Source organism: Pinus tabuliformis, chromosome J (genome assembly GCF_031772625.1).
Source record: "Pinus tabuliformis cultivar Carrire ecotype Pingquan chromosome J, CPIR1, whole genome shotgun sequence".
Taxonomy (NCBI): domain Eukaryota; kingdom Viridiplantae; phylum Streptophyta; class Pinopsida; order Pinales; family Pinaceae; genus Pinus; species Pinus tabuliformis.
The window spans coordinates 47,095,223-47,239,401 of NC_142295.1; the positions used below are offsets into that span (position 1 = coordinate 47,095,223).

Consider the following 144,179-nt stretch of genomic DNA (forward strand, 5'->3'; position numbering starts at 1 on the left):
ATTTTGCGGTGCTTCACACTCCAAACCCTGAACCCTAGGGTTTGGAGTACCTCCCAAGCTACTAAAAAATCAACAAATTTAACGTATATATATATATATATATATATATATGGGCTAAATTTAAAAAATTGTTTCAATTATTTCAACTTCTGTACACTTTATGGATGGAGACAGTTTTTGCAGTGTGTCAGGATGTCAAAGACGTGTGGTCGCACACGGCTTCCTATCCACATAAGACTTAGGGTTTCACTTCTTGTACCCTATTTCCTTCGAATATTCATAGTGGTAAGGTGGTATAGGAAAAAAAGGAAACTTTCTTTATGGAGGTAAGGGCGTTTTTTTGGTAATTAGATTTTTTTTTATAGTAAACCATGGACAGCCAGATTAATATCGATCCTGAGTAAATTTAAAAAATTGTTTCAATTATTTCAACTTGTGTACACTTTATGGATGGAGACAGTTTTTGCACCATGTCAGGATGTGAAAGACGTGTGGTCACACACAGCTTCGTAGCCACATAATACTTAGGGTTTCACTTCCCATACCCTATTTCCTTCGGATATTCATAGTGGGAAGGCGGTTCAGGAAAAAATGGAGACTTTCTTTATGGAGGTAAGGGCGTTATGTTGGTTAGTATATTTTTTTTTTTAGTAAACCATGGACGGTCAGGTTAATATTGATCCCAAGCCTCAGGAAATCCATTTCGGGCCTTGAGCCCGCCCAATAGAATCTGGCTAGGGTTCAGTTTAAAGCTAGTTTCCCACCTGAGCCCCCTCTTGACACATTAGCTTCGAAGAATTCGATGGGGGTCTCTAGCATCTTGCCTAGACGACAGGTGGATCATGTTTCATGGGATGTCATACCAAAGTGAATTGAGGGCAATCTTGGTTAGATTTTAAGTTTGGGTATAGTGCTAGAGCCTCGGGAGGGTGATTTAGGGTTTAATCCCTCACATTTTTCTGAATAGCTTGAGTTGAATCCTTTTGATCCTACATCGCTCGAAGGGTTTCAAGATTTTTCATCTAGCAACAAGCATGGCTTCATGGGTTGATTCCTGCCTCTTTGTCCACTTGGGGTTTGGAAAATAGCATCTTATAGTGAGAATGTGGTGTGAATTTTTCTGGTGTGGGAAATGCTTCTCTGGTAAGTTCATCTTCGCAAAAATTGGAGCCTTTTTTTCAGTAGAATTGTGTGATGAAGGTATTGTAACAATCATAAGTAAGGCATCCATAGGGTTTAAGGAAACCCCAATTCCGTCACAAGCCAGGGTCTCCCTCAAAGGATAGGAAGGAAGTCTATCTTGCAGTGAGGACTTGGGTATCCTTTTCAATTTGAGTCAAGGATTAGATCAGGTCGATGGTCTGAAAAATGAGGGAATATATAATTCCTTTTCTCTATGGTCCAAAAATCCTTTATCTTGCGAATATTTTCACCAAGAATCTTTGTGCAGTCATTGGCATGGTTCCCCCATATGGGTCACAACAAGAAGGTGATGGGGGTAGGAATATGTGTGATAAGATAGTTGGAACTAAATGTGGCAATATCTCTAAGAGTCTAAAGAGGAAAAAAAAAAGGAAAAGGAAAAGTATTCACACAAAATATGGTGAAAAGAACTTAGTGCTCGACAATGGGATCCTCTAAAATGAAGCCATTGAAGTTTCAGAACTTATTCTGGTGGGTAGAGCAATGAACCATAACGGACGCAAGCGAGATAGGGAGCAGGTACAGTGATATCCAGTGGATTTTTTAGTGCTGAAAGAGTCAACTGAGAGAGGTCGAGTATTCCACAAGGTGGTTACGCATGGGCTTGTGTAGAGCCTCAAGGAGGCAGTTTGATCCAGCAAGAGGAGAGATCGATTCAGGAGTTGAGTGCTAGGAAAACTATTCCAGAGGGCCAACAAATCTTTTTCAATGGCAGAGACATTCAGTAGTAGTAGATTGCAACTATTCTAGGTACTATGTGTTTCAACTTGCGCAGTGTCTATGCAAAGGTTGACACAAATGCAGTTTGGGAATTGATTGTGGGCAGGATTGCTTGTGGAGAGAGAAAATTCTCTCAAATATTTTGTCGGTATTTTCTTAGGAGAGGATTGATAGTTTGGCATACAGATTTTTGTACTCAAATTTCATTGCATAGTAATAATAACAAAACCCTCATATGTTGCACTAGTTTTCCCATATTGGGTTTTTTCAGGGGAACTTTCTAAAAAAATAATTGCGTCAATTTTTATTGTGTGTGTGCATCTAATTTTTTTTTCAGTTTCTAGTTTATTTCCTACAACATTTTTATTGTGAAGAAATTGCAATGTAATTTATTCGTTATTTTTTCGTAACAAAATAAACTGCATAATTAATCATTTATAGGAATAAATTGCAGTTGCTGCATTTCGAGGAAATTTTCACATGGTATTAGAGAAATTTGAAGACGGACCAATGGCTCAGTAACAAGAGAGAAATTTTGCAGCTTCAAAGGGATTCTATGAGCAAAATTTCTAGGTTTGCGCAGAGGTCCATCCAAGTAGTGTGAATTACTAGGAAAAAGAGTTTGGTTTCCATTTTTCAGGTGCTGGAAAAGTTCGAATAGCCCAGTAGTAGTTTGAACAGGTGGTGGTATTACTTGGAAGCAGTTCTAGTAAGCAGATCAGAGAATTTGTTGAGGAGATCTGGGCGCAGTGATTTTGCAGTAGTTTTGCAGTAGCATATCAATTCTGGGAAAGGAAGAGAAAAGAACCCATAGAGGAATTTCTTAGAGGGTTTTTAGATCTAGCTGGTAGGAGGAAATTTCTAATTTCTAGAAACAAAGGAAACAATGGAGCACATCTGCGCATTCCAAGAGGGTGTGCGAATAACAGAGCAAGCATCCGAGTAGGAAAGGGAGGAGATTCCTATTTATTTTTCCTAGTTTTGAGTTCTTGTAGAAATGGCCTCAGCGGGACTTCGAGATCAGGAGAAGCTAGATGGAGCCTCGAATTATTGTATCTGGAAAGCCATAATGTTTTTCCTGTTATATGAGTATGGTCTGAAGATGTACATAGAAATAGTAGTAATCATACCTACAGATTTGCAGCAACTAGAGAACTAGAATAAAGAGATGGCCAAGGAAAAGTGGTTGATCCTTGATGGCGTTTGAGATCATATAGTCTCACATTTAGTGACCAAGAATATGGCCAAAGAAATGTGAGATGCAGTTGCCAAGTTTTTCCAGAATCCTTCCAAGAACAATAAGATGTTCTTGAAAGAGTAGTTGAGGACCACCAGGATGCATGAGGGTGAAGGATTTACTCCTTATCTCACCAGAATTCAGAATGTCTAAGAGGAGCTTGCTGCAGTACGAAAAGCACCTCAAGAGAGTGAGCTAGTGCATACAACTCTCCATGGTTTCACCCCTAAGTTGGATATCTTCATGCAAGGTATCACTGAACGAGATAATCTACTGGGATGGGATCATTTATGGGGAGATTTCATGCAAGAGGAGATGAGGCTTCCTCTAGTTGATAGTAATATCAACAGCAGTGGCAATAAAGGACCAAAGGGTGTGAAGGAGGAGGAGAATGTAGCCCTTGCATCAAAGGGGAGGGAAAAGAAAGGTCCCGGTTAGGGATAAGGCTCACAGGTAGGAGAAAAGAAGAAGAAGGATATGTCGAAGATCAACTGCTTTAGGTGTGGTGAATTTGGTCACTACAGTACCTCAGTGTCCTAAGAGGAAGAAGGACAAGAAGAAGAAGCAGGAGCAAACAACAACTTCAATAGAGATTGAAAATTTGTCTTCCAGGCTGGAGGCCAAATTCACCTTGTATGCAGCTATATCTCCAAGAGAGAGATGGGGAGATATTGAGCTCTAGATGCCAGAGTTGCAAAGATTTGGGTAGGGTCCTTAGAGGAGAAACAACAGTTGCAGATTACTCCTCATATGGATCATTACCCTTATTACATGGGTCCACAGTATTCAGTAGCAGATGGATCAGTGTTCAGGATGGCATAGTCATATCTTGAGGGACAGTTGCAGAGCTAGTGGCAATCAGTCATTGAGTGGCGCAAAACTAATCAAGGTGAAGATAGACTCAGTGGACAATGCAAAGGTTAGTTGTAGTCAAAGACTTAGGAGACAATTTCAGAGCTAGTCCAAAGACATAGTTGATTCATAATTCCTTCTCAGTTTTAGTAGTTGCAACAACAACAACATCATAAGATCAGTTGCATTGCAGAGCATAGTTGGCAGCAATACATGTGGTATAGTTCAATGTCAATAGCAACGCAAATGCAGTATGGTTTAGCTACAGAGTGGCAGATGAATCAGAGTATGCACAGTAGTTGGTGAGCAGTGGCAGGCTGTCACAGTTGTCAAACATCAACAATGTATGGGAGGATGTTATGAGACAGTAGAATACCTTCCTCGCTGAGGGAGTGCTAGTTTTTGTAGCATCAGAGAAGTGTTCTAGTCTCGACTTTGGTCAAAGAGGCTAAGGAACACAAGATCTCCAAAATGCATAAAAGAGTTCCAGGAGAAAACACCTAAATATGGCTCAATTAAGTTAATTGATCAATAATTAAGTATTTCATAAATATAACATAGGAAAAGTGATTAATTAAAAACAATTAATTGAGAAAGGTGAGAATGTTATGGAAACTCCCACAGATTGAGTTTGATACTTAGTCATTGATGGAGATATACTCATGGTCGTTGGTTCACCCGCGAGAGGTTATAAGAGCAGGGAATTAGGTTGGAGATAGAGACAATGTGAAGTCGAGTTCCTTGGTAGATCGAGCTATCCAGTTGCAGCAGCAAAGCAGGGAAGAAGAGATCAAGCTAGAAGGGACGCAAGAGTGAGAGGGAGTAGGGACAGTGATAACTAGTGGACATTCCAGTGTCGGAAGGTTTAGCTGAGAGAGGCAGTGTATTTCACAAGGAGGTTGTATAGGGGCTTGCGCAGAGCCTCAAGGAGGTAGTTTAATCCAGCAAGATAAGAGATCAATTCAGGAGTTGAGTGCCTGGAAATTTCTTCTAGAGGGCCAAAAAATCCTTTCAGTGGCAAAGACAGTCAGTTGCAGCAGATTGTAGCCATTCTAGGCAGATCGAGTTTCATCTTGCGTAGTGCATGTGCAGAGGTTGACGTAGAGGCAGTTTGAGAGCTAATTGTGGGGCGAGATTGCTTGTGGAGACAAAGAAAATTAACTCATATATTTTGTCAGTATTTTCTCAAGAGAGGATTTCTAGTTTCGAATCCATATTTTTGTACTCATATTTCATCGTTGCATAATAATAATAAAACCCTCATCTGTTGCACTGATTTTCCCACATTATGTTTTTCTAGGGACTTTTGTCCAAAAATAACGATGTCAATTTTTATTGTGTGTGTGTTCTCTATTTTCTCAGTTCCAGTTTTATTTCCGCAGCATAATTTATTTTTGGTGAAAACTGCAGTTGTGATTTTATTCGTTATTTGTTGTAGCAAATAAATTGCATTTAATAATAATCAATTAGAAGAATAATTTACAGTTGCTACAATAAATTGAAAATTTCACAGTGTTAGGCCCCTATACTACTAGTGTAACCCCTTATTGTTATTAGTACAACCCACTTATTATATTGATGTACCCATGTAGTGCCCATATTGCTACTATTGTGCCACATAGAAGCCCACTATTGTTATTATTGTGCCCTTACATTATTAATGTTATGTCGGCTCTGATTATGTTATGACCCCTTAGACTCCTATATATAGAAAGGAGGTCTTTTCATTTGTATCATCCAAGAATTGTTCATTTATGTAATGTAAAGGAGGTTGCCCCCTCGAAGAGGCTGAATTATAAGGCGTTGATCTATCTTTTGTATCTTTTCTTGAGCTGGTTTCATAACATTTGGTATCAAAGCTTTGGATTCTAGGGTTTCGCTGCTCCAAACAGGTCATCGTGGCATTTTCGCTATAACTTTTTTTCTGCGATGTTTCAGAAGTTGAAAAAAAACCCATTTGAGAAGAAATCGCGCTGAACCTCGGGTCCGAATTTCAGAGCTTTTTGCGCTATATTTGCGGAGATATGATCTAAGGAAGTTGGTCTTTTTGCAGACTCCTGAATTACATTCCAAACAGGTGACCTGGGGAAAATCGTCATAACTTTCTCTCTGAGGATCAGATTGAAATTTCGTAAGAAGTTACAGAAAGAGGACGGAATGTAGTTTCTTGTATGCATGTTTCAAATCCAAAGGTTGAAACAGTGACTCATGGCACGTCGTACAAGTTCGCTCTACTGAACTAGTTTATAATCAAGTCACTGTGGGAGATTTCACATAACTCTTCCTTGGAGAATCCAATTTGGGTCAGACTTGTGGCATTGGAAAGAGCACACAGAGGGCTACTATAGGTTGCAATTTCAGAACTTAAAGATCCAAAAGTACAGAGTTACAGTCGTTTCAAGATCGAGCTCCTAAAATCAAGAAAAAACAAGATGAGGAAGTTTGCTGGCAAGGATTCGGTAAATTGGATACTTCAGATGGAGCAATATTTTGACCTACATGGTGTACCACTATTACAAAAGGTATGTATTGCATCTTCATATTTAGAACCGGATCAATTTTTATGGTATGAAGGGCTTTGTTCTCGTAAAAAACTTGTTACGTGGTCAATTTTCACGGAGGAAATGATAGCACATTATGAGGATACAAAGAGCAACACCTTCTTTAGAGCAACACCACAACAATTGGAAAGAGTAAAAGGGCTTTGTGACATAGTGGAAAGAAAAATTATGGAAACCAAGAAGCATACCCCTCACAACTATAAAGGTGGAAGTGTTGTTTCTCCTAGCCTTCCACAACCTACAAGGGTTACACCACAACAATTGGAAGAAAAGAGAGAAAAAGGGCTTTGTTACAATTGTGATAGCAAATGCACTAAAGGTCATAAGTGTGCTGAGAGGAAATTATTTTACATAGAATATGAAGAGGAGGAAGAAAAGGATCAAGAAACATCAAAAGAAGAAGATATACGCCAGGACCCCACCCCAAAGAAAGAAGAAATGAATCAGACCATATCTTGTAAGGCATTGGCAAGAATTACCAATCCTCAAACTCTCAAGATAGAAGGACATATCAAGAAGAAAAAGGTGCAAGAAGTGAAAGATCACATTGAGAAAGAAGAAATGAACCCAACCATATCTTGTAATTCATTGGTCGAAATTACCACTCCTCAAACTATCAAGATAGAAGGACATATCAAGAAGAAAAAGGTGAAAGAAGTGAAAGATAACATCGAGAAAGAAGAAATGAATCCAACCATATCTTGTAATTCATTGGTCGAAATTACCACTCCTCAAACTATCAAGATAGAAGGACATATCAAGAAGAAAAATGTTCAAGAAGTGAAAGATCACATCGAGCATCAAGAAATGAATCCGACCATATCTTGTAAAGGATTGGAAGAAATTACCACTCCTCAAAATCTAGAGATAGAAGGATATATCAAGAAGAAAAAGGTTCAAGCAGAGAAAGATCACATCGAGCATCAACAACAAGTTCTCCAACTTTTAAAGGATAACGCCACTTCAGTGCAAAATCAAACGAAACAACAGGTAGATCAACATCATAGTGAAAAATGTTTTGATGTAGGTGATTGGGTATTTTTACTGCTACATCTCAAGCAAGCTATTTATGAGAAGGAAATGTTGGCAATACTACATGCACTTAAAAAATGGCGACCTTACCAAATGGGAAGACTCTTCAAGGATGAGGATGTGGAAGCATTGTTTTGTGTTATTTCTATTATCCAACCAGATTGGATAAACGAAGCAAGGGATGAATGGAAGAAGGACGAAGAAGTATGGCCATTTATTCAAAAGTTGCAAAAGATCCCAATTCAAACAATATTGCCAGAAATTGAAGAAGGAAAAATCATATTGGAACTTGGAGCAGTCATAGAAACAAGAACCCTACAGCTACGAAATCGATCAATTTCAGAGTATCTCATCAAGTGGAAGAACTTACCCGCTAAAGATTCCACATGGAAGGACAAGAATTTTATACAGAAGCATCAAGAACTACTCAAGCATTGAGGACAACGCTTTTTGAAGGAGAGGGGCATGTTAGGCCCCTATACTACTAGTGTAACCCCTTATTGTTATTAGTACAACCCACTTATTATATTGATGTACCCATGTAGTGCCCATATTGTTACTATTGTGCCACAAAGAAGCCCACTATTGTTATTATTGTGCCCTTACATTATTATTGTTATGTCGGCTCTGATGATGTTATGACCCCTTAGACTCCTATATATAGAAAGGGGGTCTTTTCATTTGTATCATCCAAGAATTGTTCATTTATGTAATGTAAAGGAGGTTGCCCCCTCGAAGAGGCTGAATTATAAGGCGTTGATCTATCTTTTCTATCTTTTCTTGAGCTGGTTCCATAACACACAATTATGATGGTGAGGGGTTGGATCATGCTTCAATTTAACTCACTTGAAGTTGTTTCTTGGGTCCTGAGCCAAAACTCAACCATCATCTCTCCTTCTCTACTTTTGAAGAGATGAAGTCCCATGTTTGATGTGAGGTGGGAACGCTTGGAGGAGTTTCCAATTTGGGTCAGATTGTTAGGCCTCCCTCCTCAGTTGTGAACATTTGACGTCTTTCCAACGATCGGTAATAAGATGGGGGGATTTTCGGAAACCAACATGTCCTTTAGGCTGTCCAAAATCAAAAGAGTGGATCAAATTCTTATAAAAATATATCTGCATGAGGTGTTGTTTCTAGAACTAAACTTTATTTTTTGAGGACGAGCTATTCTCAGATCCTTGATTGTGAAGGTCTTATGTTCAAGTGCCATTGGTGTCATGAACAGGGACATTTTTTGCGAGATTTCCCCTTAGGGGCTTGGGGAAAAAAGCGTCATTACTCGCATATGGAAGATAAGGTTGATCATAGGCTGGGGGCTAGACAATATAATGTGGATTGTGGTTTTTCTTCTTTAAAAGGGCATGTGAATACATTATCGTAGGCAAACAATGTCAGAGATCAAGAAAAGGATTCTGGTCATCTTTTGGTAGTCAATCGGGAAACTCAAATGGACAATATTATCAGTGATCACCCTTTATCGCATTTGGGTACCTCTCCATCCTCTCCCCCCTCATATGTTTCTCAGTCTCAATGTATTAATTTTTCTGCAGCGTTTTTAGGGCCTGGTCCTTCCAAGCTTGTGCATTCCCCTTGCATTGTATCCCCTATTGATTCATGTCTCGTTGTCTTAGACAACACTATTATGTCATTTTGCTCTGATATCTCATCTTCCTTTCCTTTCTCCAGGCCATCTTTGAACTTTCCTATTGACCCTCCCTATAATCTAAGATCACGACCCCCTAAGGAGGCCTCAGTAGTGGGTGATTTTGGTTTAAGCTTGCTTCATAATCACCCTAGCTTGGGGAAAAGTAGGGGTAGGAAATCATCTAAAGCCCAATCCAAGGCTTGTTTGGATATAGTTGAAGGAAAAAAAAGGTCCCTTCAGGGGCGCTTAAAGCAATGCATGCCCCTTAGAGGGTTCCCAAATGATTGGTATCTCCTTTAATTACAAGGATTTTTTCAGTTCCTACAAAAAATTAGCATTAAAAAGACTGATACAGTTGTCTTGCACTGATTTCCCCATGCTTCAAGAGACTCTAGGTTAGGCGGATATGATTGTTAAAATATTATCCAAGATGTTTCTAGGTTGGGATTTTTTCACCATCGATGCAAGAGGGATATCGGGAGCCCTGGCTATGTGCTTCAGCCAGTGCTCAATTAAGGTTCTTAGTACTTAGGGATAAGAGATGATTCCATTTGTTCTTCTAAATTGTGCTTAGAATTCACTATGGTCAATATTTATGGGCCGTGTCTCGACAAAGCTATTTTCTAGAATACCTATTTGAAAAATCCTCTATGAAGGTTGATAAGTTTATAGTGGGAGGAGAGCTTAATTTTTCTTCGGGAGCTTCTTAAACATGGGGTCTACAAGCTCATCCCGATCCTTTGGTAGATTTTTTCATTCGTAAGCTGATGCATTTCCATCTTGTTGATGTGGACCTCATAAAACTCAAACCTACCTAGCAAAACAGGCATACAAGAGAGGTAATGGTTGTGAAATGTTTGGATTGTTTTCTACTCTCATATTCTCTCATTGATAGTTTAGCTTTGTTTCAGTAATGGATCAGATCTAGAGGTGATTCGGATCACCTTCTAGTCTTCCTAGAGATAAAAGGGGGGAACAATAAACTGGGAAACCCATTTAAATTTAATGCCAATTGGTTAAATGGAACCTCCTTCTTGCAACTAGTCAAGGATTCATGGATTACATTTTCCCAGGATCTCCATATCTCTCCAACCCAACACTTTGTGTCAAACCTAAAGGAGGTAAAGAGAGTCATGGTTCAGTGGGTTTCCATAAAGAATAAACGCGACGAGATGGAGCTAAAATCAGTAGAGGAATAATTGGAAAGGCTAGAGTCACCGAAGGGGGAGGGATATGTTTCCTTGGAGGCCAATCAGAGAATCGTGCAGCTAGAGGCAACCCATAGGAAGCTCTTGGAAGAAAAAGAGACTTAATGGAGGATGAAGAGTCAGGATGCGTGGTTAAAATTTGGGGACAAGAATACGAAATTCTTCCACAACTATGCCAAGGGAAGAAAAAATTCAAATACTATTTGGGAGATGTGAATGCCAACCGAAGGTTTAGCAAATTCTTTTAAGGAAATTGCATCCTTAGTGAAAATTTTCTTTCAAAAACTATTTAAGGCTCCGAAGCATGCATCCACTATTGAAATCATTCATATTGCACATTTCTTCCCTAGATTCACGAAGGAGGAAGATAATTAGTCTCTTATAGATCTAGTGTCCAAAGGGGAGTTGGAGGTAATCCCCAAAGGGATGAAAAAGGAAAAAAGTCCAGGCTTTGTAGTGGGATGTGCCCTTGAAGATTAAGTGCTTCTCCTGGCTGGCCATACATAACTGCATATTAACTTGGGACAATTTGCATAGGAGAGTATTTTTGGGCCCTATTCGGTGCTCTTTGTGTAGGCGGGAGCCAGAGAACAACATTCACCTTGTCATTTGATGCCCCTTTGTTGTTGCAATTTGGGAGGAGGTAACTTCCCTTTTAGGTGTTCCTTATATCATAGATTTTGATTTTATACATGACTCCATTAATCTTTGGAACTGTAGAGCGAGAGCCCATAGATCTATCCCTCTCTATGTCCTATGGGGAATTTGGAGGGCCATAAATGCTCTAATATTCGAGGATAAAACCCCTGAGATAAAGGTTGTTGCACTGGGCATTATGGATTTCTTCCAAGAAATTAGACCCTGGGAACTGAAGGCCTCTCTTTGATCCATATCTTTTATTGATTTGGATGGGATTTTCCCCATGTGCTCTTTTGACGAGGCATCCACAGGAGGGATTGTGGATGTGGAGTTTCCCTACACATTAATCCAACAATACACTATCAGTTTTTCTGGTACGGTGGCAGGGGTGATAATTGCAAAGCAGAGCTGATAGTGATGTGGAGTGCCCTCCAATGCTCTTAATGGCTTGGTTTAGATAAGATTTTGATCATTGGAGACTCCCTCACTTTGATCAAGTAGGTGCAGGGTCATTGCTCTCTTGAGGTTCCATCCCTTTGCAGTTGGATGTTATTGAGCATGAATATCATCCCCACTCTCCCGGAGGTTTCTTTCCAACATGTCATTCAGGAGAAAAATTTGGAGGTTGATGATCTCTCTAAGCTCAGCCTCTCCCTTTGTTTAGGCATATGTTCTTTAAAAAGTTATCTAACGGGAAGGGTTGTGGTGTGAGATTTTTTGAGATATAAATCCCCTATCTAGCTGTTAGTTTTTTGGCTTCTCTATAAGCATGTTTCACGAGGCCATTGTTTTTGCAGACTTGCTCTATTCTTTTGTATCCTTCCTCTTCTTTGGTAGAGGAACGAACTTTGGTTGTGGATCTATTTTTGTAAGAAAAAGTAATGAAATCTATGAATATCTTGGTAAAGTAGTATAATTTGAAATAGATATAAGATCATGTAAAAATTTCTCATATTTTCAATGAAATTTCTGTTTTTTTGTCTGAAAATAAACAAAATAAATAAATAAATAAATTCTAGGCTCGGGTAGCTGAACGATTGAATTTTACCTGGGCTTTTTTTATTTGATAGGTGACGACTTCCTAAGATTTGTGGAAGATTCACGTTTAAATGGAATGATTTGATCCTTTTAACTCCAGCTTCATTACTTTAATCCCGAAGGTAGACTCTCCTCAATCTTTTGAAGAGTACAGACTCATTTCTTTATGTAATTGTATTTATAAAATTATTGGAAAGATCATCACTTCTCAATTGGGGCCTATCCTATCCAAACATGTGTCCAAGGAGCAATTTGGTTTCTTAGAGGGTCGTTAAATACATGAAGCAATTGGGGTAGCCCAGGAAGGGTTACACAACATAAAAATTCAAAAGCTAAAAGGTGTGGTGGCCAAATTTGATCTTTCAAAGGCTTATGACAAAGTGAGTTGGTTCTTCTTTTGAATGATCTTGACACACCTAGACTTCAATATCCCTTTCATCAAATGGGTAATGGGATGTTTGACCAATGTTTCTTATGTCGTTTTGATCAATGGGTCAGCATATTCATTATTCCATGCTTAGAGAGGCCTAAGGCACGGATGTCCTTTGTCTCCTCTCTTATTTCTTCTAGCAATTGAAGGATTGAGTAGAACCTTGTTAGATGCCAAGAGATGAGGGGATTTAAAAGGTATTGGAGTGGTATATAATCTATTTATTTCCCACCTTTTATTTGTGGATGTGACCCGGATTTAAATAGGAACGCAATAAATTACAGAGATAACCATAAATACAGAGATACCGTCGAAATAATACTTCATTTCATTAATGTAAAATACTGAAATATGGTTACAAATAGAAATGGAAATAAACTAGCAAGGGCGATGGTAGCTTATCTCTGAGGAGAGATATGGTGGCTACATGCCTTTGAACTGTCTTACAATGAGGCTCGAAGGCCTATTTATTGTTGAGAAACAATGGAAAACCCTAAGCATCCAAAACCCTAACCCTAGGAGATGAAGCGCCAAACTATGGGCCCCGTTTTGGGTAAATTGGTACATCAACTTCTTGGGGTTGTAACTTTGGCATACGATCTTCGTTTGACGCGCACAATACCTCGTTAGAAAGATCTATCTGAGGACGACAACTTTAGAATGAGCAAAATTAGTCCATGGACCCATGTTGCTCCTAGTTTTCCCAAAAAAATGTCGTTTAGGACCTCAAAATAGCTACGGAAGTTCAGGACCTGAAAAACTGCCAAAAATAGTAAATTGTGCTACAAATAAGGAAACTGAAAAACTAAAAGAAACAATGGTGGGGGTCCAAGTGGAATTAGCAGGTGGCCACCAATATCCACCTGGATCAGGATGATATCCTAATATTTTGCAATGGGTCGATTGTGGATTTGGAAGCTATCAAATCAACTCTTTCCCTTTTTCAAAAAGCTACAGGGATGGTCATAAATGCTAAAAAATCTGCATTATTCTATTATGGTCTAAATATTGGAGAGGTGAGAAGGGTTCAGACTTTCCTTCCCTTTGCTACAAACCAAATCCGAGATAACCTCAAATACTTGGGTTTTTTCTTAAAGCCAAATTCATATAAAAACAAGACTGGTTGTGGTTGATCGCCAAAGTGAATAAAAGGTTGAAACATTGAATTTTCAAATGGTTTTCGAGAGTTGGAAGGTTAGTTTTAATCAAAGAAGCTTTGGAAGTTGTCCCATTATATTGTATGTCTCTCTCTTGGATCCCAAAAGGCACTCTAACAACAACGAAAAAGTTGTGTGGGCAATTTGTATTAGTCTTATTGGTCTTATCTAAGGAAGAAAATGTCCACCTCTAGGTAGCATGGGAAAAGATTTCTCTTCCAAAGTCATGGGGCAAATGGGGTTTAAAGGATCTGCCAACTTTCGCAAAAGCCTTTTCTGCGAAGCTCAGTTTGAGACTTCTGTCTAAAGAAAATTTGTGGACTTCAGTCATCTTGCGAAGGTACATCTATCCCATGTTCATTGTTGATTGGATTAGGCACCCAAATAAAAAGTTTTGAATTCCTTTGTTATTTGGAAAGCAAATATTGAAACGTGATTGGAAGTGGCCTTGCCTGGAAGGTCAGAAATGGAGAAAGCATTAGAGTGGATCCGGATCCGTGGCTTGGTTTCTCAAGGATATACAACCTTCCATGTGCATTAGTGGCCTACCTGAATGATCGAGGCATAGTTTTCTTGAACCAGATTTTGGACACAAATCGCTTGTCCTTTTGGTCTCAAGGCTCATTCTGTGCTAATCAACTTAACTTAGAAGGGGAATTTGTTGAATTTGTAGGTTTTAACCCTGTACAGAAATTACTTGCATACGAATTCTTAAACAAAGAAAATAAACAATGCGAGAGCATAACCCATAAAACACATATGCACAGAGATTTTTCCCTGGATCCCAAAAGCGGGACTACCAGCTTGATTTTTCATTATGTTCCTTTCAATGTTACAATACATATTTATACATGTCGAAGCATCCAATACCATGGACCGAAAACCATCGCGTCCAATACCATGGACCGAAAACCATCGCGCCCAAAAAACATGTGCGAAAATCATGCACAAAACCATAGGTGGGTCCGCCCAACCTAACATATGGTCCAAAACCAAAATTTTCCGGGGCGCTGCCCCGAACCCCATAAAATGGGATTACGGGTGCCCTTCAAACCCCCTATTAACTACGTGGAAAGAATATAACACAACCCAACAATCTCCCACTTGTTGTTTTCTTTCCACAGGGGGCCATAGGAGAGCTTAGTCATTTTTCAGCCCTGAGATTCCCATTGCTTCTCTACACCAAGAGAACTTCTCAGAGCTCACAGATTTTGTCAATGCGTCTGCAGTATTCTTCAAAGTGTCCACCTTTACCAGCAACACCTTTCTGTCTTCTATCATATCCCTCACAAAGTGATATTGAACATCAATGTGCTTTGTCTTTGAATGATAAGCAGGGTTCTTTGCCAAGAAAATTGCACTTTGGCTGTCACAGTCTATACTTATAGCTCCCTGTACTAACCCCATACTTGAACACAATCTCTGCAACCAAACTGCTTCCTTGCTTGCATGAGTGGCTGCCATGTATTCTGCCTCTGTAGTTGATAGTGCCACTACAGATTGTTTCTTACTCATCCAACTGACTGCACCTCCAAATAGGTTAAACACATACCCACTTGTAGATCTTCTCTGATCCAAATCTCCAGCCCAGTCTGCATCAACAAAGCCATGAATATCCAACACTCTGTCCAATCCTGGTCTTCCTTGGTAGCACAAACCATAATCACTAGTGCCACGCAAATACCTGAAAACCCGCTTCACTGCTGTCTAGTGCTCCTTCCCAGGTTTTGACATAAACCTGCTCAATACTCCCACTGCATGTGCAATGTCTGGTCTAGTACAGACCATTGCATACATCAGGCTACCCACTGCACTTGCATATGGAACACGGGACATGTCCTCTTCCTCTTCTTGTGTCTTGGGACACTGTTCAGCAGATAACCTCACACCTACAGGAATAGGAACCTTCACCAGTTTACTATCCTGCATATTAAACCTCTAGAGTATTGTCTCGACATACTTCCTCTGGTTTAACCAGAGCTTCCTCTTTGACCGATCTCTTTTAATTTCCATGCCCAAAATATAGTTTGCAGCACCAAGATCTTTCATGTCGAATTTGGAGGATAATTGGGTCTTCAAATCCTGGATAATTTCTTTGTCATTTCCAACCAGCAACATATCATCCACATACAAGACCAGATAAATAATACGGTCACCAATTAATTTAAAATACACACAATGATCTGCTTTGCTTTTGGTGAAGCCAAGTCCCCGTATAAATGTATCAAATTTCTGATACCACATCCTTGGTGACTGTTTTAACCCATACATAGACTTCTTTAACTTGCATACCAGTTCTTTCTTACCCTTCACCGCAACGCCTTCAGGTTGCTTCATGTAGATTTCCTCTTCCAAATCCCCGTGAAGAAATGTTGTCTTCACATCCATCTGTTCTACCTCAAAATCAAAAGCAGCAGCAATAGATAAAAGTAATCTAATAGAAGTTACCTTGGCAACAAGAGAAAAAATATCACCAAAATCAATTCCCGGCACCTGGGAATAACCTTTTGCTACCAACCGAGCTTTGTATTTCTCCACCTTTCCTTCTGCATTTGTCTTCTTCTTGAACACCCATTTGCTGCCAATGGGTTTCCTTCCAGCCGGCAACTCCACCAGATCCCAAGCCTCATTTTTGTGCAAAGATGCCATTTCATCGACCATGGCCTCTTTCCAGAGTTTTCCATCCTCTGAATCCACTGCTTCCTTCACAGTTCTGGGATCATCATCAGTAACAGACAAAGCAAAATTTAAACTGAAAGCAGATGGACTATACCTTTCTGGTTGCCTTCTTTCTCAAACTGATCTTCTCACAACCAGAGTTTGTGGCTCTTCATCTTCTGATTCCTCCTCTGCTGCAGAGTCTGATTCTTCCTCCTTTGGCTCAAACTCTATCTTCTCAGGTTCCTTTGGTTGGACTTCATGTTGAATAACATCTTTTACCTCTCTGAACAACACATCTCGGTTGTACACAACCTTCCGTGTGATTGGGTTCCAAAGCTTATAACCCTTTAAACCATCCTTATACCCAATAAAGATGCACTTTTCAGATTTACTATCCAACTTGTTTCGTTTCTCCTTTGGAACATGTACATATGCATCACATCCAAATACCCTTAGATGTGAAAGAGAGGGTTTCTTACCAGTCCATACTTCTTGTGGAGTCTTATCCTCCAACGCTGATGAAGGTGATCTGTTGATCAGGTAACATGCAGTATCCACCGCCTCTGCCCAGAATTCCTCTCCTAACCCGGCAGCACTGAGCATGCTTCTTGCCCTTTCCATCAACGTCTTGTTCATTCTTTCTGCGACTCCATTTTGCTGAGGTGTATATGGAGTAGTCTTCTTCCGTGCTATACCACACTTCTTACAAAATTCTTCAAATTCCTTGCTGCAAAATTCTCCACCATTATATGTCCTCAACACCTTTATCTTCTTCTCTGTCTGATTTTCCACCAGAGCCTTAAATTCTTTAAACCTGTCAAAGACTTCAGATTTCTTCTTAAGAAAATATATCCATGTATTCCTTGAGAAGTCATCTATGAATGATACATAGTACACAGAATTACCCAGTGATGGAACCTTCACAGGTCCAAACACATCACTGTGCACAAGCTCTAATATCTGTTTCGTCCTCTTACCACCAGAGGGGAAACTCACCCGATTCTGCTTCCCATATACACAATTTTCACAGAAATCAAAATCCAGAGAGCTATTATTCATACCTTCTACCATACCTTTACCATGAAGTATTCGAAGGCCCTTCTCTCCAATATGTCCAAGCCTTTGATGCCACAACATGGTCTTCTCTCCAGAGACCACTAGATTCTCTACTCCATTTTCAGGAACCATAGAACTATTGCACCCATCAACAACAGTGCTACCTTGCAGCTTGTACAGAGTTCCAATCTGAACTCCCCGCATTAATATCAGTGCTCCTCGAACCATCTTGCAGGTATCTTTCTCGAACATCGTCTTTACACCTGCATCATCCAACTTGCTTACAGAAATCAGATTTCTGGCCAATGCAGGAATATGTAGAACACCCGGAAGTGTTCTAACCCTTCCACCTTGCAACTTCAACTTTACTTTTCCCCGACCAATGATTCTAGCCTTCCTATCATCTCCTAAGAAGACATCACCACCATCGTATTTCTCATACTCGCAGAACCACTCTCTATGGGGAGTGAAGTGAAAGGATGCACCTGAGTCAATCAACCATGCCTCATGATCTACATGTGTACTTGAAGAAGCCAAGTACACATCCCCACCTTCATCTAAGGTGGTTTTCGCCTCTGCAGAAGGAGCATCATCAGATCCCTTTCCTTTATCAGGAGCTTTAGATTTACAATCCCTTCTGAAGTGCCCTTCCTTTCCGCATTTCCAACACACCACCTTTGTAGGTTTTCCTGGAGATTTAGATCTCCCTCTAGATTTAGATCTCCCACTCGATGACTTATTTTTGTTTCTGTTCTGGGACCGTCCTCGTACAGACAAGGCATCACCATTCTGGTTGTCCATATTTTTCCGTCTCATCTCCTCCATTAGCAAGGCTGAGACTATTTCATCAAACTGCAAAGCAGTTGCATTGCTACCTATTGCAATAACCAGACTATCCCACGAATCTGGTAGAGAACACAACAGACTGATACACTTATCTTCATCTGAAATTTTAATATCAACAGATAATAACTGACTTACCACAGTATTAAACGCATTCAGATGCTCTGTCACCGAGTCTCCATCTTTCATCCTCAGGTTATACATCTTTTTCCGCAGGAACAGTTTATTCACCAGAGACTTAGATTGGTACAAAGTCCCTAACTTGACCCACAAAGCCTTTGCTGTAGCTTCCCCTGATACATTCAGCAATACTGAATTCGAGACACACAATCGTATTGTGCTCTTTGCCTTCCGATCCAACTTCTTCCATTCTTCATCGGTCACTCCTGATGGTTTAGTACCTGGATCTACCGCGATCCACTGATCTTTATCCACCAACAGATCCTCCATCTTGAGTTTCCACAACTCAAAATTCTGACCATTGAACTTCTCAATCTCTATCTTTCCACTGCTCGCCATCTTCTTTCACCACCAGAATCGATCTCGCAGATCTCCCACTGAACAGGGTCTACCACAGGCCCGAGCGAAACCCCTCAGCAACAAAGGCGTCCCCTTGAAGCCAAAACAGCTCTGATACCAAATGTAGGTTTTAACCCTGTACAGAAATTACCTGCATACGAATTCTTAAACAAAGAAAATAAACAATGCGAGAGCATAACCCATAAAACACATATGCACAGAGATTTTTCCCTGGATCCCAAAAGCGGGACTACCAGCTTGATTTTTCATTATGTTCCTTTCAATGTTACAATACATATTTATACATGCCGAAGCATCCAATACCATGGACCGAAAACTATCACGTCCAATACCATGGACCAAAAACCATCGCGTCTAAAAAACATGTGCGAAAATCATGCACAAAACCATAGGTGGGTCCGCCCAACCTAACATATGGTCCAAAACCAAAATTTTACGGGTGCCCTTCAAACCCCCTATTAACTACGTGGAAAGAATATAACACAACCCAACAGAATTATGGTCCAATTATATAGCACCATTGTGATCCAATATCATAATCAAGGATCATAATGATTCTTTGTGCTAAATCCATTCTTCCTCCAGGGTTTATACTCCAAAAGTAGGATATAGTGATCAATTTTCCAACAGGGTTAGGGAAGCTTCGGAATGGGGATGGAAATCTGTTTGGAAATTATTTTGTCTGGCAAAATTTAGAATTTTTCTTTTTTGTTTAATCAGGAATAATGTGCCTACCTAGGAAACCTTGAGAAAAAGGAAAAAAGAAGGCTCTAGTTGGGGTATTTTGTGTAAAATGGATGAAGAATTTGTAGCTCATTTATTTATCAGGTGCCCTTTCTCTTTATCCATCTAGAATAAGACCAATCATTTGATGAATTGCAATATCGTATGGAGTGGAGAAAGATTTTTGGAAGCTTGGAGAAATTGATGGGACTCTTCAGGAAATGAGGGTAATAGAAACATCCCTTCTTTGATTTGTTGGGGAATCTGGATCACTTAATATTAAGCTATTTTTAGGGATTCAGATTTTGCTCCAAATCTCGTAGTTGGATAAATTGGAGAAATTTATGCTTTACTCCCTTTTAAAGAAGTCGTACAGATCCCTCAAAAAGTCTCTGAAGAAGTCATCAATCCACAAATCCCTCGGTCCTATTTCGATGGAGCCTCTTTTGGGGAAGGAATATGTGGTGGAGGGGTCATTTTATTCCTAAATGAACAACATTTTCTAGAGTCAAAGATTGGTGTAGGCAGGGGATCAAATAATTATGCAAAACTCATCTCTTTGAAACTATTATTGTGTTGGGCGCTGGAATATAATTGTCATTCCCTTCAAGTGTTTGGAGATTCTCTAAATGTCATCAACTGGCAAAAGAATCTTAAAGCTGTCATGATCACACATTGCTTCCTATTCTTTAATAAATTTTGGGTCTTAATCATCCTTTTAATTCTATTACTTGTCATATTTACATGGAAAGGAATTCTACAACATGTTTTTTATCTAAGGAAGGCACTCAACATGATATGGGGGTATGGCAGGTCTTCGAACATGTAGAGGGCATAGTTCATAGTTTTCAGCATCATTCTTTCTTAGAGATCTAGTCGTTCATGAGTATTTTGATTTTGTCAATCCTTTCTGCTGAAAGTATCATTATATATATATATATATATATATATATATATATTATGATGGTTAATAGGTCGATCCTTAGCATATTTGTATATTGGACTAACTCTATTCTTTTAGAATACTTTTGATGGCTCAGGGGATGCTTCTACAAGGCTCGTGAACATTGACATTATTTTTTATCATGTACGTATGTTATGTAAGGACACTATTTTTTGAATGTTCCATAGTGCATCTGTTGATGTAACTCTTTATTCTCTAATAAAAAATTACGATTTTTCTTTGGAATGAATATATATATATATATATATATATAGGGTCATAACTATATGTAAAGAAATATATATATATATATATATATATATATTAGTAATTATATATATATGTGTGTGTGTGTATATATATATATATATATATATATATATTAGTAATTATATATGTGTTAGTTATTGCTATATTATAAGAATTTATAATATAAAAATATTAATATTATATTATTAAGGTTGAATTAGGAGGGGAACAATATGTAAAAAAAAAAGAAAGAGAGAAAGAAGAGAATGTAAAAATATATTAATATATTAGTAAATAATATGTATTATTGTTATATTATAGTAATTTAAAACATTTATATTATAAAGTTTAATCAGGAGAAACAAATAAGAAACTATGTATAAATTATAAAGAATAAAATTACTAAAAAGCTAAAGTGAAAAGTGAAAATAAGACAAAAACAAAAAAATAAAAAACAATAAAAAGGGAATAATAAGTTAACCAAGTTATAAATATTAGGGAAAAGAGAGAAGAAGGAAAAATACGCAACCATAAAAAGGAGGGATTTGGATCAATAAAAAATTATAAAAAAGAAAGGAAGAAAAAAAAAATATAAACAACCAATGTCAACACATTAAAAAAAAATCATTATCATTATAAATATATTAAGTCACTGGTTTGTCCTCCTAGTTCAACCTGAATAATATAATATTAATAATTTTATATTATAAATTACTATCATATAACTATAATATATTAATATAATTATATATATAATTATTTGTATGATGTTGAATTTTAGTTTTATACTATTTTGTATGATGTTGAATTTTAGTTATTTATATTATTGTAATTTTGTTATTTATATTAGTATTTCTATTACTTTCTTATATTTTTATTTTTAAGTGTTTTTTTTTCTTTTAATAATTAGTTTTTTATTTTTTTTTTTTTTTTACTTCTTAGAATGTTTATTTGACCTAACAGTAAATGAATTTTATTTTACTTTACTTTTTTAGTTTTTGACCTAGTTTCACTCACCTATTTATTCAACGAGTTTTGCGCAGATTTCTCACTAGTGTCCTAATGATGAGCCACACTTGTTGGCTCAAAATATTTACTAAAAAACACATTCTTTAGAAGAATCGTATCAAATTAAACATATATATCTAATAAATAAACATGATTCTTAACTATGGAGATTCATCATATTCATCTCCACTTTATCATAGAGATTCTTAATTTGTAAATAGGCTTTGTTACAATATCATGGGCCAAAACAATGACTTATCGATACCACATGCCCAAAGAACCATAACTCATTTCATATGACACTTGTTCATATGATATTTTTTTAAATTAATGAATTTAATTGAAATTGCAAAAAAACATCACTACTTTGGAAATAAATATCAACCTTTAATTTATGTCTATTACCATCAATATTCTAGAATATTCTATGGAGATTCAATCATTACCATGTGCCTAATTATTATTGATAATTAAATTAAAATTCAGGAAACTCTATTCCAAAATAGACATGCCTATTGGCAAAACAACATAATTTAAGTCTTGATACTCTTAAAACTCCTTTACTTAGAGCCATTAGAGATAAATGGATATATCTTTTAAATCTAATGGGAAAAGAAGATGTATCTACACTAAGTTTTGTGGAAATTTGTGAATTATGCAAACACATTTAAAGAGGAAGATCCAAATATGGTGAGGGACCTAGAGATTCCATAATCTCTAACATAACTAAATCAACACCTAGTGGAGTAAGTAGAGTTGAACTGGGTAATTTAATTGAAAACTTTAAAACAAACATTTTTGGAAATCTTAGTGAGCAATTAGGTACATTGAAAATCCAGAATAAACAAAAAACATAAAATGCAACATTATAAATCTTTTGTCCACGATGTAGGAAAAAACATCATTTGTGTGAATCATCTTTATATAACATTGAAATATGTGTTATATGTGTAGAAAATCATGCACCAAAGGATTTCCCATCTTTGCCGGGATTGAAGGCGGTATATCAAGAAGACAATGAAGCAAATGAAGCTTCAAAGTTGTTTTTCCATGTTGCAGGGAGAATACCATGGCAGCCACGACAATCAGGTATACCAAGATTTCACACCTCAATTTAATCCTTATCAACAATATCCACAACATAGTTAGAATACACCTTTACCTTGGCAAACATGATCACCACAAACCAAAAACCAACCTTGGCAACAAGGGTGGTGAGGGCACGCTTATGGAGGTATGCCAAAATTTCCTAAATATCCACATCAATATCCAGAAAATCCACAATACCCACCATATTACCCTCGATATTATTCTCAACCTCAATAATCTTATCTAATTCAACCTCCTCTACAACCACAAAATCCTCAACTGCAACCATTTCAATTTCCTTCCACACAACCTCCTCAGAGGTCTACCCAACTAGTTGTACTACCCAATCCCAATCCAAATAAATAAAGTAGCTTAGCCCACCTACAACACTATATCCAAAATTTTCGAGCCTATATGATTACCCCTATAGATCTAAATGACATTAATCTTAGATCATGAAGGATACTTGATATGCAATTAATTGTTATCATAAAAGAACAAAATGAGGAAGAAATTTTCAATACAATAATAGATGATACAACAGTAAAACAAACTTCCTCTACTCCTCCAATAAATCAACCCTCTAAATCTATAGACCCTCCTTTTCTAGAAAGATTATATGTAGAGAAACAATTGAATTTAGAGTAGCAATTAATACAATCTAATTATGGTATGTTGGATGAATTGAGGATTGTTTGCATTCATATTCCTTTACTTCAAGCAATAAAAGATATTTCGATTTATGCTAAAACAATGAAGGAATTATACTTAAAGAAACCATGAAGAAAAAGTGCATCTTATTGGTAAATTAGCAGATATCATGATGGGAAAAACTTATATTAAAAAATATCTCGATCCAGGTTGTCCCATAGTTAAAATTCACATTAATAATGTCCCAATTTTAAATACACCAATAGATTTAGGAGCAACAATAAATCTGAAGACAAAGATTATAATGGATGAATTGCAATTGAATAATCTTTGTTCTACACTATTGTCTTACAATTAGTAAACAAATCTACTATTAACCTAGAAGGTGTATTAGAGGATATTCTTTTCTCTTTATATTCATGGGAGTGTCGAGTGGATTTTATGGTTTTTACACCTAAAACTAACTTGGGAGGTCATCTATTAATTTTAGAAGGTCATGGTTAGCCATGGTTGATGCATTTATTAGATGTTGATCAGGGGACATGAAAATCTCCAATGGAAATACGCTAAAGAAATTTATATTATATCTTCCTACAATAACAATCACTAAATTAGAAAATATTGAGTGGATTGATGATATAGATGATGATGAAATAGTGCAACCTTTATTCAAGCTATGGATTTCAAACAATATATTTAATAAAGTCAAATCATTAATAATTATAACTTTCCTCGATATCTTGGGAGCGCAAGCTTGTTATACACATATTTTGGAATTTTTTTAAGGGAAATTGCACTATAGGGAATATTTCATCATGGGATTCCATGCTATTATTAAATTCTATGACAAAATCTAGTAGTACTCCTATGGAGATTGAAACATGAAAAACTTTAAATATTAATTCTAACCTGTAAAATTCTCAACAATTGCAATTAATATACATGTTACAAAAGCATACCACTGTAGTTGCAAAGGAATACACTAATATGAGAGGCATAAATCCTAATACATGTATGCATCACATTTATATACATGAAAATGCTAGGAGTACCAGGAATCCTCGAAGACACATGAATCCTATTTTATGAGAAATTGTAAAGGAGGAATTGAAAAAATTATTGAATGTAAATTTCATATATCCAAATATTGATAGCCAATGGGTATCACCATTGGTAATCATGCCTAAAAAGAACAATAAGTGACAAGCTTCCATAGATTACAAAGAATTAAACAAATCTACCTTAAAAGAGCATCTTCCTCTGCCCTTTATTGAGAAAATCTCAGATACCTCAGTAGGAAACAAATATTTCTCTTTTCTTAATGGTTGTAGTGGAAATAACAAAATACAAATTGCATTAGAAGATCAAGACAAGACAACATTAACATGTCCATGGGGAATATATGCTTATAGTGTATTTCCATTTGGATTTTGTAATGCTCTAGCTACCTTTCAATGAGTTGTTCTAGGTATTTTCTCTTACTTGATTCATGCTTGTGTAGAGGTATATATGGATGACTTCACAATTTATGGTAATACTTTTGAAGAAGCCTTGGAAAATCTTGAAAAAGTTATTTGCAAATGTCAAGAAACTAATATTCTTTGAGTCGTGAAAAATGCCATATGTTATTGAATGAAGGAATTGTTTTGGGGAATTATGTTTCAAGTGTCAGGATTCAAGTAGATTAAGAAAATATTGAGGTTATTTCTAAACTCTCAATGCCCAAAACTCAAAAATATGTAAGAAGTTTTCTCAGACATGCAAGCTATTATAGAAGATTTATAGAAAAAAATTATAAAGATATCATTGCCATTATTCCATTTTCTCATAAAAAAAATAGTGAATTTGTTGGACTCCCTCTTATCAATTTGCTTTTGACACATTGGAAAAAAAAGCTTTCTGAAGCACCTGTTTTTTAGGGGACCAAATGCAATTTTTCCATGACCACGCTATACTGAAAACTAAATAGTCATTCTGAAACACAATTGATTTTTGAACTTGAAAATAATCATATATTCAATTACTGATCCTCAATATTTCTTAGCTTGGCATACAATCCTCATCCAAACCTTTCATTCAAAATTTTGAAATATAAATTAGTATTTCATACCATCACTAAAGCATGCTACGATTCATTTTTGACAACTTGAAGACCGGCATTACTCTTTCTCCTACCACACAGGCATCTTTGGGCTGATGGTGGAAGAGAGGAATGATTGTAGAACATTCTACAGTTGCCGAGAGCCGAATCAACATTCCATAGTTACCGAGGGTCGAATCATGTTGAGGAACTTGGCAATGTTCCACAGATGGCCAATTAGGTCAAGGGTCGAATCAATATTTCACCCTAGTTTTTCAAGAATCCAAGATCGTCTGCACACTGACCTCAAATCCATCCTTGGCACGTGTGGATGCCTAGCACAAATTAATAATCACACTTCAAAATATTTAGCATAAAAATAAAGAAGCGCTCAATTCAAATCCCAACGATCACCCCAATGACGAACTTGAATTGTCCGATGTGGTAGGGGAAAATGAGAAAATGGGAAACACTTTTTGGAATTAGGGTTTTATGGTTAATAAGTGTTGGGAGAATTAATACTAATAGAAAAAATTATGAAAAAATAGTATGCACTACGTGTAATGGTATACTTTTCTGTTGATAAAGTTTTTAGAAAAAAATGATTACTAACTATGAAAATGTTGATGAAGACCTAAAAAACGAAAACATCAAAAAATAAGGAAAAGTGTTACCTAGATTCACATTTTCACCCGCCAACAACCAACCCAACAAAGTGCTCATAGGTGGTAGAATAAATTATTTTTAAATTAAATTTGATATTCTTTGATTTGAAACTGAAAACCATTCAAATACTTTTCATATCATTCATTGGATGATGTATTAAATGAAGAATATTATCTTGAAATCAAACCTTCTCCACCCATTAATTTAAAAATCAAAATTGCTCAAGCTCAATTCCAATATAGACCACGCTTATGGCATAATTATTTATTATGTTTATTCCCCGGATGCGGGTGTCTTTGATGTGTGAGAGGCAGGTGGCTCGTCACATGGGCAGCTGTCAGCCCGGACGAGCCACGACATACCAGGATGCTGGTGCATTAACTCTGACGGAAGGTGAAGCCATCGGGATGTTAAGTCTGGTTCAAGCGCCATTCAATGCGGAAGGTGAATTCATTGGGATGTTAAGTCTGGTTCAGGCGCCATTCAATGCGCAGCAACGGACGAGGAGAATGGAGCTCAATAAGTTCGAACCCTATGTCGCTTTCCCGCATTCCTTCAAGCGGTCCGAGCAGACACTGGCAGAGACAGAACATTCTCTGGCTCAGTGTAAGATTTCTCAGAGGGATTCTGTTACGGGAGATAATCGACGGATGCCAATAGAAAGGCTCAGGATGAGTAGTCGCCGCGGCGGTTCCAGGGGTCGTTCTGCCACTCAGAGGCCTGCCATTTCGCCCTCCTCCTCAGTGGAAATAACTTCCGAGCAGAACAGAATTCCGAGCAGACTAGCAGGCCGTAGCAATGAAAGAGGCAGGGGAGAAATTATGGACTGTGGTCATGTGGAGCATCCAGCAGTTCGCTATCGGATCCCCTGCACGCTGGAGAACAACACTCTCATCGTCTCAGTCACCGTGGAGCATTGCAGCAATCTCAGGGGGCAACTGGAAGACCTGACGGTGCCAAGGGTTGACATGCAAGTTCCCAGAGTTGATATGAGGCGACCAACTCAAGCTGAAGAGGCTGGCCCCAGTGAGCCGGTTCAGAGGTTGCTGCGCTCAGACACGGAGGAAACCAAGAAGCTTAAAGGTCTAGCGACGGATGAGCCTCACACTACCGATGAGGAATAGCTCAGAAGCCACTCTGTTTTCGCTGCCAGGAACGCTACTCTCTGTCCAACTCTTTCTGCTCACTTTGTCTGTCTGTTATGGGGTCTATGTCCACCGTGAAGGTTTATATGTCCACAGTGTCAGTTTACGTGTCATCTATGTTAGCTTATGTGTCCACCGTGTCAATTTATGTGTCCACTGTGACGGCTCAAATATCTACTGTGTCGATTTAGATGTTGGTTATGTCGGAAGGAAGAAAAACTGGTCCCTTTTTGCACCAGTGTTGCTCTGAATGGTTAATCATGGGGAAAATCTCTCTGGAGATGCAGGGCCACGGCCCTGTTGTAAAAATTTGCTGTAATTTTGGTTTTTTGTAATATAAATTAGCGTAGTCTTATAGAGAAAAAAAAAATTATTTATTATGTTTATTATTTATGTTATTATTTTTTAAATCATTGAAAAAATACTTTTAAAATAAATTTATACTTATAACATTTATATATTGATTTGAATTTAATGAAATCTTTTGATATTGAATTTAATATCACATTAGGCTATCAATGTGATTATGAGAAGGTCTTTGGGTTCTTTTTATACTTTTAAGAACTTTTTCTTTGAATGTGTAACACATGTTTTTACAATTCTAAGAGACTATAATCATTATTTTAACATTCGATAGTTTGGGGTTATCCTTCATTTGACCTTCGAGAGAAACCTAAGATCTTGGATTCTTCATAAGTTGAAATTTTAACCTTACTCCTCATGAACTTTCTATTGTGGATTAGATACTAAGTAATTTTTCCTTGTTTATTGTTTCCTCCCCTTTGTCATTGGTTGGCTTCCTCCCTATATTCTTTAGGAGTTACTTTTCTCAATATCTTCTTCATCTACATGTTCTTGGGCTTTCTTCTTAGTCATATTTACACCATTGGTTTGCAAATGAAGTTTTCTAGAGGTCTAATCTATCTATTCTTGTTTGCGACAAGATTTTCATTTGAAGCTAAGAGAATCTCCACTTGAGATTTGAAAAAAATGGGCCGCTAAAATGATTGGGGATTAAAACAATGATCAATCTCACATAGGATTTCACAGAAGGGGATGTTACTTCTAGCAAAACTCCTACCTTGGTTGGGAAAGTGCTTCATATATATTTGTTTAAGAAGGAAAATTTAAGATTTGTGTGTTGGTTCTTATTGTGGCAACATTCTTAGGTGTCTATAGGGCCATTGAATGAGACCTAATGGGGATAACTTGATTCGAATTGGTTGGCACAAATTGCTTAGAGATTGAGGGAGGGACTTAGCTAAAACTAGTAACAAATGTTTGATTTGTGCTAAGTTTTTCCTTTACAGATTTCCATTGATCATATTTTTCTATTGTTGATGGCACTTGTGGTCGACTCTTCTTATAGTCTTTATTCAATTGACCAGATTCATGATAGGATTTGCATTCAAACAATAGTTGTTTATAATCCAATTTTTGCACATGCTTCTAGTTGTCGAGAATGAGGAGAACAATGTTTGGGAGTCCCCTTTCTAGATCCACCTCCACATAGATCCTTGCACATGCAAACATTCATGCCTTCAACTTAAAAAAATTTCCCAACAACGAAGAGGAAGGTGAGGCAAACACGCTCATATAGGAACAACTGAAGGGACATCAAGATCTAGATCAAAGTCCCATGTCTAATGATTGTAATACATTCCCTTCGTTTTGAAAAAAAAAAGACTCATTCTGGAAGGTTGGACCATAGTCTTCTTTTGCTTTAAATGGGAAAGTGTAAAAGCCTTAACCACAAAAATGATAAGTTTTCCTTTGATCATAGCGATCCAATTCTTCTACATCCATATATCTATCAATCTAGGCGAGGGACGAATGTGGGTAAATTGCCTCATGAGCCCTCTTTTAATGAGAGCTATATGCATATGGTGGGAAGAAGCAAAATGAAGATTAACCTCGGGAATTTGATCCATTCTATTGACAAATCTAGAAGGTTACCATTTTGTAATAGATGTCGTCAGAGAATAAACAAGATATCAAAACATAATAGCATCAACATCAACCTTAGGAGGGGGAGGACAAACCCCTCCTAACATCAAAGCCATAGTCGAATGATTTGAATAAATCAACACAATGGCTAGGATCTGATAAGAGCAATGATTAGCCCTCGAACATTTAATAAGAGTTTAACAACATTTTGTAACCATAATCAAGCATCATCATCATTATTATTATTATTGTAATTTAGCTAATCTGAAGCCAATAAAACACATCAAATTATTTATGTTACACATGAATTTAGTCGTCATTTCTCTAACTTCTATACCCACGTGCTTATGGCATCTATATGTTGCTTTTCAACACCAAGTTTTGGTGTTTTGTAACATTATTTTTAATGCCAAATTTTAATATTTTATAACATCATTTTTCAATGTGAAGTTTCAATGTTTTGTGGATGTCATTTTTCCATTGGGAAAATTCATAAATTGAAAATAATGCTATGAGGAGTAAAAAAATGCCTAAAACAACATTTAAATGTATAAATAAGCATCATTTTTTTAGAATTATGTAATAATACTATATTGATTGAGTGTGCTAAGTTATAATGTTGGTTGTGCAAGGATGTTGATACAAAGACTTTATCACTAGAATATGAACAATTTAACATAGACATTAAATATTGGAAATATTTACAAAATGCTATAATTATTTTTCTAAATACAAAATACCATAATTATTGTAAATATAAAATTACATTAACACACTTTTCACAATCACATATTTTATTACTAAAAAAATTAAACATTAAAAAACCAATTCTATTAAAATTATACTATTATTAAAAAATTACGATCTAAAATCTTGGTAATCAACCCTATCTAAAATTACAGTTATAATACTTTTAATTTTTACACATATGATACATGTTTTTATTTAATTAACCATGAATAATTTTATGGCTCACACATTATTATACTTTTAATATTTTAATATATACAAAATTGGAATATAAACCTTTAAAATAACGATAAAAAAATTTATTATATTTATATAAATTTATTTTTTGATTACAAAAAACTACTATAAAATAAATTCACATGTATACTTAAACTTTATGTCTAACACATATAGGATATTTCAATATTTTAAAATATACAAAATTGGAATATAAACCTTTATAATAACCATAAAATATATATATATATATATATATTTTTTTTGATTACTTAAAAACCTACAATAAAATAAATTCACACTGGTATACTTTTTGTTTTAGTTCATAAAAGATAATGAACTTATTTAACATTTTAATATAAATTGAATATGATATTCAATTATAAATATTTTGACATTGAACTTGATATCACATTAAATTCTTAACATATAAATAGATTCTGTGTAATTATAATATAAAATGTTCCTCGTCTCAATCCAAATTCTTTAACATTTAAGCCCAACCATATTAACTTTTAAAACCTTTCTTGGGGCTTGTGCACAGATTTTAACATCTTCTTCCACGCCAACTGTTCCTTAAATTTATAATACTTCCCACCACTCCATGAAGTTGCCACATAATTGGGAATTGAACATAAACGTCATGATGCTGATCCTAAGGGATGTTGTTGACCTGAATTTTGGCTTTAATATTAAGAAACATACACACGTTCCATCAACCCCAACGTTGTGTACAAGGGCAAAAAACTAAAAACCATATATTAAGCTTCAGAGGAGTCATGCTTGCATAAGAAACATGTAAAGACACATGCATAAGATAACATAGGGTGTTGTGCCTTAAGTTGACTTGAATCTTTGATATGAGAGAGGGCCCAAATTTTCATCTTCTTGTGACTCTGTCAATCACTTTTTTCCAAAACTTTGGAATGGTAACAAATGACACTTGAAAGACAAAATTTGTCCATATTTTGAATATTCTACTAGAAAATCCATGTACTCCAAAGTTTAGTAATATCAATGGGATACTGTAAAATGGGAAACTGTGTTGATGTACTTCAAAGTCCAATTTTAGTTAGGTGAAATGTAAAAGTCTAATCTTAGTTTAGGTAAGGTGCCAATAATAAAAAGTTAAATTGGATTTGGACAGTGGAAAAGGGAAGTGTCCTCATGTACTTTTAATAAGGTAAGTTGTAAAAGTCCAATCTTAGTTTAGGTGCCCTAAAAACAAGTTAAATGGATTGTGATGTACTGATAGAATCAGAAGTGGTAAAGTTTTAAATGTTTATTTTTTATAAATTTTAAAAGTATATATATTAGTTTCAATACTTAAAAATATATTTATGCTTTTTATAAAAAGTGCAATGCTATATTTGTGTTTTTTTTATTGAAATTGAGAAATGTTTTTTTATAATTTAATATAAAATAATGAAGTTGAGAAATGTTTTCTTATAATTTAATATAAAAGAAATATAGTATAAGTCTATATTCAATGTAGAATTTATATATAATATTATAAAAAAAAAAATTGTATATAAAATATGTAAAAGTATATATTAAAGAGTTTTATAATAATTATTTAAATGTATATATTGAATATGTTTAAAAATAAATAAAATATTTTATTTATATTTTTATTAGAACATATATGATTGTAAGTTAAAATTATATATACAAAAATTAATTTAATTTATCTTATTTTTTAATATGAAAAAATTGTAAAAACATTTTTATATTTATAAATATATTTTAAGAATGATTTATTAGATGCTCAACTAATACTATTATCAAAGAGATTTATATATGTTGAGAGGATTAAATAGGATATAAGTGGAATGCCTTAGAATGAGGAGATAAGAAAATTTGGGGAAGGTTTGTACCTTGAATTCTTGAACTCTAGATATTTAGTAAATTCAAATTTAAGATGAAATTTTTTCCAAGAAAAGAATTACAATTAGTATTCATAAAAAAATAAAAGTCACACTTTCAAGTGCATGTAGCACAATAGAAAATATGTTCATGAAGTGTTCCAAAATATTCAACCATGTGGGTCCTAGAATGAACAAAAAAATGATTTACAAAGGATTGAGGTTTGAAGTAATCCTCAATAGTGTCTTTTTCTCTCTCTTCCTCTCTTTTTTTAACTTTAGTTTGCCCCATGGCAAGAACCTTACCCATATTCAAATCATCATCTACATGTCCATTTTTCACAATAAATGCTTGCTCATTGTCTGTGCCAAAGGTCTTTGATTCATAAACTCTATTTACTTCTCCTAATAAAATATCCATAGTTATCAAAACCCCTAAGGATTGATGTTTAAAGGGTGATTATATCTTGATTCTCCGTTAGAGAGGTCTCTTTCACTCAAATTTCATGAATGGTAGAACTCATTCTTCTCGAATTATGAAGATTTTTGTAGATCTTCCTCTTTTTCATCTATTTCATTGAACTTTTGTTATTCAAGGTATTGTCATATGTTTATCTTTTGCATGGACCCTTTCTTTCTTGGAGGAGGTGTCAAGCCTATGGGCAAGTATATTAGAGGTGACATGTTTATGGACAATTTCAACACCAACAAGATGTATTCTTATAATCTACAATATGAGTCCATTTGTAATTTTCCCATTTGGGAATCATTTTATTCAATTATCTTTTACCAAGAACTATCTCAACACAAATACAATCATATGTGGTGAGACCCACCTTAGCTCTCTTGACATTTGTTTTAATATAATTGCCTAATGTCCTTAGAAGTTGGTAAATGCTAAGGCTATAATGGAAATTTTGGAAAATGGGAAACTATGTTGATGTACTTCAAAGTCCAATTTTAGTTAAGTGAAATGTAAAACTCTAATCTTAGTTTAGGTAAGGTGCCAACAATAAAAAGTTAAATTGGATTTGGACAGTGGAAAAGGGAAGTGTCCTCATGTACTTTAGTAAGGCAAGTTGTAAAAGTCCAATCTTAATTTAGGTGCCCTAAAAATAAGTTAAATGGATTGTGATGTAGTGATAGAGTTAGAAGAAATAAAGTTTTAAGGTTTTCTTTTTTATAAATTTCAGGCTTTTAATATTATATATATAGAGAGAATAGTTATGAGTGTAATTTTTAAAAAATTATGATGACATAATTTTTTAAATGAAATTGAGAATTTTTTATTTTTTTTTTAAAAAGAGGTATAATTTTATCTTAAATATCGAATTGATATATAATATTATAATATATATATATATAAAATATAAAAACAAAAAAAACAAAATACATATTAAATTGTTTTATAATATTTATTTAGTTTTATAATAATTATTTAAATGTATATATTGAATATGTTTCTTACCTAAAATTAAATATTTTTTTATTTTTTTATTAAAAATATATATGATCATAAGTTAAAACTACATACACAACATTTAATTTTTCTTTTTTTAGTGTGAAAAAACAATTTGCCAAATAAATTGTATTTTTTTTTATATTTTTAAGTATAAAAATATTTTTATATTATACCAAGATTAATTTATTAGATGTGCAACTAATATTATTATCAAAAGTTTATATTTGTTGAGATGATTGAATGCCTTGAGTGAGAACATAAGAAAACTTGGGGAAGGTTTGCACCTTTGAATAATTAGACCCCTCTAGATATTTAGCAAATTCAAATTTAAGATAAAATTTTCTAAGAAAAGAAATATAATTAGTATTCATAAAAAAAAAATGGAAGTCACATTCTTCAAGTGCATATAGTAGAATAGAGAATATGCTCTTAAAGTGTTCCAAAATATTCAACCATGTGGATCCTAGAATGAGCAAAAAAATTATTTAGAAAGGATCAAGGTTTGAAGTAATACTTAATAGTGCCTTTTTCTCTCTCTTCCTCTCCTTTTTAACTTCAATGTGCCCCATGGCGAGAGCCTTACCTATATGCAAATCATCATCTACATGTCCATTTTTCACAATAAATGCTTACTCATTGTCCGAGTCGAAGGTCTTTAATTCAAAAACTCTATTTACTCCTCCTAATGAAATATCCATAGTTATCAAAACCCCTAAAGGATTTATGTTTAAAGGGTGATTACATCTTGATTCTCCGTTAGAGAGAAGTTTCTTTCACTCAAATTTCATGAACTGTAGAACTCCATTCTTCTCGAATTATGAAGGTTTTTGTAGATCTTCCTCTTTTTCATCTATTTCATTGAACTTTTGTTACTCAAGATATTGTCATATGTTTATCTTTTGCATGGACCCTTTCTTTCTTGGAGGAGGGGTCAAGCCTGTGGACAAGTGGATTAGAGGTGACATGTTTACAATTTCAACACCAAAAAGATGTATTATTATAATCTACAACATGAGTCCATTTGTAATTTTCCCATTTGGGAATCATTTTATTCAATTATCTTTTACCAAGAACTAACTTAATACAAATACAAGCATATGTGGTGAGACCCACCTTAGCTCTCTTGACATTTGTTTTAATATAATTGCATAATGTCCTTAGAAGTTAGTAAATGCTAAGGGTATAATGGAAATTTTGGAAAATGGAAACATATAGGTATTATGGTTAGCAACATAATGTTAGGGTCAACTATCCATGGTGTTATAACATAGTCTTACTTTCGCATAGAACTAGGTTCCATCCTCCAAAACGATTGACTTCCACGGAAGACACTTCCAATAATGACACTTCTTCTAACTTGTCCATTGTATATGCGTTGGGCACATAAAGATTTGGGCTAGATGGACTAGCTGACTTAATTTTTACCACATCTTAGAATAGGGGTTTGAATGAAGAGGATACACCCTTTCCCACAACAATTCCATGCAATCTAATAGCTAGGAAAATAGTAGAATCCTTGAAAATATTATGATCAGATAACATAACATGATCCTCAAGCTACTTACCACTTAGAAATAATGGAGAAAGTTGTTGTATTGTTTCGATTACATTTTTATTTAGGATTTAGTTCCTATTATTCAGGAATCTATTTGATCTCCCTAACGAAATGTACTCCTATAAATTTGTATTGTTTGTTTTTTATCATTAACGTGAGACAACACTATGGCAGCCTCAAGGGCTCCTCACCTAAGGTCTGCGGAGTGACATTCAATTGGTTTTGTCTTCCTAATTTTGAGTTGGTATCAGAAGGTCAAGGTTGAGTTGACTCCTTGTGACTAAGAATGGTGGGGTGAGCCCTTGTGGCTGAGACTGACGCGGTGAGCCTTTGTGGTTGAGAGAGACTGGTGAGCGTGGAGCCTCCTCTATTAGTGAGTGCAAATCTATTGGTAGAATCAAGATTTGCCATATTTATGCGTGGAGCAACGTGGTCGCATTGGAAGGCTACATTGTCCATTTGAGGATCGAGTCACTGTCTTGCACGGAGTGTAGTGCATTGGATCTTGGTGTGGACGAGTGGAGGTGAGACGAGTTGGGATTTGTTAGGCAAAGAAAGGTCAGAGCTGACCTGTGCACCCCCAGTCAATTGTACAATGATAAGATTTGGCAAATTGTGTAGCTTTTATTAAGAAAAAAGTGAGCATATTTGTGCGGGTTCTATTAAGGAAAAGTGCGTAGATTGCACAACTTTTATGAAGAAAAAGTGAGCAGGTTTGTGCAACTTTTATGAAGGAAAAATGCACAAATCCTGACAAACTTAGCTTCTGCGCACTATGTTTGTGGTAAGAGTGTGCAGTCCATTTTTTGTGGAATTTATAAATTGGTTAAGCTTCATTTGCATTTTGTTTGAAGTTGTTGATCCTTTCTCTAGATTTAATTTTCGCGAAGCATGGGACACTATCATGGCCGTTGTTGGAGTCGTGGATCTGTCGATCAGGGATTTGTGGTGCTACTGGAGGTGCTCGTGAAGTGTGAAGTAAGAAGTTGTGCATTGTTGAGATTGGGGATTTTTTGGAAAAATGAGTAATCCACTTACCGAGACATACCTGAATGAGGCCAATAAATTGGATGGAACCAACTATAATAACTCGAAATTCAAGTTGCAAACAATGTTAACTAGAAATGCAAATTGAAAATCTTTATGCATCAATATTTGCACCTGTAGCTAAACTAAATACTATTAGATTGTCAATTGCATTAGCTACAAAGTATCATTGGAATTTGCACCAATTAGATGTAAAATCCGCTTTTCTGAATGGTGAATTAAAAGAGGAGGCGTATTTGACACAACCTGAAGTGTTTGTGAAAAAGGGGCAACAACATTTAGTTTTCATATTAAAGAAAGCTTTGTATAGGTTGAAGTAGGCACCTAGGTTGTGGTGTGAGAAGATAGTTTCCTTCTTTCTTCAGCAGGGTTTTATGAGATGTTAAAGTGACCTGAATCTGTATACCAAATTTGATACAAAGGGGGTCCTTCTTTCTTCAGCAGGGTTTTATGAGATGTCAAAGTGACCTGAATCTGTATACCAAATTTGATACAAAGGGGCACATAGTATTGATGATCCAAGTGGATATTGGTGGCCACCCACCTATTCCACTTGGACTCCCACCAATGTTTCTTTCATTTTTTAAGATTACTTAATTGTGGCACATTTTACTATTTTTAGCAGTTTTTCGGGTCCTAAACTTACGTAGCCGTTTTGAGGCCCTAAATGACATTTTTTTTTGGAAAATCACTGGTGGTGAATGTGAGTTTTCAACTCATTATATATTATTATCTATTGTAGTCATCGGATATATATCTTTCTAATGAGGCATCGTGTGTGTCAAATGGAGATCGTATGCCAAAGTTATGACCCTGGGAAGTTGATGTACCAATTTACCCTAATGGGGCCCATAGTTTGGCATTTCATCTCCTAGAGTTAGGTTTTTGGATGTTTTGGAGTTTTCCATTGTTTCTCAATAATAAATAAGCCTTCAAGCTTCATTGTAACACAGTTTAGAGGCATGTAGCCACCACACCTCTTCTCAAAGATAAGCTACCATCGCCCGAGATAGTTTATTTCCATTATGTATGTAAGCATATTTAAGTTCTTTGATATTAATGAAATGAAGTTTTATTTCTGTTGCATCTTTGTGTTTATGGTTATATCTGTAATTTGTTGCGTTCTTGTTTAACTTCGGAAATTTATTGCGTTCCTATTTAAATTCGGAAATTTGTTGTTTTCCTGTTTAAATTCAGATCAATTGATTTCTTTGTATGTTGATGATCTAATTATTACAGGAAATTCAGTAAAAGTAATTGATGGAATTAAGGAGCATATGTCACAAGTGTTTGAGATGAAAGATCTTGGTAAGTTACATTATTGTTTAGGTCTTGAAGTGTGGAGAGATGTTGGTCATAATTTTGTCTCTCAGGGTAAGTATGTCAGAGAATTGCTTGAAAAGTCTAAGATGGATTAGTGAAGAGAAACTTTTGTTCCAATACAACAGAATGTGAAACTTCATTTTGATTATGGCTCAAAGGAGGTTGATGGTAAATTGTATAGGCAACTGGTTGGAAGCTTGAATTATCTTATCACAACCAGAACTCACATAGCATACTTTGTTAGTGTGTTAAGTCAATTTTTTGCTAGACCTCTAGAAAGTCATTGGAGAGAAGCAAAAGAGGTACTCATGTATCTTAAAGGAACAATTTATTTTGGTCTTAAGTATACCGATTCATTTGATGTTGAGCTGACAAGTTACTCAGATTCAGATTGGGATGGTAATCCAAAAGATAGAAGATCTACTATAGGTTATGCTTTTAGCATTGGATCCGGGATTGTTTCATGGAGCAGCAAGAAGCAACCTACTTTATCTTTGTCATCTACTGAGGCAGAGTATAAAGCTTTGTGTGCAGCAACTTGTGAAGTTGTTTGTAACAACCCTCGTGCAAATTTCATGTAATAAAAGTTAATAAAGGAAAAATAAGACCACAGTTAAGGGACACTTATTCCAAGTTGAATGTTGGGCAAAGATATCCTAGTGAGCATCACCAGATGTGTGTTTATGGCTAATGAAATTGGCAAAGGGATTAAAAGGAAAAAAGGCACTTTTGGAACATTTATTTATGAAAATAAAGGAAATTAGGAGAAAATTAAGGTGAAAGGTCATAGGTTGCATGCGAGGAGGAAAATGAAGGAAAATAATGGAAAATGAAGAAAATAGAGGCCTCATTAATAAAAAGGCTTATGAGGATCAGTTGGTAATCTTTAATTGGATCATGTGCCAAGTTGGCACCACGGTATTGCAGGCCTTTTGATATCCTTGAGAGGATTGGACCAGTAGCCTATCGACTTGCATTGCCTCCAACAATGAAAGTCCATGATGTTTTTCATAATTCATTGCTTAAGAGGTATATAAACGATGTTGATCATATTATTCATTGGTCTGTATTGCAGGTGGAGTAAGAAGGAGAGTTCCAGCCAGAGCCTTAGTTCATATTGCAGCGGAAGCAGCTCATGCTCAGGAACAGAGCCATAGAGCAAGTTAAAGTGCAGTGGAAGCACTTTGGGCCCGAAGAAGCTACATGGGAGATGGTAGATCAGATGTGAGCCATGTATCCTTCATTGTTTGTCGGTTGAGGCAAAGCAGTTTTGGTTTGATGTTTGGTATATGTTTGGCATATGTTTTGTTGATGTTTTGGTATATGTATATATGTATATGGATGTAAATACCACCATGAGCTAAGTTATAAAAATCCAATAAGCGATATGGTTGTTAACTTGTCATGTTGTCATGATGTTTTGCTTTTGAGCAGGTCTTTCATTGTAAATACTACAACAAGCTAAGTTAGAAAGCTCCATGGGCAATATGTTTGCTTTTCAGTGGTTTTTCTGATGTCTTAGTGTGGTTTAACACCGAGGACAGTGTCCCCTAAGGGGGAGGGTTCTGTAATGGCCCTGGTGAAAATTTCGTGTAATAAAAGTTAATAAAGACAAAATAAGATCACGGTTGTATTCCAAGCTGAATGTTGGGAAAATATATATTAGTGGGCATCACTGGATGTTTTTATGGCTAAGGAAATTGGTAAAGGCAAAGACATTAAAAGGAAAAAAAGCATTTTTGGAAAAGTAAGGTGAAAGGTCACGGGTTGCATGTCAGGAGGAAAATGAAGGAAAATAATGGAAAACGAAGAAAATGAAGGCCTAATTGATAAAAAGGCTTCTGAGGATCAATTGGTAACCTTTTGTCAGTTCAAGTTTTGGAGCTCTCTCATTATTCTCTCTCTCTCTCTCTCTTGTTCACTTAAGAGTTTTCTTGGAGCACTCTTACTTTGGAGCAAGGAAGGAAAAGAAAGCAAAGGGAAAGGAAGGAAAATAAGGATCAAGGAAGGAAATCAAGATCAGGCAGCTTCAGCAAGAATACTTGCAAGTAACCTTTTGCATGTGTGATTTCCTAGTTGTTTTTGACATGCATGGCTTTGCATGTTGGTGTATGGTTCTCTTGTTGTTGGTGGCATGGTTTTGCTCGGTTATGACAGTGGTTTTCAACCTAGCCTTGCCTTTTTCTGGATACCATGGTATGTTGGGATGTTTGTCTTGGTTTTAAGCTTTAGTTTGCTGGATGGATTTCAAAATCCAGGGCAGAGGTGGTCTCAAGTTTCATTCCCAAAGGCCTAGGAATCCCTTGACCTGTTTTGGTGGTATACACTATAAAGCCTTAGGGAGGAGTCTCGGTTTAGGGCCTAGTGATATGGGTTCGGATTACAGTAAAGCCTGAGAGACTAGTCTCGGTTTAGGGCCTAGTGATATGGGATTGGATTGCGGTAAAGCCTGAGAGACAAGGAGATGGAAAATTCCTCAAGGATAGTGATGGATTCTAGATGGCATTCCAAGTTTGGTTCGGTTGTGATCGGAGCATTGGGTTTGGTGTGATCATGGTTTGATGAGGGTGGAGGTGGTTTAACCTCTGGATTCCCTTGATTGTTCTTGGATTGGTTGTTCTATGAGATCCCACATTCATGCTTGGAATATGGCATGGGGGTGACTAGATGAAAGAGAGATTTGGTTCAACCATGTCTATGGTCGGGTGGTACGTGGAAGTCCTAAACCTGGTCAGATTTGCCTATGATTAATAAAAGCTAAGTTCTCTTACTTTTGCACTAGTTTATATGTGGATTTAATGGTTGTTATATCTCTAATATTTATATGGTTTTATGTTGGTTATAAGCATGGTTATATAACTAGTTCATGTCATGGTTATTTCATGTATTTACTTGTAGTTGCTAAATGGATGGATGCAAGACCTAATTGATGTTATAACAGTTCAATGGAGAAAGTGGTGATCCTTTTGGTTATGATTCATAAGTTCTTTCGGTCATTTATGCTTTGTGTTGTATCCTAGACCTGTAGGTTGCATTAATGCCAAGTGTTTGACAAAATGTCAATCCCGATTGGGGATGCTCAGGCTTAGTCCTAAGGTTGAATTTTTATCTATTTATCTTGTCATCATGTCTTTGATGGATTCTGAAGGTTATAACAAGTTCTAGGCGGAGGTTGGGATTCTGGGCTAGAAAAGTGGCTCAAATCTCGGGGACATTGGCATAAGTATGCTAAAAAGAGTCCAGGCACGCTAACACATAGGCCTATGAGAGCGACTTTCACTTATGGTCACTGTCTTTCCTATAACATGAGAGCGACCAGGGGTTAAAAGGCTTAAATCATCAGTGGGACTCAAGGATAGGATGTTTGAATGGCTGACATGTCTCCTGAGGGCGTTGTTGCTGATGTGGATGAGTTTGTTTGATATATTATGTCGGTTCCATTTCCTTAAGGTCGCCAAGGAAGTTGAATCCCTTATAGTGACTTCTCTCGTCGCATGTTTACCTCGGCTGGTTAGTTGCTTGGGTGGACTTGGGAGGAGGGGGTGTTACAGATTGGTATCAAAGCGTGGTTGCGCTCTCCTTGGGTGAATGTGTTAGTCATGCATGCATGTCAGTTGCATGTGTGTCTCTTACACTTGCATTCCATGTGCTTGTTGCATTGCATCATGTTGATCATGATTTTAGTAAGGTTTTCATGAGGAGCTTAATGTTGGTTTTGTGGAATGCATCATCAGAAGTATATGACTGGTTATATGGTTATATACAGCTTGATTACATCCTTGTATGTTGGGTTGCATTCTTGGTTGTTTGATTACATGTATCAGTCTTGTAGGTTGATTACAAGAATTAATCACTTATGCTCGATTACATGCGTCTATGCATATTTGTAGTTGATTAGGCATTGCTTATGCATGTTGATAGTTGCATGTGGCAATATGTACAATGGAATAATGGTTATTGTCATGCATGATGTCATAGCCTTGCATTGATGATAAGACCCTAACTATAATATGTTTATCCGTTGATACACTTATTCGATATATGTCTATATGTTGTTATGTTTATGTTATACATGTATCACGTTGATTTGATGATCTTGCAGACAAGGTATCCTCCTTGAATTATGCTAAGGTATGTTGGTTTATTGTGATTTGGTTTAGCTGACATAGTATGCCTTGCAGGAAAGAGATCAGATGGATAGCAAGGTGGTAGACTACATAGAATCTCCCTATGCATCAGATGGGCAATGTGGTGTGGGACACTCTTCTGACTTGGCAGACACATTGAGAACCTTGAAGGAAGAAATAAGGAGTTGCAAAGCAAACAATAACAAAATCATGCAGACACAAGAGAAACAAGCATAGGTGAATACGATACTACTTCAGAGTTTGTTAGATTTGTAGCGACATGGACCACTTCGGATCAACTATGGACATGAGCACATAACTAATGGGACATATGGAAGTAGGTCTCCTAGTAGACATAGGTAAGATATATCTAACACGATTAGAGATGGCAGGTTGTTGGACATTCTGGATAGGAGAGGTGATCGACACAGGTACTGTTCTAGTTCTAGTTCTGATAGGCATCATGATCGTCATCGTTATCATCCTTACAAGAGGAATGATAAGGGATACTTTATAGACGATTTTAAGAAAGAAAAGACACCTACCTTCAATGGAGAGATGAAGAAATCGCAGGATGTAGAGGCATGGTTGCTTGGTATGAAGAAATTCTTCTGATTGCATGATTATTCAGAAAACATGAAAGAAAAGATAGCCACTTTCAGTCTCAAAGGTAAAGCAGATATTTGGTGGGAAGACATGAAGAATGTCAAAGGTATACATGAGGAAGATTTGACTTGGCATGCGTTTGAAAGGATCTTCAAGAAGAAGTACTTGTCGAAGAGGTACTATGATGATAGGGCTAAGGAGTTTTATGAGTTGTGGATGGGTTCTATGACAGATGATGAGTATACTAGCAGGTTTTTGGAGCTATTGAGATATGTGCCTTACCTCAAGGAGGAGAAGGCCAAGGTTCATAGATTCATCAATGGATTTCCAGTTGCATACAGAGACCGGATTGAGTTCGATGAGCCTAGATCGTTGGAGGAGGCCATCCGAAATTTGAAACATTGTTATGAGCAGTCAAAGCACAAATTTGAGCCTAAACATGACTTGAAAAGAATTGAGAAAGCTAAAGGAAAATAGGCACCAAAGAGAGGAAGACCTCAAGATGCAAGTGAGAAAGAAAACACAGTTCCTTAAAAGAGATTCAATACAACTGAGAAAGGACATGGAGAGCAACATGCTAGAGGCGGTGGTAGGGAACCATTGCAGTGTTGGATATGTGGTAAGGATCATCGTAAGAGGGATTGTCCGCAGTATTAGAGTGGTGGTAGACCCCAAATATATAGTGATCAATAGGCGCATATAGTTGGTGACGTTGGTCATAACATTCCTTGTATCTATGTAGCTGTGGAAAACATGCAAGCGGATCATTAGGCATCGATCATTGAGATGGACGGTAAGCTTTGTGATCAAGTTGTTTCTATTTTGATTGATCCTAGATCTAACTATAATTATATTAATCCTGACCCGGTGGATAAGTGTGGTTTGAGAAAAGAAGTGCATGTAAAATATTGGTTGGTACAGTTGGCTACATGTACGAAGAAGCGAGTTCACCATTGGGTAAGAGCTTGTGCATTTGAGTTAAATGGTATGCCTACAACAACACATTTGAATGTATTTCCATTGGGACCATATAGTATGCTCTAGGGTATGGACTGGCTATACCTTCACAGGACCAAAGTGGATTTCTTTGACAAGGCCATTGAGTGTGTGGATGATAGTGGAGAAAAGAGGACTTTGCAGGGAAAGAAGAAGCCTACATCAGTGAGGATGGTTACTGCTATGTAGGCTAAGCGTAGTTGCAGAAAAGGTTGTGTGATGTTTGCAGTACACATTTCTAGTGACAAGGGTAAGGAGGTTGAGGATGCAGATGTGTTAAGCAGGTACCCAGTTTTGCAGCAGTTTCAGGATGTATTTCCTGAGGACATTACAGAGTTGCCACCTCACAGGGAGGTAGACTTTTCTATTGAGTTGGTGCCAGGGGCAGCTCCAACATCAAAAGAACCCTACATGATGAGCACACTTGAGTTGGTTGAGTTAAAGTTGTAGCTAAAGGAAATGTTGGACAAGGGGTACATTAGGCCGAGTGTATCACCTTGGGGCGCACCAGTGTTATTCGTGAAGAAGAAAGATGGTACTCTTAGATTGTGCATTAACTACAAGAAGCTGAACAAGGTAACGATCAAGAACATGTATCGTTTGTCGAGAATTGATGATTTGTTCGATCAATTGAAGGGAGCAATGGTGTTCTCTAAGATTGACTTGAGATCAGGATACCATCTGGTACACATCAAGGAAGAGGATATCTTCAAGACTACGTTCAGGACTAGGTATGGGCATTATGAGTTTGTTGTTGTTCCATTTGGTTTGACTAATGCTCCAACTACATTTATGTGTTTGATGAATAGTGTGTTGTGTTCTTATCTGGACAAGTTTGTTATTATATTCATTGATGACACACTGGTATATTCTAAGAATGAGGAAGAACATGTTGAGCATTTAGCAACAATGTTGAGATTGCTGAGAGAGCATCAGTTATATGCTAAAATCAGCAATTGCAACTTCTTTCAGGCTAAGGTACATTATTTGGGGCATGTTGTCTCCAAGGATGGCATAGCAGTAGATCCAGAGATATAAGGGCTATCATGGAGTGGGCAGCTCCTCAGAATGTGGATGAGATGAGATCATTCATGTGATTGGCAGGTCACTACAAGAGGTTCATTAGGAACTTCTCATGCATTGCATATCCTATCACATCATTGCAGAGGGAAGGTAATAAGTTTGAATGGGCAAAAGAATGTGAGGCTAGTTTTGAGCAGCTTAAGCAGTTGTTGACAAATGCAACAATGCTAAATATTGTGGATCCAAACAAGGAGTTTGTAGTGTGTACAAATTCTTGCAAGAGAGGAATTGGAAGAGTTCCCATGTAAGAACGTTAGGTAGTGTGCTATGAGTCACAAAAACTGAATGAGCATGAGCATAACTATTCGACGCATGATCTTGAGCTAGTAGCGATTATACATGCATTGAAGATGTGGAGACACTATCTTCTTGGCAGGAGGTTTACATTATTGAGCAATCATAGTGGTTTGAGGTATTTGTTTGACCAGTCGAATCTAAATTCCAGGCAACCTAGATGGTTGGCTACCCTTAGTGAGTTCGACTTTGAGATCAGATACATCAAAGGGAAGGAGAACCAGGTTGCAGACGCTCTTAGCAGGAAGGTACAAGTAAATCATATATCAGTTATGAGCTCTTATGGGACCGAGTTATAGGATAGGATCTTGCAGGCAGGATAGCGAGATGACAAATACATGGAGATTATGCACAAGTTACAACAAAGCATGGGTACAAGTATAGGTGATTGGGATGTAGACTATCGTCTCATGCCAGATGGTTTGGTGAGGTTTAGAGACATGATGTATGTGTCGAATTGCAGTGAGCTCAAGAAGCTTATCTTGAGGAAGTTTCACGCCAAGACACTCAGGTCATCCAGGATATCATAAGACATTGACAACGGTGAAGAAGTTCTACTATTGGCTGAATCTGAAGAAGGAAGTGGCATATTTCATGGCTAGATGTTTAGATTGTTAGCAGGTAAAGGTAGAATGTAAGCATCCAGGTGGTTTACTACAACCTAAGCGATTTCAGAATGGAAATGGGAGGTCATTTCCATGGATTTCATTATAGGTATTCCGAGGACAGTGAAGCAACATGATTATATTATGGTCGTGGTCGACAAGTTGAGCAAGGTAACTCACTTCATTCCAATGAAGACTACATATTAAGCCAGTGAGGTAGCATAGGTGTTCATCAAAGAGATGATGAGACTTCATGGTGTTCTAAAGAAAATTGTGTAAAACGGGGATGCAAAGTTCACTTCCAAGTCTTAGAAGGAGTTATTTGCAGGTTTGGGTACAGAGTTGGTCTTCAGTACAAATTATCATCCACAGACAGATGGACAAACAGAGAGGGTCAATGAAATCTTGGAGGATATGTTGAGGATGTACGTGATGCACCAACAGAGGAAATGGGGGGAGTATCTTCCATTGGTTTAGTTCGCATACAACAATGGTTATCATGAGTAATTGGGGATGAGTCTTTTCGAGGCATTGTATGGGCAGAGTTGTAACACTCCCATCAATTGGAGTGATCCAGTGAACAAGGTACTTATTGGACCAAATATGTTGGCGGACATGGAGCAGGAAATGCAGGTTATAAAGAAGAATCTAAAGGCAACACAAGATAGACAAAAGATGTATGCAGATCAACACGAGGTATTCAAGGAGTTTCAGGTTGGGGAGCATGTGTATTTGCACATCAAGCCCAAGAAAATCTCTTTAAGGGTTGGTTTGTGTGCCAGGTTGGAACCACGGTATTGTGGGCCTTTCAAGATCCTTGAGAGCATTGGAACAGTGGCATATCGAATTCCATTGCCTCCAATAGTGAAAGTCCATGATGTTTTCCATATTTCATTGCTTAAGAAGTATATAAAGGATGTTGATCATGTTATTGATTGGTTTGTATTGCACGTGGAGTAAGAAGGAGAGTTCTAGCCAGAGCCTTAGTGCATATTGCAATGGAAGCATCTCATGTTCAGGAACAAAGCCATAGAGCAAGTTAAAGTGCAGTGGAAGCACTTTGGGCCTGAAGAAGCTATATGGGAGATGGTGAATCAGATGTGGGCCTTGTATCCTTCATTGTTTTCTGGTTGAGTCAAAGCAGTTTTGGTTTCATGTTGGTATATGTTTTGTTGAAATTTTGGTATATGTATATATATGTATATGGATGTAAATACCGCCATGAGCTAAGTTATAAATCTCCAATAAGCGGTATGGGTGTCATAATATTATGGTTGTTATCTTGTCATGTTGTCATGATGTTTTGAGCAGGTCTTTCATTGTAAATACAGCAACGAGCTAAGTTATAAAGCTCTATGGGTAATATGTTTGCTTTTCAACGATTTTGCTGAGGTCATGGTGTGGTTTAACACCAAGGATGGTGTTCCCCAAGGGGGAGGGTTCTGTAACAACCCTGGTGAAAATTTCATGTAATAAAAGTTAATAAAGGCAAAATAAGAACACGGTTAAGGGACACTTATTCCAAACTGAATGTTGGGCAAAGATATCCTAGTGGGCATCATTGGATGTATGTTTATGGCTAAGGAAATTGGCAAAGGCATTAAAAGGCAAAAATGCATTTTTGGCACATTTATTTATGACAATAAAGGAAATCAGGTGAAAAGTAAGGTGAAAGCTCATAAGTTGCATGTGAGGAAGAAAATGAAGGAAAATAATGGAAAATGAAGAAAATAGAGGCCTCATTAATAGAAAGGCTTATGAGGATAAGTTGGTAACCTTTTGTCAGTTCAAGTTTGGAGCTCTCTTGTTATTCTCTCTCTCTCTCTCTCTCTCACTCTTGGTCACTTAAAGTTTTCTTGGAGCACTCTATCTTTGGAGCAAGGAAGGAAAAGCAAGCAAAGGGAAAGGAAGGAAAGCAAGGATCAAGGAAGGAAAGCAAGATCAGGCAGCTTCGACAGGAATACTTTCAGGTAACCTTTTGCATGTGTGATTTCCTAGCTGGTTTGGACATGCATGACTTTTCATGTTGGTGTATGGTTCTCTTGCTGTCAGTGGCATGGTTTTGCTAGGTTATGACAATGGTTTTCAACCTAGCGTTGCCTATTTCCAGATGCCATGGTATGTTGGGATGTTTATCTCGGTTTTGAGCTTTGGTTTGTCGGATGGATTTCAGAATCTGGGGTGGACGTGGTCTTAAGTTTCATTCCCAAAGGCCTAGGAATCCCTTAACCAGTTTTGGCGGGATACACGGTAAATCCTGAGGGAGGAGTCTCAGTTTAGGGCCTAGTGATCTGGGTTTGCATTGCGATAAAGCCTGAGAGACAACGAGACGAAAAATTCCTCAAGGATAGTGATGGATTCCAGATGGAATTCCAAGTTCGGTTCGGTTTTGATCGGAGCGCCGGGTTTGGTGTGATCACGGTTTGATGAGGGTGGAGGTGGTTTAACCTCTGGATTCCCTTGATTGTTCTTGGATTGCTTGTTCTAGGAGATCCCACATTCGTGCTTGGAATATGGCATGGGGGTGATTGGTTGAAAGAGAGATTTGGTTCAGCCATGTCTATGGTCGGGTGGTACGTGGAAGTCCCGAACCTGGTCAGATTTGCATATGATTAATAAAAGCTAAATTCTCTTACTTTTGCACTGGTTTATATGTGGATTTAATGGTTGTCACATCTATGATATTTATATGGTTTTAAGATGGTTATAAACATGGTTATATGACTGGTTCATGTCATAGTTATTTCATGTATTTACTTGTAATTGCTAATGGATGCATGCAAGACCTAATTAATGTTATAATAGTTCAATGGAGAAGGTGGTGATCCTTTTGGTTATGTTTCATAAGTTCTTTCAATCATTTATGCTCTGTATTGTATCCTAGACCTGTAGGTTGCATTGATGCCAAGTGTTTGATAGAATGTCAGTCCTAGTTGGGGATGCTCAGGCTTAGTCCTGAGGTTTATTTTTGATTTGTTTATCTTGTCATCATGTCTTTGATGGATTCTGAAGGTTATAACAAGTTCTGGGTAGAGGCCGAGATTCTGGGCTAGAAAAGTGGCTCAAATCCTGGGGACACTTACACAAGTCTGCTGAAAAGAGTCTAGGGATGCTGGCACATAGGCATATGAGAGCGACTTTGACTTCTAGTCACTGTCTTGCCTATATCATGAGAGCGGCCAAGGGTTAAAAGGCTTAAATCATCAATGAGACTTAGGGACAGGATGTCTGAGTGGCTTACGTGTCTCCTGAGGGTGTTGTTGCTAATGTGGGTGGGTTTTTTGATATGTTCTGTCAATTCCATTTCCTTAAGGTCACTCTTTATAGTGACCTCTCTCGTCGCATGTTTACCTCGACTGGTCGGTTGCTTGGGTGGACCTGGGAGGAGGGGGTGTTACACTGTTTGGTTGAGGATAGTTCTTCAAGACATTGGACAAGAACAAAAGAAGGCCACAATTATCAAATGTGACAACCAGAGCTCAATCAAGTTGGCAAATAATCCAATGTATCATGCAAGAACAAAGCATGTTTTTTAGAGAGAAGATATAGTCTAAGTATTTTTTTCTTAAATATTGTAATCCTTGTGCAAATGCTGTTGATATTTTCACAAAGCCCCTTGGGAAGATGAAATTTGAATTTTTTAGGGAGATATTAGGTGTGGATATTAATCCTTTCTCCATTAAGAGGGGGACTTAGAAATAATGGAGAAAGTTGTTGTATTGTTTTGATTACATTTTTATTTAGGATTTAGTTCCTATTATTCAGGAATCTGTTTGATCTCCCTAACTAAATGTACTCCTATAAATTTGTATTGTTTGTTTTTTATCATTAATGTGAGACAACGCAGTGGCAGGCTCAGGGGCTCCTCACCTAAGGTTTGCATAATTCCATTTAATTGGTTTTGTCTTCCTAATTTTGAGTTCACCCTCATAGATTAGACACCTAGATGCCATGGGGAATCCCCACTTTAACTTGGAGATCATGCTTGAGAGAAATAATCAAATCAAAAGAATTTGTTAAAATATAAATGGATGCCCCACTATTTAACCTCACAAAATTTTGACATCCCTACTCATAATAGTGACTCAAACATGTTGATCCATAGGAACCCCCATAGTTAAGAGCATATGTTTTCTTATAAGAGGTCATAGGTTCGTATCCATAGGGGGTGGAGTATGTATACCTTGTAGAATTTAGAAATCATTGCACGGAGGAGGGCCCCTTGTCCCATAAACAAGAGGGTCTCATACACCAATTCGGTGTCTAGATTGGCCCCAAGCTTAAAAATATAATATTATTATTATATACTCAAAAACTCTTTTTATCACCCATAAAAGATTAGATCTTATTGATGACAATCCAAATTTATATATAAATACTTAAGTTGGATTGAGCTACCTTCCACCCATACTTGTAAATACATGAATCCTTCTTCTAGCTATAGAGAAAATTAAATTCAGCTTTCCATAAGACCATTATAATTTCCATGAGCTTATACCCTAACAATTGTATGATCAAAGTTGAGAACTTCAAGATTGTCTATCTTCAAAAGGTAGAAGAGCCAAAATCAAAATAATATCAACAAAATCCTAAAAGGATTGATCATTCTTCTTTTAGTTTGAGTAAAAGGTCCTCAACCTTTTGAAAAGAAATCTACATTAATTCATCATTTTCAAACACTGGTGTATATTTGTTACACCTTTTGAAGGGTTTTTTGGTCTATTTTATGGTCTGATTTACCCAAAATCTGATAGGGATTTGTTGGAATCACAAGTTGAAGTTATGAACTCTTCACAATCCTGGTGACCAAAAAGGTTTTCAAGGTGTTAAATCCATATATACAGTAAAAAATCGATTTTAAACATAAAAATTCAATTTTAAACAACAAAAATAAAAGTTTCACCCAATTTTTTTTTGCGAAATTTCAAACAAAAACTCCAAAACATATATGATGATGATGATGGTTAACGTCCGCTAAGACCAAACATTGGTCTATCGGACCTAAAGAAATAAATTATTTATTTTGATTTAAGATTTTATTCCTATGCTCAAAAAGCTTGGAGAGAAGCCTTCCGAGCTCACTATAATTTTGACATTGTAAAAGGCTAGGAAGGTCAGTATTGTAACAAAGATTGTGAAACTAAGATCTAATGTGGTTGTACATAGGGCACTCTAAGAGGAAGTGGTTTTCATCCTCGATGTTCCTATTCTCACATATATGGCAGATCCTTTCCATCCATGGCATTTTAGGAACTGCCCAACGACCTGTTTCACTATGGAGCTCCTGAGAATTCGTTCTAATCTTTGCTATATTAATTTTCTTCTTTGAGCTAGTTAAAATAGAGAGATACTTTTGATCTTCTAGAATGGGGTTGATGACCTTCTTATAATAACTTAATTTTCTTTTAGCTACTAAATCTTTCTCACACCACATTTTTTCTTTGAACTTAGAAATAACAATATCTTTAAACAACACCTTTTCAACAAACCTTTTAAAACATTACCATTTTTATTTTTTACTATTTTCATAATCCAAAATTAAAATAAATATATCTTAATAAAATAAATATTTATTTTATATATAATTTTTCTTTATTCTCAATTCATTCTCCTCTAAAGATTATTAACCATAATAATAATAAAGATTATTAATCATAATACTATCAAGATGAGAGAACAAATAATTCATACCTCCATTATCATTATTGGAAAATATTACAATCTTTTATCAAATCACATTCTTTTCTAAATTTACTACCAAAATCATGTTTTTATAATTCCACCATCTAAGTAAGTTATACTTAGCTTTTATCTTATAAAATTTCGAACCTTTCGAAATTCTAAAAAATCGTATTTTATTTTATAAAATAATTTTTGGATCAAACCAAAATCTTTCCACTTTTTTAAAACTATTTTATCTTACAAGCTTTAAGTTAACTCAAAGGGTATTGAAATTAAAAAAAATAGGGAATGATTCCACTTTCAAATCGGCCATGTGAAATTTTAAAAATTATCTAAATTATTCCAAATTTCAAAGGTACCAATCTCCATCCCACAGTTGGATGATTCCGAGAGATTGAGTCTTTTTGAAAAAGGTTTATATCAAATTAAAAAAATGAAAATGATTTAAATAAAATTATGAGATAAATCAAATATTTATATATAAACAAAGTTAACTAAATATCTAACCACATTAAAACAACAAGTTATGTTTGAAATTTTATAGAAAAAATGACCAAACTTTCACATTCATATCATATTTCTCAAGTCCAAACTCTTGGAAAGAAGCCCGAGTACAAAAATGTCCATTGAGTTGTGGGTCTCACTCTGATAGGGTTCACCACACCTAATCTAAACTTAATTCTGAGCACATTCCTATTAGAACACGTCAGCAAATAACGTTTAGATGTAACAGAAGGAATCCATATTTGATTCCTCCGTTCCTTGACCGAAGTTAAACAGCTCAGTTATCCATAACACCCAATGGCTGCATTAAAGACAACATATTGTGATGAGATGCTCCACTAATTTTTAATGGTAAATCGAATCTTTCAATCATTTTTAATCCCTATTCTTCCTTGATTCATATGAGCTTCCCTGTAAGTGATCGATTAATTATTCATGCATTGGATACTGGGAATGACTTATGGGTGTATTGGTTACGTGGAGATGTCTGAGTAGATCTGCTTCCGTTTGGAAACTTATGTAATTCATCTGTTAAAACTGATTTCGATCAGGTTTTGCTTTTGCCTGCACAAGGCCAGAGTTATATACCGTATATGGGTCGTTGCTTGACTTCTTGATTTTTATTCCTCCGCTGATTTGAGGGGAGTCATTCTGATCAATCATTTATTCATGAGTAGGTTGGCAGCTCTGGATTGGGAATTGGGGAGACAGAAGAGTCTTTTGAGCTTGTGTCTTTGTTTGTCATAATTGTTATTTATTTTAGGCCTTTTCGGTTCTTGTCATATTCAGCGAGAGGGACAGGAAAGTCAAGGCTGTTGAAGCACATGGCCCAGTTGTCTTGAATGTTTAAGAAAACAATAGTGTTTAATATACAGGTTTTCTTAATCCATTCCGCTTTTAATTTCTTGTTTTGCTGCTTCATAAGCCAGAAGAAGAGTGAAAAGAAGAAGTTGAGAATTTGTTTCGTGGGATGGTGGGGTATGCGTTTAATCGCATTACGTTGGGATTGAATTGCTGTGTATCCTTGGGCTATTTTGAAATGGGCGTTGAGGTGGGTGGGTGGGTGGCCTGAGCTTTGGACTGAAGTGGGCATTGATTTCTTTAGTACATTAGGTCGCAGATTCTGGTATTGGGATTGGATTACAAAGTGGGTGGCCTTATTTTGTTGTGTTTTAAGCCTTTTGAGTAGCATTTGGTGATGTGTTTTGCTTATCTGGTTTGGTGGAGATTCTGCAGAGACTCTTCTGTGATTGTGGAGGTGGCCTTGGTTTGGTGTAGATTCTGCAGCTGCTCTTCTGTTATTTTGGAGGTGTTCTAAGAGGACTGGGCTTGCATTCGTGTTTGTACATGGGCATTCTATCTTATGGAAGGAGAGTCCTCTGAGGGATTTTTAGGAACAGGGGCTCCTTGTAGTATGTGGTCACCTGAGATATTCTCGCGCCGGAGCCTACATTGTATTGTGTTCCATAGAATTCGGAAGCTTTGACAAGTGGATACCTCAGTCAGAACTCAGGACTTACATCTAACTTCCAGTCAGAGCCGATATTTGTGGAAATGGCTTGTATGAAGCTGGGATCCAAGGCTGATGGCTTCCAACGCCAAGGACAGGCCTGGTACAGTATTTTATTTTCCCAACTTTTATAGAAAATATGCCTTTGTAAATCAAAAAGATTTCTCGTTACTGACAATAGAAGATTTAATGCATTAGCTGGTTTTCAAGTCAAAGAAATTTGTCCATTACACGGGTGTGCCATGAGATTGCTGCTAGTGGTATTCAGTTCAAACCCCATGGAGTTCTTTCACTTGCACACATACCATAAGCTCCTAGTGGGTGTTTCAAGCAATGCGCAACCTGACCCCTGATCCTCTATTTCTTGACGCCTTTATTTTAGCGATCAAGATGCTCGGATTCTTTCGCCTTCTCGAGTCTAGGTTTATTATGGTTCCCGGCTCTTCCTTAATCTACGGTCTTTAGCCTATTATTGAACTTCCTGTAAACTTTCCTTTTCTCCTAGTTACGTATTGTTTTCTCCTGGCGATTTGCTAGGACCCATTTTATTTTCAGGTTCATTGTGCCGTGTCAAAACCACTTTGTTCTCGCTTCAATAACTCTACCCGTATCAGTTTCGATGCAAGCGAAGTGAAACGCGTGGCGGATGTGGACCGATTCATCGAAACACTTAAGTTTCACATGATGTAAGTACCATTTTGAAAAATTTAGGCAAACAGAGAAGAAAGTATACGGATACTTATCTTCCTCTTCATCCCTTCTCATGATGAGTTCACAAAAATTTGCACTTGAGCTGCGAGTGATGCAATGATATAAAATAAGAACGTCAAAATGTAGTCAAGGGTTTTGAAAATAGCCGCCCCTTCGAATCTGAAGAACTGATCACTATTAGCTTTAATATGTATAGGGAAGTTACCGTGTGGATTTCGGTTCTGAATATTTTTGAAATGAGAAACATCATTTAGGATGGAGTTTATTGGAACTTATGTGAAGTATGCCTTCGACTTTCATGAAATAATATCTTGATCCACTGGTTATGTATTTGTATACAATTTTGAAGCAGCCCTAACTATTACTGATGTTTTCTTTTCCCTTAAAATTGGAAAATATGTATTAGTAGCAAGAAAATCCAGAATATGATACAGTTGCCTATAACTCCTTTTTTTCGCTGTAGACGTCTTTATAATTGGTTCTGTGGCCATCTCCTGCGAAAAATGTAATTTGAGCATTTAGATAAATACTGTTAATGCCCAGTCTTGCACATAAAATGGGGAAAGGTGGGAAGGGAGAGATCTGATGCATTCGTTTGATATCTATGAGACCAACTAGATGATGAGATAAATGCAGTCCTTATAATGGGTTCTTTGGCCATCTATTGTCGTTTCCTGATACAGTTGCCCACAGTTATTTTTTTGGTGCTGTAGCAGTCTGTAGAATTGGCTCTGTGGGCATGTACTGTCAAAATATATTCTGAGCAAATAGAAACATCCTGATTTTATCGAGGAAAAATCACGAAATTGCAATTTTTTGGCCTAGCCAATGTTTGCCAATTTGTACCAATATTTTAGTGGTATCTTAATTTTGCTGATGTTTGCCGATTTTATCCCGATGCCAATGTTTGCAACATTGCTGTAAGATACCCATTCTTGCACCCAAGATGAGGAAATGTAGGAAGGGAGAGATCTCATGCATTCAATTGACATCTATGAGACTGACTATATAATGGCACAAATGCAGTCTTTATAATTGGTTCTTTGGCATCTACTGTCAAAAATGTAATTTGAGCAAATAGTAAATACTGTAGGATGTCCAGTCTTGCATACAAGATGGGGAAGGGTAGGAAAGGATAGGTCTGAATGCATTTGATTGATATCTTCGAGATCACTTACCTGATAGCATATATGCCAAAAATGTATACATGTGCACAGCTAGCCTTCAAACCTTAGAAACCAATTTATTCTAATGTGGATGGATGTAGAGCGGAAACAACATTAGAAAATCTCACCACAAGATGCTCCCCTTCCCGTTGTCACTCTGAATCAGTTACAGTTGTTTGTCCCCAATGTTTTCTTTGACCTTTTTGCTTGCTGGAAACAATTGTGTCTTGCGTTGAACAGCTGCTAGTTATTGCCTCACACTTGTTTGAACATTCTGATGCTGCTTTCCTTATGTGAACATATGCTTTGCACTCCAACAAGTTAACACTCTGAACTCTCTTCGCTGCTTCTGAATTACATGCCTTGCAATGCCCTTCTTCCAACTCTTCATTTCTTTTATATTCCATATTAGCTGGTTGAACCCTGTTCTTATTTTTTCTAGTTCTCTGTTTATTCCTACTGTAATATCATTTTCAAGTACTGCTGAGACTTTAAAACACAGGCACATAATGAGGGTGTTTTATTTTTGTGTTGGCAACAGAAAGCAATTTCTGTGGCTATCCTGAAGGTAAGCTTTCAGTTTCTTTGCTGGCCCTTGCAATTCTACCTTCTGTACTTCTTATCCATTCTTTTACCATGTATCCTCCTTTCTAATAATGGTGTTTTATTTTTGTTTTGGCAAGCCAAAAGCGATTTCTGTGTCATACCTGAAGGTAAGCATTCATTTTTTTGTGGCCCTTGTACATTCTCTCGTATCTACTCCTTATGCATTTGCTATTTTGTTTTTCCCATGTATCTTTCTTTCTACAATGAAATTTATATGGCTTTTTGAATAAACTTCATGAAGATCCTTTTGAAGATCCTTGGTTCAACCATTATGCTTCATAGGGGTTTTGATGTTGACTTTTCTATAGGCTCATGATGTGCATCTTCATCATTTGTTGATTTGCCTTATATATTGCTTGACAAGACATCATAGCAATAGAAGAGCATTGGAATGGCTAATAGGCCCAAAAGAGTTTGAAGTTCTACTTCCCAAGTTTTGCTTGTTTACGTGAAAGATGTAAACAAGATGGAAGAAAGATGTTCACCTTTATCAAGCTTTAAAATTCTACAAGATTCCTACCTTAGCTTCTTTCGAGAACGCAGTGTTTGATGTTTGTATATTTTACTGTTGTGGTCCTTTTCCTTTATCCATGACAGTTAGCTGATTGCATCAACTCTTCAAGCTTTATTGGACCTGTTCACGATTTCACATACTAATTTATCTATATGCAATAGCTCTCAAGAGGTTGGCTATGGTGTTTGGGACCATGGAATGTCTTGGTCATTGGAACATCATGTACATGCAGTCACCTGTGTGTTTATGTGTGTGTGAGAGAGAGAGAGGGAACCTTTTTGTTTGAAATTTCAGTAGTGTATTGTTGTTGCCAATGGGCTTTTTTTTCTTATGCTTGCAACGATCTATGGCTCCATTTCAGTAAAATTTCTACCTTTCATTAACATATGTTATATTTTCTATTCCACCTCATAATTTCTCTCAAAATATGCTCTCTGCAGGTTCTGTACAACAGGGCTTCCGAGTGACATCCTCATTGAAGTTGGAGATATGTCCTTTCACTTACACAAGGTTTGTCTCTTTAGCATGTTGGATGTGGACTTAATTGAATGCATCTCTTAACATGATAAGTATGTGAATAATCAATGCAAACATGATTCTCTTCAATGAGCATGTCATTAAAGAGAGGCATGGTGTGGTCTAAAGAGCTGGAAAAGTAGCATATATGCTTATATGCATATGATTCCATGCTGATTGGTTGCACAATTCTGATTTTTAAAACAATATGACTAGAATATAATGAGCAATCTTAATGACTCAAATTCCTAAGCAATCTTAATGACTCAAATTCCTAATGTCTACGATATAATTTTTGTGAATAGAATATTAATATGATGAGCAATGATGCTCATAGAGGATGAGCGGAAGCAGGATTTATAAAGGGTATAGATAAGATAACCTGAGACAATTTTATTCATGTCCGACAAATGACCAAAAGGTAGGTCAATGGAAGTAGGAAATGCAGCCAGTGATACCAATATGTAGGAGTGCCCTAGGCTGCCCCAAAAGCATATAGCAAAATAAAACATGAAAAAAGATGAACTAAATATCATACCAAACAAGGCAAAAGAAGAAACACTGTAAAATATAACTAAGCCTTTGTAACAAAGGATGTGGAGGTGGTGGGTGAGGATGAAGTATGTGCTGTGGAGTTGATCACTGAGAAGGATCCAATGCATTGTCTAATTATGTCATCTGGGGATTGTCCTGGGCTGAGAGGGCCTGGCTGGATGATCCTGGGAGGCAAATGGAAGCCACTAGCATAATTTCTCCTGGCACTTGAGGCCGAAGAAAAGAATCTTGTGATATCTCCATATTTACTGTTATATGTGGCCAATGTCAGTAAAACATTTATGCAATGCTCCACCCTTGGAGAGCATGCAATAGCATATGAGATGAACTTAAATTTCAATCACATTGCAAGGAAGAATAAGTACTTTCAACGTCCATTAAAATAATGGTCATACCTACAAGTGCCCATACTATCAGAACCAAGCTTGCCTCTGAACATTGGGTGGTTCTTGTGCTGCAGATCTCTCCCATGCATGGACCTCCTTGCCATTGATTCAACATCACAAGAATGGCAGGCTAGATTTGTTCCCAGCTGAATCCTTTGAACAAATTCCATTTTAAAGTTGTGTGAGCACCCATTATGCAGCAGTATCATAGCAACTTCACCTTTAGTCTCACACCTAATCGCTAATAAATCTGTATCAGCTAATTCTTTGTCAAGCTTCTTACTTAACTTATTTGGACGTATCTTTTAAGTAGCTTTATACTTGGACACTAAAACAGCAAGTTTTAATTTACAATTTTATATGTTTGTGTTTTAGCCCTATATTATGGAAAACTTCCTTGAAGGGGCAACATTGTTTACCCTAATAACATACTTTTTCACCTTTGTTAATTCTTTTGTTGGTTGTTTTGGAAGAAAAGTTCTTACTCTTGAAATTTCTCTTAACCTTTGAGCTTCAAAACAATTTCTAATGCTGAGCTAAGTCACCTGACACGGGGACACGGGACATGCAGGACATGAAAATTCGAGTGTCCGACACGGGCACGTTTACCCCCCTGGAACAAGACACATATATATATATATATATATATACCAAATAGATATTTCTTACAAAAATTCTCATTCATGATACAAATTCAGACATAGATCTAGATTCTACATTGTAAATTGTAAATTTGTAAGTTTTACAAAGTAACATTATGCATGCAAATACAATTGTGACAGATTCATCAATGATCGAATAGGAGAAAGACAAGAAACTGCAGTTTTCTTATTAAGTCATCAAAATCAAAATGTGTTACATAGGTAGTAGCAATGCCAATGGCAAATAGAAATAGCAAGTAAAAAACAACTACAAGCCCCAAGGTAGTAGGCAGCTCATGACTCATGAGTTATCAATCATCATCATCAAAATCAGCATCACTGTCATGGTCACCACTGCTCATGGTCACACAAGGATCAACACCTACATTTTCAATAACTTTAATGAACAACTCACCAATATATTGTGCATCCTTGTATTGTCCAAGGGCATCCACTGATTTCAAGAAAACCAGTCCATTCAAGGAAGACACCATGAAGTTGATGAGTGGGTGGCTTGTTGGATCTGTCCATCCATAAAAAACAATACTAACCCCAAATGTTGGCCATGCTGATTTAATATGCTCAAGCATTTTGTTCACCTCTTTCTTTGCTTTAGTCAACAATGTGGTTCTAAGCTTCTCTGACCCAGGAGGCACATACTCTAATGGAGCCCCTTGAGCTAGAGCTCGACACATCTCAAGAAATAAAGGTGAGTGTGCAACATTAAAGGATATGAAGTTTTGATAAAAAAAGAATGCAATGGTGAGATCAAAGTCTTCCTATCTCTCTTTATGAAAAATCTTGTACATTGGACCAAGTGCCACTGCCTTTCTTTTTGATGCTTGACTACACCCCCACCAAAACTCTCAAATGGAAATTTGTTGCTGCTTTTCCTCAAGAATGGAAGGGGATCATCATTCTTGTTTTTTTTTAGATGATGCAGCCACCCTTGTGTTGGAAAATCAAAGATATTCTATTAGGGTTTGATTCTCCTTTCTTGATAATTACTTGTGAGAGTGCTGGCTTCTTTTACTTCTTTATTATCTTATCTTTCATCAAGCAATTACCATATTATGTGTGTATGATGATCACAAAAACAAGAGACACAAGATATAGGCACATGCCAGGGCAAAACCCCTCTCGAGGGGAAAACCCAGTCAAGATAATTCTTCCTTTCAATAGTATTCTTTGAGACTCTTTACCCTAGACCAAGACCAAACTTTCCCTCCACACCATGTTAACCTCTCAGAGTTTCGACCCCTTCCAGTAACTTCGACTAGGCAGCATCTTCCGACAACATGCAGCTTCTGGCAATAGCGAAATCTTAGGAGACTTTGATCTCCCGGCCCAAACCACGAAACAGAGAGAGAGAGGCACCAAAATCTCGATTTTCTTCCTCTCTATAGACTTCCCCAAACTCACACTTCTTTCAATCTCCCGGTAACAAACTTCGCTCTTCTCCAGCTCTTCTTGAGATATCGAACTTGCTTGAGAGTGAATGCTCCAATTCACTTTGACCTCCTTGTATATATAGGCTTCTTGTGGGTCAACTTAGGGTCCTTAGGCCGACTTTATCTTTCTTAGGCCGACATGATGTGGAGGGTACATAATTCATATTTGACTTGATACAAAACCTTTTTACATGATTCAAAAGCCCAAGAAGGGTCTCTTTGAATATACAACGACTCTATAAAATCAATATTAATTAATCCTAGGAGTCCACAATGGGGACTTTCACTAATATAATGATGACCCAAGCATGAAACCCATGCTTTAATAAGTCATTGTTACAATAATAAAATTTCTTTTCTTTATTCTTTTGACAAGTACATTACATAATGACTCAAGTACATTATTGAAGACCGAACATAGTTACATTTTCTAACATTCCCTCTTAAATAGGGAGGTATTCATAATGTACACATGCAATGGAAGATCTCAAATTATATGAAACATGAAGAACCTTTAGGCACGCCATGGACTAGATTCTTGACTAGGGCAATCTATCCAATTAATCTTTCAACAGTTTAGGCACCGCAATGCCATGGACTAGATTCCTGACTAGGGAAATCTATCCAAGTGGGAATAAGGTGGACTCAAGCTTTCAGCCCCTCTAGGTACCATCAGGCTTACTTGCTAACCACCAACCTAATCATACATGTGTGTATCCAAAACAAAGCTCAATAATCAACACCATCTTTTCAACTTCGGGATCCAGACATCAACACAGAGTGCCGGCCAAATGTCTCCCCAGGTAATGCTTCACTCGTAAAGCCTCAACAAATCTCTTCCATTTCCTTATCATCAATACAATCGCCAATATCTACGAAACCCAATAGGTTCCTTAGATTCGAACTTCTTATTAGGAAGAGCCTTTGTCAGTATGTGTCCCGTTCATCTGTTGGGACATACTCTAACTTCATGATCCCATCCTGCTCCAAGTTCCTAATAAAGTGGAACTTATTATTGATATGTTTCGTTCTTGAATGAAACACGAGATTTCCAGACATCTTGATACAACTTTGATTGTCACAATTATTCACAATAGGACCCAAAGAGATCTCGAACAAATCTGTCAGAAGCTTCCTTAACCAAACAACCTCTTTTCCTACTTCACATGCAACTACATATTCTGCCTCGACACTACTAAATGCAACGGGATCTTGCTTCCTGCTCATCCATGAGATCATAGCAGCTCCCAGACTAAGGCATCCTCCAGTAGTGATCCTTCCATTGGTCTCACTGCCACCCCAATTAGAGTTTGTGAAGCCAATTAGCTCGACTTCCTTACTATCATACTTTAGGCAGTGATGTATAGTGCCACGAAGATACCTCAATATATGTTTGGCAACTATCCAGTGATCATGACAAGGCTCCAACTGAAACTGACTAAGAATGTTCATTGCAAAACATATATCTGGCCTAGTATTCCCCAGATACATCGGGGAACCCACCAACAGACGATATGAAGTAGGATCCATAAGACTAGAGTTAGAGCTCCTCAACTTCTTGAGGTTGGTGATCATAGGAGTAGTCATCGGCTTGGAATCCATCATCCCGAATTTTTGCAATAACTTGATGATGTACTTTCCTTGCCCCAAATATATCTCCTCAGGTCTCTGCCATACCTTTAGACTTAGGTAATAGTGCATCAGTCCTAGATCCTTCATTTCAAATTCAACTGCCAACATCTTCTTGCGTTCTTGAATTCTTCGTTCTACACATGTGATGAATAGATCATCCACATATAATAGAATAATGACGAGCTCATTATTCACGACCTTGATGTATAGATTTAGATCAGTAGAACTCTTCACGAACCCAATTCTAAGTAGATATGCATCCATTCTTGCATACCATGCCCTCGGTGCTTGCTTCAAACCATATAGGGCCTTCTTGAGTCTGCAAACATGAGAGTCCCTGCTATTCACTTCAAATCCCTCGGGTTGTTCGATGTACACTTCCTCATCAATGGTCCCATTTAGAAATGCGGTCTTAACATCCATTTGATGGATATTCCAACCCATTGTAGCAGCCAATGAAACCAATGATCTAATGGTAGTGTACCTTGTTGTAGGTGCAAAGGTTTCTTCATAGTCAATACCTTCCTTTTGAGAGAAACCCCTTGCAACGAACCTTGCTTTGTACTTGTCTATACTTCCATCAACAACATGTTTGATCTTATAGATCCACTTCGATGTGACAACCGATTTGTCACTAGGTCTAGGAACGATCTCCCAAACCCCATTCTTCATGATGGATTGATATTCTTCCTGCATAGCTTTCTTCCAAACCTCTTCATGCTCAACTTCCTTGAATGTAGATGGTTCAGCTTCAATTAACTTTGTCATATATGTAGCATAGCCAAAATATCTCTTCGGTTTCTTACTTTCCCTGGAGGAACCTTTTGCAACTTCATGTCCTTCAACATCTTCTAATGTAGCTTTCAACCAATTTGGCCTCTTCCTTGTGGTTGGGACAACCACCAATTGAATAGGATCACTTGGTCCTTCTTCTTCAACATTTGTAGTAGAGTTCTCATGATGAACTTCTTCTTCTTCAAATACGGGAACTTCTTCGTCATCAAAATCAATAGGAATATCCTTTGATTTCTTATAAGCTTGATTTTCATCTAATATGACATCCCTGCTTGCTTCAATGTGTCTTCCTTCCTTTATATAAATTTGTATGCTTTTGAGGAAAGACTATAACCAACGAATATTCCCTTGATACTTGTCGAGTCCAACTTCTTTCGCTTGTCTTTTGGAACATGGATATATGCTGGACTTCCAAAGATTCAGAGATGATCCACACTCGACTTCTTCCCTGTGAATACTTCTTCGGGTGTAGTATTATCAAGACTCTTATGAGGACTTCTATTTTGAATGTATACGGTAGTCATTGCTTCTTCACCCCATAAGAACTTCAGTAGATCTTGATTGATGAGCATAGTTCAAATACCTTTTTCAATTGACCTATTCTTCCTTTCGGCCAATCCATTTTGTTCGAGATAGTAGGGAACAATGAGCTCCCTCTTAATACCTGCATCCTTACAATATGCAATCAACTCTTTAGAAGTGTATTCCCCACCATTTTCAAACCTCAGAGTCTTTATCTTTCTTTCGGTTAGGGTTTCCACTTCAGCCCTGAACTCCTTGAACTTATCAAATACTTCATCTTTAGTTTTGAGTAGGTAGAGCCATGTCTTCCTAGAATGGTCATCAATGAATGTTACATAGTAAAGATGACCTCCAAGTGATTTGTCAGACATGGGCCCACACACATCGGAATGGATGAGGTCTAATATTTCTTTAGACCTAGTTTCACTATTATGAAATGGCTTTCTAGTATGTTTCCCCAAAGAGCATCCTTTGCACACACCTTCATGATCTAACTTCATATTAGGAATACCATGAACCAGTTGACTAAGAGTAGGAATGACCTTGTAATGAAGATGACCATACCTCCTATGCCATAGCTCAATGGGACTTATTTCCATATGAACCAAAGCTTGAGATGGTGTAATGACCTGGTAAAGACTTCCTTCACGAACTCCAATAACCCTAGCTTTATCAATGCTAAAGTCTTTTATCCAAACCAAAAATTTTCTATCAACAAAAGAAATTCTTTCCCCTTTATCTTCTAAACAAGAAATAGAAAGTAAATTCTTTTTCAATCCTGGAGCGTAGAGAATGTTGTTGAGATGTAGCTTCGGTCCATTATCCAGCTTCAATGATGTTGATCCCAGGCCTCTAACAACATAGCTTTTGTTGTCATCGAATTCCACTGCATGAGAGGATGGATCCTTTGATAGCGGGTGAAGTTGATTGCTTTCACCTGTCATGTGTCTCGATGCTCCACTATCAATGATCCATGCATTGTCATCAGTAAGAGAACTTGTAAGGGCAGCCAAGAATCCTGGACTCTTAACCTTGTTGAACAAATAGTAGATGACCTTCTTGATCCAACTTCTAGTAGTGTTGTAACCCAATCTTATGTAGTTCACTATAGAGGGAGAATTCGTGCCAACAAAGTGATCTTCGACTTCTCTTGACCTTTGCTCTGAAACCATGTTGGAAAATCAAAGATATGCTATTAGGGTTTGATACTCCTTTCTTGATAATTACTTGTGAGAGTATTGGCTTCTTTTATTTCTTTATTATCTTATCTTTCATCAAGCAATTACCATATTATGTGTCTATGAAGATCACAAAAACAAGAGACACAAGATATAGGCACATGCCAGGGCAAAACCCCCCTCGAGCGGAAAACCCAGTCAAGATAATTCTTCCTTCCAATAGTATTCTTTGAGACTCTTTACCCTAGACCAAGACCAAGCTTTCCCTTCACACCATGTCAGCCTCCTAGATCTTCGACCCCTTCCAGCAACATGCAGCTTCCGACAACAACCACATCTTAGGAGACTTCGATCTCGTAGCCCAGACCACGAATCAGAGAGAGAGAGGCACCAAAATCTCGATTTTATTTCTCTCTACAGACTTCTCCAAACTCGCACTTCTTTCGACCTCCCGGCAAAAGACTTCGCACTTCTCCAACTCTTCTTGAGATATCGAACTTGCTTGAGAGTGAATGCTCCAAACGACTTCGACCTCCTTGTATATATAGGCTTCTTGTGGGTCGAATTAGGGTCCTTAGGTTGACTTGATCTCTCTTAGGCCGACATGATGTGGAGGGTACATAATTCATATTTGACTTGATACAAAACCTTTTTACATGATTCAAAAGCCCAAGAAGGGTCTCTTTGAATGTACAATGACTCTATAAACTCAATATTAATCCTAGGAGTCCACAATGGGGACTTTGACTAATATAATGATGACCCGTGCATGAAACCCATGCTTTAATAAGTCATTGTTACAATAATAAAAATTCTTTTCTTTATTCTTTTGATAAGTACATTACATAATGACTCAAGTACATTATTGAAGACCGAACATAGTTACGTTTTATAACATCTTGCCACACCAACATTGGCCTCTTTTTCCATTTCTTTCCTCCTAGCTAAAGGCACCTGTGTACACGCTGCAATTCCACAACTTGGTAAGGCCAACAAATGAGCTTTCACACGGTAATAAGTGCTCTTGAAATGATTGTTGCAATAGTTTCATTTCCAAGCAACATTGCCTCCTCCCTTCAACTTGTTGCCTGGCCTTTGCTCTCTTTTGACATACATATTTGTTTTCTTGTGCCTGTTGTTTTTCTAAATTCATTCTACCCTCAACATTTGAAGTTGCTGTTGCAACCCCACTTCCAATAGAGGGAACACTTGCAGACCTTGATGAAATTGGAACAGGAGGGGCATCACCAATGGGGACATTCTTCCCCTTCCTTTGCCCCTTCCCTGCTGCCCTTGATTGAGCCATGAATGCTGTAAAAAAATAAAGAAAAAATGCACAAACTTGTAAAAAAATGCACATGCAAACTGCTGTAATAAAAATGCAAAAAAAATAGAAGCAAAATGCACTTACCTGTTGCTTGAATCGCCTCCAAAATGCTCCCAAACCCTTTGCTAGAAGCTCCCACACACTCACAACAGAAGACACACTCAAGAATGAGTGCCAAATGAGCCCAAATCGAGCTTTATTGGCCATGCGACATGCTTTTTTAGGGGACATGTGTCCTGAAATCAGGACATGATGGACACAATTTCGGGATTCGTGTGTCCATCGAATCCCAAAATTCAGGACATGACAAACATGATCAAGGGACATGTGTCCCATTGAATCATGTCCAATTTGTGGGATTCGGGACACGAGAGGGCTTTAGGGCGAATCCTATTTCTTAGTTTGGTTTCAACCCCTTTCACGAATACTATACAATTAACAATTTGCGAAGAAGAGTCTCCATTATTTTAATCACGTTCTAGAAATGAACATTTAGGATTAAGACATGATTTAGAGCTTCATTTATATCATTATGTAGAGTGAATTTCGTTGTAACCATGGGCTTTATTTTTCTCTAGGTCATAGGCAGTGGATGCAAGTGTCTTTCGAATTTCCTAGAAGCATGGGGCATAGATATAGTATTGTGCAAGAGTGACATATTTTTCAGAATTCTAGGATTGGAAAATTTGTGAACTTTTGTTTTTTTTTCTCCTCCCATATAACCAAGTACGTAACCCTCCAACCCATATCCAATGGTAAGATATTCTTTAGGGCCCAAGGTTGTTCAACAAGGCTCGAAGTCATTACAACAATATACTCAATATGAGTGCAACATGTCACTTGCGGAATTGAACCTGGGTGGGGAGGATAACAATCATTCCTACCAACCACCTAAGATAAACCTGATTGACAAACTTTAAAATTGAAGGGCATGGGTGTGCGCCTTGATCCACTTAAGTGTGCATGAGTCATGATGTTGAAATTTATAACCAGGTTCGGTCTTCATAATATCTTATGTATTCTTGATTCTATGTATTTGATGTAAAAGAGATAAAACATTATTGTTGTTATTTTTATATCATGGGTTTCCTGCTCAAAGTTTTTTTGTTTTTAAGGTAAAAGCACCCATTGTGTGCTTCTGGGGTTTTGTCATAGAGTCAAGGAGTCAAAAAAATCATTGTCATATGTATTAGACCCTATTGGGCATTTTGTAACAAGTCAAAAGAATTTATTTGAGTCAAAGTTATGTCAAAATGTCCCTCCAAGACCAAGTCGGCCTCATAATGGGCTATTCGTCCTCCTTGGAAGCCTATTTATAAGAAGAACTCGACCTCATTTGAAGGACCATCAATTAAGTTCATTAAAGCTAAAAAAAAGACAAGAAGTCAAGCAAAGAAGAAGGAAGATCTAAAGAAGAAGAAATCGAAGTCTAAACCCTAATTTTTATCTCCTTTCTCTCACACCTGCGAAGAAGAAGCTAGGCTTTTGCAGCTACAAAGGATGAAATTTCAGATCTCCAAAGAAGGCCGAATTTGTGATCAAAAGGCAAGTCACATCATTCATTTGTCTAAGAAAGAAGAAGCAAGCCAAGTGAAGAAGAAAGGAAGCCTAAATTAGCCTCTATCACCCACACATGCGAAGTTGTAGAAGATTCTGAAAGGTCGAAGTTGCAAAAGTCGCTGAGGGTCGAAATTGCAAAAGTTGTTGGAGTCGAAGTTGCAGTTGTCGTTGGAAGGTCGAAATTTGTTGCTGGAAGCTCATCAAGAAAGAGGTTGACTTGGTCTTGGAGGGGTCTCAGTCTTGGGTCTAAGGGTCTTGGAATTCATCATTTGAAGATTCTATAAGAAGAGAAGAATTTCTTGTGGGTTTTCCTCTCTAAGAGAGGTTTTGGTCCTGGCCAGCAACCTACATGATATATCTTGTGTCCATTTGTTCTATTGATCTTCATGTTTTGGTCGTTGTTTGATGATAAGAGCACCATAATAATCAAGAGAAGAAGAAGCTAACTATAAATACTACAAAGAACATCACAAACAATTATCAAGTTAAGAGAAATCACACCTAACCTAACTCCCGTAGATTTCTCAACACATGAGACCATTTAATATAATCTCTCTAGGTTCAACCACACGTTCGATCACTACCTCAAGGCGCCCCCATGGCTTCATCTAGGCCCTCATGGGAATTGAACCTTGCCCAATGGTGGAAGACTCCTTGCTTTCCACCATTGGATTCAACCCCTTTGGGTAGTGAACTTTAGAATTTATATGCACTAAACAAAAATTCCATGAACCAAATAACTTATACAATGTCATGCAAAGTTAAATATCATAAATATAGATGAATGGATTTTGAACACAATCTATTAGCCTTCAAAAATCTTGTTTTAGTGTCCTTAAGTTGAAAACCAATTTTTAAATGTTATTTTATGTTTTAGTTATTATTTTGTATTATGTTTTATATTTTATTGTCATATCCTTCATATGTGACGTAGGTTATAAGATCTATAATGGGAGTTATTCTGGTTCTTTTTTTCCATGAGTTCGAAACAAATTATAAGGGAATATGGTATGGATGCCATCAGAATCAGATTTAGATTTGGCACTATTGATGCTTTGGGTAGCATCGAGAGTATTCTCACGTGTGGGGAGTGTGGGCTAATTGATGGGGATTTGCACTGATAGACCCATGGTATTCTAATGACCCATGGTATTCTGATGACCCATGGTATTGCACCCTTTGGAAAAGTATAAGTACAAGGGTGAGTGATTCATTCTTGTGGCTTGGAAAGAGGTTTGAGAGGGCCAAGTAGGGCAGGGAGATGTGCAGGAGCATGAGACATTGAGAGAGAGATTTTGTCAAGTAAGCAAGAGATCTGCATGAGTAATATTGCAAGTTTGTTGTGAATGAGATACTTAGTTGTGTCGGGTCCGAGGAGAGAGCATAAAGTAACAAAGGAGATCCAGATCAACCAGATTGAGGACAGATCTAGGGCTTGATCATCTAGATTAGATCTAGTGTAATTGTTGTACATGTAATTTCCTCGAGGGCCATTTTCCATTGTATGGGAACCCTAGATTCTTGTTGAAGGACTAATAAGAATTGTGTTTTGGGGTTGAAATTTTGTGTTTATTGTGCATGACCTAATTGCTGGTTTTTAAAGTTCCATTGTGAAAAAAATTGTTTCTGGTTAGGCACATCAATGTGTTTTAGTTAATTAGTTGAGTAAAGTTAATCTAAGATTGTTACCAGATCTACTGTGTGTGTGTGTGTGTGTGCATTGAGTTTAGTGCCCGTAGAATCTAACATGGTATTAGATCATGGTATCTGAGAAAGGCAGTTGGATATGAGATTTGCACATATGACAAGAGGGAGCTATAGGAACTGTTTTAGGTAGCAACAACGTTTTGAAGACCCATGCCAAGAGAGTTGGCTAAGTAAGGAAAGATTGAGATGATCACAGGGCTGAGATAGCCATTGGAGATCCAAGTGAGAAACTTGGAGTGAATGTCAAGTAGAGACCTTGAGGCCTGAGAAGGCCTGCGATCTGGAGTTAGAGGGAGTTAGGCTTCAGAGGGAGTCAGTCTTTAGGGGGAGTCGACAGGCTTAGAGGGAGTCAACAGCTTTAGAGGAAGACAACCTTCAAGTTCAGGAAGTCACGGTACAATATGGCGGTGCAACATGCTCAGGAGTGGGAGGCTTCTAGGAGCAGGATGTCTTCAAAGAAGGATCCTCGTCATACAACGAGAATTGCTTTTGTGTCATATCGAGTAGTTGTGGTAGCGAATCAAGGGTGGAAATGTGTTCCAGGAAATGTTATATTTATCATTATCGACAATTTATCACCAGGGGTCCAAAATTTAAATTATCGACAAGGTTGGGGAAAATATCATAAATTATCAGGAAACTTAAAAAATACAAAAATAATCATTTTTTTTTTCAAAGCAACATCAACATCAAACAAACACATTGTTACATAAATATGAAAATAAAATTGATGTATAAGATGTATAAGATGTCAAGTGATAAATCAGATATCAATATTGAAATATGATATTTATCCTAAGTCATAAGATCCTATAGAATGATACAAAATCATATCAAAACAAAAATAAATATATCTCATGAGATGAATCATAGCAATGAAAACAATGAATTTCCCCTCGTTTGCTTGATGGAAAATGGTCTCTTCATCCTCAACAATGTTATTAGAACAAGACCAAAGATTGGGCAACCAAAAAATACGTAAAATATCCAAATTTTGAAAAGAACATATAATTCATATACATCCCATATGAATCCAAATTATTATACACAAATATGCAAAATTTCTCATGTGTATAACAACGGTGCATTTAACCAAAATATCACTGAGTGTAGTCCATCTTTGAATCAAAATAGGTCAATAGACCGAGAGGCTCTAAATGGCCCCCGAAATCCAAAGAAAATCACGCTATAGCAAATAGCTACATAATATAAAAAACATTGCTTATATTAGGATCATACTCATTAAGATCATCCACTAAGCATTAAAATAAGATAGAAAAAGCTTAACATTGTAATCAATGATTTTGCTTGAATGAAGTTTCCATTTTTTACCAGGGTCATGAAGGAGGGTCTCAACAGCCAATGCCACCAACATCGAGGTACATAGAGGGATTGGTGATCTTGATTAAATGTTAGTTCCATATACCCTCATACATTATAGAATCCAGTAGAAACGTTGCAATCTTGCCAATCCTGAAATCCTAAAAACTGTTAAGTCTGATGGATTTTGAGTGGGATCTAAAATTCTACTTTCTCCATTTGGATATAATGAGGTCGGAACCACTCTCAAACATTCTAAGTTAGTTAATGGTAATGTTAAAATTTAAGTAAAAGGATGAAAATGAAAGATAAAGAAAAATGCCACTTTTACTTTAAGAATTTAATATTACCATTAACTACTAGGGTATGTATCTCATGAGATGAATATTGGGAAATGAAAACAATAGATTTCTCCTTGTTTGCTTGATGGAAATAGGTATAATATCCTCACAACTCAATCCCCTAATTCGCTTTTAAAAATTTAGGGTTAAAAGAAACACATGGTAATAAGTTGAAATTGACAAAGACAGGGCGATAATTTCGAAATTATCATGATAATTACCTAAATTATTGCAATAAATTCAAAATAGGGAAATTATCGCGATAATATTGTCGAGGGTCAACTTGGCAATAATATCACAATAATTCCAATATTATTGTAATATGTGCAATACTGGTTCCTGGTTCGAAGGCAAAGTCACTTCCAGGTGGTGTTGTGAGAATATGTCCCTCGCTAAGAGGGAGTGTTGATGTTTTGGGTAGCATTGAGAGTATTCTCACATGTGGGGAAAGTGGGCTAAGTGATGGGGCTTTGCACCCATAGACCCATGGTATTCTGATGACCCATGGTATTGCACCCTTTGGAAAAGTATAAGTACAAAGGTGAGTGATTCATTCTTGTGGCTTGGCAAGAGGGTCTAGAGCGTTGAGCAGGGCATAGAGATGTGCATGAGTAATATTGCATGTTTGCTGTGAGTGAGATACTTAGCTGTATTGGGTCCGAGTAAAGAGCACAGAGCAACAAAAGAGATTCAAATAAGCAAGATCGAGGATGGATCTAGGGCTTGATCCTCTAGATTAGATCTAGTGTAATTTTTATATATGTAATTTCCTCGAGGGCCATTTCCCCTTGTACAAGAGCCCTAGATTCTTGTTGAAGGTCTAATAAGAGTTGTGTTTTGGGGCTAAAATTTTGTGTTTACTATGCATGATCTACATGATCTAATTGCTGGTTTTATAAGTTCCGTTGTGCAAAAATTTGTTTTTGGTTAGGTACATCAATGTGTTTTAACTAATTAGTTGAGTAAATCTAATTTGAGATTGTTTCTAGATCTAGTGTGTGTGCACTGAGTTTAGTGCCCACAAAATCTAACAGGAAGAAATGTTAACTTTGGTGATGATACTGTTCTAACCAACTTGTGTTTGTCCTCTAAAAGAAAAAATTGAACCAATAGGATCTTATTTTCATATCAATAATAAACACCATGAATTGATTTTCTATATTATTAATTTAGAACTTAAGCTCTTTTCTAGTGCCCTTACATGAAAGTTCAGAGTTGTTAAATGGTTTAATAGTTGATTAATACTCTGCAACTACTTGTCTTTGGTTTTGAAGAGATATAATTCATGAGATCTTGTCAGCTGGTGGGCACCTAACTTGTAGTGACTGTGGAATTACATTTGAGCTTTGAATTCCACATACTCAAAATAAAATACAAAATCTCCATTCTTGACCTACTTGTACCTATCATTGAACTCACAATTGTTGGAAGGAAACTTAAAATCAAATTTTTGAAGGGATTTGTGATTTTTTGGTTCCTTTTCCTTCTATTCTTTTTCATCCTTTTGAACCACTCATTTTGATTATTCAAACTTAAAAGGACTTTCTTGATCCTCTTGCATGTATCATAAGATGATCCATCCATTCCATTTCCCCTCTTCATTTAGCATAGACTATAATTCTCATGATTTGGAGACACACAATATTGATTTAGCTATTTGATATGGAAGTGTTGAAAAGAGGCATAGACACAATAGAGAAAAGTGAGTTGGCATACCCAAGTTAATTTAAAGTTAGCCATAGCTAGAAGAAGAGAGTGGGATTGTGATGACCCAATTCAATATAAAAGTGGATCCGATGTGGTGAAAAAATGCTACCACCAAACTACTCATTTGTTAGAGAAAATTGAAATTGACCTGCTTGTGTAATGGAGGGTGCAAAGACATATACCTATACCTACCATATTGCACACATTGGGAGAGTGGTACTATTGAATTGCTCTTTTGATGGAGGAGTATTAGAAGAAACAATCTAATGTAGAAATCAAGATTGTAGCCATTGATCTATTCATTTGCTAGAAAATATTGTCACTAACATGCTCATTTGTTAGAGGAGGGTAAGAGGAAATATCCTTGCCTTATTGCTCATTTATTGAAAAGGTAGTACTATTGAATTATCCATATGAAAAGATGTCGAAAGAGATCTTGTATATGGATGATGCACATAGCCATTGATTTGCCCATTTGTTGGAAACAATTGTCATTGACATGCTTATCTAATGAAGGAGGGGGAGAATATATATTCGGGCTATACTATGCATCTACTAGGAGAGTGGGACTGAACTACCCATTTAAAGAGGTATTGGAAGAAATACCCCATGATAGAGAGGAGATAAGATTACCCACCTCAAATAAGATTGGATATAGCTAAAGTAAGTAGGAGAAGATCCAACCTCATATATCTGAAAGAGATTTAATATTTGAAAGAGGTTGAATACAATTGGTGTGTGCATTTATTTATACCCAACATGAGTGCACCTAAGAGGGCAAAGCTTAGAAGAAATCCTAAGTATAAGATGAGAGTGGGATTTTAAATACCTAGCTCCTTAGAAAGAGTGGCGGTGGCCAAAATATAGATATTAGGTGGTTGAAAGACAAGTGAGAGTTGGTGTATAGATAACTTACTCAATAAGATGGTTAACCATAGTTGAAATACATAATTGAGAGGGTTAATGAATGGCCTTCTCAACATAGGGTTAATCCTATACATGACATCCTCCGTTAAGATGGACATAAGGATAGGACGAGAAAGCATTAGATAGCACCTTCCCCTATTTTCATTGAATGTAGGCATTTGAAGATAAAACCTCCCTAACACACCATAGTACCAATACCTATATGGTTTGAGCTATGAATGGAAACTACGTCAAAGGAGCTAAGAGTGGTAAAATAGAGGGTAGAAACCCTCGAAAATTGTGCATTATCTTAGAAAATGCTAAAAACCCTAGTTTTCAAACCTAAATTAGATTGAGTAGACTATAATTTTAGACGTTAGACTAGCCCTTAGGTAATTTTTACAAGCCTCAACTCTAGATTGGCTTTTAGTGAGTGGTTGAATAAATATGGTTGACCATAATTGAAATAAATGATTGAGAGGGTTAATGAATACCCAGCTCAACATAGGGTTAAACCGTTAATCCTATACACAACATCCTTCCTTAAGATGGACATAAGGAATGGACGAGAGAGCATTAGATAACACCTTCCCCAGTTGATGTTAGATGTAGGCATTTGAAGATAGAACCGCCCCAACACACCATAGTACCAATACCAATATGGTTTGAGCTATGAATGGAAACTATATCAAAGGAGCTAAGAGGGGTGCAATAGAGGGTAGAAACCCTAGAAAATTGTGCACTATGCTAGAAAATGCTAAAACCCTAGTTTTCAAACCTAGAACAACCCTAAAATTAGATAAACACACTATAATTCTACAAGTCAAGCTAGCCCTCAGGTAATTTTTACAACCTTCAACTCTAAATAGTAAATTGTCTTTTAGTGAGTGGCTGAATAAAGAAGAAGACGTTCACATCTATTTTAATACTATGTTGAAATCAAGAGAGAGAGAGAGAGAGAGAGAGAGAGAGAGAGAGAGAAGGGTTGAAATTGCAATTGCCAACAAACTCTAATCATCACGAACCATAAGCACATCTTAAAGAGAATATAAGATGAACCCAGGAACAAGAGAAACACAAGATATGGTGTGTGTAGGCATTCATGCCCATATTCTAAAGAATGAAGCACTATGAATCAATCTGATGAGATGACAAATGAGAACTTGAGTTGTGTATTTATGAACAACGTAGGCGAGGTGTCCTTTCAAGATGGGAGATATCACTTCAAGAGGGGTGTTATGGGTCCAAATAACAAAGGCACACACCCCAAGAGGGTGACTAGGCCAACCTAGTAAAATATCAAAAATACAATAGAGAGGGTGCTGAGCCATATATGACCTAATTACATCTAAAGATTACCATCATTCCAACAAGTTTCACTCCATTCTACTTTTACTTATTTCACATTAGTTTGAGCAATTTTACATATGCTAGTTGCATAATAAAGGCTGAATATTGTCAATCATAAATTCACTAGAGCTATGTAGCCTAAAAACTTGCTTTAGCTAAGTCCATGAGATCGATTTTATAGTTTCATAGAAAAAAAAATCTTAAAGGGACATTATGTCATTGCTAAAGAGCCCAAGGGTTAACAACTAAGTTACTAAAAACATCAACCTTGCTTGCTTGGAATGCCATTGCTTGTGTTCGAGATGAAAACCCATAAAACAACTTGGAAACATCAATGAAATGTTTCTAAACCATTTAGAAACGATGTTTTTGTTTCAATGTTGTTGTTTTGGAAACTTCTTTGGAAACATTTCTATTGTTACAACTGTTGTTTCCAATCCTTAAATGAAAAAGCTAAGAAATAAAGAGACTCAATTATTATTATATTAACTTTTAATCTTAAGTTATTATTGATATATCTTATATTATACTATTATTAACTTAAATTTAAACATTAAAGTAAAAGATGAGTTGAGCCATTGTCATTTCTATGTAAACTGTCCCATAAATTTGGGGTTTCCAAGATGAGTAGTGCAACAAGATGACCAAAGGCCAAATAAGTTGGACAGAATGAGACAAATTGAAACAAGGAAAACAAGACAAGCAAGAAGAAATGAACCAAAACAACAAAGGGGAGACAAACAAAATAAAGAGGCTTTTGGTAAAAAAATGAGTAGATGGTTAGGATGTTTGGTGTTGGATTCAATCATATTAGACGTTATGTGTAGAAATTATAATTTTGAGTGTTTTCCAGTTGTTGGCTTAATATCTTTTTCAACAATTCAATGTTTAGGATTTCTACTAATGGAACCTAGGAGTAGCTGCCAATAATACATGGGGACATGCTCCGTTGGATGGGGAACATGTCCCCCACATTTCCCAAATTATCATGACATGAAAACTTTGTGGGGACATTTCCTTGTGTACCCCTTTTTGAGAAACTAGGGGATACGTTTCCTAGAAATTGGGAGTGTTTCCCTTTTGTGGGGGACTCCTAGGTGTCCCCCCTTTGAAATGGAGGAATGTTGTCCCCCATGATTTTTGCACAATGGCCTTAAAAAAGTAGCTCGAGTGGTTGGGAGCACGGTTTGTTTTGCCATCCACTCAGATTCAATTCCAAGGGACATGTTTGGCTTATTGTTTAAAGGCTCGAAGAGTAGGAAACCTTTGGGATAGATCCCACTTTAGTGGGGTTAGGACATCTCGGCTCTTGCTAAGTCATAAGTTATTGATATATCTGGCTTGCGGGTTGTTGGATATACTCTTGGTGTTATAGTGGCTGATAGAAGGTTTGATCCTAGGCCTTCCCAAATTACTCCAACGAGTTATCGATTCACCATAGTTTGAAAAAAAACTCATTAAAGAAGCACAAAATAATCAGAACCCTAAAGTGATTGTGAATATTTATTTTATGCTTTCATTGTTCATGTTTGTGACTTGTTATTGTTTCTCAAAGAAATATTTTATTGTTTTTTAGGATTTCAGATGGGGAACATTTCCTAAAATTTAGGGGTGTTTTTTCACATCCTTTAAACGCATTTCCCTATTTCTGCATCCCCTACCTTGGAACTTGGCAGAACGTTGTCTAGGAAATCCTACTTTACATGCTACACCCTATGGGCCACTTAGATGTGCAAATGCTATCGATTTGATTATAGTATGATGCTTTTTTGACTTTAGAGGTTGTTTAGAGCCATAGTGTTTCTTTACAAATTCTCTAAATGACATTATTTCATAACATCACATATAACCATGAAAGGTTCATACACAGATTTTACCATGAGAAACCCACTTTTGAGAAAACTCCCTTGGCAATCTTTGTGCTTTAATGAATCTTTGATAATAACATAAATTGCAAATTTACAAAAGGCTTTATGAGCAAAATTAATTGTGCATGGGACTCCAACTGCTAAAACAATCTTCTTCCTTCCTTTGCCTCAAGATAGAGTGTTAGCTTTGGTTCCTCTCTTCTTTTTGGCTTTACCTTTGGCCTTGTCTCCTATTGGAGGAACCCCATCAAAGAATGACTAGAACTCCAAAACAATTGATCAAGAACTAGTAGCTTTATTTTTGAATCATTTCTAAATCCAGATTTCAATTATAAAGGACAACAATTTGGCAAGATGACTTGCTTGGCAACAAACATTTCATCTTTTGCCTTTTCTCTTTTGTTGCCTTCTTTAATCCTCCTTTGTCACCTCCTGTTAAATTATGGTATGTTCTATGCTTAAGAGCAATTTACTTCAAATCTTCTTATTGGCCCAATATTAATTTCCAGTATTGCGATCACATCGACATGATAGTAAAATGCAGATAGAACATAAATGTAAACAACAAAAGACAAGCCAAGACAAGAGACACAAGATGTGGCACCAGCCAGGGACAAACCCCAATGCGGGGAAACCCTTTGATCAATTCTTCTATATTCTTCAATAATTCAGCAGAGAGAGAGAGATAGTACAATATCACAAATCTGTGATTTTACAACAGCAGCAGTATAATCCAAATCAGCAAGGTCAAGGCTGGTCAAACAGCTCCCAAGTGACCTCAAGACAACCTAGGAGAACTCGGCCTCCAATAGCAAGTATATGCATCCCAAAACAGTCCTTGGTCAACAGTCAAACAGCAGTCAACGAAATTCAAAGTCTGCGGTCAGCCCTAACCAGTCAACGCTATGCCAAAACAGAAATCAGCAGCCAAAATCTGGTCAATGCCAGGTCAATGCATCACCATGCAGCTCGGTCAACAGTCCTGCAGCTTGGTCAAACTTCACTCAACGCTTGCCCTAACAGAAAATCCATCCTCCTCTTCGCACATGTGAGAGATCAGCTGATCCTATGCTTGCCCAATCAGATTAGGAGAGAGAAAATGATGTGTTGAGTGATGGTGAAATGAGACACAATGTCTCCTTCTTTTATATGCAACGTTGAGACTAAGTTGGGGGCAAAACTCACTGTTTTGCTTGCTGGCCGACCTTGACAAATTGTCAAGAATACAAATAAATTCATATCTCCATAATTACATATTGGAATTGGATGATTGTTAGATCAATCCTACAGCTCTTGATGAGAGGAATCCATGAAAAATATCAGCTGCCATAAATAAGATGACCCACATGGAGTTTGGCCCTAGTTGCCAATTTTAACACCTCCCAAAATTGTCCTTCACGTGGTGAAGCCATAAACGCAAGTGCAACCCTAGGGTTAATGAAGAAGGGCCACCCATTGTCCCTGCAATAGCTCCTTATCTCACTTTAGATTAGCTCTTCTCTAACACAAGGGGTGCTTTTTGAAAATAAAAGAGATGGTGGACCAAGACGAGCATCTATAGAAATTAGGTGAAATGGAGTCAAGGTATATTAATCTTAGAGGGCTGTTTTATAAATGATTAAGTCAAAATAGAGCTGCTACAATCAGTCTAAATATGTTGTTTACAATTGCAGAAAATAACTACGAGCCCTTGGATTAAGGTGATCCTCTTATACGAATAACTGAAGTAAGGATGTGTCTTACTACGAAAAAGGAAGTCTGCAACAATGCTGATTAAGATGAAGGCTACAACATCAACATATTCATAAGTAAAACCACAAAGGCACTTAAGAGGGGAAGACCCACACCTAACCCCTTCCAATGGAATAGAAATATTCTTCACAAGTTGCCCTTAAAGCAAATTTTGTTTATATTAATATTCAACTAGGATTAAAGAGTATTCTCTATTAATTCGGCCGTGAGTAACAATGGAGGGAGAAAATCGTTATATAAATTTGAGCACCATCTTCTTTACAATGAAATATTATTTAGTGGAATCCAGATCCATTATTTTCTCCAAGGAAAATACCAAAACAATACTACATGATGGGCTTTCCAAGACAAAAATGCCCAACAAAATACTACTAAAGTAGTGCAACAATGAAGAGGATGCCACATGTCTCTCTTGAGCAACATGCTCCTTGAATGAAGGTTCTTTGACAAAGCAAGTAGCCACCTCATGCCACTTGTTCTCTTCTCCTTTGGAAGGGCCTTCAAAGGTACATGGTACTCTTCAATATCAACCTTCAATAAAATATGAACTGATGCAAAGTCAAAGGAATAGAGGTGCTCTTAAAGAGGAATTATTCCTTCTTGAGATTGTGAAAATGCCAATTGTCAATCACCTATAAATAGGGTACTCTCTAAGGAAGCCATTAACCAACAAATAATGTAAAATAGTCCTTATAGTAGGTGTGCTCATGAATGCTATGTAAATGGTGGTCAAGGCCTCCCTTGGATCTAGGGCCAAAATATTAAATTACTCCTTACAAATGTAGGTTCCCTAGAGAGACGTGCTAATGTAATTATGATTCATCAATAATGATGTGATAAAGAGTGGGGGTGCTCTACTAGTTCAATGAGTCAAATGCCTCGAAAACCTCAAATCATGCCCATAATAAGCAAAACTAGGTAGAGTGACCCCTCCATTGCACAAACAAATTCCTCCATAAATGATGCATTCTGGTAAAATGTGCATGGAAGGTGGAACACTTTCCAATACAAGCACACAAAGCTCAAAACCTTGTGCCAAAACTGTCAACTACCTTCCAAAACCATGGGTCAAGAAAGAGGGTGCTCTAAATATGTGTGCAAGGTGGTTATGCCTCAACAAATGTGCTAAAAATAATGTTGAGAAGCCAACCTCATGCTAAATATAGCACCAATAGTTAGGGCACTCCTCAAACCAAGGGGTCAATGTGTAGATCCTTGTGCATGTGACCAAATCTAGCTACCGAGGCTGTAAAATATGGTGGACGCCCTAAAAGAGAGTGCACAAGTGGGATGCCTCCTATAATTGCCTCAAAACTCCATCTAATGATCAAAGAAAGAGAATATTGGAGGCCTCCTTGGAATAGGTGATCCACTAGGTCACCATCTCCATATTTAACAATAACTACCAATCCGAAGCATGCAACCTAGGAAGGTGTGCCCTAGGGAGTGGACACTTACCTCGATGAGCTCTTGATTAACATAATGAAAGAATAATATGCCATGAAACCTAAGGAAACCATGTAAGCACAAAAAACCACTAATGCATAACATCAAGGAACGACAAATAACTAGTATTACTTAGGAAAACCCGTAGTTGATGATGGGGATTCTCTCCATGAATGTGCTAGGGGATAATTAAGAGTGCGTTATGCTAAGCAAAATGCCATGAAGGCACCAAACCTTCCACATGTGCAAGATCCAAACCTCCAACAACATGTGATAATCCATAAGCAAATGTGCATCCAAAGCACCAACACCTTGTCTCCAAAGCTAAAAGTCTCCCAAACACAGCTTGCTTGGGCAGGGTCTTCAATTTGGGACAAACCACATGTAATGTGAGAGCTAACACCTAACTTGGCTCCATATGGACACATGCACTCTATTTGAAGTGTCTGAGAACTTCAAATCTTTAGCATACCTGCTATATCTTATGACAAGAAGAAGAGAAAACATGTGGCACTCTCATCCCATAACCCCACATCAAACTGTTCAACAATGCTTGTTCAAGTTACCAAACTTTGAAATTGGATTTACAAAGAAGGCATAAGCCAAAATGTGAAAGGGAACATAGGAATTGAAACCTAATGCTGGTGACTCGAGCTTATTTTTCCTATCCTACTCTAACTTAAGATAAGATATGATAATTTTATTAATTTCCAACAAATGACCACAAAAGTAGGTCAATGGGACTAAAGGATACATCCAGTACGAGTACAATGTGGGAGTGCAAACACAACTCCTAGAAAATACCAAAGTTAAATCTAGGATAGAATGAAGTAAAGAAGGATGCAACAATAGGACAACCTCATAAACATGTATATAACTGGATCAAAGGCCCTAGTGATGTAGGAGACTAAGTGAATAAGTACATAGGAAGAAGCAAATGCTTGGTGAAATCATACAACCATTGCAGCCATGTTAGCATCTCCTCGACACTATGAAGTCTTCCCTTGTGTTTGGCAATAAACCAAAACCAGACTATGCCCAACACATTGAAAAAACATGTTATAATCTTCCTCATAGCTTGGTTGGAGATCACAAGGATTGAAAAGAAAATTAAAATCACACAAGATTATTGAAAAGAAAATTAAAATCACACAAGATTTGTGTGTTCCACTGCAAACTTACTCTATCCATTTGTTCGTAAGGTTGATATAAAATCTTCAATGCAAAGTTGCAAACATGGAAGCCCATCATCAATCCATACAACATCTCCGTGATTCACAATGTGCTTGTCGAAAGGATGATTTATGATCTTCAACAATTGCCCTCCTGGTCTTCCAAGAAAAGCATTTATCAAATCCTCAAGCATTAAGGATTTTGGGCAGCCCCATTAGAAATCTGCAAAAGCTTTCTTCGCTGCCCTCTAACAAACATGAAGTTGTAAGGGACAAACATTCTTATCTGTATTTTTTTAAGCTCATAATTTAGGGCTTGCTGCCCTCCTTTAAGTGGCTGGAAATTCTGCAATAAATCAAAATCTGAAAATGCTGCTTTCCCATACAAAACGCTGGCCCAAAAACATATGCTTCAGCTGAATTTTTATGCACAAAATGAGTAAGAGATGAAGATGGATATGGTTGAAAAAATTCTGCATTTTGATATTTATAAACATGCTCCATATTCTGAAAAATTTCTGCAGTAGTCATGAGAACACATGGCTGTTTATCACTCATAAAAATTCCTGGAAGTACCTCTAAACATGTGCATCTGTCCAAGAGAGACAAAATCTGAAAATTCGACCCTGGGGCTCTCACTATTGATGTTATAAATGGGATCTCCATCAAAATATAGAGAATTTCTATTCTGTCTATGTTTTTTGATATGGAGGAGAGTGTTAATTCTTTTGTATTCATGGCTGCCATCTTCTTTGTCGCATGAGGGGATGGGCACATCTGAAAAAATTTCATCTTCAAAGTGCTCCTCTACAAAATATACCCCTTCTAAATTATCGAAAACTTGATCATTCAGTTTAGAATTTTTGAAAGGAAAATGACACAACAAACCCTTGTCTTCATGTAAGTCTACTTTATTGCCATGATGTGCTTTTTCCAAAACAAACAGGCATGCAAAGTCCTCAATAGATTCATGAGGTACTGCAACAAGGTATTCATCACTCTTCTTCTTCTGGATCTTAAATCTTGTCCCTAAGGGGCTCGTTATGAAAACTAATGTTTGTCATTGTGATGTGCTCGTCATGATCTATCACAACAAACTTTTCTTTGAAATTTTCAATGAAGAACCCTATTGCATCACTTTTATTTTCAATTTCAGTCCCTGGCACACCAAACTTCTCTATGAAATATTTAATAAATAATTCTATTGCATTCCTTTTATGTTAAAATTGGCAACTAGGGCCAAACTCCATGTGGGTCATTTTATTAATGGAAGATGACATTTTTCTTCGATCCCTCTCATCGAGAGGTGTAGGATTGATCTAAAGATCATCCAATTCCGATAAGTATTCATGGAGATATGAATTTATTTGTGTTATGGGACAATTCATCAAGGTCGGCCAGCAACCAAATAAACCCCACTTGTGCTCAACGTTTTAGTATAAATAGAGGTGGCCTTCAAGTCATTTTCAACACACTTGGGATTTTTTCCTCCCTACTTGTCTTTGGGTTTTAGTAGGAGGAGAGATCCTAAGGGATAACGCTGCCCTAATCCAGAGGGCAGAAGCCGAAATTGCCATAATTGCCGGGAATTGCCGGAAATAGTCGGAATAGCCGGAATTGCCGGAACTGCCAGAACTGCTGGGAATAGCCGGAATTGCCAGAACTGCTGGGAATAGCCGGAATTGCCAGAACTGCCGGGAAAAGTCGGAATTGCCGGGAATAGCCGGAATTCCAAATAAACCCCACTTGTGCTCAACGTTTTAGTATAAATAGAGGTGGCCTTCAAGTCATTTTCAACACACTTGGGATCTCTTCCTCTTTACTTGTCTTTGGGTTTTAGTAGGAGGAGAGATCCTAAGGGATAATGCTGCCCTAATCCAGAGGGCAAAAGCCGAAATTGCCGGAACTGTCGGAAATAGCCGGAATAGCCGGAATTGCCGGAACTGCCAGGAATAGCCGAAATTGTCGGAACTGCCAGGAATAGCCGAAATTGCCGGAACTGCCGGAACAATCGGAATTGCCGGAACTGCAGGGAATAGCCGAAATTGCCGGGAACTGTTGGAACTGTCGAGAATAGCCGGAATTGTCAGAACTGTCAAGAATAGCAGGAACTGCCAGGAACAGCTGGAATTGCCGGAATAGCCAGGAAAGCTGACGCAGAGGGCAGAAGTCGGAACTGCCGGAATAGCCGGGAAAGCTGACGCAGAGGGCGGAAGCTGGAACTGTCGGGAATAGCCGGAATTTCCTGAACTGCCGAAACTGCTGGGAACAGTCGAAATTGCCGAAACTGCTGGAACAACTGGAGCATCTATCTCAGAAGGAGAGTGGCATGCAAGGGACAACTAACTAACATTGGGACAGTTGTATGGTACTTAGCAGCAAATACGCCAAGGATGCAATGTTACAGCTAGCATGCAAGGGACAACTAGCATGCAACAACAAGCATGCTAAGGACAACAAGCATGCTAGGGACAACAAGCAAGCAAGATGTAGCCAACACATAGGTCAGTATGGCAACATGGTGCAACAATGACACATAATGCAATACAGTGATGGGGATAGTCATGATTAATGTAGCGTGATGAGATGCAGCATAGTGATGATGGGTGCAGCATGGTGAGGTGCAGCATGATGACGAAATGCAGCACAACGATAGGTGAAGGAGTCACCTTGGAGAATCGGTTGAAGCAGCATGTCTTCAACTGATCTCATGTATCGTCTTCTTAGAGACGATCTATGCTCTTATCTAGATAAGTCAAAGTGTTGACTTCTGTTGTAAACGTACTATGTCTCTCTCTCTTTGCCGAACTATTGAAGAACATATAAGAAGAATTGATCAAGGGTTTCCCCACATTGGGGTTTGTCCTTGGCTAGCGCCACATCTTGTGTCCTCTTGTCTTGGCTTGTTTTCTGCGATTTATGTTTATGTTCTATCTGCTATTTACTTTAATGCTGATGTGATTGCTAATCTGGAAAAGATATTGAGCTAACTGTGAAAATTGAAATAAATTGCTCTAAGCATAGAACATACCTAAAATTAACATGGTATCAGAGCTAAGGTGAAGGCAATGCCCAAGCAAGAGTGAAAGAGCAATCACCTAAGACAGTTGGGGCAAAAAAAAAAGGATCAATGGATTCCTCATCCCTCTTCAAATTCACCAAGGGTGAAGTCGAAGTAGAGAATATTATCAGAATGGCGTAGCGGAATTTTCTGATGGCCTACCTAAAGATCACTTCATTGGGAAGTCCGGATCTAAGGGTGGAAGGAAAGGTAGATGCCTTGGTTGCAATAAGTTCGGCCATTATGCGAAGGAGTGTCCGAATGGCAGAGACACATCTCTTGATGAAGATAACAGTCATTTGAGGGACATCTTCAATGATCAAAGGAATGACAGGTAATGCAGGTCATCAAGGAAATGACCAACTCTTCAAAGAAAGCAAGGAACCCTAGGTATGAAGAATCAAATGTTGTTTTTGATAAGATAAAGAAGCGTTATCTTGTATTGGCCCTCTCTTTCAGATTCTTTGGGAATCTGGCTTATTGATCGCAGTGCTTCAAGGCACCTCATCAGATAGAAGGGTTCTCTCTCGAATTTGGTAGAGACGAAAACAACCGTGGGATTATACTTGGAGTCAATGCCACCTATCCCATGAAGGGTGTAGGGAATGTTACCCCTCAATTGAATGAGGGTGACTCTATTCATTTACAAGAATCTCTTTTATGTACCTAATCGCAAGAAGAACCTGGTGTCCATCTCGGAAATGGAAGTTAAAGGTTTCAGGGTGGCATTCATCGATGGAAAGGTATGTGTTAAAAAATAGAATTTTCAAAGATGCTTCTTCTCATGGGTTCAGGGTTGGCAATTTGTATCAAGTTGCACGATGGTCCATTGGGGATCATGTCAATTGACATGTCGCATCTATAACACCAGAGGTCTACCTTTGGGGTCCTACTCGATGTGAGTCAGATGGTGATAGGGATGCCTGAATTCAAGAAGAGCATGAAGGTACATGTCTGAGATGTACCAAAGGAAAATCTTATAAGGGGACCATTCCCCTCATGCAATAGGTCCACAAGGTTGGAACAACCTGAGGAGTTTGAGATTCATGATCGGGAATCTCATGTATACAGGTGGAAGAAAGCCCTCTATGGCTTGAAGCAAAACACCCCAAGCGTAGTATGAGAGGACTGATAGCTGTCTGATGAAGTTGAGATTCACTAGGAGTGAAACTGATCCAAACCGTTATCTGAAGGTTGTGGATGATAGACCTCTCATACCGGCACTTTATGAGGACGACCTATCTCTGACAGGTGTAGACCCTCTCATTTGCAGAAGTAAGAGGGAGTTGGGTTCTGGATGTGGAATTATAAACTACAAGCCTGCGACTACCTCGAGGATCTTAACTTTTAGAAGTTATATGGTAGTGATGTTGGACCAGATTTGGGAAATGCCTCTAAGTTTCATAAACTCATTCGCATTGATGTTCTTGGTGAACTTCCGTCCGGACATATGTTTTGCAGTTAGCATGGTGAGCTCATATTTGGTTGAGCCTCACTGGATTGGTGCCAAGAATCTTTTGAGATATCTTCGGGGCACAATCTCTCATGGATTGAGATACACTGCTGGAAATATGAAACTGCATGATTATTCGAATGCTGACTGGGCAGGCAGTGTGGAGGATCACTAGAGCACTTCTCAGTGCTGGTTCTCTTTGGATTCTGCTTCGATATCATGGATGAGCAGGAAGCAGAAGTCGGTTGCTATAAGCACCACCGAGACCGAATACATAGCTACGAGTATGATCTCGTGTGAAGCTGCATGGTTGCAGAAGCTCTTAAGTGAGCTATTTGTACACATGATGAATACCACTGTGATTCTCTGTGACAACCAGAGGGGGGATTCGATTATTGAGGAATCCTGTATTCGATGATTTCTCCAGCAGATAGACATCAGATACTGCCTTATCTGGGATATGGTAAGTTGATGAGCGAGGAGGCTCCATCGCATTGAGACTGATGTACAAGTCGCAGACATTTTGTCAAAGCCCCGGGGAAAGGTCAAATCTGTGACTTTCCCGAACGACTTGGAGTCGTTGAGAGACCTTCTTATAAGGGTCCTACATGTTGCATGCATTGAGCTCTGGGAGCTCTGGGGGGCTTGGGGTACTTACTAGAGCAACATACGACCACAGGGCGACTCACCCTCCCTTGGTGATGCGCTATGTACAAGATGACGGGTTCAACCTTCCCCTGTGATATCCCGTGGCAACTGTGAAACAAGATGATTAGTTCTCTTGTGGGTTGGGATGATTAGTTCTCCCGTGGCGATTGTGGGGTAGGATGATTCGTTCTTCTGTGGACAGGATGATTAGTTCTCTTGTCGAGGCATCCTACCCATGCAGTCTGGGACTCATGGGAAGTACCTCTCATCTGATCAATGAGCAGGGAAATGGGGTTAGGGACCATAGTAGTACTATCGATGGACGCATCGTTGTATCTACCGTACTCCCTATGCTAGGATGACCTCCATTGATCTGGGATCAATATGAGTGGTTTGAGACACTCTCTTGTGATATTGATCTGGGATCAATAAAACTGACTTCGGGTCAGTAAGAGTGATGTGACACACTCTCTTCAGATGAAACTGACTTCGGGTCAGTAGAGAATGGTATGAGACATTCTCGATCAATTCTTCTTCTTCATGGTTTAGCGGAGCAGAGCTTAGCAGAGCAGAGCAGTGTAGGGCACTGATGGCAGATAATAAGATAATTTTATTAATGTCCAACGAATGACCACAAAGTAGGTCAAAGGGACTGTCGGTTACATAAGGGGGCCGTGCCCAGTAGGAGAACCAATCGGTCTCCTCAGAAAGACAAACGCTGAAAGGAAGATAGAAACTAAAAACGAGGCGGGTTGGGAAGAGCGTATGGAGCTCCGATCCCGGCCACGCCTGTTGATATCTAGACTGCGTCGTAGTCTCACTGGTGAAGAAGACCCTGGGGACTCGGATGTGGGAGTCCGCTACTCCTAGCATCCGAGGCCGAGAGAAAAGAGCTGTGGGTAGTTCAGCAAGGTTTGCTGGTTTGAAGCGGTGGGCGCTGGTTGCCTCCCATTGTGTTGTCTCTGTGATCTAATGATCCTGGGCTGCCTCTCGGGGAGATGCCTGGAACGGTACTGCTACTGGGCCCTCGTAAGTAAGGGGCCTCTCCTCTTAACTGAACGAGGGTCTGTCGATCTGTGTGAGCCGGACTGATCGGTACTCGGACTGGTTGATCTCTTGACTCCTCGGGCTGAGGGGAGTATGCTGAAGAAAGAGGTGATCTGACGAGTAGTGTTGGGTCGGACGGGAGGCTGGAGGATATGCTCCCGATGCTTTAGAGTCTCCTGGATGTAAAGTGCAACACATCTCTGGTTCGTGTAGCTGAAGAAGCTGGATAGGTTCTGTGGTCCTCTGAACAGACAGTGGTAGCGACCTCTGATCTCATAATATATCGGACAACCGAAGATGAAGTGCCATTCGGTTTCCACCTCCTGTGTATGGCATAGCCGGCAAGTCCTGTCAACTCTCTCTATCTGGTGGTCTGTCTCTACCCGAAGCCTATGTGATCCAACTCTGAACTGCCCGAGGGGGATCCGAAGAGCATGCATCCAATGTCGAAGCGTGTACTGGGGGCGAACTATAAGCCCGTCTCTGATACTCAAGAAGTGCTCTGCATAGAACGCCATCTTTGGGCGCAGGCCCCCCGGGGGGTTAATCCATGTGACCTGGATAAACTGCCTGTAGATGTCTTCCTTGATGATCTTGTTTAGTTCTTGCCTGGGGGGGAGTCCTCTGGGGGCATTCAGGGAATACCGAAAGGGGGGGAGATGATCTATATGGAGTCCCACTGCCTCGAGGAACTTCGAGACCCCTGTATACCAACACTTGGCTTTTCCTGGTTGGGTGCGGTCGATGGCCTCAGAAGAGCAGTAGGCTAGATAAGGGTACCTTTCGCGTCCTTTCAATGTATCTGCGAAGCTCCGGGCTCGGTGAAGAAAAGATACCAGTCTGAAGGCTGTCTCAAGGCGAAAGGGCTGCGCACCAAACTCGGCCAGTATGATTTGATGTGGGATAGTATGCTTGCAACGGATAATACGTCGGAGGAGAAGGGTTTGGACTCTCTCAACTGCTGCCCAATCAGACTCAAGCAAGGAGGGGCCCCAAATTTCTGATCCGTACAGGACCGTGGGTCGGATCAGGGCGTCCATAAGGCTCAATTTGGACGAGATGTCCTGGAAGTGGTGGTGGAAACATTGTCTCTCTAAAATGGCTAGAGAGCCATAACCCTTATTGATCCGAGGTTGCAGAGCTGGCCGCATACTGAACCGGGGGCCCGAAAACTGTACTCCCAAGTATGTGTAGCTATTGGTAATCTCCACTCTCTCTCCCTTGAAGAGAAATCGGAGATCTTGAGACTTCTTCGTCCCGTTGAAGACTATTACCTTTGTCTTACTCAGGTTCACTGACAATTTCCGGAGATCACAGAATAGGGCTAACGCATCCAGCTGCCTCTGGAGACCTTCTGGTGATGAGGATAAGAGTGCAATGTCATCTGCAAAGAGTAATATATAGATCAAAACCTGATGAAGATAGCAACCGTCAGACTCCTGTATGTGTTCCCGCAGAAAGGCTTCGAGCTCATCAATATATATCCCAAATAGGGTGGGGGAGAGTGGGCACCCCTGCTTAACTCCAATCGTGCTCCGGATGAACTCAGATAGTCCCCCCACCGTGCGAAGACGGCCCAGGACAGACTCGTATAGACGCATAACAACAATCAGCCGGGAGTTTGAGGTATTGGTGTCTTTGAGTCGCTGTAGAAGATCCTCTCTCGGGACTGAATCAAAAGCCTTCTGGAAGTCCACAAAGCAGCAGTACACCTTCGAGGACCGGTGGCGTGCTTCCTCGATCACAGCACGGAGTGTAAAAATGTGGTCAATGGTCTGATGATCTGGCCTGAAACCAGCTTGGCCTCTGGCCCTGAGATCTCTTTCTTCAAAATCGTCGGAAAGCTTTCTATGAAGGATAGTGGCATAGAGTTTTGAGAATGTATGACCCACCATAATTGTCCTGTAGTTGTTGGGGTCCGAGGTATCCCCTGACTTATGGATGGGATATATAATATGGTGGGACCATATGGGGGGGAACCCTTCTCGGACCACATGGTTGAAGAGATCTGCCAGGTATCCGACTAAGGGTCGGATGCCTTGTTTGAAGAATTTGGCTTGGAATCCTTCCTCGTCAACTGCTTTGCTGCTATTCATCGCCCAGATGGCTTCCCTGACATGTTTATCAGTGAACAGGTGGCAGGAGAGGGGAGGAGATGTGACTTGGATCTGGGACTGTCCGGGAATGTCGTAAAGGCGGGAGGTGTGTGAGAACATGGAGACTGGGTCGAGATCGGAGGGAGGAGGAGAGCGACGGGGGAGGGTCTTGCCCCAGAATTGCTTGGGGGAATGGGTAAGGAGGGCGGAAAGCTCCCGTCTTTGTTGGGAGATGAACTGTCGTTTTTTGTGATGGAGGAGGCGACGGTAATTGTTTTGGATGGCAGAGTATGAGGAAAGGGACTGGCGGAAGGCTTGGCGGAGATCCTGGTGGAGGAGTTTACATTCTGTATCGTACCATTTGTTCATAGGGGAAGTACCTGTCTTACGGGAGGTTGAGGGGGTCCGAATTGAGTGTGGAAAGGATTTAAGCACCGACTCCCAGATTGCCGAGGAGAGACAGTGGTACTTATCTGAGACAGTCTCGAGACGGGAGAAGTCATCCGAGTCGGGGAGGATTTGTCTGAGTGAGGAGGAGAAAATGTCGGGGTCGCCCTCATCAAAACGGAAGATGGTTCTACCTGGGGATCGGGGTGGGGGGTGGGTTGGTCGGGGGGGATCAAACTGAAGAGAAAGTGAAAGCAGTGCGTGGTCGGCTAGAGGGATGGGAGATACGGAGAGATTCCGGATAAAAGGGAGCAGTGTTCGACCGGTTAAGGCGTAATCCACCACACTAGCCCCTCCTCCATGAGGCCTACACGTGAAGAAGTGGGATTTTGGGAAGCGCGAGAGGCCGTTCAGAATTATCAGATCATGTGATTCGCCCAATTGCATAAGATGTCTACTGTAGGCTGTGATGGGGCCCAGAGCGTCCTCCGAGGTCCTCTGCAAGCCTACTGAAGCCAGGTCAACACCCCTAGTGCAGAACACATCCTCGGACCGGTCATGGAGTGGGACCTGCTGATCCTTGGTACGGGCATTGAAATCCCCCATAATGATAATTTCTCCATCAGCTGAGTATTTAGTGATGTCTGGGTATATGTTGGTGAAGGGGTCCCTTTCTACACCGTCGTGGATGGCAAACGGAGATGTGGTTGGGGGGAAGTAACAAACTGCAATAAAGATATCCCTCAGGGGTGGGGCTCCAGTTCTGATTCGGATCCACATGTATCTGGCGTACTCATCTGTATTTGCCACTGTGACTCTGTCTCTGAGCTCGTCTTTGACTAGGCACGCTACTCCCCCTGATCCTCTGACCCCCCCTGAGCTCCTTGTTTCCTGTCTACATACTGAATGCCATTGGTACCCTGTTATGTCTGGGAGAGGCCGAACTGGGCTCTCGTGGGTCTCTGTTACTAGAAGGATATCTGCTGACTCAAGGGCATCGTAGAGTAGCCCAGGCGAAGACCAAAAAGACCCATTTCCGTTCCAGCAGTGAATTGAAATCCCTGTTGTTCGGCGCCTCCCCAGGCGGACCCGTCATTTGGAACTGCCTGATCGAGGTGTCCATCCTGGGGGGAAGGAGTCTCGAATGACCGCACGGAGGTTCCTTATGACTGCCCATTTTCCCGCTTGTCTTGCTGCAGCCACTTGTTCCCTAGCCTGTTTGAGTTCAGCCACCTGTGCCCGAGTGAGATCCTCATCAAGGAATATCCTGTGTGGAAGGTCGAATAGCTTCCGTTTAGCTCGAAGAGCATATAGGCGATCTGTGGTGTTATGGAATCGGATAAATAAGGTGGAGTCCTGTCCCAGCCAAGCTCTGTCTAATCTTATATCGGATATGTCGAGGGTGTCTCTCAAGAATCCTGTGGCCACCTCCATCGGATCTGCTGAAGAAAGAGGGAGAGGGAGACCTCTCACTTTGAGGTTTAGCTCTCTCGCTCTACGGGATCGTTCTTCCATGAGTTTGGCTTGTACAACTTCCTCTACTGCTGTGATAGGAGAGGGTTTGTCTTTTCCCCGAACCACCTGTGCCCATGAGCTGATGTGTGTTTCTGTTTCCTGTCTGAGGGAGACCTGTTGTGATATAATCTCCTCCTGCTTGTTCCTGATCTTCTGGATTTCTGCATGCAAAATTGTCTCTGTGGGGTCTTCCTGCACTGATTTCCGAAGGGACAAGTTTTCCCCTTCCACAAAGGAAACTCTATCATTGAGTGTGTTTACTTCGGCTCGGAGCTTGTCATTCTCGGTTTCAAGGGAATCTACCCGACGTAAGAATTGTTTGATTTGAGATGTCCAGAAGGCGAAGTCTGACTCCATGGCAATGTCTCTGGGGCTATAGGTCTCTTCCGGTTGGTTAAGGCACTGGCGGAGGTAACGGGAAGGTCCTCTGTTGTTGAATGGGTTACTGAGGTGGATCTCGTGCTCTGGTTCCGTGTGTGTCTTCGGGGAACCCATATTTAACCTGTCATTTTAATAGAAAAATTTGCAGGAGCAGACGAGGGTTTGCAGGGGCCGATGTGAGTTCGACGCGAGCAGAACGATAGATACGGGCCGAACAGAGAAGGTAGAGACGGGGGGCCGACGTTATCTAACGGGCCGACGCCGTGGGCAGAGACTGGACGCCGCGAAGACAGGCCGAGCAAACCGATGCCGTGCACGAAGAGATGGGCCGACGAGAGTTAACTGGCCGACGCCGCGAGCAGATACGGGCCGACGATGAGACGGGACGCCGCGAATATGAGACGCCGCGAGCAGAGGCGGGCCACGCCGCAAGCAGAGGCGGGTCGAGCAGAGGCAGGCCATGTCGCGAGCAGAGTCGGGCCGAGCAGAGGGACGCCGTCGAGCAGCGGCGGCCCGAGCAGAGGGACGCCGTCAGAGAACCCGAGGGTGGATTTGTGATTTGTGATGAAGAGTTGGACATATGGATCAGCGGATGGAGTTCTCCCTAGTTGAGAGGGAGTGTTAAAATTGGCAACTAGGGCCAAACTCCATGTGGGTCATCTATTTAAATGGAAGATGATATTTTTCTTGGATCCCTCTCATCGAGAGGTGTAGGATTGATCTAAAGATCATCCGATTCCGATAAGTATTCATGGAGATATGAATTTATTTGTGTTATGGGACAATTTGTCAAGGTCGGCCAACTCGGCCAGCAACCAAATAAACCCCACTTGTGCTCAACGTTTTAGTATAAATAAAGGTGGCCTTCAAGTCATTTTCAACATACTTGTTTTCTCTTCCTCTCTACTTGTCTTTGGGTTTTAGTAGGAGGAGAGATCCTAAGGGATAACGCTGCCCTAATCTAGAGGGCAGAAGCCGAAATTGCTGGAATTGCCAGAATTGCCGGAATTGCCAGGAATAGCCGAAATTGCCAGAACTGCTAGAATTGCCGGGAATAGCAGGAATTGTCGGAACTGCCGGGAATTGCCGGGAACTGCCGGAACTACCGGGAATAGCCGGAATTGCCAGAACTGCCGGGAACAGCTGAAATTGCCGAAACTGCTGGAACAGCCAGAGCATCTGTCTCTGAGGGAGAGCAGCATGCAAGGGACAACTAACTAATATTGGGACAGTTGTATGGTACTTAGCAGCAAATACACCAAGCATGCAATGTTACAACTAGCATGTAAGGGACAGCTAGCATGCAACAGCAAGCATGCTAAGGACAACAAGCATGCTAGGGACAACAAGCAAGCAAGATGTAGCCAACACATAGGTCAGTATGGCAACATGGTGCAGCAATGGCACATAATGCAATACAGTGATGGGTACAATCATGATTAATGAAGCATGATGAGATGCAACATAGTGATGATGGGTGCAGCATGGTGCAGTGCGGTGAGGTGCAACATGATGACGAAATGCAACACAACGATAGGTGAAGGAGTCACCTTGGAGAATCAGTTGAAGCAGCATGTCTTCAACTGATCTCATGTATCATTTTCTTAGAGATGATCTATGCTCTTATCTAGATAAGTCAAAGTGTTGAATTCTGATGTAAACGTACTATCTCTCTCTCTTTGCTGAACTATTGAAGAACATATAAGAAGAATTGATCAAGGGTTTCCCCACATTGGGGTTTGTCCTTGGCTAGCGCCACATCTTGTGTCCTCTTGTCTTGGCTTGTCTTCTGCAATTTATATTTATGTTCTATCTGCAGTTTACTTTAATGCTGATGTGATTGCTAATCTGGAAAAGATATTGAGCTAACTGTGAAAATTGAAATAAATTGCTCTAAGCATAGAACATACCTAAAATTAACATTTTATTCTCAGTTTCAGCCAAGAGAACCTTTGAAGTCCCTTGCATGCATCAAAAATTTAAATTGCTCTTGCAAGTGTTGAAGCTAGTGGTAGCTTCGGAAGGTCTTCTGCATAGGTTTGGTGTCTTAGCATGAGGGAGATGATTTATTGCCTCTCTAGGTGCATGATGGCGGAGTAAGTGATTTATGTCTTCTTTCCTAATTCTAACTTAGGAAAAGTACAATAATTAATGTCAATTAATTATTGTGGACTATTAAGTCATTTTCTAAGGATAAATAATTTATTTATTTATTTGACTTAGAAATAATATCAACCATTGATATCCAAGATCTTATTAGGGTTTAGGGATTTGGGCTTAATGAAAATTCTTAAGGAGGCCTTGCGAAGAGGTCAAGACAACACAAGATCTCAAGAGAGCGAGTCATCATAGAAAGAGCGATTTCCTCTAGTGCAAGTGGCATAGTGGATTGGAGCATAGAGGAGGAGAAGTACAGGAGAATTGAGGGCGAATCCAGGAGGCCAAATTGAGGAGATTGCAGGGCCGAGTTGCTAGAGGAAGGTCGATTTGATTTGGAGAAAGCCAAATTGCTGGGGGGCTGAGTTTTCTTGAGGTGCAGTGATAGCATGCAGGAAGGGCGCTGGTCGATTTGCCAGTTGATTGATTGGCCAAATTTCTCCAGGCTGATTTCTTCCAGAGGTCGATTTCCATGTGGCCGAATTCCTTGGGCCGAATTCACCTTGTGGGGGCTGAGTTACAGGTTCCAATTATTGTATTTTTCCTTGTATCTCTGTGTGTTGAAAAACCTAGATTTTCCAGATTAATAGATGACGGAGAATTGTTGTGAGTGAATTATTTTTGCAATTTGTGATTGATCTCTCTGATTTAAACTCTTCTGCGTATGCTCATTTCTAGAAGTTAAAAATACCAATGGTTTTATTTATCAGTAATTCAGTATTTATTTGGCTAAATAAATAAATTTCTGGGAATAAAATAGATTGCCATGAGAAAATAAATTTGGTGGGTATTAGGAAATTCAACAGCAAGTTTGAACAAATTTCAAGAAAAGTAAGTGCATCATGGACAGCATGCTTTTCATCATCATAACCATAAACCCAAAATTTCTGAAATTCCTTGACTAAATATGTAAATGACTATACTCCTTTCACCTGAAATTACGATTTCATTCCCACGCACTTCCCCCTTTCAATGAATATGCAAATAGTTTTATCATAACATCTTCGTTGAAATGTTGAAATCTGTGATAAACTCAATGAAGGATGCAACATGCCATGAAGCTAGATGAAAGCATTCATAATGCCTTGGAATCTGACCAATCCAATTTTTATATGGTGGCTCAGTTAGAAATTTATTTGGATATCCAAGTATGCATGAGAAATCCAAAGGACCATGCATTTTGTCTATCCATAGAGGCAATGCCATGCTTCGTTACTTCTAGATCTTCAATACAAGCAGCTGATACAAAAGTGCAAAACATATAACAATAATATGTCATTTTCATATTTGTGGAGTTGAGTTGCCAGGTCAGTCTTCAGTACCTTTAAGTCTGTTGGATGTTCTCACCTATACAAGCAGCAAATTCTTCAACAAAAATCTCCAAGGAACAAGGGATTCCTTCATTTTCATATTTGTGGAGTTGAGTCGCCAGGTCAGTCTTCAGTGCCTTTAAGTCTGTTGGATGTTCTCACCTATACAAGCAGCAAATTCTTCAACAAAAATCTTCAAGGAACAAGGGATGATTTCTTCCTTTGTGGTGTCACTAGATGAGATAAGATCTTCAAAGCAAACCCTCATTAAATCAATGCATCAAGTCTACTAAATCTCCGTGAAATGGACATTCTCCCTGGCAACAGTGCCAAAGTGTACCTCATGAACCTGCACTTTAAGTGGTAAAGCCCTAAAGCACATGTCTAAGGGTAATGAAGAAGGGCTACCCACTGTTGCCACAGTAGCTCCTGCTCTCACCTTATATCGAATCTCCTATGGCACAAGGGGTCTTCCCTAAATAAGTTTAAGACATACTTTTTAAATCAAAGAGATGGTGGACCAAGGCTAGTGCCTATTTAAATTAGGACGAATAGAATCAAATTATTAATCTTAGAGGGCTGTTTTAACTTTCATAATTGATTAGGGCAAAATAGAGCTGCGCTCCTGCTCTCACCTTATATCGAATCTCCTATGGCACAAGGGGTCTTCCCTAAATAAGTTTAAGACATACTTTGTAAATCAAAGAGATGGTGGACCAAGGCTAGCGCCTATCCAAATTAGGACAAATAGAATCAAATTATTAATCTTAGAGGGCTGTTTTAACTTTTAACTTTCATAATTGATTAGGGCAAAATAGAGCTGCTACAACATGCTATTATCAACCTTAATTTCCTGTTTACAATTGCAGAAAAACAACCGTAAGGCCCTGATTTAAGGTGATTCCTTCAACAAATAATGAAGTAAGGGCATGTCTTACTATAAAAATTAAAGTCTGCAACAATTCTAATTGAGATGAAGGCTGCAACATTAATATATTAAGAAATAAAACACAAATGTACTTAAGATGGGGAAGATCCACACCTAAAACTTTCTGATGGAGTAGAATTATCCTTTACAAATGGCCCTTGAAACAAATCTTGTTCAACTTTCTAGCGACAATATTCAGCAATTAAGATGAAAACATAAGCCTCACATTAACAAGAGAGAAATCTTTCATTCACATTCCTTTCAAAAAGATATTCAACTAGGCTACAAGAATGTTCTCCATTAATAACCATGAATAACAATGGAGGGAGCAAATTCTTATGTAGATTTGAGCTTTAACATAGAGAGTTTCTTGTACTTGCACCTTCTTTTATATCTTCTTTTGGCTAGGGTTTTATGGTTTTAGCATTTAGTGAAACTCTTAGTTCTTTCACTTTGTCTTTTCTGCTTTCAATATTGATATAGCAGTCGCTTTCGCACTCCCACACTGTATCTACACTAGATGTATTTTTTTAGTTACGTCGACCTGCTTTTGAAGTCATTTGTTGGACATCAATAAAATGATATAATCTTATCTTATCTCATACTTCATTGCTTCCATGTTATTTACGAACTGCACTTTTATTTGGATGCTTCCAATATAAACTCTTGGTTGTCAATATGTTACTCATAGATTTTTGATTTTATGAAGGAATCAAAGATGTTGAGGTACTAAGTTTCTTTCCATCTTCTCATCTTTAATCAGTTGTCTCTCTCTTTCTACTTTTCTTGCAGTTTCCATTGTTATCTAGGAGTGGGAGACTGGAAAGGCTTATTGAAGAGTTTTCAGATGATGAAGAAGAGGGATGTGTTATACAGCTTCATGATACACCTGGTGGTCCGAATGCCTTTGAGCTTGCAGCCAAATTCTGTTATGGAGTTAAAGTAGAGTTGACTGGCACAAATGTTGTTATTTTGCGATGTGCAGCAGAATTCCTTGAGATGACTGAAGAATATGGGGAAGGGAATCTGATTTCTCAGACAGAGATTTTCTTAAATCAAGTGGTTCTTCGAAGTTGGAAAGATTCCATCAAGGCACTTCAGAGCTGTGAGGTTGTGCTTCCACATGCAGAGGCATTACAAATTGTAAAGAGATGTGTTGATTCACTAGCTGTCAAAGCTTGCACTGATCCCAAATTATTTGGATGGCCCATGATGGAGCATGGAGCTATGCAAAGTCCTGGAGGAAGTGTCTTATGGAATGGAATCAGTACGGGAGCTAGACCAAAAAATGCTAGTTCAGATTGGTGGTATGAAGATGTCACGGTGCTGAGTCTGCAACTGTATAAGAGGTTGATTTCAGCAATGGAAACTAGAGGAATCAAACCTGAGTATATTGCTGGATCTCTGACACTATATGCAAAGCAGTATCTCCCTGGAATTAATAGACGTCAAGGAACTCAAGAAAATAGCAGTCGGTTTCTCAGTCTTTCTTTGGCTTCTGCATCATCTGAAGATGACCAAAAACCTCTTCTTGAAGCTATTGAGAGTCTATTGCCCATGCAAAAAGGTGTGGCATCCACCAGGTTTTTGTTTGGACTGTTGCGGACTGCAATGATTCTAAATGCAAGTCTTGATTGCAAAGTCAATCTTGAAAAAAGAATAGGAATGCAGTTGGACCAGGCAACTCTGGAAGATCTTCTAATGCCTAATTACTCTTATGCAGTGGAAACCCTTTATGATGTTGATTGTATTCAGCGAATTCTGGACCATTTTCTCTTTTTGGATCAGACAACAGGAGGTGCTTCTCCTTGCTCTGTTGATGATGGCCAATTGATAGGTTCTCCATCACTCACACCAATTACAATGGTTGCAAAGTTGATGGATAGCTACCTTGCAGAGGTTGCACCAGATGTCAATTTGAAGCTTCCGAAATTTCAGTCATTAGCAGCAGCTCTTCCTGATTATGCTAGACCTTTGGACGATGGTCTATACCGGGCTATTGATATATACTTAAAGGTATCCTTGTTTTATGTTCTTTTTGGATTTAATCAAATCCATTGCCAATTTGTGGAAGTTTCACTCAAGGTGACCTTAGTTAGAAGAAGGGTTCCATAATTCCCAATTGCCTTCTACTCTATGGCAGAGGATATTATCATGGAAGGTATTAGATCTTTAGTTTCATTGAACAGAAATTCAGAAAAAAAGGTTTACCATTGCAAGCCAATCCCCCCTAGGCCTTGTGTTTTTAGGACACTGTTACTCATATTGAGTCCACCACTGCCTTAGCATTGGTGCATCCATGTCACAAATACATGGAAATGCACACCATGATCGTTGATTGACACACACTAGCCTATTTTTGAAGCAGTTAAATATATTTCAGCCTGAAGCAATTGGAGGCATGTTGAGAAACTCTCAGAACATCATGACCATACCATGGTTTTTGTACCTTTTACCCATATGATAACATCGGTAGAAGACCATAGCCACTTTCTAGCATTTCTAGTTTTGTCTAATGCTCTAACAGGAGGCATGTGTGAAGAATTTGACCTTTTCATGCATGATTGGCCATTTTGATCTGTTTTCCACATATTTTGATCTGTAACCAAAACAGAACTAAAGTTTAACACCAAATAGGAGAACATTACTTGATTGATAATACTAAAGTGGCAGTTACATTCATGAATTGGGATGCCACAATCCCCTCCCTCTTAAAGGAATACCATCCTCTGTGTTCTCTTTATATCAGCAACACTTGCTTTTGTAGTTGTAAAGGAACTACATAAAAGCAAGATCACAAAGTAAGCAGTAATATAGAAGTAAAGTCATGTCGTCTAAACTCACTTCTATTACAGAACTTGTTTGTCAGTTCCCAATGCATTTTCTCCTGAAACAGATCACCCTTCCTCATAATGATGTGGTGTGTTGGTTCATCTTCTAGCTGGTTTGGTGGTTGCTTTTCTAATCTCGCTAAAGCAGTTCTTTGCACCTCTTACAAATGCTTTTGCATGTAGGTTAAGAGCTGTATGTGCGATATGATCATATCTTTTCCTTGTGACATAGTGCACAAACATGCATATTCTTTGTTTTGGTGTTTTTTTTATCTCCCTTTTACTTCTTATTTTGGTGCTTGTTTATTCTAATTTTATGAGGGAATTTTGTCAAGTGCCAGGGAGTCATATGATGTTCTTGGTAATTAATGTAGTCTCGAAAATTATTCTTTTTGTTTAAAACACACTTTCAGTCATATAGAAGAAACTATATACCTCACAATGAATTGGTTGGCAAAAGTGCAATCCTCAACACATTGATGCTTAGGACAATCATATCTTGTACTCAAGGAAACAAACCAACAGCTTTGTACATAGTTATATTGTACCTGTTGCCTCAAAATCTAGGTGGTCTTGTGAGAGGTCTCAATAGAGAAGAGCCAGACCAAGATGCAACAATGAAGTGGTTGCCACTGTCACCTTAGCACTCCACCTTCTGCTCTTTAGTGAAATTTCACCACATGGGAGGCTTCCAGTTGATCACCTAAATGATGTTCTGTTGAAAATAGTACCAAGGAGAGGTGTTATTAGGTTTTTATCCCTTTTAGCATAGTGAACACATTAATGAATTTTGTTTCAATGACTTTTATGAGTTAAATTAATGTCATGGGTGGAAGAGGTACTTAGAAGTGTTGTACCATGTACTTTTTCTAATATTAAAGTCACTTGTATTTTATAAAGTGACTTTATGTGTAAGGTACTAAGTGTACTTTTCTAATATTAAAGTGAGGTGAAAAATCACTTGATGAGAAAAATTAGAGAAGGTACACAAGTTAAAAAAAATACTATGAGACTTTTAAGTGATGGGGCCAATGTATGGGGGGGTCATTTGGGAGAATTAATCTTAACCACGTATCTTGAGGTTTGAAGATTAAATCTCAGCGATTGGATTCTAGGTTTAGGGATTCAATCTTTTCCAAGGAGACAAAAGAGGAAAATGGAGGCTCATTCTTCTCTTCGGACTTGAGAGAGAGCATGAAGAAAAGAGAGAAGAGAAACTTTATGGAGGAGGAGAGAAATTGCAGCTAGAGAAGAGGAGCTCGAATTCCAGGGAGGAGGACGTACAACAGGTCTGAACATCAAGGAGGAAACAACAGCACGATTTTCGAGGGACAGCAACACAATTTTTGAAGAAGTTCTGGGCGTAATTTTCAAGGAGAAAACATGAGCTGTCAGGGTCGAAATTGGAGGCATGAATTTTGGGACAGCTGCTACAGGCAACATGAAAATTGAGGAGGGTTTTAGCAGCTGTCAGGCACGATTTTCAAGGCAGAACAGTCACCTTCAGCACAGAATTCGAGGCACCTTGCAGCGCAAATTTTGAGGGAGATTCTGGGCACATTTTTTGAGGAGCAGGGCAGAGATGACTTACTAAATTTCTGGGCATGTAATTTGTGGAAATCTGAAAATTTCAGTGGGCACAAATTTCCAGAATGAGTGCAATTAATACTTCAGCAAAAAGGGAGACAAGTACTGTGTTTTTTGTACTTATTTAAATTTTCTCTAGCAATAAAATTCTCTTTTGAAGACTGGTTTTCCCCAAGAGGTTGTGGGGTTTCGGGGGTCAGACTGACCAAAAATTAGTGTCTCAAATGTGTTGAAACTTGAATGCTTCCATAATTTTTGCGTTAATTATCAACTGATAGGAAAATGAAAAATTAGTAGAAGCACTTTTTAACATTTGCAATAAATGCATACTGAAATTTATATCAGCATGTCAAAACATGTGGGTTGGGCCTAAACAAACACATGCAAACTTGTAAACTGGGATAAGGGTGCAGATCATTTATTTTCTACATGGTATCAGAGCTAAGTTGAGGCTCATATCTCAATTTTCACTCAGCTGATAAAGAGGGCAGCAAGCATCTAAAGTCTTCAAACAGTGAACCAATACCTTTGAAACATTGCCAAAAACCCAAAGACTTCAACAGTTCAGAGGGAGGAAGGTTCTAGCTTACAGATTTGCTCCATTTTGTTGGTTGTGGGGTCATGGCTACAAGGTTGAGAGTAGAGGACAGATTGGTAGGGGCTGAAAAATTTGGCCCATGGAAGGAGAGGATTATGCTTTTACTGGAGGAAGTTGAAGTGTGGGATGTTGTTGAAGCAGCTGTACAAGCACCCACTGATCCAGCTCAGTTGGTGGAGTTCAACAAGAAGAATGTGAAGGCAAAGAGGATCCTTCTAGATGCCATCAAGGACCATTTATTCCCTCATGTGTCAGGGATGAGGTATGCATATCAAATGTGGGAGTCCTTGGTCTCTTTGCACCAGAGTTCTAATGAGAATAAGAAGATGGTGTTGAGACGAAAGCTACGCAACACCAAGATGACCAAGACTGACAGTGTGACATCTTTCCTCACCAGAGAGTCTTATAGGTGAAGGATGAGTTAACTGCAATTGGGGAGGTTGTTCCAAAGGAGCAGTTGGCTAGGATTGCCTTAAATGGGTTCACTGAGAAGTGGGATGGTTTTATCCATAGCTTGGTGGCCAAAGAGCACTTTCTTGGTTGGAGGAGGATGTGGGACGATTTCATCCAAGAGGAGATCTGGAGGAGTGCAAGGGGTGGCAGCAAGAGTGGTGGGGGATGTGAAGAGGAGAATGTTGCTCTTGCGGCAAAGGGCAAGAAGGTCAAGAAGGGGTCTTCTAGTGGAGCAAAGCAGGAGAAGGGGAAGCAAAATGCTAAGGAGAAGGACATGAGCAAAGTGAAATGCTTTGCTTGTGGGAAGATGGGTCACTATGTTGTTTAGTGTCCCAACAAGAAGGGTAAGAAGAAATAGGGGGTTGCAGCTTCAACAAATGTGGATGATTTTGTGGCTATGTTGATTCAGAGTGTGGTTTGGTGGTGAGTTTAGCCGCTCATGTCACATTTTCTTGTGCATGGTTCATAGACAATGGAGCATCCTACCATATGACCAGAGTTAGAGAGCACTTCATGACCCTTTTGGAGGATGATATTGACTTGGAGGTTGTGCTTGGAGACAACTCCAAAGTCAAAGCAACGGGAATGGGGATAGTTTCATTTCAGAGGGAGTCATCACCTCCTCTGAAGGTGACAAATGTTTTTTATGTTTCAAGGTTGAAGAAGAGTTTTATATCAGTGTCTACCTTGGAGGACAGGGGGTATGAGGTACTGTTCTGGAAGGGACAAGTGTTGATATATCCTAGGGGATCCAGTATCAAGTCTATTGGTGTGATTGGAACTCATAGTGGGAGACTATATAGACTTATGTTTCAGCCTCTTAGAGCTATGGTAACGCATACTAGTAGCAGTGAGTTATGTGAACTATGGCACAGGAGGATGGCCCACTTGCACCATGGAGCTTTCAGGATGTTGAGGGAGATGTTTACAGGGTTGCCTGAATTTAGCACAAAGCATCATGATGTGTGCAAGGGGTGTGCTTTAGGAAAGTACACCAAGACACCTTTCCAAAGCAGCGACAACAAAGTTGCAGGTATCCTTGACTTGATTCATTTTGATGTATGTCATCCTATGTCCCATGTTTCATTGAGTGGATATGAGTACCATGTGACATTCATCGATGACCACTCCAGGAGGAGCTGGATTTACTTCCTGAAGACCAAGGATGAGGTCTTTCGGAGATTCCAAGAGTTTAAGGTTCTTTTGGAGAACTAGACAGGGAGGAAAATTAGGGTGTTGAGATCAGACAATGGGGGCGAGTATACTTCCGCAGAGATGAGGGATTTTTGTGGGAGTGTTAGCATCAAGAGGGAGCTCATTGTGCCTTACAACCCTCAACAAAATGGGGTGGCAGAGAGGAAGAACATGACCATTATGGGTGCAACTAGATTGATGTTGCATGATCAGACTTTACCTTTTTTCTTGTGGGCCAAGGCATGTAACACCATTGTTTATTCGCAGAACAGGAGCCCACACAGAGTCTTGGGGAGCAATACTCCCGAGGAGGTATATACCGGCAAGAAGTCGAAAGTTGGGCACATTAGGATATTTGGGTGCAAGAGGACGAAGTTGGAACCCATTGCAGAGAGGGGTATCCTAGTGGGTTACAGGAGACCAACAAAGCCTTTCGTATCTATCTTCCTGCACAGAGGAAGATTGCCCTGAGGTGGAATGTGACATTTGAGGAGGAGAGGGCTTTAAGGAGGTCTTGGGAGGTTGATCAGGTAGAGTAGTAGGCTCCTCAGCAAGGGGCCACATTACAGATTTTAGGAGCATCAGGTAGTACATCAGGATCATGTGGTTCACCTTCTTAGGGGTGACAGGTCCATAGAGTATAGGTTCACTCGGTTCCGGATCACCTGGTGTAGGCTCATCAGGCACAGTATCACAGAGTCCACGATCTCCATTGGTTATAGCCGAGCCTTCCTCACCAGGAGAAGAGGCACCAGTGGAGGACTTTCCCATACCACCACAGGAGACTACTGCAGGGAAGAGGAAGCCAAGATGGCTTCGGGAGACCCTGAAGGAGGCTTAGGAGGCAACGGGGAGACCCAAGTGGTCAGTGAGGGAGAGTAGACCACCAGAGAGGTTGGGTGGCTTTGTGGGATGTTGTGGAGATAGAGCTAACTAGTTTTGAGGAGGCCGCTAGTCAACAGATTTGGAAGGATGCCATGGTGGAGGACTATGCCTCTATCATGAAGAATGATGTCTAGGAGGTAGTGCCATGTCTTGATGGGAAGTCAGTGGTGACTTCTAGGTGGCTCTACAAGATCAAAGAGACCCTGAAGGAGGCTTAGGAGGCAACGGGGAGACCCAAGTGGTCAGTGAGGGAGAGTAGACCACCAGAGAGGTTGGGTGGCTTTGTGGGATGTTGTGGAGATAGAGCTAACTAGTTTTGAGGAGGCCGCTAGTCAACAGATTTGGAAGGATGCCATGGTGGAGGACTATGCCTCTATCATGAAGAATGATGTCTAGGAGGTAGTGCCATGTCTTGATGGGAAGTCAGTGGTGACTTCTAGGTGGCTCTACAAGATCAAACCTATTGCAGATGGCAGCGTGGAGAATTTTAAAGCTCGGTTTGTGGCGCGGGTGTTGTCACAGGTAGAGGGAGTTGACTATGAGGAGACCTTTGCACCAGTTGCTGGTTATACTTCCATTAGATCAGTGATATCTATAGCAGCTGAGACGGGATGGAGGATTCACAAGATGGATGTGAAGATCGCCTTTCTCAATGGTGTTATATAGGAGGAGGTGTACATTGAGCAGCTTGAGGGCTTTGAGTTGCACTGGAGGGAGTCTCATGTGTGTAGGCTGAAGAAAGCCTTGTATCGACTGAAGTAGGCATCAAGGGCATGGTATGCGAGGATATATGCCTACTTGCAGTAGATGGGTTTCCAGAAGAGTGATGCAGATCTGAACCTATACTTTATCTTGGTAGGTGGCAATCTACTCATTCTGGTACTGAATGTGGATGACTTGTTTATTATGGGGGAGGACAAACTCATCCAACATTGCAAGAAAGATCTTGCTTTAGAGTTTGATATGACCGATATGGGGTTGATGCATTACTTTCTGGAGTTGGAGGTTTGGCAGGAGGATGGGCATATCCTCATGGGCCAGGGTAGGTATGCAGGTGATATCTTGAGGAGATTTCGTATGGATGGTTGCAGGCCTATGGCTACTCCTATGATCACCAACTGGAAGAAGTTTTATGCTTATGATTTCGAGTTGGTGAAACCCACTTTGTATCAACAACTGATCGGTTCATTGATATATTTGGTCAACACTAGACCAGATATTTGTTTTGCAGTCAACACATTGAGTCAATTTAAGATGGAGCCCAGGAGTGTACACCAGGTCATTGCAAAACATGTGTAGAGGTACTTACAAGGCACAATGGATTATGGTTTGGACTATGTTAGATGTGATGGAGTTAGATTGATTGGTTGCACAGACTCAGATTGGGCTGGCAGTGTCAGTGACCAGAAGAGTACTTCCAGATTTTGTTTCTCATTGGGCTCGGTAGTTTTGTCATGGTTCAGCAGGAAACAAAGATTCGTGGAATTGAGCAGCGCAGAGGTAGAGTATATGGCAGCTAGTCAGGCAAGGTGCGAGGCATTGTGGCTTCACAAGATGCTTCATGGTTTATTTGGTCAAATGTTGAGACCAACTACGATTTACTGTGATAATCAGAGTTGTATTAAACTCTCTAAGAATCCAGTATTTTATGACTGGTCAAAGCATATAGAGATCAGATACCACTTCATCAGAGACTGGGTTTAGCGAGGGGCAGTGAAGCTTGAGTATATATCCACTAATGAACAAGTAGCAAACATTCTCACCAAGTCTTTTCCAAGAGGCAAGCATGTTGAGATCAGATACCACTTCATCAGAGACTGGGTTTAGCGAGGGGCAGTGAAGCTTGAGTATATATCCACTAATGAACAAGTAGCAAACATTCTCACCAAGTCTTTTCCAAGAGGCAAGCATGTTTTCTTCAGAGATAAGATGGGAGTGGTGGGCAACCTCTTCCTCGGTAAGAGGGAGTGTTGAAAATAGTATCAAGGAGAGGTGATACTAGGCTTTTATCCCTTTTAGCCTAGTGAGCACATTAATGACTTTTGTCTCAATGACATTTATGAATTAAATTTATGTCATGGGTGGAAGAGGTACTTAGAAGTGTTGTACAATGTACTTTTTCTAATATTAAAGTGACTTTATGAAAAAAATAGGAAAGGTACACAACTTGAAAAAGGTACTAGGAGACTTTTAAGTGATGGGGCCAATGTATGAGGGGGGTCATTTGGGAGAATTGATCTCAACCACACATCTTGAGATTTGAAGATTAAATCTCAACCATTGGATCCTAGGTTTAGGGATTCAATCTTTTCCAAGGAGACAAAAGAGGAAAAGGGAGGCTCATTCTTCACTTCACACTTGAGAGAGAGCATGAAGAGAAGAGAGGAGAAGAGAAACTTCATGAAGGAGGAGAGAAATTGCAGCTAGAGAAGAGGAGCTCGAATCCCAAGGAGGACGTACAACAAGCCCAAAAATCGAGGAGACAAACACGATTTTCGAGGAGCTGAGGCACAATTTTCAAGGACAACAAAATGATTTTTGAGGAAGTTTTGGGCATAGTTTTCGAGGAGAAAACAACAGCTGTCAGGCCTGAAATTAGAGGCGCGAATTTCATGACAGCTGCTATAGGCATCCCAAAAATCGAGGGTTTCAATAGCTGTTAGGCTAAGTTACCGGATCTGGCACATGCAGGAGGAGTATTGCCGGATCCACGGATCTGAATCGGATCCGGATACGGATACTCCAAAATACGGTTAAAATACGTATTTTTTAAATTAACGATTTTGGGAAACGGTCAGCCTTTACAGGATACGGATCCCGCTGGTGGCTGCCGGAAGCGGTGATAGGGTAGCCGAAAAAGTTAAAAAACGCAGAAATTTTTTTGGTTTCATATGTCGCTTTAGGTTTAGGTATTGTGGTCCCATATATATTATAACATTTTCTTTGTCTTTGTCGGGAGTCTGCTTTTCTTTGTCCGCATTTTGTTTGGCCCCTCCTTAACTGTTCCGGGCTCACCGCCGGCCCCTCCTGCGCATGCTTTTTTGTTGCGGGCTTACCGCCGGCCCCACTGCACATAGCACGCAGCAACGTTCACGCCTCTGGTCAGGCTGTTGGCCCCCTGCACGCAGCATGCACACCTTGCTGGCCCCCACGCAGCACTATTCAGTGATTCACGCCCACACACTCAGGAGCACTATCACGCCCGCACAAAATTTTAAAACGGCAAGGGTTTAAGTTTTTAACAGGTAATTAAATTTTTAATATTCATTTCAACGGTTATATTAATATAGTGTAGCGCTGTAGACTGTAGTGTTCACCGTTAATATTAATATATGTTATATTTAAATTTTTAATATATTCATATATTAATATATGCACTGTTAAATTTAATACATGTTATATTTAATATATTCATATATTAAAATTTAATATATGTTATATTTAATATATTCATTTCTTGTTAATGACAAATAGGCTCACTGCACCAGATGATCTTTACTATTATCATTCATGATATTATGAATCATGATCCTTTTTGTTACTTTGTATGAGGGACGATGCACCATTTCAATGTTTTAAATTTTAATCTTCATATTTATGATTTTATCATTCAATGTTCTAAAAATGTTTGATGGTTTCATGGAGTATTTGATTTTTTAAAATATATATATATATATATATATATATATATATATATATATATATATTGTACGTGACGTATCCTTGCCGTATCCGGATCCTAGATTTTCAAATAACTAGCGGATCCGGATCCATATCCGTATCCGAATCCTGGTAACTTAGCTGTTAGGCATGATTTTCGAGGCAGAACAATGACCTTCAACACAACATAGGCACGAATTTCATGACAGCTGCTATAGGCATCGCAAAAATCAAGGGTTTCGGTAGCTGTTAGGCACGATTTTCGAGGTAGAACAATGACCTTCAACACAACATTCGAGGAACCTTCCAACACAGATTTCGAGGTACATTTTGGGCACATTTTTTGAGGAGTTGGGAAAATTTTGTACATGTAATTTTGTGGAAATTTGAAAATTTCAGTGGGCACAAGTTTCCAGAATGAGTGCAATTAGTGCTTCAGCAAAAAGGAAGATATTACTGTGTTTTATGTACTTATTTAAATTTTCTCAAGCAATAAAATCCTCCTTTGAAGACCGGTTTTCCCCAAGAGGCCGTGGGGTTTTTCCGGGGTCAGATTGACCAAAAGTTAATGTCTCAAATGTGTTGAATTGTTAGATTGTCTCAAAAATTAATAGAAGCACTCTTTAATGTTTGCAATAAATGCATACTGAAATTTATATCAACATGTCAAAACATGTGGGTTGGGCCTAAACAAACACATGCAAATTTGTAAACTGGGATAAGGGTGCAGATCATTTATTTTCTACATGTTCTAAGTTAGTTGGCTCAAGGTGATGCATGTGAATGGCTTTTTCTATGGATTATGGCACAATTCTCTATGTAAAAGGAACAACGTACCATAAGCTATGCCTTGAAAGAGTGTCTGATACCTAGGGTTTCAAGATATAGTTCAACCATAATGCATCTAGGCATGCAAACACAAGGAAAAGGTTTACTTAAAGATAAAAGCAACAATAGGGAAAGGCAAACCTTCAAATTAGCCCTAAGTTGAAGCTCATATAGGATTAGGGTTTATTAGGGCACTAATTGCCTAGGGTTGATGATGTCAGCCCTAATATGGAAATTTTCATCATGGAAAAGGCTAGAATTTGAGCATGTGAAATCAATCAAGGTGAAAACAAGCCAAATCAACTCCAATGTTTTGGTTCTTCAAGCCCTAATTGAATTCGACCCTTACCCTAGCCCTAGTGGCTTGCCTTAAAGGGTTGAAAAAGTTGGAAAAAGAGGAAAGTATAAAAAATTAAAATATTTTTTTACCATCATAAGGATCCCAGTGCCTTTCCCTATATTGGTGTTGTAGTCTTATTGCTAAGCTTAAGAGATATCAAATTCATGCATGGAGTAAGGGAGAAAAACCCTAGTTTTCAATTAACTAGAAGAAAAGCTCTCTAGGAGGTCTTCTAGCGATTTCTAGGAAAATAGATCTAACATGCAATAATTCTCCAAGACTTTCCAACAAAAAAATGAATTTAAACAAGGAATAATAGAAAACCCTAGCAATATTTCATTACATGTAAAACCATAAAGGATATGCAATAAATACTCAAGGTTTCCAAGAAAATGCCTTCCTTCAATCCCAAAAAGATGTCTCCAATACACAAAGTGGTCTCCAATAGCAATAGCTCCACAAAAGATCACATCTCCACAAGAAGTGGAATTCAAAGGCTAAGTTGAGCACTTCTAAAGAAGCCGAAATCCACAAAGATGATGAACAAATTACTGGAGTGATCCTCCTTTTGTAGGAGGTCTATCACTTCCATTAGTCTCACTAAAAGCCCCTAAACAAGTTTAATTTTGAGTAGACACAAATTAAATGGGTTAATTCCAACCTTTTCCCACATTTGTGAGCCATAAGGCCTCTCTAAGCATGATGTCATGCCCTTTTAGGGCTCAAAATGCCCCAAAAATGTAATGCAAGGGTTGGATGTGTCTTTCAGCATCATGATCAACCTCAATTTGAGGAAGGGTCCTCGTCAACCCTCAAAACATCTCCAGCTATCCAAAAGCTAGCTTTGGGTATGTGATGTCATCTCCATGGGTGCCATCTGGACAACGTAGTGTACTATCTCTCTAGCATTGGGGCTCCATCAAGTCCTCCCTAACCATCCTGAGGATGATCATTGTCATCTGGGTTTTGGATCAAGGCATGCCCATCAAGTAGTGTCAAGGCTAGCTTGGGTACATGCTAGCCTTGTTGGGTACAACATTAGGAATCCTCAATGTCGAGCAAGATGAGCTCAACATTTTGGCATCTGAGGGTGCTCTGGGGTATCCATCGACTGCTAAGATCATCAAGGTGCCCAACCCTTTGTTGTAGAAGGGCAATGCTACATCTTAAAGGTCATCGTGCTCTCTAGAAGTGTAGTATGGCCTAGGTATCATGTGGAGTAAGTGGAATTGTGTGCCCTCAAGGCCTCAACTTCTCTGTGCAAAACCATTTCAAACTCAAGTGAAAGCAACCATTCATTAGAGACAATAACCATAGATGCATATAGGTGGACCATACTTAATTGTTAAAGGCATAATAATACTTAAACTGGGATTACCTTCAAATATCTAAGTAAACCAAGTCCCGTAAGAGTGTTCCCTACCTTTGTAGAAGTGGCTAGGTAATCAACCTTATTAGATGCTTCCAGCCCCTAAGGGGAGGTGGCATTTCCAAGGTCAACCCTTCAATTCATAGGTGTTACTGAAAATAAGTGGCAACGAAGGTGAATGACTTCATGGCTAAGTGCTATGGCTAGGGGATCAATTGATGGAGGTCCACATCTTGACTGTATAGATGTAATGGAGGGAGCAATCGTGGACGCATGAGTTACCCCTTTCCTCAGCTTGCTTTGCTTTTTCCACCCCTTTGGTGCGCCTTTTATTTATTTTTATAATGTTTTTATATGATGCATAGCTCAAGGATCAAAACTTTCTCTTTATGATATAGAATTTATTTTACCCCTTAAGATGAATTAGTTTCTTGCTTATCAGGGTTGGGACATGCAAGGGTTCCTTCTAATGAGATGGAACATCAAATGCTCAAGAATCAAGTGATGGCTAATGAGGCGGTAGAGCTCATGCTAGGCTTTTGCCCACACGCTAGTTATATACCAGCCATCTTTTGCATTTTAGCCTTTCTTTTTCTTCTTGTTGTGGCCATCTTGTGCTTCTTCATTCTTGTAGTTGCACCAACTTCTAGGGCAAAGTTTGTTGGCCCTACTCAAGGATGTGGATGTATGAGTGCCAAATCCTAATGGACCAATGACAATTAACTCAAAGGATGGATGTGGTATCAATGGGATGATGAAAGATGTCAAGTATGGAATGGTAATGGACACGCTACTTCAATCCAAATCTCCCAAGTAGTGCCCCTCCTATAACCCTATGGCCTTAGAGGAGATCCCACTAGACTAGGGCTAAAGAATACCCCTGGCAAGGTGAGAGACAAGTTTACAGTCAAAATCAGTCAATCATCCAAAATCCAGATCACCCCTTTATCCATGTTAGAATGCCCCAAACATTAAGTAAAATCACTTGATTACAAAATGGTTAAAGTACCTACTGAGTGGTAGCCCACCTTTATTTAAGAGGAATGCTGGATGGTGAGAGGTGCGTGACCAGTGCAAATGGCAGATGAATGTGACATATCATCATCACCGAACAATGTGTAGGGCTGCTGGCTGGTTGGCTGTCCAAGACAGAAAACAAAGTTTTCTCCTATAATAGGGTTACCCATTTTGGTGGATAACAGTACCTATAAGAAAAATTGGCTCACCTTGGTAGGCCTTTAGGCTTTAGTGTTCTAATCCAAGGCAACTGCTAATGCATATCATAAAGTAAGGGATTATTTATATCTTCTCTGACACAATTTTCTCTCTCTTTAAGGAGAGAAATATGAGAACCGTCTTGATTGTGCACATTATACACCTCTTCTTGATCCTAATGATGTAAGTTTTCAACTTTGTTTTGTTAGTGCAGTCTTGGCAGCATATTCATCCCAAATCTGAATGGCCTTGCCATTAGTCCGACTTCATACTCACATCCCAGTGGATCTGTTGGTAGTTGTAAAAGTAATCTAAATAAAACTATGAAATTATATATTATCAACTGTAAGTTATAACATTAACATTCATGCCTTCTATCGAGAACAGGAATGTTAATGAACTCTTATTAACTTTCTTGGAGATTTTGTTTTGATGCAACCTCGTTGAAGGCATTTGCCTGCAAACTTCTGGATCTCTCGTCTTTGTTTCAATGCTAGATGGCATTTTCTATTAACATGACCTGCAACAAGTTTTCCTTTTCCTTAGAAATAAAGCATACATATTCCATTTTCATTACATTTATTACAAGGTTTCTTTTCGTCGAACTGCTTAAAAATATTCTTGGTTATTCCAATAATGTTTTAGCTCATTGTGTTCGAGGCTTCTATTTTTCCTTGAAAAATAGCTTTGAAATTTAGATTAAATCTTTTCTTCATCCTGTACCCCTTTGTCTTTGGATGGTTTTATTTGTCCACTATTCCAGTGGTTAGGCCAATAAAAAATTACTATTAAAGCGGTCCAAGCCCATTTGATGAACGATTGAACTTGATAGCTCATTATCTCAGTGAATTTAAGAAAAAGAGCTACTATCTTTTTTCTTTTTCAGAAACAGGCCCTATTGTCCATTACTCATTACCCAAAATAAGCCCCATCCTTGATCATGTTGTAGAAAAAAATGTTGGGGTGTTTCATCGTCAATTTTTGGAGACTATTATACATTTCTTGAACTATTAACTGTGTTTCAACATTCTGTTATGCTTCCCCAGGATTGTACAGTTGTATCCCCTCAGCCCCAGTCTACCCCCAGAGGATATCATCCACCATTATGTCGGCCCTTTTAAAAGTGATTGATGAATCCAACAGCTAGCCTATATCATGGTCCTACCCCACCCCACCTTGCACTTGGCCATCAGGACCAGCAGGCCCTGACATCCTTTTCATCTCTTTCCATCAGCACTGAGATCTCCTGTCTGCTGCCTCTCTATTGTATTACTGCAATTATACTTTTTGGTATCTTTTGGGTAAATCAATAGGGAATAGCTTAGCTAGACACTTGGTTATGCTTTCTTCATTTTCACCTTTTGTTGCTGTTAGCATTGATGTAGGAGTTTTTTTCACATCTCCATACTGTATTTTCACTGGATATACCTTCTAGTCCCATTGACATACTTCTGTGTTCATTCGTTGGTCATGACTAAAATTATCTTAATCTTAATTATGTCACCTCTCTTTCCCTCTGCTATTTTCCTTCTATTTTCTTAATCTATCTAAATGATATATAACAGGGTGCCAAGGAAACATCATTTAAGGAAGGGTGTTACACAGCTTCTAAAGTTCTACCCCATGCTCTATTTTGATAGTGCCTTTGAACACTAAACCTTTTTGTTCAGTACCATTTAAAAGTTGGTACTTGTTGAGATTTAATTTGTAAAGTTGTACAGTCTATGAATACATTTTTATATGCATCGACTCCATAACATGCAAGATCATTGCACTGCAATAGAGTTTGATATGATATTCGTTAGCTTTTCAATAGGTTTAAAATTTTGTCTTTTGGATTGTTATATGACAGAAGCTTGAAATATCATCAGAATTGTTGTACTTTGCACAATATGTACCTGCAGTTTAGATGTTCATAATTTATGTTTGTTTTTGTAACTTCTTTTTAGTAGTACGTTCATTACAAATTTACTTGCAAGGTTGGTCATCTTGTTTGGTCTGAAAACAAGTTATGCCACGATGCCCTTGTTAGAAATAAATACATAGGAGCAGCATCTTTCATGTAGGTGGTAGTGATGTGAGGATGTTGTCTTCTTGCCTTGGGATTAATCTGAGATATTTATTAATGATATAATTTATTAATAAGGCTAGCTGGACAAATACGGCTAAGATGCTTTCGTTACAACTTTATGGCTGTTTTTTGTGGATAAGTACAAGTTAAATTTTCTATTCGGTTGCTTTGTGTTGGAAACATTATCTCTAGATGTGTCAACATTAAATACATTAAAAAACTGTTAATATTCTGAAGTCAATATTTTGGGTGTGGAATGTAGCCATGGCATGCTGTTGATATTTTTTCATGGCAATGTTTCTGCAAGTTATGTGCCTTTATTTGTCCTTTCCAATTCCATTTTGTGTTGTTGAAACTCCAGATACATAGATAGATCTACCATCTTAATGCTGTTGTGTTCTTGATTTCAGGCACATCCTTGGCTTACTGATTCAGAAAAAGAACAACTTTGTAGGCTTATGGATTGCCAGAAACTTTCTTTAGAGGCTTGTACTCATGCTGCACAAAATGAGAGATTGCCACTCAGGGTGGTTGTTCAAGTGTTGTTCTTTGAGCAGTTACAGTTACGGACTTCTATTGCAGGTTGCTTTCTAGTCTCAGACAACCTTGATACTTCACGGCCAATGAGACATAGTATCCCAATCTCCAATGAGGGGGCCATGCCACCTTCAGCTTTGCGTGGAGAGGGCTGGGTCAATGCAGTAAGAGAAAATCAGGTTCTTAAAGTTGGCATGGATAATATGAGATTGCGTGTTTCTGAGCTCGAGAAAGAATGCACAAACATGAGACAAGAGATTGAGAAGTTAGGGAAAGGAAAGAGTGGATGGAGTTCAGTTTCTAAGAAGTTTGGATTCAGGTTCAAATCTCAGTTTTGCAGCACGCAAGAAGGTGCTATAAATAGTCAAAATCATGGTACCAAGGAACCAGACCAACTTAGGTTGAGACAGTCGAGGCATAAAGAAAATTCTTCTTCAGATTAAGGCTTCTCTGTCACTGCTTTTTGCTGTAGATTTTTGTCCTCTCTCAATTATTTGGATCTGCTTGGACATTTTTGTAGCAATGTGTTTCTTGTGGCTAGGAATAAATTTCAGTCTTTTGGGCGTGTTGTAATTTTATGTAAGAACATTAAGTTGCCCTTTCATTCAGGCTGTTGTATCTTTCCAAAATCCTTTATTCATATTGTATCATGGATGTGATATCATTATTCCACTAGAAGCTACTGGAAATTAACTGTGTATCAAGATGGAATCAGAAAAAATCATTGCCCTGATTCTTTGATGGAAAGCAATAGCCTATTTTCTTATGTGGCAGATTTGGCATTGTCATTGATAGGGGTTTTATCCTTGAATGATGGTTCTAAATGGTCAGGTTTGATCAATTATTGTATTTATTGCATTGTTCTTTGTCCAATCTCAAGTGTATTAAAGCGACACATGCACAACCTGACTATCAAGTTGAATCTGATTCAGAAACTGGTTTGCGTGCTTGTTAATAATAGTAGTATCACACATGCACACCTATGTTCTTGTTGCTTTTTCTACGTTTTAATCATTATTTCAACAATAATAGAATCAAAACTTTCTAAGCTAGTCATAGGGGTCATATTCATACTTTTTGTTTGAAACATTGTACTGTTGAATTAAAAAATGTTTGCATTCAACAAGAAATAAGAACTGCAAACATAACAGTAAACCCTGTCCACAGCCATTTCATGTCCTGTTAGTTCCTTTGCTGCAAAAGACCAATGAACAATTATATTTTGAGCTAGAGCGTTGGGTAACATGAATTGTCAGGCAGTCCTTTGGACTTATACAAAAGGAACAGAGACTTTATTTGATTGCACAAGCTGAGGTAATCAAATGGATTCTTATGAGCTATGTATACAATAATCAATTGCAGTCTGGGATTCAGTCCTATGAGTAGGATGACCAGAAACCAAAAAGTTGAAACCTTAGTAGCTACAGGATTGGGTATCATGAATTGTCAAGCAGTCCTTTGGACTTGTAGAAAAGGAACAGAGGACCTTATTTGATTTCACAAGCTGAGGAAATCAACTGGATTTTTATAAGCTATTAGCAGAGGATTCAGTCCTATGAGTAGGATGACCAGAAACGAAAAAATTGAAACCCTAGTAGCTACAGAATGTCAGCTCAGGGGTAGGGATGTGAGGAAGAGACAACCTTCAAGGGTGACCATACACAGGATCAAATCATCCTATTTGGAACACTCAATGCCGAGTACCAATGCTATCCATAGATACTAGAAAGGAAACAGTTCAAATTACCGAGCCAACACCAAAGATTTGGCATTAACTTTTCTAATGACATCAAACCAGTTGATTGATATCTGTATATCCTACATGCTGTTACATTAGAAATACAGAAGCCCATAAAACGTTTTGAGCAGAGAAGACAACTCTGCCATTCAACAACATGGTTTCTTCTTTCACAGTTCTTCAACAGTATTTCCATGGCATGGCTTCTTAAGGACAGTAGTTTTAGAATCATTCTTTGGTAGAAACTGGAGGTAAAACCTTAGGCTATAGTCATTGCCAGTTAATTGAAATCCTCCTAATCTGTTCAATCCAGTAGATATGACTTCCAGTTTTAAACCATGAAGCCCTCTTGATGCTTTTTAACATGCAGCCAGGCTTTTGCCTATTTCAACATGCGTTGGAAGTGCATAGGAGCCTTGAGTCAAGATTTCATTAGCCTCAAAGAGCAGGCCTGCTTCCGTACTTGATATATTTTTTTCAACTGTATCCGGAATGAAGTGATCATCAAATCTTCCATGAGTCTCAAGGGATAAAGGAGCTTCCATCCTACTTGCTATTGTCATATCTGGAAGGAAGTGATCACACAAGGAAATCTATCTTACAAGGTTTTCCGAATTTTAACTTTTAGGTTTGAACTTAAGTGAACCTCATCATTAAAATGTCAAATTTGTTAAAGTTAAGCTGATAAGTTTGTCTATTCTAACAATATCAAACAATACATATGGTTTTGAAGGGAGAAAACCTTTTTAATTTTTTGCGTTCATCCTGTTATGAGAAAAGCGAATTGTAAATACCTAAATAGTAAAATTAAACGTGACCTGCGATCTAGCTCAATGTGTGACCTACTATTGAACTCTTAAACTGGGAAATATATCAACATTGTGGTTTCAGGAGTATTTGCAAAGCACCACGCATTATCTACAAATCATGGGTTCTCCAGTTCTTTGCAACTTAAAAGTATGCTTCACTTCCTCAATCGTATGATTTGTATGGCTTATCTCTCCTGCCGTTAGTGACAAGCAGACAAACCACTGTTCACCAAGCAGACTGGATGACATTTGCTCTGCTCTCGCCACAGTTCACCCAATCAAAGGCGATGGCATTGTATGTATGTTTTTTCTTTTCTTTTTTGTAACCAGAGGAATCGACAACTGGGTCAGGCTTGTACTTGCGTGACACAGGGTTGATTCTGATCGCTACCACTATACCTCTGGGGCCTATGCCCTGTCCGCTTCTCCATACACCCGGTTACTTCCAGGGGATCACTTAGTTTACACAATACTTCATATCACGGCGATCACCAACTAAGCTGCACCCTGGGGACTAAAACATTATAGCTCATCATGTCACTAGAGGGGATTTGAACCTGGGAGGGGAAGACAACGGCCATTCTGCCCAACCACTTGAGATAACCCCAATTGACATGACTATGTGTGTTTATGCTTAGTGAGAATATTGTATTTTATTATGATCTGTAATATTAAATTGCTATTATCATGGGTTAACATTTATATGGTTTATATATTATAACCTTTAATGATGGCATTAGATTTTCCAATGATTAATGATGTATAATGAGAGTAGGCATTTTATACTAGTTAATAATGTGTAATATGGACATGGGATTTGTTGATATATAATCATGATTAAGATGTTTTCTTAAAATTAATATATATATTTCTATTTTAAAATATTTGTAATATATATATATGAACTTAATGGTGAATCTTATCTGAATTTCATTATGAAATTTAAATTCGAACCAAAGCTCCTTGTTTCCAAACTCGGCTCGAACCCAAACCACATGTGACTTAGAAGGAAATGGCCTACTTAGTATGAACAATAACTAATGTGATTCTGAATAGCATTCATGAAGCTTTCTTTAAGCCTACTTGCCCTCAGCCAGGCCTCTGCCTAGTTAGTATAAGTCCGAAATCCATTACAAGCGCTCAAGTAAAGCTTGCACAAGCCTGAGTAAATGCATCGGCATGGTTGGTCAAGTTATGTTCTTCATACTTGCGTCCGAAGAAGGTATGGTCATGTTCTTCATACGTGCATCTGAAAAGAAGTTACCACTGAGGAAATCTGCCTCTAGATATGACTTGTTCTCTAACCATACAGCTCCCAAAACACTGAGATATGAGACTGGAAATAGCACGCATTAAGCCCGCTTGATGCAGCCTTGATTGCAGCCAGGCTTGTGCATTTTTTGGAGTGCAGTTTGAATCCTACTGGGGCTTCTTGACTCGAACTGGCCCATGCTGTATGGAGTTGAGGTGTCCTTACTAAAATTATTTTTCACTTGTGCTCCTTATGCTTGCACCCAGAAGGAAGTCACCATTGAAGGGATTAATTGTTAAAAGTAGTGCGAACAAGTCGACAAGACCGGCCATTAGATTACAATGAGTTAGAATTGGATTGATTGTAACCTATCTTGCAAATAGGACGCATGAAGCCCTCTTGACGCTTCCTTGATTGCAGCCAGGCTTATGCTTTCTTTGGAGTACAGTTTGAATCCTACTGGGGCTTCTTGACTCGAACTGGCCCATGCTTTATGGAGTTGAGGTGTCTTTACCAAAATTGTTTTTCAATTATGCTCTTTATCGTTGCGCTTAGAAGGAAGTCATCATCAACGGGATTAATTGTGAAAAGTAGTGCAAAAAAGTCCACAAGATCGGCTATTCGATTAGCAATGATTTGGAATTGGGTTGATTGTAACCTATGTTGCATGGGGATGCCCTCCGCCCCCTCACCCACCCAAAAAAACCCTTGTTCTCGCTGTTCTGGTGTTTTAGGGACACCAAGAAAGTGCCAGGGATTTCGTTGGGCATACAGGGAGCTGACCATACCCAAGATGTTTTAACTTTTTGGGCATGTCTTTTCAGTTTTGACATTGGACGTTGATTGGATTTATCATATTGTCCTGATCAGTTCAAAATAGTGCACATCTGCCCTTGGAAGATGCAGTGTTCCAGACAAAAAAACATGTTCCAGGTTGTAGGAGAGAGACCTTCTGAAGGACAGTCACATGCCTGTAAAAAAAGGGATGAAAGATGAGAAAAAGACAAAAGAGATAAAAACTAAACCACAAAGCAGCATTCCTACACTAAATGTCAAACTTTTATCTTTCTGACATTAGGACGAAAACACATGGTGATACCTACACTCTTGTACGCAAATCACAAAGGCTTCATGGCTCAAGTGCCAGCTTTGTTGTACACTTGCTGACACTGAGCCAGCTTTGTTGGTGTACACTTGCTGACACTGAAAAGGAGTAAAGGACGAAATGGATCATGCATGAACTGTTGATGTTTTTAATTTTTGATAACTTTGAACCTAGAAAAGCTGCCATGAGTATATATCGGTTTCAACTAACATTCTATGCAATCAACACAAAAATGAATTGAATGTTAGCCTGAATGATTTTGTACAAACTGATTAAATAGCAACAGCCAATGTTATCAGAACTGAACCACTTACTGAATTGGAAAACCTTTTGAACCAGGAACTAAAAAAACAAACCATAACACCAATCAACCAAAAACACATAAATATTCAAATTTTAAAGAAAAACATATATATTCATGTGCATCCATATGAATCCAAATCATTTATGTACAAGTAAACAAAAGTTCTCATTTATATAACATGTAAAGGTGCACATGACCAAAATATCATTGAGTGCAATCTGTCTATAAACCAAAAATACATCAACAAACAGTCTCTAAATGGCATCTAGCATCCCAAAAAAGACATGCTACAACAAATGCCTACATGTTGTCAAAATCATTGTCCATGTTGGGATTTTTGACATCAATATCAACGTCGAAGCATTAAAAATAACATAGAAAAAACATAGCATGTCCAGTCAAAAATTTGTTTGAGTGATGAGTACATTTTTAGTAGGGTAGTGATAGAAGAGTTCGACAACCAATGCCACTAACATCAAGGTACATAGAGGGTTTGGTGCTCTTGATTAAATACATGTTCCATACCCTTGTACATGACTAAATCCGATGGAAACATTGAAAATCCCCAATGCTTATATCCTGAAAAACTATTAAGTCTGCTGGATTTTGAGTGAGATCTAAAATTCTATTTTCTCCATATGAAATCCAATGAGGTTGGAACCGCTTTCATACATCTCGAGCCATTTCATGGTAATTTTAAAAGTTTAAGTAATGAAAATTCTTAAACATTACCATGAATTGCATAGCAATACCAGGACCATAGACTTGAATATTAGGTTGTGCCACTCAAAAATCCCCGTTTTTTCTTTAAAAAGTTGCATTTCAAACATCTTTGATCAACTTATACAGAACTGGCCAATTCAGTACAAAATTGGCCAGTTCGACACCAAACCAGCGCTTTTCGGTTTCGAACCTCGAATTTGACTAGTTTGATCCCAAATAGGTTAGACTAACCAGTTCTAGTTCGACTCTGATAACATTGGCAACAACTTGAATGTTTCTGTACAGACAGATTAAATATTAGCAACACAAGTAGATCAAACTTTTGCTATGCATACCCTAAATCCTCATCAGTTGGTTGTTACTTGAAGCTATATGTGGCCTCAACCTTTGAACGAGAGAGAGAGAGAACAACAACACAAGTAGACAGACCTTTTGCTATGCATACCCTAAATCCTCTTCATTTGGTTGTTACTTGAAGCTGGATGTGGCCTCAACATTTGAATTCTATATATGCAAAGAGAGAGATATGATTGTTGTCCCTAACTTGTGATTCTATGGTGTGAAATTTTCAACTATTGCAACAACTGGAAAGTGTTATTCTAACTATAAATTAACTTCGTAGTTTATTTGCTATGACAAACAACGAATAATTTAGAAATGCAGTTTTCACCAAAATAAAATACTACGAAAGATAAATTGGAAACTGAGAAAACACTGTGGAAGATAAATTGGAAACTGAGGAAAATATTGAGACAAAAAAAAATATAACACCGTTATTTTTGGACAAAAGTCCCCAGAAAAACCCAATGTGGGAAAATCGATGCAACAACTGAGGGTTTTTATTGTTAGGCAGTAGTGAGAAATTTTTGAGTACAACTGGATGCCCAAATTGACAATCCTCTAGAGAAAAAATTGGCCATAAAAATTAGTGACAAAATTTTTCTCTCACCCAACACTGGTTCAGCTCCAAATCTGACAAATATTGGGCTCCACGAAACCCCTACATCAGCCTCTGTGTCACTCCTGTGCAAGCACTGGTATGCTCTTCTTGGAAACTGCAACTAATCAAGCCATCTGCCCAATTTGACCTCTGAGAATGACTCGCTAGCCCTCTCCAGAAATTCTCCTGGTCTTTAGCAACTGAATCAACCCTCTGACTAGCCAAATCGAACTCTGCCTTTGAAGCTTCTGTGCTAGCACTGCACAACCTCACTGAGGAAACTCAACCCTATACTTAAACCCTCCTGTAGTTGACTCTCCAAAACTGGAAGACTTCCTCTGGACCCACTGTCTCTGCGCCTCTTTGTCTCTGCATCCCCTCTCTGGCTCAAACTCTTCCAGCAAAATGTTGCTGCTCTCTGAAAAGTTGAACTGCATAAGGAAATCGATCTCAAGTGTGTTCCTCCATCTACCCATCGACTTCTTATAATCTCCAATTGAGACTTCAACTGCCAATATCAAAACTTAGTCAATGGCTGAGATTATTTCCTAGTCTAGGGTTGCGGGGGAGGCCTCTCCCCCTCATGAACTCGCTCCCAAATTGCTCCCTCTCGAGAGCTATTCAGGAACGCACTCTCGAATTCGTTGCTGAAGGGGGAGCAATTTGGGGAGCACACTCCCTTTAAAAAAATGCTCCCAGGTTTTTAGGGAGTAATTAGGGGAGCTCCCTAGTCTTTTTTGCAAAAAAAATTTGCAGTAACATTCAAAATGCAATTTTTTTTCAAAGAAACAAATAATTTTTGAGTGGGGCAGCCTAATGATCAAGCCTATGGCCCTAGTATTGATATGTGATTCATGATAATGTTAAATTCTTAAAGTAAAAGTGACATTCTCTTAATCTTCATTTTCATCCTCTTACTTAAATTTTTAACATTACTATGAAATGACTCAGAGTGTTTGAGAGTGGTTCCGACCTCATTGGATTTCATATGGAGAAAGTAAAATTTTAGATCTCATTCAAAATCCAACAAACTTATTAGTTTTTCAAGATTTCAGGATTGGGGGGATTGCAATGTTTCCATTGGATTTTGTCATGTATTAGGGTATGAAACTCGTATTTAATAAAGAATACCAATTCCTCTATATACCTTGATGTTAGTGACGTTGGTTGTCGAACTCCTCTATCATGACCCTACTAAAAATGTACCCATCACTCAAACAAAATCTTGACTTGACATGCTATGTTTTTCTATCTTATGTTAATGCTTAGAGGGTGATATTAGTGACAAAGATCCCTATACAAATCTAGAGGCAATGACAAAGATACTTCTGGATATTAATGCTTAGAGGGTGATATTAATGACAAAGATCTTGATATTCCAAAAAGACTAAAAAATTAGATATTTCTTGGGGCGGGTAGAGGCCCAAGCATTAGCAATAGATAATAGATGTACTTGTCTTTTCTAGTTTATAGTAGTTTTTATAAGAGTGGAATCTTTCATATTTATTATGATATTTTTTGTAAACAATATATGAGAATTCAAGTTTGAAGTTTGAAGTTGGAAATTATAACTTGTTGGTAATGAATTATGAATATGATGCTTCATGAAAGTTGAAAGTTGTTTCATTTTATAACATTTCATTTCATGTTAGATATTATTTGTTGTAATGGTTACACTTAGCTTACAAGTACAACTTTGGTGATCAATGATGATAAATGTTATATATTGAATTTTGAGAGCTTGAAAATTTAAGATTGATGAATCATGAGACTCAATAGTTGTATGTAACTATGTTACTAACTTGTGGACGTTGCTGATGAAGATTATAACTTCTAGATGATTGTTGTTATATGGTTCAATCTATGTTTTTTTATGCTTTTTATATCTAATTCATCATTCTACATGATTTTGTTGACATATATGCATCAAAATATAATATGAGCGATTCGAGGAGTGATTATATATATATATATATATATATATATCACTCCTTGAATCGCTCCTAAACTAGGAGCTTCTGAAAATGTCGCTCTCGCTCCTCGTTTTCGCTCCTCGTTTTCGCTCTTGCTCCCAATTAAACTTGTCCTAGTTGATCTGTGTGAGTTTCTAGATAAATCTCACCTTCCTCAAATAATTGTTGTTAATTAATCATTTTCCCTAAGTTAGATTTGGGAAAAAATTAATTACTGATTAATTAACTTAATTAAAACATTTATAGGTAGATTTTTCTGAAACTTTTTTTGGGTTATGGAGTCCTAGTGTTTCTTAGCCTCTCTAACAACTATCAAGACTAGAATACCATCCGATGCTACAAAAACTAACATTTGGGTGTTATCTAGCTGCCTTAGGACTAGTTCCTATTCCCCATCCCCGCTCTTCTCCGATCTAAAAACTAGTGCAACAAATTTGTAACTTATCTGAGGATAGTTAGGGTTTGCCATTAAGGCATACAAAAATGAAGGCACAAAACTATATCAATCATACCACAAAATAATAAATATAATGATTATGGAATACAATGAATTGTGTTAATGGACAATGATAATGGCCATATAAATAGTAGTAGATGTGCCCAAACATAAAAGACATGAGCATATGTATCTTAATGCAATAAATACTCAGTTATTAACGTATATTACACAACATACATAATAAGTCGCCCTTTGTGGTAGGTTATCTGGCTATGATATCACATGCAATGTACTCAAGGGTAGTTACAATGCACCATTAAGGCATGCACAGATAAGGGCACATTGCCATATAGACCAAATATTATTGAATATATAGAGTAAGATATACAATGAATTCTGAATGTGCAATTATAGGAACCATATAAACAGTAGCAGTGTTGCCCATAAATATCAAGATAGAAGACATGGCCATACAACATGTCTTTATGGCATAAATAATTAACTATTAACATCTGGTACATAGTGTTTACGTTGCATGGTTATGTGAATGGGCACAAGGACAGTGCAATAATATTTTGTTTTCCCAAACTGCAGTTACGAGGATATGTCTATTTTCCTTTGCAAAGGTTATTGGGAAGCAGTTATGTCAAGTAGAGATATGGTAGATGAAATTATGTCAAGAAGAAATATGGTTGGATGGGAGAAATTTCTCTATAACTAAAATTAATTTACTATGTTTCACCAAGTTTCTTGAACGTGGAGTGTGGGAGTAGGGAGATGAATAAGGGGGGCGTGTGGGAGCAACCCCCAAATTTTGGGAAATTACAGGGGAATAAGGGGATGTCGAGGTTCTAGGCATAGGGGTTCCTTTTTTCTAAAAGTACAAAATTAAAAATAGTAATGATAAAATCCCAATATAACAATTCATCCCATGATGCATCACTGTGCATTTGATAGAAACTTTACAATCTTATGAATCTTGAGAACTGTTAAGTCTGTTGAATTTTGAATGAGATGTGAAATTATACTTTCTCCATATGAAGTCTGATGAGGTTGGAACCACTCTCAAACATCTTGAAACAATGAATGGTAAGTGACATTGTCCTTTATCTTGTCTTTTCTATCCTTTAAGAATTTAATATTACCATTAATTACCAAGGTCATGAACTCCTCAATACTCTAAACTACCATCTTTGTTCTATATTCATGGATTGTTGGACAAAATATCTAGGGGACCCCATGCATTCTCCTTTACAGAAAATGTTTCTCCCACATTGTGGAAAATGTTTTCCCATGCATTTTTTGAGTTTCCCCAAAGGAGGACATGGGAGAATGTTTCTCCAAACAACCCTACCCTTGGAGCGTAGAAAACATGGGGGGAGCACCCCCACTTTGAGGGACTCAACCCTATGGAACATTGTGATATTGGGTTGGTAATATAATAAAACAATTTATCTAAATAAAATCGAATAAAATCCTAACCAAATATTAGTTATTGATGTCACTGTTGCTGTTCTTAGCTATTCATAAATCAAGATCGAAACAAATGTAGAAATTATGGTGTAGATTTGCAACTGCTCATGAAGTTTTAATCAAAATCACAAGACACAAGCCTACTCTATTGCTCTGCAGAAGTTAATTCACATTTTAGAACAAAATTTTTATACATGCAATAAGAAATAACACACATGCACACAATATTTTTCTTGGGGAAAGCAATTTGCTAAAAACCCCAATGCCTGCTTGCATTAATTTGATGAATATATATGTATTACAATTGATTTTCTCAACTGAGCACAACTTGCAAGTGAATAACCTATCTCTCTGCTCACTAAGAAGCTCTGGCCCAGACTTAGTCAATTTTTGCCTCTGCTTGAGCCCCTATTTCCTTGCACAATTCCTTGAGAAATTAGGCCCCTATTATTTAGGAATTTCTCCAAAATGGATTGCGCAATTCCCAAGATTGATCATCTGACTGCATGCAACACCTGTACACTCAAGACTAGTCTACAACTGATGTTACATTGCCTTGGAATCTCCACCATAGCTGGGGAACTCGAATTATCTACATGCACTAGCTATTTTGGGATGATTGATCAGTTAACTGGATGATCATTGAGTTTGACTGAAGTCCCACTATACAACTGACCTTCCACTAGTTTCTCCAATAGTTGGAAGTAGTTTAACTGAAAACAACTTGAGATAATTGATCATGATTGCTACAAATTAGAAATCATACATGCTTAATTGAACTCTAACTCCTCCAACTCGAATTTACTGAGTAAACTAAGTGACAAAAGCCATGTCACACAAGTTAACTGCATCCAAGTCCTCTAATGATGTGGAAATTCAAATTTTCTCAATTTAATCAAGGAAAAATCAAATTGAGAATTTATTGCTACATTTTTCAACGCTCCCTCTTAGCAAGAAAGGTATTATCAAGCACCGCTATCCTGCACCTGTGGAACTCAAACTTCCCTCTTGACAAGGCCTTTGTCAAAATGTTAGCATCTTGTTCCTCTGTCGGAATGTACTAAAACAACATTATCCGTCTCTGCACACAATCCTGTAAATGGATTCAAATTTTCTCAATTTAATCAAGGCAAAATCAAATTGAGAATTTCTTGCTACATTTTTCAACACTCCCTCTCGGTAAGAAGGGGATTATCAACCACCCCTATCATGCACCTGTGAAACTCGAACTTCCCTCTTGGCAAGGGCTTTGTCAAAATGTCAACATCTTGTTCCTCTGTCGAAATGTACTAAATTAACATTATCCACCTTTGCACACAATCTTGTAAATGGTGATACCAAATATCTATATGCTTGGATCAATCGTGAAAAACATAATTCTCAAAGAGCTTGATGCAACTCTAATTATAACAATAGATCACAGTTGGATCCATCATCTGACCAAATAATCCAACAGGCATCTTTCTCATTAAGATCGTCTCACATGCTACTTGAATTGCAGCCATGTATTTTGCTTCTGCTGAGCTGAGCATCACAGATCTTTGCTTCTTGCTGTACCAAGAAACAACTGCAGACCCAACAATGAAAATTCCACCTAATGTACTCTTTCGGTCTAGTGGACTCCTCGCCTAATCTGCATCTATGAAGCCACAAAACTTTACTCCCTCTATCTGTGTGTACCATAGTCCAAACTAGGTAGTGCCTTTGAGGTAGTGTAGAACATGCTTAGCTACCTTCCAAAATAATTTGGTTGGCCTAACCAAAAATTGGCTCAGCTGGTTGACTGCATAGCACATATCTAGTCATGTGTTCACAAGATACATCAGTGAACCCACTAGTTGCCGATAAATGGTAGCATTCACTTCTTCACTTGAAGTGGCATCCTCTTTCATCCAGTTGGTCACTAGAGGTGTCTCCATGGGTTTGTAACTATCCATGCAGAATCTCTGAAGCATCTCGTTGACATACTTGCCTTGAGAGACAAACAATTCCCCATTGCCTTGCCATACTTCCAACCCGAGGAAGTAGTGCATGAGACCCATGTCCTTCATTTCAAATTCCCTTGCAAGGTCCTCATTGCAAGATCTGATCAGCTGCTCATCACTAGTTAAAATTAAATCATCAACATATAAGACAATAATAAGAAATTTACCTTCTACCAAGACACGATAGAGGTTTGCACCCGCTTCACTTTTGGTGAAGCCCAAACCGATGAGATAGTGATCGATCCCAGTGTACCAAGCACGGGGTGTTTGTTTGATACTTATAACGCTCGCTTTGAGTTTGCACACATGAGACTCTCGATCAAATGTATCAAAGCCTTCTGTTTTTTTGATGTACACCTCCTCCTCAATAACCCCATTGAGAAATGATGTCTTTACATCCATTTGGTGGATCTTCCACCCCATTTGCGTAGCCAGAGAAAGAATTGATCTAATGGATGAGTACCTTGCGACAAGAGCAAAGGTATCCTCATAGTCAATTCTCTCAACTTGAGAGTACCCCTTGGCCACAAATATGGCCTTATACTTTTCTACGCTTCTATCTGTTGCCTACTTTACCTTGAAGATCCATCTCGAACCCACAAATGATTCATTTGTTGGTCTTGGGACAACTTCCCAAACACTGTTTTTTACAATGGATTCGTATTCCTCCACCATTGCATTAACCCATACATATTTCTCTACTGCTTCCTTGAAAGAGGATGGCCCAATATCTACAGGCTCAATATCTACAAGCTCAGCCATTAGAGCCATGTGGCTAGTGTACCGATCAGGTGACCTTCTCTACCTGCGCAAATTTGAAGGAGCACCTACATTCTCCTTCGCATCCTGCACAAGTCTATCAGCTTCCCAGGTTCTTCTTTTGCCTTCTTTTGATGATTTTTCTTGAGTGGTTTTCCACTCTCTGCTCCTCAATTTTTCGTTGCTCCACAACTTCCTAAGGTTCTTCCTTTGGAGCTAAAAGATCCTCTTTTGATGGGATTTGAAGCTCACTCTCAAGAGAGCACCACATCACTTTCTCCTCATCAAAATTTACATCCCTTCGCACAACTGTCATTTCGAGGGATGGCAAGTACACACGGTAGTTGTGTGGAGTTTCTGTGTAATCCACAAATACTGCCAACTCTACTATCGATTCAAGCTTCTTCCTTGATTCTTTGGAGACATGTTAGTAAACAGAGGCTCATAAAATCCTGAAATGCGACACATCCGATTTTCTCCTCGAGAAAGCCTCCTTCAGTGTGATCATACCCAAAATATGATGAGGACTCTGGTTCTGCAAATAGATTGTTGTGTTGCATGCCTCAGCCAACAAATGTAGAGGTAGGCCTTGGTCATGCAACATTGCCTTCATTGCTCCCACAATGCTATGGTTCTTTCTCTTAGCCACCCCATTCTACTGTGGGTTGTGGGGTGTTGTCAACTCTCGTCGAATGCCTTCTTTTGCACATAAAATTTTAAATTCATTCGACACGTACTCACCTCCATTATCGCTCCTGAGAGCCTTCACCTTCTTGCCAATTTCTTTCTCAACCAGTGCCTTGAATTCTACGAACTTGGAGAATGTCTCATCTTTCTTTCGCATGAATAAGATCCAACACTTCCGTGAGAAGTCATCAATAAAAATGAAAAAATATTTGTGCCTGGCAGTGGAGGTTATCGAGAAAGGTCCACAAACATCAGAGTGGATCCTTTCAAGAGTACATGTGCTTTATTGTCTTGACTATGCAATGTGGATTTTGTGTACTTCCCTAAGGTACATCCTTTGCATACATCCTACTGCTCAATGACTCCTTTGGGGAGGCCAGTGGTTATTTGTTGCATAATCTTCAAGGCACCATGATGCAAATGGCCAAGTATTTTGTGCCAAAGTGATTAATGCAACACAATCTTCCACATCTAGCTTATACAAGTTCTTCACACGAACCCTGATCTGCTTCACCTGTCCCGTGGCTATGTGTCTCAGGAATGATTTTCCTTTGCTGAAGATCACATCATAACCACGGTCTTCCAAAACTGCAATAGAGATGAGATTTTTCTTTAGGCCCGGAACGAACATGACATCCTTGAGCTTGAGAGGGGAGCCTAACTCCCTCTGAAAGGTGACTGTACCAACCTTGATCGCGTTGTACCTTCCATTGTCCCCCAACTCAATGTGCATCTACAAGTATTTCTCCTCCAGGTCACTGAAAAACTCTCTACACCCTGTCATGTGGAATGATGCACTTAAGTCCAAGTACCACACACTCCCCATCACTGTGTTGGCCATGCATGCGATAAGGGTAAAGTCAAGCTCGAATTGTGAAGCCAAGGCTTCACTTGCTGCTCCTCCCGAGGTCTTCTTGCTTGCCTTTTTGTGTGGACACTTCATGGCATAGTGCTTGAATTCATGACAATGGAAGAATTTAATTTTGGACAAATCTTTCTTCTTGCCCCCTTGGTTGGACTCTGGTTTGGATTGAGATTTCTTCCATTTTCCCTTCTTTCCCTTTCCAACCAATGCAAATTTTTCTTCATCCTTTCCCTTGGATGAAGTCCCATCTTTGGTATTCCACCTTATTTCCTCCTGTACCAAATCAGACCATAAGCGTTCCCAATTCAGTAGTTTATCCCTCCCATTCACCAAATCTTGGTAACTATGCCAACTCTTGGGAAGGCCTAGAAGGGCTAGGCTTACCAAGTCATCTTCTGGAACATTAACACCAACCCCGCCAAGTTCATCACGACATTGTGTGAACCTACTCAGATACTGCAGAATAGTGTCATTCTTCTGCATCTTGATACTTCAAAGTTTATCCTTGAGTGCCAACTTCCTGTGGTTACTATTATTCTTGAACAATTCTGCCAGTGCTTTCCACATTGCAAACGAAGTTTCTTTTCCATGGATATTTGAGACAATGTGATCCCGTACTCCCTCCAAGATTATTCTCATCACCATGGCTACATCTTTTTTCCATTGAGAAATGTTTTGGACATAAGATTCTGATGGTTTTGCAACATTTGTCTTAATGTGTTCTAGCAATCCATTGTCATCCAATACTACCTCCATGCGATGAAATTAGAGTTGCCTTCCAAGACATACTCTAGCCTCAATCCATTGAAAGCCATCTTCTTAGCTCTGAAGATATCCTGTTGCACTAAACTTCAAATTCGAACCTCCCAATAAACAACTTCGAAATTAAAGAGTTCAGGCTTCTGTGATCCATATCAAGTTTGTGAGAGATTTTTCGGCGAAAATCACATGGAATACCATTTGTCGACGCATTTCGAACCAACTAGTGTGGTTCATCGTCAGGACAAGTTGAAGAAACAGATCCAGCTTAGCATGTTAAATAGTCTGAGCAGAGCCTCCAACGGCTAACTTGACCAACGGCTAGTTTGACTCTAGGACCGGGGTCAAAATTATTTTATTAATATAATTAGTAATACCTAGGACCAATATCTTAAAAATATAAAAAATATATAAAATATTTTTAATGGGTATTCAGTTCAAAAAATATTATAAAAATTATAAGTTAAATAGTATTTAAAAGGAAATTTAGTTAAATAAAGGATCTTATAATATATGAATAAATTAAATGACTAAATACAAATATATAAAGTAATATATAAAATAATTTTATTTAAAAGTATTATTAAAAATTATAAGTTAATTAATAATTAAATTGAAAATTAGTTACATAAGGGACCTTATAATATCCGAATAAAATAAAGTAATATCAAAAGGATGTTAGGTTAGTTAGAAAATTATTTAAAAAGAATAAGTTGATTAGAATTTAAAAGTAATTTAGTGAATCCCTGCTCTAATGTGAATTCTACGTGGATACCATGTAGAAATTATGGTGTATATTTTCAACTGCTCATGAAGTTTTGATCAAAATCACAAGGCACAAATTTGCTATACTACTATGTGGAAGATAATTCACAATTTAGATCAAAAATTTCAGACACGCAATAAGAAATAACACACATGTACACAATATTTTTTTTGGGGAAGGTAATATGCTAAAAACCCCAATGCCTACTTGCATTAATTTGATGAATAAAGATGTATTACAATTGCTTTGCTCAACTGAGCACAACTTGCAAGTGAATAACCTATCTCTCTGCTCACTGAAAAGCTCTGACCCAGACTTAGTCAATTTCTGCCTCTACTTGAGCCCCTATTTCCTTGCACAATTCCTTGAGAAATTAGGCCCCTATTATTTAGGAATTTCTCCAAAATGGATTGCACAACTCCCAAGGTTTATCATCTCACTGCATGCAACACTTATACACTCAAGACTGGTCTACAACTGATGTTACATTGCCTTGGAATCTCCACCACAACTGGGAACCCGAATTCTCTGCATGCGCTAGCGATTTTGGGTTGATTGATTAGTTAACTAGATGATCACTAAGTTTGATTGAAGTCCCACTACACCACTGACCTTCCACTAGTTCCTGCAATAGTTTGAACTAGTTTAACTAAAAACAACTTGAGATAACTAACCTTTATTACTAAAAATTAGCAATCATACATGCTTAACTGAAATCTAACTCCTCCAACTCAAATTCACTGAGTAAACTAGGTGACACAAGCCATGTCACACAAGTTAACTGTATCCAAATTGTCTACTGATGTGGAAATTCATTTTTTCTCAATTTAATTAAAACAAAACTAAATGAAAAATTTCTTACTGCATTTTTCAACAACAAAATATATTGAACTATTTTTTATTATGGAAAATAATGATGTTCACAACTATTCTTAAACTTCAACTAAAACAATTAGTTTTTATAGAATGATTAAATGAATAGACATTAAAATTTAACTAAAATGTGTTATATAAATATAAAGCGAGTCATATAAATTTTTAAAAATTCCTATTGAAAAAATACATTGTACTAATACATTGTACTATGTGTATGTTGATTCATTAGACACATATGATAAGTTTTCAACAGCATATAGATAAATGCAAATAAGAAGAAATTATGATACCATAACTATTTCTCTGCATTTTATGTGTTCACGTAAACCATTTACATTCATGTTTTACCAAATAATATTTTCGTTTTTAAAGATGATCTTGGCCAGAAAGGATACCATGACTCATCGATGTTGGTAAGGACTCTTCCAACACATATGGAAATTTCTGCTGTAATGATGCATATCACGTTTTGATTGGAAATTTCTGCTGTAATGATGCATATCACATTTTGATTTAATTGTTATTAGTTATTTAAAAAAAAATTTGATAGTTGGTATGGTGGTTTGTATTGATTCTAAATACCAAAACTCCAAAAAATCATTGTGAACGAATTCAATGATAAATGTGATTAAAAAAGGCAAATTGATTCTAAATACCAAAACTCCAAAAAATCATTATGAACGAATTCAATGATAAATGTGATTCAAAAAAGGGAAATTGATTCTAAATACCAAAACTCCAAAAAATCATTGTAAACGAATTCAATGATAAATGTGATTCAAGCTTTACTATTGTGAAAAGTTTTTATTCTTTTGTTGAATTAATTAAAACATGGTTTTTTTTTTTTTTTGTGATTGGGAACAAAATCAAGTTACAACAAACAACTATGCCGGACTTGTGCAGTGAAAAATGGCCAACCAAGATAAGATTTTGAAAAGGGAATATTGACAATTGAACAACGACACTCAACATACCCGTCTTTCTAGCAGAATCTGAGATTAGACAACACAGTTTGAGACACTATAACATTGGTTGCACACCAACTACGCTCACGTCCAAGAAATTTTGCTTACTTACATGAGACTTAGCTGAGGTGGGAAGTCTCGAAGATTTAGGTTGAAGACGTTTGAGTAACGTGAGACAAAGTCTCGAAGATTTAGGTTGAAGACGTTTGAGTAACGTGAGACAACAGATGCTCAATAGCTGAAGGTTGCAGGTGACCACCATAATGCGAGACCACAAATGCCTAGCATTTGATGCTCGTTGAAGCCACCAACATGATTGAGTTTGATTGAGAACCTTGCTCGGATAATCTAGTTTGGACCTCCTCGATCCAACCTATCCCAGCAGCCTCATGCTATGTAAGCATCACCCAACGGTATTGTATTAAATGCTATTTGATTTGGCAAGCATTATGCACCCAAATTTATTCTATTAAATGTAAGATATGCTAGAGTATATACCATTTGATATTGGGCATCTTGGACAATGAATATTCTAAGATATCACTATTGTGGGGGTGTTTATTGATTTCCATGTGATGCCTTAATAATACAACGTGTAACATTTCTTGTGGTTTCTAGTGATAGTTGACAAGTGTGTATGTGGTGGTTTTTTTTCCACTGGAAAAATTTGTAACTTTCATTAAGTAGAAAATTACATATTGTGTGTATGTGGTGGTTGTTCAAGAGGAGAAATTAATATGATTTATTTTTTAATTTAGAAAAATCACATTAATTAATTAATGTTGATTAATTGAACAAATTTGTAGACATGAAAATTTCATTATTTAAGTGACTTATATCTAATATGAGCCATTGATCTAAGTGGGTTAGGGTTTAATTCTAGTCATCTATCACTTTGGCTATTAATGATTAGGGATTTTGCTTAGTATGGAATTATAAAGAGAATATCAAGGAGAGGATGAAGACACATTTGCATTATTGAGGAAACGATTTTCTCATGATTGAGAGGGCCAAGTGATTGAGGAGAAAGAGGGAAAGTGTGCTGCACATTTTCGGAAGGAGAATTTGAGAGAGAGCTGAGATTTTTGAAGGAGGATGAAATTTGGAGGAGAGAGGTCGAGTTTTTGGAGTAGGCTGAGACTATGAGGAGAGGTTGAGATCTCCAACCATTTCCGCTATTCTTACTGGCAGTACTCAGCTTAGCTGCCGAAGAAGACCCCGTTTCTATAAGGAGGTCACACTTATTCGCTTAGAAAGACTCTTTTTCACCCGTCAACCCTCCATTTACCCTCTTCAACCCTTAGCGAATCAAAGTCAACCCTTAGCTAAGCTAAGGCAACCTTAAGGAACTCTATCTTCAACCCTCTATACTGGTGCTTCTTCTCCGTGCAATTCATTTCGGGAAGAACCATGATTCCTTAACTAAATAAGGCGTTTAAGCCCCGACTATAGTTCTGTGTTGTTTCTAATAACCGATATAGATGGATAGGCCTCTTCTCTCCTTGGGATTTTGTTTGCTGATGAAAGTGGTACGTAAGCCAGGTTTGCTAGTAGAGAGTGAGTGTATTAAGTGGATGGGAAAAGGATTGGTTTATGAGAAACAACACAGAACTATTGGTTTATGAGAACTTCCTTCGTATGCTACGACACAGGTACTCACGGTTTGAAGGATGTGAAGGTAGACACATTATTTTGGATGTTGTAAAGGATCATGTGATTCCTCATATATCAAGAAAGAACATTGCATATGAGATCATGTGGAGAATTTGACAAAGTTGCACTATAGTGATAACCATAACTAGAAGATGGTGTTGAGAGGGAAGTTGAGAAACACCAAAATGAATAGATCAAACTTGGTGGCATCATACCTCACTAGGATTCAACAAGTTTGAGATGAGCTTTCAATTCTTGGGGAAGTTATCCCAAAGATGAGTTTGTTAAGATAGCCTTGTGTGGGTTTTCCAAACAATGGATTATCTTTGTGATAGGGATCCTAGCACGTGACAAGCTTCCTGATTGGAATAGGCTATGGGATGGCTTCAATTGAAAGGAGATTTGGAAGGATTCATTGTCTAGTGGATAATATAAGGGCGTGGATGAGGAGAGCCTTGCTCTTGCTAGGAAAACAAAGAATGACAAAGCAAAGGGGCCAAACATAACTCAAGTGGAGGAGCATATCTGCAGACTAATAAGAATAAGGACATGAGAAAATTCAAGTGCTTTGCATGTTACAAATGTGGAGACTATGTAGGTCAATGTTTGAACAATAAGAAGAGAAAGTGTACACCACCTATGTTGCATCTTCATAGATGAATGAGTTAGTCGATAAGTTTAAAAATGAGTTTCCATTAGTTTCTTTTCTTCATAGCACCATTACACAAGGGGTGTGGTTCGTGGACAATGGAGCATCTCGTCATATGATGGGAGCTCAGAGACCTACATGTGGAGCTTGACAACGATGTTGGGTATGTAGGAAAGGGTGTGGGCAACATATAGCTCTAGTTGGATTCGGGAGTCTTGTGGAGGTGAATGAAGTGTTGTATGTTCTAGGGTTTGAGAAGAAATTACTCTCAATTTCAATTATGGAGGAAAAGGGTTTCGAGGTCATATTTATAGGTGGATATATACTTGTCAGGCCAAGGGGACATGATCCTAGTGAGGTGAGTAATTGGAGGCATAGATGGTAACTTTCCCTTTTTGATATGACAACTAGTACAAGCCCCAACGCATGACAATGACAACTTGTGTGATCACTTACACTATAGAGAATTACTATTGTTACTGAGATGGACAATGGTCTTCCAGATTTCAATGTATAGCAAGATGGAATGTGCATTTGGCAAGTATGCAGAGCTTGCATTTACAAGCAACGATAGCAAGTCCAAGGGTGTGTTGGACTTGATTCATTCGGATGTGTGTGTTCCTATTTTAGTGGAGTTTGTGACTAAATATTTCTATTATGTGAAATTTATAGATGATTTCTCCAAGAGGACATGGCTATACTTCCTAAAGGTCAAGGATGAGGTATTTAGTTGGTTTCAAGAGTTCAAGGTTCTTATGGAGAACGAAACGATGAAGAAGATCAAAGTTCTCAGATTAGAGAACGAGGGTGAGTATATGTCCGAATATGTTTAAGAATTCCACAAGGAGGTAAGAATAAAAACAAAGTTGACATTTCCATATAATTTGCAGCATAATGGAGTGGTATAGAGGAAGAATATGAAATCATCGAGGAAGCTAAGGCTATGATCCATGATCAGGATCTCCCTATGTTCTTCTGGGTAGAGGCATGCAACATGACCATGTGTTTGTAGAAGATGAGTCCTCACAAAGTTTTGGAGGACAAGAATTTTGAGGAGGTATTCATAGAATTGAAACTAGAGGTGCATCACCTTTGCATTTTCATTAGTCCATTTTATGCCCACATGACATCTGAGAGGAGGACTGAGTTGGAGTCCTCAGTAGAAAATGACATTTCTGTTGGATACAACGAGACTTCAAAGGCCTACAAGGTCTGCATTCTAGTGCAAAGGAAGATAATAGTCAACATGCATGTCAAAGTTGAAGATGGTAGGGCCTTTGGAGATCACATGGATCAGATTCAACAATGGCAAAGGATTGGGAATAAGATGCTCCAAAGATTGAGGAGGTACCAATAACACCAGTAGTAAAGGCACAATAATCTCATTAGGAGGAGTGAGATATTCCTTTGAGCTCTGTTAAGAGGAGGATAAGATGGGTTGAGCAAAGTTTGAGGGTTGCTAAGGAGCATGTGGAGGATCCTAGCATCACTTTCAGGAAGAGTAGAACTTCATGGGTATTTTTTAGTCACATGGATTTGATAAGTAACATCAATGAGTCCGAGACTTCTACTTTTGAAGAGGCAGTAACCAACAAGTTTGGAGGGATGTCATGCTTGAGGAGTATAACTCCATCATGAAGAATGATGTTTGGGAGATTGTATCAAGATTTGAAGGGATTTTAATGGTCACTTCTTGACAAATATACAAGTCAAACATGCAACAATTGGTAGTGTCGAGAATTATAAGGTGAGGTTCATGGTGAAAGGGTTCTCCCATAAGGAGGGAATAGTCTATGTCGTTATATGTGCATCTATCAAGGTGGCCATTTCCATTTCTTCGGAGATGAAGTGGAGGATGCATCAGTTTGATGTGAATAGTGCCTTCCTCAATAGGGTAATTGAAGAAGAGGTGTATATTGAGCAACTTCAGGGATATGAGGTGCATGGGAGGGAGTCCCATGTATGCATGTTGAAGAAGATATTGTATGGAATTAAACAAGCACCTTGAGCATGGTACTCAAGGATTGATGGGTACTTGCTTGGCTTGGGCTTCCCTAAGAGTGAGGTGGATTCCATCTTGTACTATGTACTTGTTAATGGTCATCCACACATGTTGATGCTCTATATGGATGATCTATTTTTAACAAGATTTTAGAAGCTCACAGAGACGTGCAAGAAGGACCTTGCTTCAGAGTTCAAAATTAAGTTCATAGGGGTGATCTAAATCTATAGGAACATCTAAATATCCATGAAAATTCACAAAAGTATGTTGGTGATGTAAAAAAGAAGGGCATTACAAGAAATAATATAGATCTTGTAGCAAAAAGGAAGGGATATGATGATGCACCTTCTACAAAAGAAAAAAAATCCTCAGATGAAGGAGGGGATGTGTACTTGTATTATTAAAGTACACATGTAGATAATGAGGCATGGTTGTCCGACTCAAGGGGATCCTTTCATATGAATCCTCACAAGGAGTGGTTTTCCAAGTCTGAAAGATACAATGGTGGTGATGTTTTCCAAGGAGATGACTCAACAACTAGAATCATAGGACAAAGAAAAGTCAAGTTGAAGATGATGGGTGGAAGGATTAGAACACTCCATGGTGTTATGAAAATCCTAGGATTGTCCACACATTTGATTTTAAGCAAGGTGAGTGATTCAAGTGTAAAAACCATGTTTTAACAGGATACTTGCAGGATGGTTCGAGGAGAAATGGTATTGTTGAGTGGATTTCATATTGAAATTTATATAACCTATTGGGAAACAATGTTAGTGATAGGTGCAATAGTTTCATTGTTCCTGAGAGTGTAACTAAAGAAGGAAAATCTCCTATAGTATATAGAGAAAAGACTATGTTGTGACATCAAGGACTTTGACATATTTGAGCGAAGGGTCTTCAAGCACTACATCGTAATGGTATGGTAGAAGGTAATTTTATGTCTATGAACATTGCTTGCATGGGAAGCATAATCTAGTGAGATTCTCCTCTAGTGCTACAAGGGCAAAGGGATTATTACAATTGGTGCATAGTGATGTGTTTGGACCTATGTTAGTTCCATCATTAGGTAAAGCTATGTACTATTTCTCATTTATAAATGAATTCTCCAGGAATGCATAGGTTTATTTCCTCTAGAAGAGGTATGGAGTCTTTGAAAAATTCAAAAAGTTTAAGGCTCTTGTGGAAAATTATTCAAAGAAGAAAATTAGGGTGCTAAGGACAGATAATGGTGGAGAACTCTATAGGAATGAACTCAAATAATTTTATAATAAGTGTTGCATAGCAAGGCAGAAGAATATTTCATACATGCCTCAATAGAATGGAGTCGTAGAAAGGATGAACATGAAATTCATGGAGAAGGCAAGGAGCATGCTTAGTGGTGTTGCACTAGGACAAGAATTATTGGCCAAAGGTAGTGGACATTGCGTGTTACCTAGTAATATATTGTTGTCATCAACATTGGATGACAAGACTCCACGTGAGGCATGGACTAGTAAAAAAATATCTCTTAAACATATTAGGGTATTTGGTTGTGATGCTTATGTTCACATTCCAAACAAGAATAGTAGTATGCTAGATATGAAAATCCAAAAGTGTATCTTCATTGGATTTAAATATGGTATGAAAGGTTATTTTGGAACCCATAAACTAAGAAGGTTGTGTATAGTCAAGATGTGGCATTTAGAGAAATTAAAGATGTTGTCAAAGATGAAGTCCTAGCAATGGAGAAAGAATCGGAGAAGATAAAGCTTGAATTGAAGGATGGTGATATAGACTCTACAAAACAACCATGAATAAAAATACAAGAACCACATGCTCTGATATTGAAGAGATTAGTTCGACAAAGAAGACGTCCAGAAAGGTATACTCCACCTAATTTCCATTCAAAATTTACTTTGCCTATTATTAATGATGATCATACTAGAATTTATAGGGAGGTAGTGAATTAAGAGAATGGAAAATATGGAAAAATTCCATGGTTTAAGAAATGACAACCTGGACAAGAATGAGGCTTGGGATCCATTAGAGTTTCCAGCTAGAAGAAATCCCATTACCAACAAATGGGTGTTTAAAAAAAATTGAATGCAGAAGGTAGAGTGGAGAAATAAAAAGCTTGGTTAGTAACAAAAGGTTATTCCCAAGGTAGAGGGAATTGACTTTGGTTAGATCTTTTCTCATGTTACCAAGTTAAATGTTTTCTCTTGTTTCAAGTTAATTTATATTAGGTTTATTTTATCTATTGCAATTTCTTTTGATTTTGAAATAGAACAAATGGAGATGAAGACACCATTCCTACATGGGATAAAGAAATCACCAAGGATGTGTTGACAGTTCTGGATATTTCGCCAATAATAAGGGGGCGTCCTTGATGTGAAGTCCCAATCAGACCTCACACTGTTGGGATAGGATCCCCATCCGTATACCAACCTGACTGCCACTGTATGTGTTTTTTTCTCTTGGATATCAAATGTAGAGATAAGTGTGATACTGAATAATGCAATATGTTAGAAGGATGAGAATGAGATCAACTCTCCATTGATGGCTTGCAGAATATTATATAAGAACATAACAAAAAAATCATGAGGACGAACATGCCTTAATGAAGTATCAAATAGCTTAAACTAAATAAGACACACACAAAGGGAAAGTGCTAACAATCAACCGCTAATATTTGTTGCAAATCGACAACTGAGGGAGAAATTTCCTCCTAGGAGAAGCCCAACAAACCCTAAGGAGACCTCACTTTCACTTGGAAAAAAATTAGATTTGCGCATGGGAAAATATTATTTTTAATGCTAGTCCAAGTGATCTCAAAAGGTACAAGTTGGCCTAAAGTATAAATTTGACCCCCATTACCACACATAAATAAACTTAAGGTGGCATCATTTGGAGACATCATAGTCACACATCATTCCTTCTTCTTTTGGTTCGATCACTTATGGAATTATAGGGCTTGAGTTCACACATGCAAATGAGAGAGAGAGTTTTTGATTTGACGTGTTGACTTTTTTGTTTTTGGTATCTTTGACAAGCATTGACTTTGGGAGATTTGTCTTGGTTTGACTGATTTTTGGATCTCTTCTGGAAGGACAAATTTAGGGAGAAGAAGATCAAACTTTTATGGGCACTTTGACCGTAGACCTAAGGCTAAGGTTAACCAGAAGACAACTGTTGACTTTGATAGAATTGTGAAGAGAAATTTGGATATGTTTTGACGAAGTTTGACTAAATAAAAGAGGTTTCATTATTTGACTGGTTGACCAAAAATTTTGTAGTTGTTTTGACTGTTGACTTGGACTAGTTAGGGCAACATTGATTACTGTTGAATTTGACTTTGATAGGGCCAAAATTGCAAGACTAGTACATTGGCCAAGCTTGACTTTTATGCTCATATTTGATTGGATATTGGATTGTTGACTTGGATAGTCAACACTTTGACCTTTGACTTGTTGTTGGATGTAATTGGAATATTTATCTCTGCTGAACATTTGATGAAAATCTAATAGAAGAAGAATCTGGTTGAGTTTCCCCCCTTGTGGGTTTTTCCCTTGGTCTTTGACCTAAATATTTGTGTCTCATTAATCATGGTTGTCTTCTATTATGCATATTGTTTATTTTTCTATCTACAATTGCTTACTGTCATTGGGTGTTTGAAATCTATTTTGAAAATTGATTTCTATTGAAAGAAGAAATGTTAAAAGTGATTGTTACAACATAGAACATTAAAAAATTAAACATGGTATTAGAGTTGAGGTGAGGAAAATCCCGAGGAAACAAGAGAAACCACCCCCTTGAAGAGAGCTTATCTACTACTGAAGTTCATTTGACTTGGTCAAGATGTCTACCTCATACTTCAAGATTGAGGAGAAGCTTAGTGACTCATAAAACTTGCTCCATGGAGGGCTAGGCTAGATCTGACTTTGGAAGAGAATGATGTTATATAATATGTTGAGGCCAAGGTACCTGAGCCTCTAGAGAGTGCTACTGTTGCTGCCAAGTACAAGTACAAGAAAGATAAGGTTAAATACAAGAAAATAATTATTTATTATTTGAGAGATCATTTGATCACTTATGTTTCGAAGTAGAAAAGGTTAAAAAATTGCAATTATCTACAACAGAGAACAATCTAGACCTAAAAATTAACAACATTAACACTGATTTAAGAGAAAATATTCAAATCCAACACACAAACTGCATGAAAAAAAATTAGTTCATAAACATGTAATTGGTGTGTAAACCACATGCACATATAATTGAAATACCTAATAGCCAACATAACAATAGAGGAATGCATGGGAATCGATGCATGAATAAAAGAATTTCTCATTAATATTGTCATCCATCAAAAGACATGTACACAAGCTCATCAAAACCCAATAGTGGGATGAGAGCAGTTCATATCATCTTCAAAACATAACACCGGCCTCACAATTTGTCCACATATAGGCTACCAAGAACGAAAGATTTCAACTCCTCAAGCACACGATAACATTCCTATAACTAACCTAGAATAAGTGCTAAAATTCCTATTGCTTGAGGCATGAGGTTACATTTATAGAAATGAGGAGGGTGACCTTTCACCTTCTCCTATGACCTTTGGACTCCCTCATGACCTTTCAACTTCTCCATTGAATCTTTATCTTCCCTAGGACCTTTAGACTTTCATTATGACTCTTAGAATTCCATAGGACCTTTGGAATTCTCTTTTATCCTTTTCCATGATTTCAATATTTTTCATTTATGATAAATATAATATATTTACAATATGGCCAAAGGAGACTCAATGAACTTTGACATGTCCCTTTATAAAAATACATTGTACTTTAAAACGCTTGATGATGTCTTCACCACACCCTGGGTCGCATTGGCCACCAATTTGGTTCAAGCATCCACATAGTTTTTAAACGTATACAAACAACAGTAGCTCTGTTATTCCATCCTGTAAACATATAGTTATCAATTAGGATACATGGCGAAATCTCTTCATTAATAAAATAAGAAAATATTATCATGAATAAAATTGATCAAGATAATAAATTTCAAGAGATAAGTAAGAGTTCATAGCTGTGAAGTTTCGTTAGTAAAATTGTTTGACTAGATCTTCCTTCATCCTTTGTGGTTATTAGTATTGCTCCTTTCATGGTTTGTGCATAACCATAGAATGGTATCCAAATACTCTATCTTTGTAGCCATGGTCACACTTTAATCCTAAGTGATTCACTTCTACTCTTATACTTTGCACTTGTGATTTCATTCCTTTATCACATTTCACCAATTGTATCACTTTGATTATAGTCTTTGAACGCATCCCTAGTAGTCCAACACATACCATTCCCCCTTATGTGTGTTGCTTTGTATGCAGTCCAATGGTAAGTGAGACCTTCGTATGCCCCTTATGATGGTTATGCAGTGCATCCATTATCCTATTACTCCTTTGTAATGCATGCTTATTGTCCCTTAATTGGAATGAAATGTGTTATCCTTTGCATGGAATGCACACTTTTATCTTGGTGGGAGGTGAATCATCGTCGCACACTCGTGATCTAATTGAGAAATGAGACTCCAGTGGGGCAGACATTGTAGCGATAGGTATCAAAATTCATTTCTTTAAGTTGCACCAATGTGTTGGTGTTGGTATGCAAATGCCCCTATTGCACTGAAATTAACTCATGGAAAATAACACAATCAATATAAAAAAACACCTACACTACCTTATTTACTTATGCAAAGTAGTCACTTTGAAGGGACAATGCGCTGTTTTTAAACGCAATTACACAAGGTTGAGGCAAGGGAAATCACACTGGTCACTAGGAGTGTGTTATGCGTTAGTGTTGGGACGGAGAGACTGGCTTGGGCGCAAGGCGCAAGAGCTGGAGACAAAGACAAAAGATAAGGCTTTGGAGATGTGAAATGAGCCATTGAGAGAGATCTTCTTGGTTTAGCGCAGATCGCATCTGTAGTGGGTAGTGGGTTAGCTTTCCTAGAAACTATAAGTGCACTCTGCACTACTCAAGGCCAGGTTTGGCGCAGGTTGGAAGTCCAGGAAGCAAGAGGATCAAGACTGTGATTTGGAAGTGCATTATGCACTCTTGAGAGGAGACAAGCCCTTTGTTGGGCGCAAGATAGGAGTCGAAGGAGAAAGTGATTGAGAGCTATGCTTTGGAAGTGTGTTGTGCGCTCTTGCTTTGATTGAAGGGTTTGAAGCTAACACAATGCATGAGAAAAAGAAATTGATAAAAAATTGACCAAGTGTTGGATGGGAGCAAGCAAGAGAAGTCATAAGAGTGAAATGAATTAGCATGCATCCACATAAATGCAACTAACATGTAAGGAATACCAACATACTTAGAATGCGAAAAGACACTATAAACCATCATGGAAGAACTAAAGCATTACATGCAAGAGCGAAATTCCCAAGTGCGGTAGATGAGAGACTTATCGGAAAGATATCACACTTGCGACCAAGAGCGAGGGACAATCCTTGATCTCCAAAAGTGCACAGAGCTCCAAAGCGAAAGATAAGTGTGGAATAAGATTATGGCTGAGATCTTTATATAAGAAAAGCACACGCTAGGGTTTAAGAGCGCACTATTACATGGCACAAAATCAAGGGATAAAAATAATACAACTGTCACTAGAGAGTGAAATAGTGTTGCTTTTGTGGAGTGCACTCTGTCTATATTTGTAAACTGCACTATCACTATCTCTAAAAGATGCGTTCTCACCATCATCAAGAAGTGCACTCAGGTTATCAACAAGAAATGCACTAGCCTTGCTCCCAGGAAGTGCGATTTGACTGTTGATAGGAATGTGCTCTGAATTTCAATAAGGAGTGCACTTCAACTGTCATCATGGACTATGCTCAATTGTCAATAGGAAGTGCACTCCATCATCTTCAAGAAGTGCACTAGGCCTATCTTGAGAAAGTGTGTTGTGAAAGAATTGACACTTAGATTTTCTAGGGAAGACTTAAACACTTAGAAAAATATGACCACACATGACTTTGATGACTCAAAATGACAGTCCTCATGATCATTACAGGGCTCCAAAATTTAAATGAAGACAAAATTTGGAGGGTGTTGTAGCAGCTACAACACTTGGTGATTCATTGGAAGAACCCCAACTTCTCTGTTTAGGTCTAACTTTACGCATGAATTCTAGCCTTTAGGCAAGTATTGTCTCATCATGTAGATCACCCTAGCTTCCTTACTTAGCCCAGTTACAAATGTAGTCTCTCCTATTCCTCTTGTCGACTTAACACATTTCACAAAATTAGTCAAACTTCAGTTGTTTCGATTAGGGAAAAGGATCGTATGAGTTTCACGAGTTTAAGATGTTCATAGTTTTAGTGTTGTCTCTGGATTTGCTCCACTTTCAGCAGGCCTATTTAGTAGCCCGGTGGAGTCACTTCAAGGAATCACAAGCATTGCTTCGCTACTAGCAGGTTTGTTCAGTACCCCAAAAAAGTTGCTTGCCTCACCTCTCTATGCAGGAAGCCTTTCTCTTCTTTCACCCTTTATTTGTTTTTATACTATTATGCACATTAGAATTTTATGGGCATTTATTTCGCCAAGGGCGAAAGAGGGATCCTAACTTGTTTCACGAGCAAGAAATGTTGTTCCTTGTTTTGCAGAGACTCTTATATATACCTATGAAATTAGTTTATTCGCTCAAGTTTTCTCCTTTCCCTTCTCTACTCGACTGAGTTGACATGTTACGAACCAATCAAAATTTCAGAAAATAATTTTGTGCTAGAAATAAATATACCTTTGCTATCTCTAGGTCTACTTTTACTTCTATGCATAAGAAAATAAATAATACAAAGATCCACAAAGACAACTAGACTTTGGAGCAACCCCACTAAAGTGGATGCGTGGCTCTTCACTCACGTCTTACCGTACACTCCCCGCCCTCTGACTGTCCTACAAATATCTTTGTAACTCTGTAAAAGAAATTATTACCTGAACCAATTGCAACTCCCCGACAACGACACCAAAAATGTTAGGAGTTTTATTTGTTGTTCTAAATCTCCTAATATTAAATTATCGACCAAGAATCATAGTCTTTGAGTCACATTGCATATTGACTCAGGATCATAATTAAGTACAAAGTATTTGATTTTCTTTCTAAAAATGTTGAAGTAAAGAAGCCTATTTACCCTAATTCTATTTTATTCAAACCTTTTAATAATAATCTATCTACTCAAAACAATCCAACATAGACATCATTGAGAACACCATTCTGTTTTGTAAACAACAGAGCTTCTATCTGCAAAGAATCACATTGTCTATTAACCTAAAGAACTCACCCACTAAAATTTAAAGGACTCACTTACCAAACCTCACTTCTTACTAGTCACTACATTTAAGCATATGAGAAATCACTTGTTTAAGCAAAGAAATTGTAACTACGAAATGCTTGCTACAGGTTACCCTTATAACTTAGAGCTTAAAAACTAAACCAAACAAATCATTCTTCGAAGCACTAACTTTTCTTGACAATGAAATCACACTGACACACCAATTATGAAATGCTCATAAACTACTTACAAAATTAAAACCATGTCAAATAAAAGCAAAATTCAATTAACACACTCTGATGCTAATCAAACAAAGAATCCCATCTAATTAAAAACATGAACACTAGACCTAAATCTCGGGTCACACAGATCTACTACTTTTGACTTGATAAGAAAAATGCATACTTCTATTCATTTCCACCCCAATGAAATTCAATGCAAATGCTATTTTGATCAAACTCAGGAAAATTGAATCTTAAATTAACGCTATCATAATAAAACTCAGGAAATCCTATATTAATGCACGCCAA

At 38.2% G+C, this 144,179-nt stretch overlaps 1 protein-coding gene across 1 annotated transcript; it reads left to right on the forward strand.

Moving 5' to 3' along the window:
• The first annotated feature begins 51,817 nt into the window (after positions 1–51,817).
• LOC149225421 (Phototropic-responsive NPH3 family protein) lies at positions 51,818–113,394 on the forward strand. The gene is made up of 4 exons (XM_089377085.1): positions 51,818–53,051; positions 56,386–56,455; positions 95,853–97,076; positions 112,502–113,394. The coding sequence occupies exons 1-4, from the start codon at positions 52,993–52,995 to the stop codon at positions 113,069–113,071; spliced, it is 1,923 nt and encodes a 640-aa protein (XP_089233211.1). The 5' UTR covers positions 51,818–52,992; the 3' UTR covers positions 113,072–113,394.
• The last annotated feature ends 30,785 nt before the right edge of the window (positions 113,395–144,179 follow it).

Coding starts and splice junctions, on each gene's coding strand:
- LOC149225421 (XM_089377085.1), top strand. CDS start 52,993: ATGGCTTGTATGAAGCTGGGATCCAAGGCTGATGGCTTCCAACGCCAA. Junction 53,052..56,385: donor CAACGCCAAGGACAGGCCTG/GTACAGTATTTT, acceptor TGCTCTCTGCAG/GTTCTGTACAACAGGGCTTC. Junction 97,077..112,501: donor CTATTGATATATACTTAAAG/GTATCCTTGTTT, acceptor TCTTGATTTCAG/GCACATCCTTGGCTTACTGA.